The 121,896-nt window shown below is 39.3% G+C and overlaps 1 protein-coding gene, 1 long non-coding RNA gene and 1 pseudogene across 3 annotated transcripts; 1 reads left to right on the forward strand and 2 right to left on the reverse strand.

Moving 5' to 3' along the window:
- Window positions 1-7,730: 7,730 nt before the first annotated feature.
- LOC105068739 (RNA transcription, translation and transport factor protein pseudogene) lies at window positions 7,731-8,607 on the reverse strand (annotated as a pseudogene).
- A 32,219-nt stretch (window positions 8,608-40,826) lies between these two features.
- LOC141579736 (uncharacterized) lies at window positions 40,827-42,448 on the reverse strand. Its single transcript, XR_012511603.1, has 3 exons — window positions 42,314-42,448; window positions 41,345-41,513; window positions 40,827-41,093 (listed from the first exon to the last, which is right to left on the reverse strand). It is a non-coding gene; the product is annotated as an uncharacterized LOC141579736 (long non-coding RNA).
- On the forward strand, window positions 42,102-117,478 carry FREM3 (FRAS1 related extracellular matrix 3). 2 transcript variants are annotated; one of them, XR_012511598.1, is made up of 9 exons: window positions 42,102-47,636; window positions 49,123-49,212; window positions 85,629-85,775; window positions 90,316-90,546; window positions 93,189-93,314; window positions 102,287-102,538; window positions 113,074-113,223; window positions 114,638-114,794; window positions 116,574-116,698. XR_012511598.1 is itself a non-coding variant. In XM_074377917.1 (8 exons), exons 1-8 carry the CDS (start codon window positions 42,458-42,460, stop codon window positions 116,813-116,815), a joined length of 6,417 nt encoding a protein of 2,138 aa, XP_074234018.1. In that variant the 5' UTR covers window positions 42,102-42,457; the 3' UTR covers window positions 116,816-117,478. The 2 variants fall into 2 exon arrangements, 1 of the variants encoding a protein (XP_074234018.1); XM_074377917.1 differs by lacking the exon at window positions 114,638-114,794 and having other exon boundaries at window positions 116,574-117,478.
- Window positions 117,479-121,896: the final 4,418 nt, after the last annotated feature.

Below are 121,896 nucleotides of genomic sequence, written 5' to 3' on the forward strand. Positions count from 1 at the left end.
TCATTACAATGAAATATCATTGAGCAATAAAAAGGAATGAAATACTGATACAAGCTACAACATACCTGAACCTTGAAAACATTCTGCTGAGTGAAAGAAGACGGTCACAAAGGACCACGTTATTATATGATTCCATTTATATGAAATATCCAAAAGAGGCAAATTTTTAGAGACAGAAAGTGGCTAATAGTTGGGTGTGGTGATGAGGAGGAGTAACTGACTGCTAATAGAGTCTGGGTTTCTTTGGAAAGTGATGAAAAATGTTTTGAAATTGATGGTGGTGATGGTTGTACCATGTTGTGAATGTACTAAAAACCACTGAGCTGTACACTTTAAGTGTATGAATTGTGTAATACGTGAACTATATATCGACTTTTTTTAACTGGATGAGATTGCTTTGAGGAAAGGTACACAGTAAAACAATAGGAAAGCCTAGCACAGAACACCAAAGAGCAAAGGTGTTTCAGAAGTGGAAGGAAGGGGAGCCCACAGTGGAGACCAAGCAGAGGAGATTAAAAAGCCAAGGACAGAGGTAGCTGTCAGGAGAGCGCAGAAGCCAGTTCCTGGGAAAGCCAATTGCTAAATAGTCAGGAATGGTGGGTGTATTTAAGGCCGTGGAAGGTATTTATATGAAAGAAATTGGTAACACTACAAATCAGGGCTTTACTTTCCAGAGAGCTGGTTTACCAGCACACCACACACTGCTGATTTAAGTGGTGCAGAAGTGCCAAGTATTATTTGAATCATTTTATGCAGGATTTTACATAAGTCCTCACACCTACCCTAAGAGATAGGTACTGTTATTATTCTTAACTACAAGGAAACTGAATCCTAAAGATGTTGAGTGGCTTACTCAAGGTCATGTAGCTAATCAGTGTCTGAGCCAAGAGCTGAGCCCAGACAGTCTGGCTTCAGAGACCTGAAACACATGGAGAGTGCAGTGTCTTGGATGCCAAGGGATGACAGTGCTTCCAGAAAAGGGTAATCGTCAGTAATGCCAAATGCTGCTGAAAGGTCAAATAATTAAATAAAAACTTGTAAGTGTTCACTGGCTTTAGCAAAAAATGAGTCATCAGTGACCTTGGCAAGAGCATCTTCAGTGGAATAAAAAGATGTCTATTTCTACTAAATGAGAAAGAACAAAGGATTAACAAATTGTGCTACCTCTTCAAGGACTTCTTTCAGCAATGTCGGGAGCTGTCGATAATCTTGATTGGAGTGAAGGCAGTCAAGAAAGACGAGAGAGGCATGAAGCCCACAGCAGCACCAGGGAGGTCACTGTTATTGGAAAAAATCTGAAACGAGTAGAAACAAAAACAGGCTACAGGCTTAGTTTTCATGAGGAATGCACTTATAATGAGGAACTAGCAGTGTTAAAGACGCAGATAAACAACTTGAACCTACATTTAAAGACATGATCATCATGTCTTTAAAGGGAGACTACTCACCATATGTTTGTGAAAACAAATTTTATCCATTATCTTTGAAAAAAATCTGTATTTATATCAATAGATATGTAGATAGACACATTTAATTTACTCATTTTTTGAAAAGGAAAAATAAACTGACCCTTGTTTTTGATATGTACCTGACCCCTTGCATCATATACATTCTTGTTCCCAAATTAAATTAAAATTTCCATATGCCAATAATATCAACCACAAATGAAAGAAATACTGAATACCTATGAAAATATATAAAATTATGTATTATATATGTTACACGTAACACATGTAATAAAGTATGTATTTATTAGTTATAAATACCAAAAATGATCCTGAAACAGAAATCATAAGCTCCTAGAACCATGATAGGCAAAATTTTAGACATCCTTTATGTGATATGTACAAGCGAATCAGCAGCCTTCAAAAATTTTCATCTTCTTTGGTCTAATAATACCAGTATTGGAAATATATCCAAGAGGAAGTAATCTGAAATGCCAAAAGTAAATTTTGGGGGAAGAAAAGTGTAAAAATTTGCAGGAATGTAAATATGCTAGGCATTTTCATTTGACCCACAAGACATCGTCAACTTCTTTCCAGACTACTCTGTGCAAGGAGCAGATGACCTGTTCAGATCGCATCAAAGGAGTCCTGCTCTGGTTTCCAGTTAGGTCTGGTCAATGGGAGGCATAGACAGGGAAACAATCAGGAGATGGGAGAAGAGTAAAACTGGGATATTCTCTACCATGAATCTCTGCTCTTTGGATCTCCAAGGGTTGGCTAGTTTTCTGTGCCCCTCTCCCCAGAGCCTTAACTCCAAAGAGGCAGCTCACTCCATACATCTGCTCTCTCCAGTTTCCTTTCCCTCCACACGCATTATTGCTAATACTCCAGGGCATTATGCCATCCCTTCCTTGCTTCCCTAAACCCTGCCCATACTACTGTAAATTATTCCTCTATAAAAGTCTTCAGATGGGGATATAGAGCAACAGAACTCTCATTCATTTGGCAGTTTCATACAAAACTAAGCATAACCTTACCACACAATCCAGCAATCACACTTCTAGGTGTTTACTCAACTAATTTGAAATTTTGTGTCTAGACAAAAACCAGCACATAAATGTTTATAGCAGCTTTCTTTACACAGTTGACCTTTGAACAACGTGGGTTAAAGGCACTGATTCCCCATATGGTAGAAAATCCCTCTCTAACTTTTGACTTCCCTCAAACTTACATGTATTATATACTGTATTCTTTTAAAATTTTTATATATATATATATATATATATATATATATATATATATATATATATATTATTGACGTTTAGTCAGTTTACAATGTTGTGCAATTTCTGGTGTACAGTACAACAGTTCAATCATATAGGAACATATATTTTTTTCATAATCTCTTTCACCATAAGTTACTACAATATATTGAATATAGTTCCCTGTGCTATACAGTATAAACAAGTTTATACTGTATTCTTATAATAAAGTTAGCTAGAGGTAAGAAAATGTTACTAAGAAAATCATAAGGAAGAGAAAATACATTTACAATACTGCATTGATAGATGCTGTAAGTTTATGTCATCTGTTTACAAGATGAATCATCTATCAGTACCTATATCAATATTGTCTTATATGATACAAAACACTATACATATTACACATATTACTAACACTAAACATCAGAAGTGAAAAGATACTGTAAAAAAGAAATTCATTTTTATTTATAAATATAACATGTCACGCATTGGTCGCCTACTGTCTTATCTGTTATTCTAGTTTTACGATTTCAGAATTCTGGGATAGCTAAGGAAAGCCACGTTTATTCAGGAGGAAGCACCCCTGCCAACCCCTTGATTTGGGATTTCCCAGCCTCCAGAACTGTGAGAAAATGAATTTCTGTTGTTTCAGCCTCCAGTCTGTGGTATTTTGTCATGGCAGCCCTATCTAATCAATACACTGCGTCACTGTTAAGATTTAAGTCTCATTTCTCTCTGCATCTTTTTCAATCTTATTCTCTACATTGTGTGATTTTATAGTTTCTACTAATAATTATTTGTTCCTGAAAATGGTACCACTGTGAAAATAATTTATGTCTTAATCTGACATTACCTCAATTAAAAACATTGAAAAAAATTGGTTTCAATTGAAATTTATTGATGCTAAAAATAATTGAATTTGTTCCACAGATAAATTTATGTGGATAAATGTGAAAATTTACACATAATCTCAAAACAAATAAACAAAAAAAAAAAACCACATAGAGAAAGAATGCACATTAGAATCACCTGGGAAATTCTCAAAATGATTGATACCTAAATCTAACCCCAAAGTACTGGTTTAAAATTCTGGGATGCAGTCTGGTCACCAGAATGATAAAATCTCCCCCAAGTAATTCTAATGCCCAGCATGTGGCAGAATAAACTATTTGTTAAATCTGCAAAAAGCTTTAAAGATGTCAGTTGAATCCTTTCTTTGATAATTTAATCTACATTTTATGTGACACTATAAATGTTACATTATTCTGTGACTGTTTCCCTCTCTCTCATCTGTTTGTTGAAATAAAGATGTTCCAGAGTAATTCTTTAAGTTTTACCTTAATAAGACTAATTTTAATAAACATTCTAGCTGTTTGGTGTAAAAATTTTAATGCTGATGCACTATAAGAAAAATGAATTTTTCACTCTTGAAATGCTAGTCTCTCATGTAGATAATTTAGGATGTTCATATAAAAATATCTGTTTAGAAAGGTGAAATACATTCACCTTCTCAGTTGCTGGTACATCTTTTTGAATTGAATACTAGAAAACATGATTTGGGTGGAAATATATCTCAGAATTACATTGTGTTTTACCTGCAGAACCTGGGGGTGGAAATATTAATATTTACCATATAATCCTGAAATAGATATGGTTATTTAATGCTATCAAAGTCTATATTATTAGTGTTTTTGTTTTTGTATGTTAACTATGATCATTTAAGTTACTGGTTTTGCTTTATAAAATTTTAATATGTCAAACTGTTTCTAATCAGATACTTTTAACTTACTGTGATGTTCTGGGTTTTTGTTATTAAATAGTGATTTTATTGCCAATGTATTAAACAAATGTAGCAAGTTTATCATTCTTGGAGACAAATAAGTATAATTTAGATTCTTTTTTACCTCTCTAACTTCATCCCTTACATTTTGGTTTCATGTTTAGTGTAGCTCCATGTCTTTAGCATTATGGTTAATGATTAATTGATGCATGTAAGTTCAGAGAAATGTTGAGGTGATTTAAAAGGATTAAATAAGGAACATTCAGGACCCTGATCATGTATACTTAAAATCTGATATAAAAAATGTGAATTAAGTAGAAATATCCATGATAGAAGTGCTTCTGTTGTTGTTTTGTTTTGTCTTGCTTTGTCTTTAAGTGTATTTTTTATTTTGGGGGTCAAAAGGGAGGCAATTATTTATATGGAAGGAAATTATACCTTTGGGATAAATAAGTAGATATCAAGTATCAAAAATTACTGTGTAGAGTTTAGTAGTCATAGTTAACTTTGCTTTAAAAATTAGCCTGACAAGCTTTGCGCTTTGGTCATAAAACTGCCCGTATACAAAATTAGCTTAATGGATCCACACATTCAGAATATGCAGCCACAGATTTATTCTCTGAGAAATCTTATGGGAAGTTTCATGTATTATTCCGGATGAATTATATTATCAGACAAGTGCTTTAAAATACTTGGATTATTTCAAGATGTTTAAAGCTAATAATAAAAGTTAAAACAGTTAAAGGCCATTTTTAATGGCAAATTCTTGTTACATAAATAGAATATTAAAGGTTGTTTGTATCTATATCAATGTGAGACCAAGATTTGTTTTCTATCTCCCCAATTTTATAAACATCCAGTTTTTCTTTTATAAACTATATTACTCTGAAGTCAATTGAATTTTGCCTAATCAATTAGATGAATAAAACCCTAAGCAATTAATATTTTACAGTGTTAGGGTGAAACTGAAAATGTGTTCTTGGTAGAATTTTCACTTATGGTTGGAATATTTTTATAGAACCATCAAGAGTATGTAATACTCTAGGTTTTTTAGCTTACCAACTTCTTAAAGTACAACAATGTATCTTGGAGAATTATGGGAGGAAAGATCTTTTTAAAATCTTACTCCGTAGTCTTACCTCAGATCATTTGAATAGAGATTCACTGAGCCATTGCTGGTAGACTGTGTACAGCTATAGAGAGATTTGTGTAAAAGTGAGTGTAACAGGGAATTAGGGCTCTCACTTTTTGTTTTTATTTTGGATATAGTGATGCCTTTTTTTATTGAAGTATAGTCAGTTTACAATGTTGTGTCAATTTCTGGTGTATAGCATCATGTTTCAGTCATACATGAACATACGTATATTCCCTTCCATATTCTTTTTCATTGTAGGTTACTACAAGATTCTAAATATAGTTGCCTGTGCTATGTAGTGTAAACTTGTTGTTTATCTATTTTATGCATAGTAGTTAGTTTCTACAAATCTATTGCCTTTACTGTTCGAGATTTGGGGTATTTTTGGTGTTGAGATGTTGTTACTTTCTGTACAGGTTTTGGGATCGTGGTGTAAGTTTGTAATAGGATTCCAAGTTGCTTCTCTTTATATTGACCATTTTCAAGAGATTCTAAAGGAAGGGAAGTCTCAGCAGTGTTTTTAAAATAGCCCTCTAGGTTGTCTGCTGGCTTGCCGAGGTATCTGTTGCCTTTTTATGTTAAGCAAAAGAACTTGAATGTTTTATCTAATAATTCAACTGCCAGTATGCCAAATTTGTAAATATGAAAATGGCTGTTAGAGGTGTCATTCATGCATATTCAGTGGTAGTCAGCAGTAGATGTTTTAACAAGCAAAATTCAACAATTTTTTTTCTCTTTTTTCCTTACATACTTGTCTGCTCTTACCTGAGTAGTGATATTTGATTTTTTTTTTCTCCTAACCCCAGGCTTCACCATTTGCTGGTGGAAAATCAGAGAGATGTAGTAGCAAGCAATTATCTGAGATCAATATTAGCACATTACTCATCCCCTAGGTCTCCCTGGAATGTATATAAAAGTATAGATTAAAATGTGTAAATTAGTGTTAATTTTACCTTGCATGTGAGAGGGTGATGAGAGGGTGTATTGTTTCACATTCTCTTTCCTCCTGTAGAAATTTGTGTGTCAGGAAATGTTCTCGCTCTTTGGTTTTGGACTGGTCATGATGTTGTATTTTGTACTCTGTAGTTTAGCTCTCTTTGCATGAAGCACATTTCCAGCTGATCTCTTCTTAAAAGAATACACTGCTACCTTCTGGATTTTTCTGAACAAGTGTAATAGGGAAGAACAAATCTAACTCCATGTTAATTTGTTCCTTTAGCTCTAAACCTGTGCTCTGTTTCCAGTGGTGAGTCATGCTGGTTCTTCATCTTTTGTAATAGAATGTTGCCTATGGCCTAAAACTTACAGAATAGCCCATTCGCAAGGCTCTGACCTTTAAGGGTATAACACTTTCCCATTTGTATAGAGATAAAAAGTTGCACATCTTGCTGGAGGTTTACCAGAACATCATAACCTGACCTAGGTGGGCAGCTGCAAGAACAAAGGATTCTGACACCAAGAAGTTTGCAACAACTAACCACACTCCTTCCTCTTTTTAGTATAAAAGGAGTCTGAATTCTGACGTGGGTAAGATGGTTCTTTAGGATGCTATTACCCTGTCTTCTCTGTCTGCTGGTTTTCCCAATAAAGTCATTATTCCTTGACACAACAGCTCATCTCCCAAATTATTGATGTGTCGGGGTGAGCAATTTGGACTCAGTAACAGCAGTGCTTTCATTTTCTCATCCTGCAAATTGCAGTTCTTTTCTAGGGCTCATGAAAGTCTTAGTTCTTCTGGGAGCCTTGGATTTCAAGGTCGGAGATTTACTCCACTGGCTGAACAGGAAGTGAACAGACGGTTTGGAGCCAGATAGTCTGACCTGAATGTGCTCCTCACTGGCTGGCGATTCATGCTTGTTCTCCCGGGCTTTGCTTCCTCCTGATCTTTCCATTTATCTAGAAACAACTTCTTGTGGCCTAACCTATTAGACACCAGTTGGGTTTAGGACTGTATGCTCAGATCAGAAGAGGTATTCAATACATATTTGTTGAATATAGCCTATTCAACAAGTTATCTTAAAAATTTCAACTTCTTGCCCAGGTGGAATTCTAACACTTGAGCAATAACTGCTGCTAGAGAACTTTTTTTTTCACTTGCCCCAACTTTATTAAAGAAAAAGCAACGATGGTAATCTCTGGAACATAGTCAGCTTTCTGGGATTCTTCCCTCGAAAACATGACATTTCCAAACACATGCCAGAGTGTCCCTGGTTCCCAGCTGTACTAAGTAGGTGAGAAGCTGAAATCCTAAAACGTTCATCTGCAACTTTCCGCAGTCTGTGGTCTGTCTGTGGATTGGCAGTAATCGCCTGAACAGCTACTATGGCTTTGTTAATTTTTGTCTGTAGTTCTCTGAGCTCTTTTATGTGTGGCAATCGCAGAATCTGAGCAGCATCGTTAAGAACTGCATCTCCTGTGTCAAAACCAGGAATATGCTTATCTAAAGCAACAGACAGGCCGCCTTTTGTTTGATTTGCTTTAGCAACTGCATCCTGTGTCAGGCACTCCTGGACCAAAATGCGAATTGCCTTAAGCATTACCAGGTAATCGTCCTGACTCTAATCGGAGGGTTAGCCAAAGCAGTTACACCAGCCTTAAAATCAGGATTATTTATATCCAAATTGATCAATGGCTCTGCATTTTTAGCTGCACTGTCAGCATTTTTTGTATTATCAGGTACCAAGTCCTTGTATTTTTCAGCATTGCCTCCATATTCAAGTCTAACAGCTAAACCAAGAAGCCAGTCGATTGCTTCTTGTCAATCTTGAATCTTGAAAGGACAGTGAACATCTCTGAGATACTTTTCAAAGAACTTGGGCCAGTCACTGCTATGGATGTTTCATAAATTACCTCTGTCTTCAGTCTTGTAGTGTCTGATTTTCTGGTCTTCAAGCCAATCAATAAAGTTTTAAATTCTGTTTCATCTTTGCAATTTTAGCCGGCAGGGTTGTGGTAGTCGAGGGCCGTCAGCTTGTGACCAAACATGGTCCCGGAAGCTCTCTCTTCGGCCGGGAGAGGAGAGGCCTAGAAAACTTTTAAAAGCAAAAAAGAAGCCAAAGCCAAATCCTGTATTAAACTTTTAAATGTTTAATATTTAATAATATTTCTTATCCGGGTGCCGTACTGTATTATAATGGCATAGTTTCCCCTCTTCAAAAAATATGTGGGGAAAATAAGATGACCTAATTATCATCAGTCCTCCTTTTAGTTTTGTGATTATATAATATTCACCATTTTAATTTAGCATACATTATCACCTCTTTCAATTCTAGTCATGAATAAACATATTTCAAGGTGTACCATGGAATGTAGGACAGATTTTAATATGCTATTTTAGGGTATATATATATATATATATATATATCCACTTGGCATTGCATTGTATTTCTCTCCTTTCAAATTCTTTGGTGCTAACATTTCTTTCTTAGTTAGGGACTGTTTGTTCCGTTACTGTCAATCAACAGAACTCAATGAATTAAGTTTAAGCAAAAGAAAAAAATGTAAGACTGTCTCATGAAACTCAATGGTAGGAGAAACAATCAGGTCTCACAAAGAACTGGAACCAGGGACTGAAAGTTAATAAACGAGGTTATTTTCTCTCTCTCTTCTGGGGTCACAGAACCCTCGATTTCTACTGACACTTCATATATGCCACATTTCTCTCTCTCCCTCTCCATCTCTCCCTCTCTCCCTCTCTCTCACTTTCTCTGTTTTAGTGTGCTCATGATTGCCGAGACCCAGTTTTAAATGGTCTCTCTAATTAAAAGTCCAACAGAAGTTAACTAAAGTCCCTGTGTTCCAATTCCTAGGAAAGAGATCTTTAATGACCTACTTTGAATGTGATGTCCATACCTGTTCCAATAAGCTGCAGCCAGTGTGAATGAACTCAGATGACCTAGGATGAAGGGAGTGTGTGCAGGTCATCTAGGAGGGTGTTATTATGTTGATTTTAAAAGAGCATACCCCTATTTGTAATACAGATATAAGCCTGCAAGAATGTGTGTCCTCTCCCTTTCTATGATTACCCGTAAAGAAGCCAGCATACTGCTTCTTCTTGACCACTTGTCCAAGTACTGATTCTTGACTTTCTTAGAAGTGAAGAATCCTGAGAGGGGGATATAAGATGATATAAGAAAAGTCCAGTTGTCTGGGGTGCAATGAGGAAGCTCAGTATTGTATCTGACCCTCCACCTAGCCCCAGTGACACATCTGTCAGTGGTGAGTCACACACAGAGCATATGAACAACTCTGCCTCATTTTTGCCATCTTTCTGTCTCCAGACTTCCCTTGCAAACTTATCCCTGCCTGTTAAGCAATTCCTAGTATTAAACAAAGGCAAATTCTCTTCTTCACAAGCCAGCAGAGAGAGAGATGCATTAGTGCTTTGTTTGGTATGTAAAAAAATAATTTGGACTAATCAGAGATCAGAGCTGAGACAAATCTTAGCATATGCCCTGCTTCCCATATTCATAGAGACCTTTGATGGCTGGCTGACTTGGAAAAGAACGTTCTTTGTTTCAGTGTTGTTGTTACTGTTGTCTGTTTCCTCAGGGCTAAGTTTCTTCACTGATAAATGGTGGTGATAATAATCATAACTACCTAACGGTGCTGCTGAAAAATTTTAGAACAGTCCCTAAAATATGTTAAGCACTTACTAAATGTTAGCTGTTATTATCTTTGACACAGATAAAGCAGTACTGAAAAGAAAAATCCATTACCTTAAACACTTATATTAATAAACCAAAAAATGATTCAGTTTCATTACTGGTAATTGGTCTGTTCATATTTTCTATTTCTTCCTGGTTCAGTCTTGGGAGACTGTGCCTTTCTAAGAATTTGTCCTTTTCTTCTAGGTTATCCATTTTATTGACGTGTAGTTGTAGTGGTCTCCTATGATCCTTTGTACTTCTATGGTGTCTGTTGTAACTTCTCCTTTTTCATTTCTCATTTTATTAATTTGGGCCCTCTCCTTTTTATTCTTGATAAGTCTGATTAAAGTTTATCAATTTTGTTTATCTTATCAAGGAACCAGCTTTTCATTTCATTGATCTTTTCTATTTTGTTTTTAGTCTCAGTTTCATTTATTTCTGCTCTGATCTTTATGATTTCTTTCCTTCTGCTAACTTTGGGTTTTGTTTGTTCTTTCTTCTTTCATTGCTTTAAGTGTAAGGTTAGGTTGTTTATTGGAGATTTTTATTTTTTCTTGAGGTAATGCTCTAAATTTCCCTCTTAGAACTGTTTTTGCTGCATCTCATAGGTTTTGGATCATCATGTTTTCATTAAAAAAATTTTTTAAAGGGCCAGATTATGGACACTCTGAAAAGAAAAATAAATTTTATACTTAAAAAAATAAGCTACAAAAAATTTTTTAAAATTAAACTCAAAAGGTTAGAAAAACTTAAAAAATGAACTTAAGGACAGGAATTAGAAAATCAAAGGGAGAAAACAGGAAAAGGTAGAGACAATAAATATATCCAAGAACTGATTTCTCAGAGAGGAAGTTAACAAAAATAGATAAACTATTAGATAATCTAATCAAGAAAAGGGAGCACAAAGTTAAAAAGACAAGATATCAAAAACAATAGGTATAAACAAAATTATGATATTATTGAAAATAATTTCTCAATTCTAAGAAAATAAATTTGAAAACCTGCATGCATGACTATTTTCTGAGAAAATATAAATTACCAAAATTAACTCCAGAAATATAAAAAATCTAAACAGATGAATTACCATTAAAAATAGAGAAATTTGTCAGAGCAGCCATTCCCTCAAATAAAGCAATATAATTAATTTCATAGTAGCATTTTACCAAATATTTTAGAAACTAAAATCCCAATGTTCTTAAACTATTCTAGAGTACAGAAAAAGGATCCTTTTAGATTATTGTTACAAAACTATAACATTGATACTAAAAACCATCATGATCACATAAAAAATTATAAACTACACTCACTTATGAATATAGAAGCAAAATTCCAAATAAAATATTACCAAATATATTCTGTCAGAAATTCAAGGTGATCCACTGTAAGAAAATCTTATAACTAAGAGTTGTTGATTAAAAGAGAAAAATCGTATTATCATCTCTATAGATGCTGAAAAAGAACTTGATAAATTCAATATCCAGTATTGTTAAAAAAGCAAAGGTACAGATCTTAAAATAGGAACAAATGGGTTCTTCCTAAACATGATAGCATTGGTCAGCACCTTGCTCAATGGAAAACATTTAAAACTGTAGTTAGGAGTAAGACAAAGAGCCTCACTATCACCAATAGTACATGATAATGCAATAAACACAGAAAATACATAATCAGCATAAAAATTGGAGGGGAGCAGATAAAATTATCATTTGTGTAGATAATATGATAGTACATGTAGAAAATATCAGAAATTCATCTAAGAAAACTATTCCAAATAATAAGACAAGTTGGTACAGTGGTGGAGGAAAAAGTAAATATACAGAAGTTAATTGCCTTTACATATATAAACAGCCACCAGGTATATGATGTAAAATAGGTTAAGATACACTATATTCAATAACAACAACAAAAATACCTGGGAAAGTAGTTAACAAAATACAAAAGTTGTATCAAGAGTACTTCATAATGGAAGGGACAAAAATAAGAAAAACAAAACAAATGCAAAGAAGAATACATGGAAATTCTAATCACATGCTAGCAAAAACAAACTAGTGAATATAAGAAAAAAGAAACAGATTTATAACAGAGAAGAACAAACCTGACTCCATATTGGACCCATTCCTTTAGCTCTAACCTCTATGCTCTGTTGCTTGTGCTTAGGCATGTTGGCTCTGCCCCTTTTATAAAGGAATGTTGCCTATAGCCTGAAATATACAGGAGAGCCCATTCTCAAGGCTCTGACCTTTAAAGCTATGACACTTCTCCATTCATGTAGAGATTAATTAAGAGTTGCAGAACAGAAAATAACAACTGTCTTGTTGGAGGGTTACAGGAACATTGTGACCAGACCTATGTGGACAGCTGGAAACATAAAGAAGGGATTCTGGCACCAAGAAGTGTGCAAAAACCAGCCACATTCCTGCCCTTTTTAGTATAAAAGAAGCCTAAATTCTAGCTTGGGTAAGACGATTCTTTCAGACACTAGTTCACCGTCTTCTCAGTTAGCTGGTTTTCCAAATAAAGTCGCTATTCCTTGCCCCACTGCCTCATCTCTTAATTTATTGGCCTGTCGTGCAGCAAGCAGTATGAGCTTGGACTCAGCAACAGACTCACAGATGGTAGAGAACAAACCAGTGGTGACATATAGGAAGAAAGTGGGAGGGGCAAGATAGGGATAGGGAATTAAGAGGTGCAACCTATAATGCATAAAATCAATAATCTGCAAGGGTATATTCTATACCACAGGGGCTATAGCCAGTATTGTATCATAACTGTAGACGGAATATAACCTTTAAAAATTATAAATCACTATGTTGTACACCTAAAACTAATTTAATATTGTACATCAGCTATACTCAATGGAAAAATCACATGCTTGTGTCAGAAGGCCTAACATCGTATATATAAATTAATAATAATTCAACATGATCTCAATAACAAATAGCATCATGATTCTTCTGGAAAGCGAGTGTGTGATTATGCCATGCATATAAAAATAAACGAAGAATAGCCAGATACTGAAATGCATTATGACCCAAACAGATATTAAAATACACAATAAAGATGCTATAATTAAAGCAGTGCAGTGATGTAAGATGGTGATACAGGCACAGATGGAGCAATGGAAGAGGACTAAGTCCAGATACAGATCCGAAGGGATAGGGCAGTTTAGGAGATGCTAAAAGTCGCCTTTTAAATTAGTAAGCTATTCAACAAATGGTGTTTGAACAACTGAATGGCCACCTTGAAAAAAATAATTAACTTTTATTTCTATTTTATATACACCACCAAAATAAATGCCAGACTGATGGAAGATTTAAATGAATAAAATATGGAATTATAAAAACACAAGGAACAAATGGGAGAATTTTTTTTAACCTCAGAGCGGAGTACTTTGATTTCAGTCTTTAGATCAAATTGTATCATCAGATGTCATGCTTCCTACTTGGAGCAAGTTGCTTAGCCCCTTAACAGAGACCATATTAATGTTGCTGTAAAACACTGTTATGGAGACTGTCTGCCACATCTCTCACTGTAACCTCGCCATGAAAAAATTCCTTCTAGGTTTTTCCTTCTAAGAAGTGCTCTGCTTCTCCTGAGGAACTCATGCATCAAGCTTTCCATGTAAGAAACATCAATTCTGTGTCACTTTTTCTTTTGGCTACCTTGAAACTCCCAGTTAAATTTGAAACCTGGATCATTGTCTGTTATGACTACGATTCTTACTGTCTTTTTCTTTGTCCCAATTTTCTCTTTATAGTTCAGTATTATATATCCTTGAGTCATTACTATGAGCCACCTCACATCTACTATTAATATCCCAAAAGGCAAGGTATTAATAAATACAAATAGCACATCAAATTATCTCGTCTGATCCTCAGAAATGCCTGGTGTGGGGTAGATAGTATTGCAACTTTTTATCTCTGAATGGAAAAGTGTTATACCCTTAAAGGTCAGAGCCTTGAAAAAGGGCTGTCCCGTATATTTCAGGATATAGGCAACACTCTTATTACAAAAGGTGCAGAACCAGCATGACTAAGCACAGGAAACTGTGCACAGGGTAAGCGCTAAAGGGACAGATCTAATATGGAGTCAGATTTGTTCTTCCCTATTACATAAACTGTTCTTTTTTCTCGAAGTGAGCTTTCTCTCCCCTCCAATCAAATGTCTGCAGATGCTTTAAAACCTTTCTTCATGCCTCCAGGCAGAACCCGAGGTCCTCTTAGGGGTCCGGGCAGGACAGTAGTCACCCATCAGTCACTACGCTCCTCCCTGTAGGTTATGTTTGTTTCTTTTATGAGAATAATGACAGATGGGTAAAGTTGAGTTCCCACATATACATTATTTTCATATAATATATTTATTCTTTGTCCATACGTTTTTCCTTCCAGTAGGGAGCTAGAGTCAATTATTATGTGTTCTCAGGGTTACTGTTGAGTTTTGCAGTTTATGATGAAAAAGTCAGATCTGGGAAGATCTGACTGTCCAGTGGTATTTAAAAACAAACACTAAGGAAGGAGAGTATGGTTCAAGTGGTAGAGCGCATGCTTAGCATGCACAAGATCCTAGGTTCGATCCCCGGTACCTCCTCTAAAAATAAAATAAATAAACCTAATTACCTCCCCACTCACCACCAAAAAAAAAAAAAAAAAAAAAAAAGCCAACTATAAAGTTAAACTTGGATTGAAATAAAATAAAAACAAACACTAGTCTTAACACTGAAGAATGATAAAGCGGTGCTTACTGCTAAATTGTCATTACCGTGTGAGCAGGGATCTTTGACTTAGCTGGCATTATTTTTTGTCTTCTCATTTCCCACTGGTATATCTCAAATACATAGAACCACAGGGTAAGGACTCAATGAATCTTTGTTGAATTAACAAATGTTGATGAGAAAGTGGGTTATTACTTCTTGATTCAACCTGAATGACTACTATTTCCCAAAGATTTAAATGTTTTCCTATTGAGTGGAATCCCCTTGCTAATGACAAATTTTAAAACCATTGCCTTTTATACACAAAATGAATCATTGAATTTATATCTTTATGTTGAATAGTGTAATTGTGATTTACATACTTGAGTGTTCAGAAATTTAATTCTTGGTCTAAATAACTCGGCAAAATACTGCTTGATTACTTTCATGTGTGTTTGCAGGACTATTTCATTCAACCAACAAATATATATTGAAGCCTGATCTGAGTCAGATCTTGTTCTGGGAGTTGCACGTGTAAGCATAAGGGTTAAGAGCACAGACTTTGAATTGAGAACGTCTGATTCCAGTACTGGCTCTGCCATTAACTAGCTGTGTAACCTGGGGCACGTTAAGTTCTCTACACCTCTGTTTCCTCATCAAAAAAATGGGAATAAAAATAGAATAGACATCTTAGAATTGTTATAAGGTTTAAATGAGTTCATATTTACAGAGTCCTTGGAACAATCCCTGGCAAATAGTAGGTACTATGTAAGTGCTTGTTAAATACAACATTAAAAATCAAAAGCTCTGCTACAGTATAGCTTCCATCATAGTGGGGATGAAACGGCTGGGAAAGCCAACAAATGGATAAGCAAGTAAATACACATTTTGTCCAGTGATGGTAAATGTTATATAATAAAATAAAGTGGGGAACGGAGAGTGATAGGGTCAGCCTAGGAATTGCTTTTTCAGGTGGAGTAGACAGATAGTCTCTCTGATAAGATGAGGGATGAGTAAGGTGAAGAACTGAGCCATGAGGAGGTTAAGAACAATCACCCTTACATTACCAGGGTCCATTCTTTGAAGGTCATTATTAGTCATGTTCTCAGTCTGATTTGTGCGTGGTGCAATCTATCATTACAAGAGAGATACTCATTATAATGCTTTACTCAAAATCTAAATATAGGAATTAATTTGGAAACACTAAAAACAATCACCATAACATCTATTCTCAGATTTGTATTGTCTTTAAAGTTGGGTATAGATTCTTCTGTTCCACAAATATCAGAGGTGTCACATTATGTAATGACATCTTGGCTGTCAGGAAACCAAACCTCACAACTTCGTTTTGGGGAGGTTATTTTCTTTTAAGCTCTTGGGGGGGGGGACACTTTTTCCATCATTGTAGATTCCTCTGGCTTCTGAATAAATACCAGAAATAGTTCTTTCCTAAATGACACCCACGAGTACTCTCATGTTCCACAAAAGCTTACAGATAGAACAGCAGTGCCTGGTAAGTGTCGTCTCCATCACACTGATTCAGTCAGGGTCCTGGGGCTCCCTCGTGGTTGAAAGAACCATTTTGGGAAGAGTGCATATGCTGCCTCATTTCCTACCAGAAAATGATCCAGCCTCAAGGAGAACAGAATTCACCTTCTCTCCCATTCTGCTTTTCAATTTTGTGAATTAATATTTAAGAATTTTAGTCATGGGATTATGGAGAGTGGTAGAAATAAAAGGAAAAAAGGGGTGGGGGGCCAAGAAAGGTAAATAGAAAATTCCTTTTTATATCAGCTAAGTGTTCATCCTCTAAACCAGGGTTTCTCAATCTCAGCACTGTTGACATTTCAAGTCAGTAATCTTTGGTGTGGGAGCTGTCCTGTGCATTGTGGGATGTTCAGCAGCACTCTGGGCTTTTACACTAAATGCCAGTAGCATCCCCTCCCATCCCCTCATCCCCACCCATGTGATAACCAGAAATGTCTCCAGGCACTGCCAAATGTCCCATTGGAGGAAAATCGTCCCTGCTTGAGAACCACTGCTCTAAGCCTACTCTAATAGCACTTTTTGAATAAATTATTAATAATTTAAATTTAATCATGTATATATATATATATGTAAGCATGCATGTATGAATGAGAATTATCTCAGAGAACATTAAGCCAGTAATCCTAATTAACTAAACCAGTAGATTTCAAAATTTTTCCTCAAATTGTGTTTTATTTATTTACTTATACTCCTATCTCTCCCTTCCACAATTAGTTCCCCAATTCCCTGTGTCCCACAGTAAATCACAGAGTCTATGACAACCAATAAACAGCTGAACTCTTACCATGACTCTTGTTTTGACTAATTCTAATGTGAAAGTAAAAGAAATGATGCATAAAGTACCCAAAATATTTTAACTGATTTTAGTCAATAGCATCAATTTCTACCAGCACCTTAATAAAAGTGTTTTTAAAATTGCTAGGTTGAAAGATTTTCACATCACGTACTATGAGACTTTTATTGTGATTTGTTTCAGGTACTGAATCGAAAACTAAAGGATATATGAGCTGGGAAGTGGGGAGTCAAGGGCATAAATAATCAGCCGCTGAATCATACATACAAGCTTTTCTTTCCAGGAATAGGCAATAAATAAAAGCTAGAGAAACATAATAATACATCCATAAATACTGTGTGTGTTCTCTGTGTTCTGTTCTCTTCCCTGTGAATCGTAAAATTTGTTCTGAGGAGCCCAGGTTGTGTGGACATAATCACACCCTTTAGACTAAGAGACGTGTGAGGACAGAGAAAAATATTTCAGCAGCTTGAGAGAAAAAAAATCCAAAACTTTAGGGCTCAGTCCCCTGCCCAGGAGGCTGGCAAACCTCATGCAAAAGAGAGGCTACAAACTGCAAAAAGTAATTCTGCTTTTGTAAAGTTTGTGCTGGAGCTGACCCTGCTCCATACCTCCCCCACCTCTCTGCCCACTCTGTGTCTAACCCCAGCTTGTGATGGAATCCTTGTTTATTTTATTTATGTTTATTTTAGCTTGGAAATTTCCAGCATCGATTTCTTGGTTGAGCTGCTTCTCCAGTCTTCAGCCCACAACTTTGCCTCTTAGCTCACAGTCATTCTTCCCAGAAGTGCTCTTATTATCTCAAATAATGGGGAGCCAATGAGAAAGGGAGGAAGGGCCTACCTGGGAAGGTGAACATTGAATAATTACAATACAGAGGGACGAGTATTGTGAAAAGGAAATTATGGGGGGTCTTGTGGCTTGAACTATCCCCCCCAAAAGATATATTGAACTTCTAACCCCCAGTACCTATGAATGCCACCTTATTTGGAAATAGTCTTTCCAGATAAAATCAAATTCGTTGTAGTCATTAAGGTGAGTGCTAATCCAGTATGATTGGCATCCTTGTAAGAAAAGGAAAACACTATCTAAACACAGAGATGCAGAGACACAGAGAGAAGGCCACCTGATGACAGAGGCAGAGGTCGGAGTGATGCAGCAAAAGCCAAGGAACGCCAGTGATGCTGGCCACTTCCAGAAGACAGGATGAGGCAAGGAAGGATTCCACCCAGAGAGAGCCCTGCTGACACCTTGGTTTTGACTTTCTAGCTTCCAGAACTGTGAGAAAATAAATGTCTGTTGTTTTAAGTCACCAAGTTTGTGGTGTGCTGTCATGGCAGCCCCAGGACACTAGGACAGGGGTTACAGGAGCATAGAGCAGTGGGGGTGACTCTCATCTGCAGTTCAGGCAAAAATCCCAAAGAATTTATATTTAAGCTGAAATCTGAAGAATGAGTAAGCATCTACTAGGAGAGAAGAGGAGGGGGAACTCTTCAGACAATAGGCATGGTGTATGGAAAGGCCTGAAGGCAAGAAAACCAAGATCTCATTAAATGACGAAAAAAAATTAACATGGCTGATGACCAAGTGTGACTGGAAGGATGGGCAGAGACGAGTCTGGAAATGGCACTGGATCCAAGTCAGGGAAGCCTCCAAATGACGTGTTGAAGAATTTTCACTTTATCCCGAAGAAGATGAGAAAGCACTGAAAATATCTGAGTAGAGAAGCTGTATCCTGAGGAATTGTGTTTGATTTAATCAAATAGTCCAGCCACAGCATGAAGAATGGACTGGATGGGAGCAAGACCCCAGGAGAGGAGGACAGTTAGCTACAGCAGTATTTATGTGAGCTATGGTGGTGGCCCAAACTAGGGTGGTAGTTACAGGATGAAAATGAATGGCCAAGTTTAAAGAATTAAGAGATATCTGGAGGACTGAGTCCATACGAGTTGATGACTGACTGGTATATGGAAATGAAGAAAAGGGAAGAGGACTTATTGATGAATCCAGACTTTCTGCCTGGTTGAGACAGTGGATGATGGCACCATTTACTGAGAAAGAAAGAACACAAAAGGGGGAGCATGGTGTTTGACGTGCTTGTGGAAATTCTAAGAGGAGGTGTCTATAATGCAGTTTAGATGAATTGGGCTCAGGAAAGGGGGTTAGAGTGTAAATATAGATTTGGGACTCATTAGCACAGAGCTGAGAACTGCAGCTATTGAAAAGGATAAAGTAGGTGAGAGAAAAGATGTAGTGTGAGAAGAAAAGAATACCAAGAACAGACACAGAAGACACCAACTTTTAGTGGCATGCAAATCAATATGGAACTGAGAAAGGACTCGGCGGTGCTGTACACCTGAAGCCAACATTCTAAATCAACTACACTTCAATTAAAAAATTTTTTTAAGAATTCATATTGGTTGGTCAAAGGGCAAGAGGAGAAGAGGTTAGAAAGTGATGTCCTAGAAGATAAAGAAGCATTTCCAGAATGAGTCACAGTGTCAAATAATTCACAGATCGAGACTGTCAAAGTCACTAAAATTGTCAATGTGGCGCTAAAGAGTTTTCAGAGGCAGAATGGAGGCTAAGATTTCAGTGGATGGAGGAATCAGAGAGAAGTGAAATACATGAATTCTTTTTAAAAATTTGTAGTGGTGGCAGAAGGCTACTGATGGAGCTTAGCTCAGAAAAGATGCAGGATTGATACACACTTTCAACATAAAAGAGGCGGTAGAGTCTTTGCTGGTAGGAAGGAGAGAACAGTATTGATGGGGCATCACTGATAACAGGAGATATAAGGTAGAAGTGATGGTTTAGGAAGGAAATTTTCAGAGAAGAGAGAGTTGGGGGTTTAGACCGCATGCAGAACAATCATCTCATCCTCTGAGACAAGAGGAAAGGAAGTGAGGGAGCCAAGGGAGGTTTGGGATAAGAGTTCCAGATTTATAATAAAGGGAAACTACTTAGTGTTCCTAGACTCTGAGCCGGTTGAGGAAACTTGATGGGAACTTGGATTCTCTCCCTCGGGGACAGGGTGCAGGTGTTCTAGGAGTGAAAAGTAGTATGTAGATAAATACTTAGTCAGAAGAGCTACTTGTCCCCTAGTATCCATTTTCTTCTTCTTCCTTTTAGTAATAGAAGCTGGAAATAGGTCTACCATCTAGAGATTACTTTTCTCTCTTTTCTTTCCATATAACCAGGTTCAAATTAATGAGGTATGAGAGGAACTACTGTGTGCAACTTCTGAGTCATCTCTTTAACTAAAATGCTTCTTGCTCTGAACTCTCTCTTTCGCCTTCCTAAGGTCAGGAGGATGTACAGAGATGTGAATTAGTCTAAAATATTCAGACAAGGACACACTATAGTGAATGGCAAAGCAATAAGGTGAGACATTGTGTCCATGGAGCTTGGCTGTGGATGAAACTCTTGTTTTTCTTAGTAAGATGGGTACAGATGGAAGACGTGGTTCAATTCTATTTGGACATTTTAAGTAATTCAGAGGAACAGAACTCATGAACAAATAGCTGAGAAAGGAAATAGTTTTTGTTTAAGTTAGGGTTGGACTTACCGCTATAACAAACAGATCTCAATATTCCGCACTTTATATGATAAAACTGTATTTCCTGATCACATAACAGTCTGACCTCTGGGTATGGCTGATCAGATAACTCTCCTCCCTGCAGCAGCAGGGACACAGAGTCCTTTTCATCTTGTGTTCTCTTCTTCAGTATCGGGTTTTCAAGGTCACCATGGGGATCATTTCCATTCCTGCCACCTAGAAGTGGAAAGAGCACGGAGGATTGTGTTTCAGAAGTGTCGGTGACTCAGCCAGGACACAGCACATTCACTTCCGTGCACATCTGATTGGCAGAACTGAGTCAAAGAGCCTTACCTGACTGCAAGGAAAGCTGTGGAAGAGGCCCAGGGGGAGAGAATAAGCTTGGTGATCTCTTCTACCAAGTGAGCATAAAGTAACTATTGAAACCCTGTAGACTTGTATCTATCTCCTGGAATCTAGATCTTTTCATCCCTGTTGCCCCGCAGGTGCTTTGCATCCTCCATCCCTTTTAATGACAGGCATTAAAAAAAGCAGATGCAAAGAATTGTTTTTATTAATAGAGCTTTAAATTTTCTTATGAGATCTGTATAAAAATGTCATGATCATTTTACCACATATTCTCCCAAACCCGTGTCCTTTCCTATTCTGTGTCTCCAGTCATCCCCAACCGGTTTCATTGCCCTCAGAATTTAAAGTTACATCAGTAGCCAGGAAGCCACTCTATTCATGTTACCAGATTTTGTGATAATCCCAGAAATTTTAAGACTTACTCCCAATGTAGGGTATGAGACAGGCATGTAAGCAGACTGTACAATGTGATAAATGCTACAATAGAATTATGTGCAAGATGAAACAATAAAGTAGAAGGAGGAACTCCTAAATTAGGCAAAGAGGTGAGATGAATTCACAGATGAGAAAAAGGCTTTAGCTAAGCTTCAGAGGATGAAGATAGCTCACTAAGAGAGAAAGAATGTGTGAAGGGACAGAGACACGGTCAGATAATAGCAAGAAGTTCAGTTTGTCTGGACCAAAGAGTAAATGGGATGCATTACAGTAGAAGAGACAGTCGAGAGGTCACATTCGGATTATGAAAACGGCATGCATAGACTGAAGATCTTTGTTTTCTTCCTTTGTAAATTTGGGATGCTCTTAAAGAATAATTGCATAAGTAGTTAGCATATGGTGGCTAAGCTGGACAGTCTGAGACCGGAGACGGGAAGACTACCCAGAAATTTCTTCAACTGTCTAATTGAGAAATCATGGTGGATTGCATTAAGGTGATTCCAGAGAGAAAGAAATAGGAAATATACTGAGTATGTAGAGTATGAAACATGGTGAGAATTAGTGATAAGTATTAAGAAAGAGGACTTTGACATTAAGCCCTGGGTGTCTGGCTTAGATTCCTAGGAAAGAATGTAATGAAAGGAATATAATGAAGGAAGCAGATATCCCATCTTCCAAGGAGAAGATCAGGTATGATGGCTTCAACATGGCTAGACTGAGTTTGAGGTATGTAGAAGAATATCACCATCTGGAGATTCTCAGAGGAGATTTTATAGAATAGATCCATTCAAATATTCCCATTTCTCTGAGCCTCTGAGTCCTTCCTCAACACTGTGCCAAGGCAACTGTGGCATCTTCACCTCGTTTAATGTGGGCTGTTGTTTCTTCCAAACTTAGGAGCCATACTAGCAGTGTAAGAATGGTTCCAGGAGCCCTTGCCAGAGCGTCATAATCTTAAGTCATTGGAGGATGACATATATCAATAAATTCATCCTTATCCAGCCTTACCTTCTGCCTCCACGCCCTGGTCCAGCTTCCTCAATATCCATTTCCACACCCCTGTCTAGGGATTACTGTTCTCCAGCACATCTACCCTGATGTTTCTATCCCAAGTCTCTGAGTCCCATCACTTTCCCATCAGGGTCTAGCTTTGGCTTAGAAGACTTGTCAAGGTTACAAATTCACTTCTTCCTTTCTGATATTCTGTTTTTCCTTTCTGAATTCAGGTCCAAGGACAGGGTTTATAAGAAACTTCAGAGACATAAGAACCAAATGCAATGAGTAGTTCTTGATTGGATTCTGAAGAAAACAGTTGTAAAAGACATTTTGGAAAAAAATATAAAAATGTAAATAAGGATTGTGTGCTAAGTAGTACATATGATGGGGTTCTCGGCGGGGGTTTGTTTGGTGTGATGGCAGTGGTGTGGCTGTGCAAGAAGGAGTCCTTGTCTTTGAAGATGCAGGCTGTGGTATTCAGAGGCAGAGCGTGGTGATGTACGTGGTTTCCTTTGGAATGCTTCAGCAAAAAAAAAAAAAAAAAGAAGAAGCAAGTATGGCAGAACATCAACTATTGTTATATCCAAGTGTTGTAGATATGGGTGTCCATTATAGTATTCTCTCCACTTTTCTGCATGTTTGAAATTTTTTATAATAATAAGTAATAAAAGGTATTTATAGAGGAAGGAGAAGCTTATACAGGTGTGATAGGTCAAGATGAGGAAACGACCAGGAATCTCACAGTAGAAACCTTTAGGATGGAATGGTCCCAGAAGTGGTCCCAGAAGTGATGCCAAAACTGTCTCTCCGGTTCTTGGAGGATGACATACTGGGCAGCCTGCAAAGGGCTCTCCCCACTTACATGCAGAGGGAGGAAAGATTCCCTACTATAGGAGTCAATGCTCTGAAATGCTATTTCAAAAGAAAATCAAACAAAATAAGAATATATCTGCTCCTAAAATATAACACTTGCTTTCTCCCCTCCTCCACAAATATTTCATTTTAAATGAGCAATTAACTCTTCAAACTACCAAAATACCACACAAACTCTTTCTACAATTCCTCCTTGTATCTTAGAATACGTTTAATCCTTGGAATGAAGTCCAAAACAGAATCACTTCATACTAAGTTCAATTTTAGTATTGAGATTCTACTGTACAGAGAGAAAAGTATTGCTCACATTGCTATTAGGACGCATAGTTTGTTCCAGGAGTCCCACCTCTGGGTATACATCCAAAGAAAACAAAATCATTATCCTGAAGAGATATCTGTACGCCCATATTCACTGCAGTATTATTCTCAATAGCCAAGGTATAGAAACAATGTAAGTGTCCATCAACAGATGAATGAATGAAGAAGAAAATGTTATATATATATATATATATATATATATATATATATATAAATGATATAATATATAAAAATATATATAATGACATATTTTTCAGCCTTTAAAAAAAGAAGGATGTCCTGCCATTTGTGATGACATAGAATAACTTGAAGGGCATTATGCTAAGTGAAATAAGACAGACAAATATTGAATATTATGACTTATATGTGGAATCTAAAAAGAAAAGAAAGAAAAAAGTCAAATCTACAAACAGAGTAGAACGGTGGCTGCCAGGGGGTGGGGGTGAAATATAGAGAGGCTGGTAAAAGGGTACAAACTTTCAGGTGTAAGATGAGTAAGGTTTGAAGATCTAATGTGTAACATGGTGACTATAGTTGATAATACTGTATTATGTAATTGAAATTTGTTAAGAGAGTGAAACTTAAATGTTCTCACCAAGAAAAAGAAAAAAAGCATGAGGCAATGGGTATGTTAACTCGATGCTAGAAAACTTTGCACAGTGTATTCATATATCAAATCATCACTTTGTACACTTTAAATACATTACCATTTTAATTTATTTGTCAATTACATTTCAACAAAGCTGAAGGGGAAAACAGGAACATAGTTTGTTGGTCAGATTAAATCCATCACATAAATTATCTTTCCTTCCACAAGTTACCTCTGTCTTTGAACTTGAGACTTTTTGAGTCTCAGATTCCAGAATCTTAATTACCACAAGTAGATTTCCAGGGGCTTAGACCATGAAGTCACAGAATTCCTAAAATATTGAGTGGTGTTCTGCCTGATGTGCTATATGCTTGACATCTTCACCTTGTAACAATTTAAACATCCATATGAAACTTCTGTATTCTCACTTTTCATCTCATGGTGAAATATGCTCTTTCTATGTCTTCCCAAAGATTTAAATTATTTTCCTATAACACACTGAGGAGACAATTCTGATACAATTTCTCCTTCGGCAGACACTAAATATATAATTTCTCTTACTTGCTTCCAATTCTGGAAAACTTAGTTTTTGTTCTTTTTCCTCCCAACATAGAGTGAACATTTGAACCCATTTCTGCTTTTTCAAATAGAAAAACTGAGGCAAAGACCACATTACCTTCTTAATTATTAGCACAGTCATTACTTTCTTAATTATTAACATAATCATTACCTTTGGATGAACTAAAACATTTTAGCTCCCCTGAAGACTTGAAAATTTTGAGTTTATGTTTTTAAAAAACTGTTTCTGAATTTTAAAAATCAGAAAGGATTGGACTGTTGCCTGCAGGCTTCCTGGAGCTATGTAAAATTTCAGTGCCAGACATGGGTAACTCAGAGGCAAGTAAATTCTCCTTATATAATCCAATGTTCAAATGCTGGCATGTAAACTGGATCTTTTGTTATCTATAAGAGTAAGAAGGCATATGGTAAAGACAGCCTTTCAGAGCCCTTTATGTCTCATTTCAGGAATACAACACATCTTATTCCAAAAATGCAGAGCTCAACATTAAAAACCCACCACAGATTTTACCTGTTGAGGAGAGGGGTGAGGATGGGGGCAGACTGTAAGGGAGAAGTCAGTTACTTGAGGGAAGCCAAGAGCACCATGAGAAACAGAGAAACTCCCAACAGCCGGGTCAAGCACAAGAGGACAGAGGTAGGTGTGGAGTAGGGAACATGGGACAGGATGCAGAAAACAGGGCTCCAGGTCTGGCTGTTATTTACATGATAGAGGAATTCACGTATTACAAATAGCTCTCACATAGATGGCTTTATTCAGACCTTATCGTGGGCAGGCAGGCATTATTAACTACATATTGCCCTCAGTGGTACAGAGACTCAGAAGCAGGCCATGAGCTGTGGCCCTTCTCTAAAGGAACAGAACTTATAAGCAGAATCCAGATCTTCCCACCACAAGCCCAGGACTCTTCCCAGGACCTCCGATTTGGACTCCACTGTCAAAACCAGAGGCACTGAACTTCACGGCAACTGTGACAATTTCTCTTACTTACCAGTACAAATTTTAGATGTTTCATCAGTTTAGGATCCTGTTTGTTTCTTTATTCTGCTTGGAAGGAAATCTGATTCCAACAGATACACAGATGTAAATGGTAACAATTTTTTTAATAGCTCCCCTTGCAATTTCAGGAAAACTCCAATTAAACAAAGATAGCAGGAAAAGCTTTTTTCCCAATAACTGCCCAAAAATGAGATCAGCTGGCAGAACAAAGTATAGCCTCCCTGCTATCATTGATTGTCTCCAACAGTGAAGGTACAGAATTCAATTCAATGTGCCTGTTTTTAAATAGTGTCTGTGTGTGTACACACACACGTATGTAGATATATATATAGATATATAGCGATACATATAAATATAATGACAAAATTAGAATTTGGAAAACAAGGTATTATGCTATGTGTGTGCCACCAAGGTTTGCTCTGAGTCTTTGAAGAAACAATGGAGGAAATAATCAGATGACTTGATCAGCGGGAAATGGATTGTACAAAAAGGCTGTGACAGACGCTTACCATGCTGTAGAATTGGCCTTAGATAGTGATACTCTTGTGTCTGCACTTTTATGAATGAATGAGTAAACAAATGAGTTCATTCATTTTTATTTGAAGAAATCAATCCAGAAATATTTACTGAGTAAATTTTGCTTGCAAAAAGCCCCGTGCTGTGAACTTGAGGGCTATAAAGACACTGTCTAAATAGAAGTTAAGGCTGAAGTATGAACAGGAATAGATAAGCCACCTTACAGAGAAGTGAATGATTCATCCCTTGAGAGAAGTCTGAACCATAAGTAGTCAAGGGATTTCGAAGTCACTTCCATTCCAGGGCTCAGGAAGAGCTTTGTTGTAGTTGGGGTTCTGCTAGCCTTTGACGGACAACTAGATTGAAACAGGACTCAGAAAAATGGAAGACAGGACTTTCAGGCAGAGCAGCTAACCCAAACCACTTCACAGGAAAAAAATTAATAATTTTTTAAGGCAGGCTATAGCCTTTGGTTGGGGGGCTGTGTTATCTCACAGACTGCAGAGTTTGAACTTTATCTGAGAGGTAAGAGGGAGCCACAGGAAGCTTTGAGGGAAGAGAGTAGTAGTTGTGCAAGATGATTAGAGACTTGGAAAATAAGGTACTAGTCCAGGTATGCAGTGACAAAATCTGACAGAGAGTAGGTGCGGGGGAAAGGGAAAGGCAAGTGAAGCGAGGAGGAAAATGACGTAATCACCAGCCAGAGCGCTGAATAGACTTTGCGCCCCCTAGAGGACGGAGATTGTATCGTATTCATCACACTACCTGACACTTCACAAGCTCTGGGTATTTGCGGAGTGAATACAGAAGGCAAGGGACGGGAAGGATTTTAATTATTGCACTTTTGAACGTGGGCCACTTAGAAGAAAATGGCGCTGTTCACTAAAATGGGAAAATTGGTGGTGAGAAAATTCTGATAAACAAACAACTAAAATGAAATGTGATGATGATGTGGAACTGGAGTATCTCTGCTCTTCGGTTCCTCTTAAACACCCCTGATCTGTAACTGACCTACAAAATTATTTTTTTAGGTCCTATTAGCAGTTCTGCAATAACAGGAGTCATTCCTTTGTTCATGATCGTTGTCTTCTTTCCTAAGTTCCTTGCACGCATTAAAAACTGTGACTCTATGAAGTAATTAAGACGATGAAGGGGGGGAAATGGACTGATTGTGTTTTGCCTGAAACTGCAGCATGAAAAAGGCCCAGTAGGTGGGCGTGCTGTCTGGCCATGCTTAACATCCAAGGAGATAAAAGATAACCCCTGGCAAGGTTCCACAGACCTCAGATTTTAAGGACCTGCATTTATACCAAACACGAAATGTATCTGGGATGCCTCGGGCTGTATCACAGGTACAGAGAAGTGGTTAAACTGTGATTCAGTGAGTCCTACTCATGGATTTAACCATTTTAAAGCTCAAACAAGATTTTTTATTGCAAGAAACAGATTATTTAGTTGGAGAATCATTCTCTCAGTTGTTCATCATTTTTTATGAAGGCTTCTGTGGGTCTTTTTTTTTTTTTTTTTTTTTTTTGCATAAAAGGACATTCTCTATGTCTGCCAAGTTTGGAAATGTTATCCAGTTCTCTGTCATAGAGATCACAGTTTGCAAACTTAGCTCGCAAATTCAAATAACTATGTAATTTCCAACCACATCTTTAATTTAGAGCATCTGACACTATAAGGCATGCCAGTGAAAGTAATGGTATCGAACACCATAAATGTCTTGAGAACAAATAAACCAATAAAAATGTTATTCAAGATAATGTGTGCAGTAAGAAAACTCACAGGGAATTTATGTCTGCTTAAAGCATCTATTCAAAATTTGCTTTTACAACTACTTTAAATGAATAATAAACATGTTACATTACTAAAAATAAACCCATTTAACAATAACAACAGAAAGCAGCTGGTGTGATGGGCTGTTCTTCCACTGCAGCTGCTGTGTGTTATTTAAATTTTACATTTTGCAAGCGATATAAAAGCAGTCTAGACTTTTAAAAATGCTGTATTCATTGGGACTACTTTAAAATTTTCTCTTATAACTCAGAATTATAATTTTTTCAACTTGAAAACATAAATTTTCACCCCTATATTGCAGTGTTTGTGTTGTAATGTCTATGCTTTCAAATATATGAAATGGATGTGGTCAAAAGCTTAATAAACTTCATATACTACATATTTTCATCTGTTTACAAGACTTTTGTTCAAGAAGTACCAAAGAGGAAAATAGACACAATTTTCCAAGTACAAACTGTATTTATTCTTCTGTATATTAGAGAATAAAGCAAAGCCTAGAAAAATCTATACATGAAATACTGTATCATTATGTGAACTATGACAGCTGAACATAAACTTGGGAATGATTCAGTTAAACAGTCTAAATGTATCAGGTCCTGGGGAACACGAGTAAATGAAAAGCCACTTCTGGTCCCAAATGGAAGGAATAAGCATGGAAACCAACAAGATGCTGGGAGTCTTGGATGCTTAGATGTCAGGCACTTTTCCCACTTCATTTCATTTAATTCTCCGTCTGGGTGGTTTGTCCTGACGCCTTCATCCCCTCTCCCACCGTGAGTCCTCTCTGCTCTTCTGTGATGTCTTCCCCTACAGTGATCCATCCCTGTTTCCCTTTCCTCTCTCTTTTCCTTCCCCTACAACATCCTAATTTTTTCCCTATGTATCCTCCAGAATAGAATAATAATAATAGGATAATAATGAGTGGTTATTTGTTTAAACAGATGCCCTGCATACAAAATTAAAGATTAATCTACAGAGGACCAACTCTATGGAGTCCACTCCTGGCTTCAACATCCCTTCCACATCACAGCCCACCAAGGTCGAGAAGTGGGTGACTAGGGTGGGGGGGTGCTTCTTTGCCATCCCTACTATGGGGTCAAAGGAGACAGCTCTATACCAATGGTCATTTCTTACGATCTCTATTTAAAATGAAACTAAATGTGTATGAGATCCTTTCTCCCTGACCCATGCTACACTATACACCCTGGTGTGCTAAATATTCCCATAGTGCCTAAAACACGGACATCTTCCAAAAGTCTTCTGTCTTAGCAGGCAAAAGACACTTTGTGAAACAACACTGTGTCCTTTCTAGATGAAAACCATGCTTGAGTATAAAGCATGCACTTTATATTTTCCCAGCAGAGACTGACATGTAGTCTCTCCTTTGTCTTATGTCCCAGTGGCTTAATTAATCCATGCCATCTGCCCAAGCCTCTAAGTATTTGAGTTTAGAGCTCCTTTAGATTCCCCAGCCACACTCTGATCACACCTGTTAACCTTGTCAATCCCCCCAAAATTATAATTAGCAATTGACTTCAATGATTCAAAAATGAATTTGTCTCTTAAGCAAAATTTCCAAAGTGACTCCAAAGTGTACACACCCATCCTTGAGTGGGGAAGGGAAGAATGAGAGATCTTGTTACCTGCTGCGACTTCAAGAAACCTTACCTACTGGTCTAAGGAAGGGTAGCCTGCCTTCAGCAAATCCAACATGTTTCACCCTTGCTAAAGAAGAGCGTGCAAACACAGCCACACATGCAAATTTAATCTCGTTTGATCATCCTGCCACTCTTAGAATCTTCTTCTAAAAATAACTTTGATATGCCAATTATTAATTCGTCATTAACAAATGACTAAGTTTATTTCCATTGGAATCTCTAATAGAAAATATTTAAGAAAATGTATTCAAGTTTACTGAATGTATTGGAAATGCCTTGAAAGTCAAAATTAAATAAATTCACGACCTTAAAAATATTCTGAACATCAGAATTAAAATATCCTGTGTAACCAAGGAAGACCCTATGAGACCTTCCCAGGGCAGACCCCTCCCCCATATCCTCTACTGTAGCTCCTCCCTGAAGTACCCAGATAACAGCATCTCATGCATATTTCCTGAGTTTCTCAGATGCTGAAAACCACCACCAAATGGAAGAATTAACTACTTGATGATCACGAGCAAGTAGCTCCCAGACCTTCTGACATCTAAGGATCAATCACCATCAACCAATCAAAACTGTACACAGCTGATCACATACCCTGGGCTGCCCCGCCCTCAGCTGGCCTTTAAAAAGCCTCAGCTGAAACCCTTTAGGGAGTTCAGGTATTTGGGGCACTAGCCACTCCTCCTTGTTCAGCCGAGCAACAGACCTTTCTCTGTTCCAGACTTCAATGTTTTGGAATAGTTTGGCCTCACTGTGTGTTAGGCACACAAATTTACGTTCGGTACAATGTTGGCAAAGCCAGCCTAGGAGTTTATGCCCATGGAGATGGAAGGGACTGCCCCTTCCCTGTGTCCCAGCAGCTGCCAGAGCTCACTTCCCTCAGGAGAACCAGCAGTCACAGGCCGGCGGCCCTGGTGCGAGGCTGTTTGGAGCTGAGACACACCGGAGCTGCAGTCCACATTCGCTGTCAGTTGGGGGTGAGTGGCTCCAGCTTGCTCAGACTGGGAATTCTCTCCACTCCATCTGGGCTCATCTGCTTGCAGGAGGTTAGCTGTCCTGGGCTCATTGTGAGCCACTCTGAGTCTGTTCTCTTTCGAGAGCTGGGGCAATCTGTTTGGAGGCCTCCATCTGGGAGCGGAAGAGGAATTTTTAGACTACACCTCCTCTGACTCTGTGACCGACCGTAGCTTATTGGTTGTTTGTGTTTTTGTGGGACCATGTTTGTTGTTTGTATGTGCAGGTGTATCAGGACTTGCATTGGCTGGTGAGACGTCTTTGGTGAGTAACAGGGCTCTCGGTAACGACGCCAGGGTATCCTACCCTATCGCTTTGGCTTCACCTGCCATGGAGTTTTGGTTCGAATTTTCCCTTTCTTGCCTTGGTCTTTCATTCAACTTCATCTCTGATGGGGCACTGGTTGGGGTTTACCCCTTTTGGACTCATGAGGCATTGGTTAGGAATCTCCCTTTTGGAGCTACAGAACTGTGACCCTGAAAGACTGTTTTGGATCGTTGTTTGCTTGACATTTGATAACATCAGCTGTGAATAATTAAGTATGGATGATCAGGGCTCCGTTCCATTTTATAGTCCTCCTAGGGCATATTTGCAAAACCAGATCTTCAGCTATGCTCCCATAAATGAAAGAAAATGATACTTTTTATTGTAACACTGTGTGGGCTCAGTACCCCCTGAGATCTGGAGAACAATGGTCCCTAATGTCTCTGCTCTTATATCAAAGTGGGCCTTTTGCAGTTTGGCTTTTACTCTTGGCAGGGTGGGGTTGGGGTGAAGTGTCTGGGTACTTGAGCCCAAATCTTGTTCTTGTCCCGGTTTTGTGGAAAGTGAGGCATGTGAATGTGAGCGAATGACATATACATACTATTGTCTATTACTGTGAGTTCTTTAAACTGAAGTGGATATATGGGAACTGGGGAAAAAATTCCTGAAAATAACCAAGACGGCTGGGTTTTGTAAAAGCAGTTAGAGGAGGAATTAGCATTTCTCTTCTGTGCCTTTGGGATGTAGGTGATATATCTGGTTTCTCAAGGAAAAAAAGAGGTTTTTTTAAAACTCCAGTGGAAAACTGAGAGATCTCTGGTTCTGCCTGTCTTTACGTTAAAAAAAAAAAGACTTGTAAATTATTTAATTGACTTAAAAGTAAGTGCTTACAAATTAAATACTTCTAAGTGTAAAAGAAGATAGAACAAATTTTGGGTTCATGTGATCTGGGAAATGGTCAATACTGAATTGATGTCTTTAATAAGCTAGCTTAAGCTTGTTGGTATAATCAATACAGACGTGTCTTTTATTGTACCTACATTGACAAAAGGTTAATAAGTTCATGTTTCTGTTGCAGAGTTTGTCAGCAGAAAAAAAAAATTAACTTGGTATGATGAAACTCCTATAAATGAATTAAATGCAAATGGGATAACAGCTTTTGAGTGAACTGTTCAGAAATGATTATGTTTTAGGAATGTCTACTTAAAAAGACATTCAGTAACTTGAAATTTTAGAGTCATGCTAAACTGGGTTAAATGATGGAAGTTTATTGAACAGTTGAATAGCTAGGCCATCCCCAAACCAATTAAGATACTGAAACATTCACTGGAGGTTGAGATTTTTGACAATTGAGGGTTCTAATTTAGATGTGTAATCAAAGCTACTGAAAATGATGGGGGAAATATTTCAGTGTGTTTCAATGTGCAGTAGGAAAGTAAGATGTGTTTTTTGAGTTTAAAAAAAAAAAGGTATGAGTAATGGAATTGTCTTTTGTTAAAGGAAAAGAAGGTGATATGGTCCTGGAGCTGGTTGTTTCTAGGTGGGAGAAAATAAAGTACCGGCTAATAATGGATACAGAAAGTTGTAGAAGGTTTGTAGAGAGGGAGCCTAAAAAAGGAATTCTGTGCACGGTTGGGCTGAGATAAGATTAAAATTATTTAGGTAAATGGACTTTGTTTTTAAAAGTAGTCTGGTGCAGGACTAGATTTGGTCCCTCTCTCTTAAGAGAACAAGGTTACTTAGAATGCTTCTGACAACAGATTGTGGGAAACATTTTGATATTTTTTTGACAAACTTCCTATTCTAATGAAAGTTCTTTTAACTTCAGCTAACTTTGGGATGCTTCAGGGCCCCTTGAGACATCTCAGAGAAAAATATTAAACGAACTAGGACTGGTTGGTATGTTGAATTATATGGGAAGCATTGACAAATGAGTGATAAGCCTCCTTGGATTATACAGTATGAATAAATGTTGTTAGTGTGAACATTCTAGAAATTATATAAAGTTTCTGAAATTTAGATGTGTCCTGGTATAATGCTGTAGCCATAATTCTGGTTGTTACCTTGAAATGTTGTACATCACAGCAGCATGATTAAGCTTCTTTGTCAAAAACAATTGTAATCAGATCTTTTACCTTACATTTTTGGGTCTTTTGTCATTCATAGACAGTTAAGCTGATGCTTTGCAGAACTGCTTTATCTTCCAGAAGATTCATAAAAGGAATTTTTTTGACAAGTACAGGTTTCTTTTAAATCTTACTGCTGAGCTGGGTAAGATATTTAAGAAACATAATGAAAACTCTGATTTCATAAAACTGTTAGTTAAAAAGATTGATTGCATAGGATTGAGTGAACTGATGAATATGGTTATAATATTGAGTGTTTGAAGTATGATGGGCTTTTATTCTGTTTTCTAATTGAACTTCTTACCAGATGTTTCTATTGATACTGCCCCTGATGTTTAGGATGGAAAGAGAATTCTCTATGAAAATGAATATATGTATGTATATGCATGACTGGGACATTGTGCTGTACACCAGAAATTGACACATTGTAACTGACTGTATTTCAATTTAAAAAAAGAAAGAAAGAATTCTCTAATGGAGTTGTCACAGTATAACTACTCATGATGTATAACAATGCTTGCTCTAAGTCTACTGCTAAAAGCACATGTACGGTGCTTTTGTAACAACTGGGTATAAGTGATAAAATGTATGGCCTATATAGTGTCTCCCCATTAACGTACCTCTGAGCCTTTTCATGATATCTGATTAGGTTTCCCCCAATATGGATAATTAGGCAAATATAGAGGAGGCCTAGGACCAAGGTACATGATCTAAACCTGGGGCAGGAGCTATCACCTCAGCATCAATGGACAGATATTTTGATCATCAATGCTTTCTACTGAAAGATTTGTAATTAAAGGGGGAAATGATGGGAAAATCTGCACATATCAAGGTATGGGGAATAGTCATTCTGGCTTATGCATGGTTTGACTTAAACTTTACTGACCACCAAGTAGCCAGTTTTCTGGCCCTTTGGACATGCATTGTACATCTGCTTTGGCCTTGAGGAGGGGAATGCATTTAAAAGTCAAAATGGAGTAGCTGTGGTTCAGACATCCAAGGTAAAACTAGGTAGCCATTGTGGACATGATTTCAGACACATTCCTGCGTTGTTGAGAGCTTGAATTTTCTTAGCTGTGTCATACCTGAGATGCCACCAGCCATTCTCAAAGCAGTGTCTCCTGGCAGATGGCAGCTGCAAACTTATGACCTCAGGGTATCCTCTGGTAACTATTAAATTTTTAGACAATAAAATTGCTTTAGACATTAGGAGAAAAAAGAAATATGTGGTGGCCAGAAGCTCATATGTATATGTTAACACCACATCCAAAGTTAAAACCTACTCAGATAAAAGTAGACAACTGGCTACAAGTCTCCCCTAAAGTGCCAGGTCCAGACTGGTTTTCAGGTTTAATTTTCTTGAATTCCTCAGGGAATGAGATCTTAATCATACAAGACTTGGATCCAGGACTTGGAACTTGGGACTATTTCCAAATTGGATTCCATTCCCTCAATCAAAGTAGGACTGTGCCCCGTTTCAGCAGGAAGGAGTCAGAGTGGTCATCTCCCCATTCCCTGAAAGATTTTGGGAGCGATGAAACAGGATTGGCAATTGAAACTGAGTTCCTCTGCCAAGTTTATGATTAACCTCTATCCAGAATATTATCCTCCTTCTTGTCCAACATTTGTTCTTAAGATTGAGGAGTATCAAAGAAAGGGGTAAGTTGTAACCCAGTAGGACCCTATAGAGCCTTCCTGGGAAGACCCCTCCCCCATATCCTCTGCTGTAGCACCTCCCTGAAGTACCCTGACAATAGTTTCTCATGCATATTTCCTGAGTTTCTCAGAAACTAAAAAACCACCACCAAATGGAAGAAATTAACTACTTGATGATCGTGAGCATGTAGCCCCGAGATGATCTGGTGGTAAGGATTGATCACCATCAACCAATCAGAATTTGCACAGCTGATCACATGCCCTGAGATGCCTGTCCCTCAAATGACCTTTAAAAATGCTCAGCTGAAACCCTTTGAGGAGTTCAGGGTTTAGGGGGCATGAGTCACCTGTTCTTCTTGCTAAGCTAGCAATAAACCTTTCTCTGCTTCAATCTATGACATTTTGGGATTTTGTTTGGTTGGTTCTTTTGGCTTCCTATATGTCAGGCGTACTAATTTGATTTCAGTAACACTTGGAGTGATTCTGAATGACATTTCAAAACCAACAGGTCAATTAGCAAAGCCATGTTTATATGAAATCCTCTCCATTTTTATCCCTGAGTCAGCTTAAATGGGCAAGTTACACTAGTTTTTGGTCCATTCTGAGGAAAATGCATATTGCCTAAGTACAGCATTAATTGGAAGACGTCAAACAAGGGCAATAGGCAGCTCACACTCAAAAGACACAAACTCTTCTGTGACTTTCAGGGACGGTTTTTAAGGACAGTGTGAAGGATAGGGTCTCAGGATGCATGGTCAGCTTGTGCTCGATTCTCTGATTGGTTGTGATAAATATACTAACATTATTTTCAGGACTTGGCTGAGCTCTACATTTCAGATCAATACTTAAGAGAGAAAATGTGATTTATTAAAAATAATTCCTCATCAGATAAAACTTGTAGACAAATAAGACTATGCTTAAAAGCTAGACTTCCTATTAACTCATTCAAAATAAGTTAATGAAAAGCCCAAATAATGAATAAAATGGTGTCATCTTTAAGTCATTTTGACATCAGAGTCAACTAAGATTTCTACAAAAACACTACCAATTAAATATTATCAATATTCATCATTATTTGAGCTTTGGCTCCTAAAATTTGAAACTACTCGAAAGGAAATCTCTGCTAAATAGACATGGTACCTACATATACTATCAGTGAGCAATGAACATCAAGGAGATCAGAAATAGTTTTTTACCCTTGATTCTTTTTTTTAACATGTGTTCTTATTGCCTTCCTTTGAAGTAAAAACAATTCTTTTATATGTTGTATGGTTTAAAGTATAATGATCAGTGATCATATGGCAAATCCGTGCTTTTGATTTTGAAGGTCTTATTTTCGACCAGGAATGAGGGCATTTGAATCAGCTCTTTGTCCTGGTACAGAGTGGAAGAGACCCTTCCTCGCTTACCTCCCACGGGCTCCCTGACTTTGACTCCTTGCTGCCCAGCCACAGCCCACACGGGAGCCCTGCGAGTCGGGGTGACACACCCATCAGTCTGAAGGGCAGCTCTCTCTGGCAGGAGTGAGCCAGGGCCACCTGCTCTCATCCTGGTGTCCGTTGGACTCTCAAAAGAGCAGGAAAATAATCTGATTCTCCCTTCTCTCTCCTTCCCCAGACCACTCAGTTCTCAAATGTGCTGACTGTAACCATGACCTTTACATTAACAGGATAACTAGAAGGATTTGTTGGGAGAGTTTTAGAAGCTCATGAGTGCAACATCATATATTTGATACAAGCTGTGTGGCTACTCCCATTCATGATCTTCTCCTTGCCAACTTCTCAGCGCCCGTCCTGCAGGGCATGGAGATCCTTATTCAGATCTACACAAAGGAAGACAAGCTCCTGGGATATGGTCATTGAGGTGGAACTATGGCCACTGCATTCCTTGGCTGGAAGGGACGATAGGAAATATAGGTGCCCACTGATTCCATGTGTAATGGGGCAAAGCTGGCTCAGCCACTGACAGGCTGTGTGCTTTAACTCACTTCTCTTGAAGCTGCTATCCCGACAAATGACAAATGATCTACATGGCCAATGGATGCCATTTCTTAATGGCTTTTTTGGAGGGAGGGGATTATTGAGTGTGCTTTTTTTTCCCCCAACTTGTAGCCTTTCTGGAACATGTTCTCTTTTTTTTAATTCAAGTAGTCAGTTTATAATGTGTCAATTTCTGGTGTGCAGCGTAATAGTTTAGTCATACATATATTCCTTTTTATATTCTTTTACATTATAGGTTACTACAAGATATTGAATATAGTTCCCTGTACTATACAGTAGGAACTTGCTGTTTATCTATTTTATATATAGTAGTTAGTATCTGCAAATCCTGAACTCCCAATTTATCCCTTCCCTCTGCCCCCATTTCCCCCCTCCTGGTAACCATAAGTTTGTTTTCTATGTCTGTGAGTCTGTTTCTGTTTTGTAAATAATGGAACTTGTTCTTTAATGTCAAGAGTTCATTGCTGATCCCAAAGCCAACTGAAATAAAGTCTCTGTAGGTTTTTTGGCAGTATTGTAATGTGAGATGTTTGTCAGCAATTCGATTCAAGGCATTTATCTTGCAAAATTTAGAGTTTAGGCTCTTTTATTTCTCCAGTTGGCAGAGAAAAAAAAAAAATAGCTTCAGGCAAGGTCAGGTTGAATAGCTGGTCTCTTTAGCCTCGCTGGGTAGCAGAGATACTGGTGTAGAACTTCCTAGTTCGTGAGGCAAAACCTTCCACCTGATCTCAGTCATTTCTCCTGAAGTTGGACATGTCCCACTGAAAACAGACTGTCTCTCTGCCGAAGCACAAGCACAGTATTTGGACACATAGTCTCCTTTCTGTGACCTATTAAATGCCACTTATGAACTGCAAGGCAGACCCAACTATTTATGGAGTGGGCAAGTCCCCAGGGGCATGTGAGGACTCCTCTGTAGGACACACTTTCAGTGATAGTTGAATTAATTTACAAAGTAAAATTTTTCTACCTAAGACCTGTAAATCTCCATTTCCCATCTATAATTGTAACAATAACTTACATTTATTGAACACTTACTGTGTGCCAGGTACTGTTCATAGCCTTTTATGTGCAGTAATCTATTTAATTCTTATAATGGCTCTGTAAGATAGGATCTATTATTATATATAAACTAGAAATAAGACACATTGCCACCTTGCAGGGTTTCACAAGGGTCCAATGATGCAGGGCGTATGAAAACCTCCAGGATAGCACATAGTTTGTAGCTCCTTTCTTTCCCACTTAATGATAGACTTGAAATGCAGCTCAGGTTTAAAGGATATAAATTGAGGATGGTGAGAGATAAAAGAAATACAATATGGATAAGTAAGATTGCCCTGCGGAAGGAAAACTCTAATAAAATAAATATTTGGCTAGAAATCAAATTGTGTTCTCTCAACAGAGCTGTCATCAGCCTCTAATGAGTTGTCATAGTCTGAGGATGGGAGAAAGAGGTTAACCTACATCTGCCCTGGTTTTTTCCGCATAGCACCTCGACTTTATAGTATGTCAGTTACTAATTCCTCTGCTCTTTCATTCTTTGATTCATTCATTGAATCAACAGTTATTATTTACCTGCTCTGTGCCATGAGCATCAGGTACCAGGGATGAACATTGCACACTCCCTGCTCTTATGGAGCTTGAAGTCTAGTGGAGGGGAGGGGCAACAGACCTTAAGTTGTCCGTGAAAGTGTATAATTGCAAACAGATTTAATATGGCTTGGGGAGCATAGGAAAAGATCTTCCTGAAGAAGCAGGACTTGAACTGAGAGGAAAGAGGAAAACCAGAAGAGTGTGGCAAATGAACGATACCAAAACAGTCTCAGGATTTTTCCACCTAGACATTACTAATGACCTTAACAAGAGTTTTGTTGAAGAGTCTAAAGTGGAAGTGGGACTGGAGTGTCTAAGAGGGAGTTGGTAGGAGGTTAAGAAATGGAGATAGTAAGCAAAAACAAACAAAACACAAGAACAGTAGCAACAAATTATCAGAGAAATGCAAATCAAAACTACAATGAGGTATCACCTCAACCAGTCAGAATGGACATCATTCAAGAGTCCGTGAATGATAAATGCTGGAGAGGGTGTGGAGAAAAGGAAACTCTCCTACACTGTTAGTGGGAATGTAAATTGGTTCAGCCACTATGGAGAACAGTATGGAGGTTTCCTTAAGAACTGAAAATAGAGTTACCATATGGTCCAGCAATCCCACTCCTGGGCATATATCCAGAGAAAAGTCTAATCCTAAAAAGATACATGTACCCCAGTGTTCATGGAAGCTCTATATACAATAGCCAAGACATGGAAGCAACCTAAATGTCGACAGACAACTGGATAAAGAAGCTGTAGTATATTTATACAATGGAATACTACTCGGCCATAAAAAAGAATAAAATAATGCCATTTGCAGTAACTTGGATGGACCTAGAGGTCATCATTCTAAGTGAAGACAGGAAGAGAAAACAAAATGCCATATGACATCATTCATATGTGGAATCTAAAAAAAGAAAAAAGAAAAGAATAAAAGAGGTCTTTAATGAACTCACCTACAAAACAGAAACAGACTCTCAGATGTAGTAAACAATCTTATGTCTACCAGGGGAAAGGAGGTGGGAAGGGATAAATTAGGGAGTTTGAGATTTGCAAGTGTTAGCCACTATATATAAAACAGATTTTTTTAAAGTTTCTTCTGTATAGCACAAGGAACTATAGTTAATATCTTGTAATAACCTTTAATGAAAAAGAATATGAAGACAAATATATGTATGCATATGCATGATTGGGACATTGTGCTGTACACCAGAAACTGACACACTGTAACTAACTGTACTTCAATAAAACTACACTTCGTTGTTACGAGGGAAAAAATGGGAAAGAAAGAAAGAACAGCAGCAACAAAACACCACTTTTAAGAAGCCTGATGGTGAAGAAGAGGAGAGGGAGTTAGCTGGAGGGGGAGGGTCAGAGGACAAAAATATAAACAGTTTATTTAGCTTTCTGTCATCCTAGCTGCCCACCCCTTCTCTGCCTACAATGAAAATAGCACATGACAGGATAATTGCCAGAGTGAGTGGTGCTTGGACAGGAACCAAAATTACACTCATACAAGAATATTCACTTGGTAATATTTAATATATGCAGCCCAGTAAGTTTTATTATGAAAATATCCTTGGACAAGGCAGGAGCCTTATAAAATAGAATGCCTCTTTCATTTACAATGGAATTTTACCTGTGTTTCAATTAAAAAATATATATATGTATTTATTTTTTTAATTGAAGTATATAGTTGTGTTACAATGTTGTGTTTCTGATGTACAGTATAGTGATTCAGTTATACATATATATTCTTTTTCATTATAGGTTATTACAGGATATTGAATGTAATTCCCTATGCTATACAGTAGTACCTTGTTGTTTATTTTATATATAGTAGTTTATATCTGCTAATCCCAAACTCCTAATTTAGCCCTTCCCACTCCTTCCTCTCTGGTAACCACAAGTTTGTTTACCAAAATGTCAATTGACAGATGAATGGATAAAGATGTGGTGTGTATATATACATATATATGTGTATGTACACACACACACACAATGGAATACTAAGCTATAAAAAGTGAAATAATGTCATTTGCAGCAACATGGATGGACCTAGAGATGATCATACTAAGTGAAGTCAGTCAAAGACCAATATGATACCACTTATTTGTGGAATCTAAAAAAAAAAAAAGATACAGATGGACTTATTTACAAAACAGAAACAGAGTCACAGACATAAAAATATTTTTAATAGTTTCCAGACACACCAGAGTAGCATTGCATAATTAAGCTAAACATATATAGTTTCAAATTAACTGAATATTCTGTTATATGAACAAATCTGCATGTTCATGAGGTATACCCACATTCTACTTTGGTGGATTATACAGACCCACAGTATTTCACTGGCTGGTTAAATTAAATATTTAGGGAGAAAATTAACTCTGTCAAGCCACTAGAAGATTATTTCTGCTCTGGTAGTCAGTTGCTGCTGCTGCTGTGAATAAAATAGGCATCTGTAATGCTGTAAAAAAAAAATCAAAAGAATAATTTAAGGATGATAGTCTACTGATTTATATTCCCCTTGAAGCCATTTTTATTAATGCAGTTTGGGATGCATCTGTTTTTTACTGTCATTAGTAAGTTTTTCTCACTTTCATATTAATTGCATAAGAAAGCACATTAACAATCATTTCACTTATAGGAAACGATTACTCTGCACTGTGGCTACATGGACACCTCTAATACTTGAAAAATGAGTATGAGGCTAAGTACCTGACACCACACCATGGAGGGCAGTCATCTTCATCTGAAAGCCGTGAAGAGCCACATTCCATTCCGAGTGTTAAATAGATTAATTCACAGAAATTGATCCAAGGATCTGTGGTATTTTCTCTGCTACTGTTTCTCTTGACATCTTCCCCTCTGGCTACTACATATTTTTCTACAAAGGAAGTAATTAGGAAATAGCATATCTAATCAACTCACAGGGAATTGTTGTTGATCGGATATGGAAACTAGGTTCTAAGAAAATAAAAGGGAAGCTGACCTGCCCACTGGATTTGTGGTACCTGAGACCCACTGACTAGACACAAATTAAAAGCTATTCAAGTTTATCAGGCTCGATGCTAGCGCTTTTCCCAAAAACTGAGCAGAAGAGAAATGCCGGGGTGATTTTGGAAGCACCGAATTGCAGGATCTGGAATAAGCTGCTTTATCAGGCAGACAGCTAGAAAATCCTATTTGCAAAATAGCTCCCACTAGCTTCTTTTATGTCCGAAGTGAGACTCAATCTTGGCTAGAAATGCACTCTTGTCAGTGGTAAGGAAGCCGGAATGATGGCTCCCCCCACCATCAGAAGCACCATTGCCTGTATGAATGGACCAAGGGAATGCAGTGTCTCATAGGCACAGAGCTGACCCGGTACAGTCACTGTCAGCCAGCCCTGAGGGACAGTCCCGTTGAGCCGCCCGGGGAGGAGAGTTTCCAGACCAACTGGTCCGAGGCAGGCAGCCTAGGGCTGCACGATGGCCGACCAACCCTCCAGGCGAGAAGGTCAGTAAGATAGCTGCGGTAAAGGCCCCAAGGAGCCGAGGGGAGAGCTCCTGCACCCTCCCAGGTCTCTGGACGCTGGGGCATTTCTGGGCGGCCCCTCGCGCCAGCAGAGGAGAGATTTGGGAAGGGGAGGGAGCAGAAGGTGGCGGAGCCCGTCTTCCCCCACCCCACCCCCCTCCCCGCCTTTACCTGCCACAGCTGAAGCGCAGCCACCGGCTCTTGTCAAGTCCGCTCATCCGCTCCAGAGTGGACAGCGGCCACCGCCGGCACCTGCCGCTGAGCGGGCCACTCTGAGGACGGGGTACCCTCCAGGCAATCCACCGCCTAGATCCCATGGCTAGGATTTCTCTGCGCTCTGCTGGGACGCCCCGGCAGCTTGTTGCCGCGCTCGGCTACCTGCTCCTGAACTACCCCCTGCTACAAGGACAGGTATCCTCGCCTGGGGCTGAGCCCCACCCGGCACTCTACCTGCCCACCTGGGGCTCCCTGGGCCACAGAAGCCCCGACGGCCCCAGGCACAGCGTTCTGATCGCCAACCCCGGGCTCCGGGTGCCCGTGGGCCGCTCGCTTTGGGTCGATCCTCTCCGGGACCTGGTGATTCGAGTGCAGCCGGGAGACCAGTGCGAGGTGACAGTGCTGGACGCCCTGCCGCCGTGCCACGGCGCGCTGTCCCCGCGCCGCTTCCCCTGCGCCTTCGGGCCCCGCCAGGTCCAGTATACTCACTTTGGCGCCCACAGTCCCCGGCGCGCCCGGGTGCGGCTGCAGCTGCGCTACGACGCCCCGACTTCCACGCTGGTGCTGCCCTTCACCCTGGCGGTGGAAGTGGTCTTCCCCGAGCTGGAGCTGGTGACGCGCAACTGGCCCTTGGCGGTGGAGAAGCTGCGCGGCTGGAGCCACGCCATCGACAGGGGAGTGCTGGACTTTGCCTCCCCGGAGTCTCGGCCCGCGGACACCCGTAGATGCCGGCTCACCCCTCTTCCTCCCGAGGGCGGCCCCCTGCCGAAGTACGGGCGTTTGGTGGACGCTGTGGGGGCCCCTCTCCCCAGGGGCAAAAGCGTAGACTGTGAGGCTTTTGTCCGGGCTGGGGTGCGCTATCAGCACACGGCCACCACGCCCTCGCCCAACCGGGACTACGTGCCCATGGTGGCAGAGCTGCTCAGGCCAGGGGACAGAGGCGCCGAGTCAGGGGAGTTGCTGCTCCGAGAACACTTCCAGCTGCTGGTGAGCATCCGCGAGGGAGTGGAGAACACTGCGCCCAGGCCGAGCCTCGGGGCCCTGATGATGATGGAAGTCTATCAGTTGGTGCTGACAGCCCTGACGCCTGACGCGCTGGCTGCCGAGGACATGGAGTCCGATGCTGATGACCTCATTTTCAACATTCTTAATGCCCCCGCCACCACGCCGGGGCACCTGGGCTACATGGTCAGTACTGATGACCCCCTGGGCCTTCCAGTCTCCTTCTTCACCCAACGGGAGCTGCGGGAACTGAAAATTGCTTATCAGCCACCTACAGAGAAATTGGATGGGGAGCGTCTTTTCCAGCTGGAGCTGCAGGTGGTCGACGGAGATGGCGCCACCTCAGATCCTTTTGCCTTCACGGTGGTAGTGAAGTCCATGAACACCCTGGCCCCAATGGCTAACTATACCCGGGGATTACTGCTTTTTGAAGGTCAGTCAAAGTCTCTGTCCAGCGCCCAAAGCCTTCAGATCAGTGATAAGGATAACCTGGAAGAGGTGAAAGTAGTTGCAGTCAAGGGCTTGAGACATGGGCAGCTAGTGGTGCCTGGGGCACCTGCCGGGCGCAGGCACTTCACACCAGTGGACCTGGCAGCAGGGCGAGTGGTCTACCAGCATGATGGCAGCGACACCTACAGTGACAACATCATCTTCCACATGGAGGATGGGCAACACCAGGTGGAGTTCCTCTTCCCTCTCACAGTCATACCTGTTGATGATGAACCCCCGATGGTCAGTGCCAACACCGGGCTCTCAGTGACTGAAGGGCAGGTGGTCCAGATCTCCCCCTTTGTCCTGAGTGCTACAGATATTGACTCTGAGGACTCAACCATCCACTTTGTCCTGGAAGACCATCTTCTGGACAGAAAAGAAGGAAGAGGGTGGGATCCAGCCCCTGGCTCCTCCCACTCAAGTGAGTGTCTGGGGGAGATGCTGCTGCGGCAGGCTGAACCACCTCTGTTCCCTGAAGATGAAGATTGGTATTATGTGGAAAAGGAAGGACTTTATGAGAAAGTGGTGACTGAGTGGCTTCAGCGAGACATAAAGGAAGGGAGACTCTTCTACCGCCATCTTGGACTCCATAGCCCTCAGTCTGTAATGACCCAGATGACTTTCCATGTGCAGGACGACCATGATCCACCCAATCTATCCAACCAACATTTCTTCACCATCAAGATCCAACCAGTGGATCTGCAGAGTCCAGAGCTGTTTCCAGGAACTACCCTAGAAATGACTGTGCAGCAATACAAACTCACTCACTTCCAGAAGAAATTCCTCCAATATGTAGACTGGAACTCAGATGACGAGCACCTATGGTACACCGTACTGATGCCCCCAACTGACACAGATAGCAACCATCAAGTCCAGGCTGGAGAAATTGTGATCACTGATTCACCAGACACCCCCATCATGCACTTCACCCAGGCCCAGGTAAATCACCACAAAGTTGCCTACCAGCCCCCCAAGAATAAGTTGGGGATTGTACCACGGGTGGTCCAGTTCACCTACCAGGTGGAGGATGCTGCTGGCAATAGTGTACCCGGAACATTCACATTATTCCTGAAGCCTGTCGACAACCAGCCTCCCCAAGTCACCAACAGAGGCTTTACTGTCTTAGAAGGAGAAACTTTTATCCTTAGCAGTAATGAGCTGGATGTTACAGACTCTGACACAGACATTGACCAGATTGTCTTCATGTTAGTTTGGGGTCCCCAACATGGACACTTGCAGTACTTAAAAAAATGTATGGTCCCAGGGGAATTTTTCATGCAAGCTGATATTGTTAATGGGAGTATCTCTTACCAGCACAGCGGAGACCAGACCACCAGTGACACCTTTCGTCTGGAGGTAAGCGACGGGGTGCATCACATACCCATCACTGTCCAGATTTCTGTGCATCCCACTGTGGCTGGCAAAAGTCCCACTATCTCTATTACAGGTAGTCCATTATTAGAAGTTTCCATAGATGTACTGGAGAATAGAGCCACTGAGATCCCCATGGACATCCTACAAGGCCAGAAGGACACAGGTGACTTGATGCTGTCTTTCATTGTGGAGGACAGCCCAAAACTGGGCACTATTCTGTTGAATGGTTTCCCCACAGAACGATTCACCCATGAGGATCTCATCAGTGGGGCAGTAGTCTATGCCCACACAGGGGGTGAAGTTGGATTCCAGAAGCAGCATGATACCTTCAGCCTTGCCCTCTCCAAGGATTCTTATCAATGGGCAATGGGGGCCAGCACAGTGGAGAGAGTGCAGGTTCAAGTGCTCGTGCTGCCGGTGGACAGTGTGGCCCCCAAGGTCTTGGTGGGGGAGTCCTACATTGTCTATGAAGGTGAGAAGAGCCCCTTGACCTTACAACATCTCAGTATTGAAGATGTGGACACTCCCCAGGATAAAATCCTCTGCACGGTGACCAATCAGCCAGCCTCTGGCTACTTGGAAAACATCGCATCAGCTCCTGACTCAAAAGAGTCACAGGCTGGTATTCCCATCAGTGCTTTTTCCATCAGAGACATCTGGACGAGACATATCAATTACGTACAGAGTATCCACAAAGGGATAGAGCCACAGAAAGATCAATTCACCTTTCATTGCTCTGATGGCATCAACTCCTCCCCAAATGTCTTCTTCCCTGTAATGATCTTACCCACCAATGACGAGCAGCCTGAACTTCTTGTCCACGAGTTTGTGGTGTTAGAGGGGATGAGTCTGGTCATAGACACCCCACTGCTCAATGGAGCCGATGCTGACTTGCCACCAAATGAGCTTCACTTTCAGCTCACAGCCCTCCCTCAACATGGACGAATTATCCAGCAGCTGGCCACTGGCAGCCAGCCCATCTACAGCTTCACATTGCAGGAGATCCAGGAGGCCTCCACCATTGTGTATGAGCATGATGACTCTGAGACCACAGAGGACAGTTTTGAAGTCTGGCTGAGTGACGGCAAGCACACCACCCACAGGAAGGTACCCATTGTGGTGATCCTGGTGGACGATGAAGCCCCTCAGCTGACCATCAACAGTGGGCTGGAAGTAGAGACTGGATGTACTGAGGTCATCACAGGTCGGGTCCTGAAGGCCACAGATCTTGACTCAGATGATAAAAGCCTCAGTTTTGTCCTCCGTTCTGGGCCTCAACAAGGGCTTCTACAGAGACTGAGGAAACCCAGAGGGGAGGTGAAGGACAACCTCACCCTGGGAATGAACTTCACCCAGGATGAGGTTGACCGGGGCCTCATCTGTTACACCCACACAGGCCAAGGAGTTCAGGACCTCATCAAGTTTGATGTGACTGATGGGATTAACCCTTTGCTAAACCGCTACTTCTACGTCACCATTGGCAGCTCAGACAGGGTCTTCCCTGAGATGGTTCAAAAAAGGGTCACCCTGACGGAATGTAGCAGAGTAACCCTCACCATGGATCTGCTTAGCGCCAGTGATATAAATAGCCCTGATGAACAACTTCACTTCAGCATCTCACAGGCTCCTAGCCTGGGGCACTTGGAAATCTCGGACCACCCTGGGGAGCCCATTTCCTCTTTCACTCAGCTTCAGTTGGCTGGCAACAAGATACTCTATGTCTGCACTTCCAAGGATAAGATAAAGATAGACAGCTTTGAGTTTCAAGTGACTGATGGGCACAATCCCATGTTCCGGACCTTCAGGATCTTCATCACGGACGTGGATAATAAGAAACCTATCATGACCGTCCATAAGCTGGTACTGCGGGAAGGGGAGAGCAAATGGATCACTCCCTTTGAGTTGACAGCAGAAGATGAGGATACCCCAGACGATCTTCTTCTCTTCACTGTCACCCAGGTCCCCATCCACGGCAGGATTTTGTATAACGGCAGCCGTCCTGTGGCCACCTTCTCCAAGCGGGACCTGAACGAGAACCTGATTAGCTACTGGCATGATGGCAGTGAGACGACCGAAGACAGTCTGTCCTTGACTGTTTCTGACGGCACACATGCTGATTTCTCTGTCTTCCCTGACACTGCCCTGGAGACACGCAGACCTCAGGTAATGAGGATTCACATAAGATCCCTGGACAACAGGCTCCCCCAGATTGCTTTTAACAGGGGCGCCCTGGCCTTAAAGCACCTTCACACTGGACATATGGGCTTCCTAATTACCAGCAGTCCTCTGAAGGCAGAAGATCAGGACAGCTCCCACAGGCTCCTAAAGTATAAAGTGACCAGAGGACCAATGCATGGCTTCATTATCAACACTGGCCTTGGAAATGAGAGCACGCAAGTGTTTACACAAGGTTAGTACACAACGTGCCCTGGTGCCTCTGTCCCTTTCCTTGAACAGATCAGATCTCTCAGTTATGTAAGGAAATTGTCCTGACCCCAGTCCATTAGCAAAAAAATTCTAATTCTATTGAAATACAATGGAATGTGAAATTAACAAACCAAGAAGGTCCATTTTCAGCTATTTAATCAGCATACCCATTTAACAGACACCCTCAGACATTTAACAAGACTTGTAGTTATGTCTTAATGCTGTAAAACACAGGTAGAAAGCTTCTACTTCTGAAATATGAAAAGATGACATTGATTTTGAAAATATCAGTTTAAGTTTGAATTTTACGTAAAGAACTGCATATTTAGGAATCCCTTGCATAGTTTATCAGTAAGTCTAGGTTTCTAAAGATAGTGTTTGGTATCCAGATTTTAGACATAAATATTATACTGCATGTTTTATTATACTTTTCAAATGCCATTTCTGCATCTAAAAAAAAACTTTGTCTAAGTAGGGGGATATGTTTTAATGATCATTTTTCTTTTATATTTGTCGTTACTACTAATGCTGAACTAGAGGCAGGTCCCTCTGCTTTCCCAGGTGATGTGACACCTGGTGTCTTTGGCTTCTCTTCAGGCTTAAAACTTTTTCAGGTAGCTCTGTGTATGAGATGTAAGAGGTACATGGAATTTTACGCATTCAGTACTTATAAAGCTAGATGCAATCTAAGAGTAAAACTTATGAAGGTTGTTTGAAAAAAATAGTTCATTTATGCTTTCAGAATTGCTTCTAAAGCAAATGAAATCATGAAGTTCTATAAGAATTATTCTTAGAAATAAATACTCCAAAATGCAAATTGTCTTTAAAATACTAATAATGGGGGGCAGGAATAGCTTAATGGCAGAGCACGTGCTTAGCATGCACAAGGTTCTGGGTTTGATCCCCAGTACCTCCATTAAAAAAAAAAAAATTGACCAATGCAAAAACAATTATAGACCCAAGTGACAAATTCTCAAAAATCTAAGAGAATGGGCAATAGAAAAAGATCCTGATTTTATTCTCATTTTCTTTTTCCTTACGATGCAGTAGTTATTCTTTAACTTCATTTCAACAAGAGTTAGTGAGTATCCACCATTATTCCAAGCTCTATGCTTGTACAGAAGACCTAAAGCCAGGTGGAATCAGCTGTCTGTAGAGGGCGAGGGTGAAGCATGCATAGCTAGAAGGTTCTCCTTATTGGCCATCACCTCAGAGATCACACATATGGTAGCCCACAAACAGAATTTTAAAACTATAAAGTTCTAATTTTTTTTGCTATTATAACTTTAAGAAAACATTAGAATCTTATTCACTTCATAATTTTTTTAAAAAAATTAGATCCATGTTCATCTAGTCATTTTTAGATTTATTTATTGTAGTATTTTCATGCCCTATGAAAATACCGAGGTTCTTAACACACTCGTTTTCTGTTGTGCCAATGCGATGTGTGGTGCCTGTTCCTTTACCAGCTGATGTTGATGAGAGGAGGATCTACTACATCTTGCATGAAGGCAGCAAGGCAACAAACGACATCTTCTTCTTCTCTGTTGAAGATAATGGTAAGTCAGTATTGAAACCACAAAAGGGAGTCTCGGTTAATTAAAATCAATGTGAAATGGAAGAGTTCTGTCATTTGCATAGTAATCACAATCAGTAATATAATACCAACAAATGAGTTGTTTTTATTTGTGGTCTTAATGCCAACTGATCCTCGACAAATCACTTTTTAGGAAAGGAAAGCAATGAAGAATTTCAGTAATGAGATATGAAGTATTTCACCTGGCCTGGATTATGTGTGACATCCTTTAAGCAAGTCAGTCTCCTCTTCAGGAGGTATCTGAGAATCTAGCTAGTAGCTTCTGTCACTCGTAAACAAACTTAAAAATGTACTGTTAGATTTTCTTAGGATTTTTAGCTCCAGAACCGAATCTTAGCGGCTCCCCGATCCCAGAATTATAATCTTGGATGGAGTAAAAGATGTATTGACTGGCATAGAGGAAAGTTTGTTTTTAAAAATGCCTGTTTATGCTACACCTATGTTTGTTTATTGTGTCTTCAAAGTAGCATACTGGGCAGCAACTAGTTAACAGAAGGCACTTTCTTCACAGAGCCAGGGATATGCTGATTATGTGGTCAAAGAAAAATCACTTTGCAGTATGACAGGATAATTGCAGAAATTATGTCCATGTACCGCTTGCCACTCCATAACCTCTTTCAGTATAAATCATTACTCATTCTCAGTAAGTAACATGCATTTTCTGCCTAAATTATGTACGATCAGTCAGGACTGTATTTACTGGAAAACAGCCGTATATGAGAGGCTGTATGATATATTGAGTTTGAATCCCTGGTCTTCTTTGTGATCCATTTCCCCCATCTATAAAACGGTGGTCTTCATACATCTTTCCAAGGGTGGCTAAGAGAATTAAGTGAGGTAATATATTAAAAAAAAAAAACACTTGGCTCATAGTAGGTGCTCAATAAGAGTTAGTTGCCTTCTCCCTTTCTGATGAGACTGACTATGGTGGAAACTGGTTCCTGCTTGCCATCTTCTCAAAGTTTCACGGATCTTTCCCCAAGTGACTAGAAAGATAAAGATGAATTTAAGCCCTTTAAACTATTCACTAAATCATATGTAAGACTCGAATAGTTTATAAGGACTATTTTTCTTTCTGTTCTTGAGAAGGATGATGCCCTAAAAAGATAAACATCTGGTTTGGACATGCGCTTTCTGGTACAAATCAAGAGTTTCACTCTGTGCTTTCACCAAAAACAAGAGTCAGTCTCTGATGGTAAATAATGTGAACTTTACATAGCTACCATTTTTTTTTAGTACTTTCTATGGGCCGATCACTGCAAAACAAAAGGTAAATGTTGGGAGGCCCATTTTAAAATGAAGACGCTGGGGCTGAATAACTTGTCTAAAGTCATAGGGGTAATAAGCAGGTGGGCTGGAATTAAACCCAGATCTCACAGATTCCAAAGCCAGCGCCCTTAACCACTAATGCTAGGCTACCTCTGTTTTGGGAAGCTGAAATCTTGGGTAGAAATCAGAGAACAGAGCAAAGACACCAGTGCCTCACCTGGCAAATAAATACCTTGTAAACTAAAGAGGTCAGAATGGTCAAACACAGACTCCAGAACATTTGAACTCATACCTGATCATAGTTGGACCTTGAAATGTATGCATATTCGTTAGCTAACTAAATATTTGTGCATTCACTTATTCAGTGGGCTTTTTAATTGCCTTCTTCTAAGCACCATGCACAGAGCTAAGATCCGTGTCTTTCTGTGATGAGCATTCTTGGAATAGCTTCCAGCTGCTATGAAGGACTTCACATGTTTTTGTATCTGATATTTTCAAATTTTATGAATTTATATCTTTCAAGAGCCAATGTAATCTATTTTTCTTTTAAAATAGTCCCACTTTTTAAGCTGTTTCCCAAACAGAATGTGTACTGAAACTTACAATGTGAGCTGTTAATAACTGTCTTCCCTGAGAGCACACAGCCCTGGCGGAAGGTAGTGATTCCAGTTATTTAAGCTACTTGTAATGGACACGCTTCTAAGGATGCATTTTTCTCCACTGGGCTGAAGGAGACTTTGTTGCTATTGTTGTTGTTTGTGGTACTGGCATTGGAGCCATTAGAGAAGGTGGTGCCCTGCCTCCAGGACTGGGCACGAGGCATGAGCTCCAGGCAAGCTCCAGGGTCTTATGGATGGAAGTCCTGGCAAGGTGACTCTAGAGGTGCAATTTAGTAAAGCCCCAGGATTGGCAGCAGGAAGGCTTCCAGTTCATAGTCTCTGAAACCAGGCTACCTGCATTCAAACCTTCGTAGCTGTGTATTCTTTGAGAAATCTTCTTTACTTTGCTCATCTGTGAATTGGAGATACCTAGAGCATGTGCCTCATAGGAGTATTATGAGGATGTTGTTAGTTTCCCATTGCTCCTGTAATAAATTGCCACAAATTGAATGGTTTAAAACAACACAAATGTATCATCTCATAGTTCTGCAGGTCAGAAGTCCAAAAATGGTTCTAACTTGGCTACAATTAAGGTTTGGGCAAGGTTGCACTCTTTTATGGGGACTGTAGGGTGGAATCCATTTCCTTGGCTTTTCTGGCTTCTAGAGACGGTCTCATCCTTCCATCTTCAAAGCCAGAAGTGGTGGAGCATTTCTCATATTTCTTCACACTGACACACGTTCCTGACTCCCTCTTACACTGGGCTCACCTAGGTAATCCAGGATGATTTTCCTCATCCCAAAATTCTTGGTCACATCCTCAAAGCTCTTTTTGCCATGTAAGATAACATATTCACAGGTTCTGGTAATTAAGATGTGGCCGTCTTTAGAGGGCCAGTATTCTGCCTACCGCAAGCATTAAAGGAATTAACACACACAAGGCACTTAGAAGAGTTCCTGGCACATAGCAAGCACTCAGTAAATTTTATCATCTTTAGAATTATCAGTTGGGATACCAAATTTTGTGTTTTTTCTTTTTCTGGGTAAAAAGAAATTTAATAATTTATTCCTGGAAATGTATAATTAGATGACTTGATTATGTAAGGTCAACTTTTACCCTATTATGGTGAATTATTTTATTGGGGGCACTGCTTGGAATACTTGGCTTCTTGTCTCTCTTCTTCTGTCCACTTACAAATTGGTTCAATATTTGTTAGAAGCCCACTAAGAAGGCAAAGGAAGAAGAGGAGGTAACTTAAATCCACTGTTCTCGTCTTCTCTGCTGTGAGCTAAGCTGCTTAACATGGGAATATTTTGCCTGCTCACATCTTATTTTCTATCTCAATTGTGCCTTTTTCTTTTTCTCTGCTAGAGTGAAATGAAGTAGCACATATACCAAAAATGTAACACGGTGCCTAGCATTAGTATTCCCCAATAAATTTGAATTTTCTTCTCTTTCTTCTCATATACTTAGGAACATAACTGCACTGTGTACACAGATTAACTGGGAATTCAAATGGAAATTTTTTACAGTGTAGCTGTTTATAGTTTCCATCAGTTTCTGCAGTTTTGAGTAACCCAGATGAAGGCTATTTCAGTATAAGATCTTCATCTACTTATCACACTGATGGTAAATGTCAGTCAAGGTTATCCTGAAAGCTACTGGTAACAGGGAATATATCCGAGATTTCTAAAGCTCTGAACGGAGCCAGTTAAGCATAGTATGAAGTTCATTTATTGTCCTCTCCCTAAATTATTGTGCTAACAGATTTGTCTTGAAATGTTGCCCAACTCTACTATATATAACAATGAGTGGGTCTTTCCTACTTACTGCACAATATTACCTTAAATTTATATAGCGCTTAATATTGCTACAAAGTGTTTTCACCGATGTTATTCCATTTCGATCCTTACCACAACCTGTGAGAAAGAAATTGTTATTTCAAATTTTAAGAGGAGGAAATGAGCTTAAGGAGTTAAAAGATTCATAGAAAGGAATCATCAGTGGGGAGGGTATAGTTCAAGTGGTAGAATGCATGCCTAGCATGCATGAGGTCCTGAGTTCAATCCCCAGTACCTCCTCTAAAAATAAATAATTAAACCTAGTTACCTCCCCCTGTCAAAAAGTAATAATAATAAATCAATTTTTTTTAAAAAAGAAAAGAACCATCAGAGGAGCCAAGTCAATTTTTTCTAATAAGTCACACTGAATAGCTATTGGGAGTGGGACGATTTTAGTTTTGGATGTGCTATGGCTATTTAACTTTTTTAAGACCAGAAACAGATTGTTTCATTTTATCTTAAATTATCCAGTGTTTAAAGCCAATTTGATCAACACTATGCATTTTAATATTTGAATTGGACTTGATACTTGCCTCGCGGTCCATGTGAGTACCAGTGTGCTGTTTAGATGAGCAATGGAGGAAACACCTGGAGAGACAGATGAGCCCCACCACCAGTGTTCCCAGGTTCAGTAGAGCCAATCTGTGGAAAAATGAGTTCAGAGCTGTGAAATGTAGGAAATAGCTACAGAGGGCTGGGTTCGCTGACTGTGTGCCAAACAAAATTTTATATCAGCTATGGTACTATCTATATGCTAGCCTTCCCTTTTTGTCATTTGTGGCTTAGTTTGGCTTTGTTCATTTTTGTTTTATACTGAAACCATTCATTCTTTTTTTTTTTTTAATTTTACTTTAATGGAGGTCCTGGGGATTGAGCCTGGGACCCACTTCTTGCACATTAAGCATGTACTCTACCACTGAGCTGTACTCACCCCTTGATTCTTTAAAGAAGGATGGAAAAGTTGCTTCCTATTTTTTGATCACTGTACAAGCTATCCAGAGGCTCACCTCAGTCTCACTTCCTGTTTGTTTTGGAGGCCAGGCCTGGAGCTCATCTGTTACTGCTGGCACTTTTTTTTTTTTTTTTTTTTTTTTTTTGCTACAAATTAATCATTTTAGAAATGGGAACACCTTTTAATAATATCCAGGATTGAGTCATTTTTAGGAGTCCATTCAATGAATGGCGAATGGTAAGGAACAGTATTAATGACGACCTTAATGACACTATTACACCCTTGTTTTTAGCATTGTTAATTACACTAAAACTGAAGGCTTTAAGTCTAAAATTTTGTGTAAAAATACCTGAATGTACAGGCATCTTTTAGCATAAATAGTCTAAAAAATTTTGAGTGACCTATAATTCCTCCACCAGATAACTGCTCTAAACATTTTTAAAAAGATAATATTAAACTGCACTGATACCTAGTCCCTTTCCCCAAAGAGGAATTTTTCTTTGTTTCCTTACAAAAAGAAATTTATTCACATAGCAGAATATCCTTTTTATTTACCCAAAAGAGGCTGTTTTTGCTTGCTTATGCTTGATTCTGAGCGTTGGCTGCTTTAGCTTAAAATATAGGTACACGTATAAAATAACATATATGGTATACACCTATTATGCACTAGCACAAACAGATACACTTTATCTGCCTTGTTCTTTTTAAACAGCTATATAATATTCCATTTTATAGCTATATTGTAGATAATTAACTGGTTATCTATAAAAGGCATTTTTTTTTCTCTTTCATTATCAACTTAGCAGTGGATTTACTTAGCCCTGATTTAACCTGGATGTTTGAATGTCTAAAACATTCTAGCATTTTCTGAAATGTCATACTTGCTTCAGACATGGGTTTTTCATATAAGAATGCCAAGGCAGATGTAACTAGGGAAGAAAATATGACAGCAGTTTACTCTTTTTTTTTATTGAAGTGTAGTTGATTTATAATGTTAGTTTCAGGTATACAGCAATGTGATTCAGTTATACATATATTTTTCTTTTCAGATTCTTTTCTGTTATATGTTATTACAAGAAATTGAATATAGTTCCCTGTGCTATACAGTAGGTCCTTGTTTATCTGTTTTATATTTAGTAATGTGTATAGTAATTAAATTGACTATGAATCCTTAGAAGTTAAAAAAAGGACAAGTAAAGAAAAAAAAAATAAGCAAAGTCTTTTTTGCTGTTAGAGGCTCCAAGATGCCCCTGGAATTAGACACCAAGGTGGTGGGTCTTGCTTATCTTATCTCTGCCAGGGCTGATTCTGGAGGGGTTTCTACCTTTGGTGTTTTCGAGGTCTGTCCTGTTGAACTTGTAAGGATTTGAGTCTGCAGTTTAGAATCAAGTCTGCAGTTAGAGTGATCGGCCGCAAGATGGACTGCTCCTCTGAGTACAAGTCAAAACAAGTTTTGCTAATTCCTGTCGGTGGGTCACCACTCAGTGACAATGAGAGAGACGGGGGAACCTTGTCCACTTACATGTCACATGGTAGAGCTTAGGGCAGTCACAACATTTTATACAACACTGTACATAAATCCTGGGTGCTTGACTGTTGTACCTTGTTCCTGATGTAAGAACAAATGGCTTTTAAACCTTCTCACTCTAGTCAATGCCCACGCCTTATTTTGTATGATGTGGTTTGCCCATGCTCAGGGGAAAAAAAAAAAAGAAAGAAGCTGCTTTTCCCATATACTTACAACAATTAGACTTCTGCAGACCTAGTTTCCCCAGAGAAAATTAAGTAGGGATTCAGGATAAAAGTTCTTTGGATGCTGAGGCATGTGCGAGGGGACTTCCAGCAGGCTTTGTTGGTTCATTATTGTATTCTGCTTGTGCTAAAACCTATGGGTTTTGCCACATTTTAAAAAAATTAAAATATGTGCTCAAATAAAATAAATTCAAATAGTGTAGAAGAGCATAAAATGAAAAGCAAGAGTTTCCTTTCCTGTTCCCATTCATAGTCTTATTCCAGAGAAAACCAAAAACTGTGCCTCTGTGTGTGTGTGTGTGTGTGTGTGTGTGCGTGTGTGCATGAGTGTTAGCGCACATACACAGCTCTAGCTGTAATTATGTCTTCCATTAATTTTAAAAGTCCTGGAAGCCTGGAAGATAGTAGATAAACTTAGATTTTATTTACTGATTGTCCAAGTTTTAATCTTTCTGTGAGAGGAAGCTGTTTGGTGTAGCTTGGCCTGTGTATCCCAGGAAAAGAGGAAAGGGGAGCTAATCTGGCTAATTAAAACGATACCTACAATGAAATCATGTAACCCTGATCATAATCTGTGTTAGAATTGACGTGCCTCCCTGAATGAATTATTTTAAAAATAATATTAATATTTTAAAAATTGTGAATCACTATGTTGTACCTGAAACTTGCACCTCGATAAAAATTTTTTAAATTTTTTTCAAATTTTTAAATTATATTGATCATAATTGTGGATGATTTGGAAGGAGAATTTTTGAAAATAAATAAATAAATGTACTGTGGAGTTTGACTCACAACAAAGAGCCTCAAAGAAAAATAGCTTTAGTGTCTTTATCTTTGAGTATTTCATGAAAGCATTTTTGTTTAAAGCTTTTTCCCATAAAATAAAACATGCGTTTATTTTTTCATTGTTATTTATTCTTTTAAACCATGCAATTTCACGTACAAAAATAGAAAAGCCAGTCTGAGCATACAATAACCTAAGAAAGTTCCAGTCCAAGAAAATAATCACACTTCACAAAGATGATTAATAAAAGGAGAAAACATTTTTGAGAGAAAAGAAATATTATGAATGATATTCTTTTAATATCCTCTATCAATCAATTAATTAATTAGTAATTAATCAACTACTAGTACTAAATCAATACCTTCTATACTCAGAGTACGTCATTTGGATCACATTGTTGTGTGCCTCTTGCTTTTCATTTCCAGTTGCTAAATATCCTGATTACTGCACTGCATCAATTTAAGAAACATTTTATTGCTTGAAAAGGGAATTTATTTCTTGAAAGAGTCAAGGCTGTTCTTCTCTTGACTTATGTAAGCAGGCTCTTAAATAATCACTTCAGGAATAAACAGATTTTACGAACTCAGGATTAAGTCTTACACTCCACGAACATACATATGTGCCTAATAAATGGATAATTATAAATGAATACTTATGAGTGTCTACACACATACGTGTGTATTAGTATGTGAGGTGCGTATGTACATGTAGAGCTCTCTAAAAAGAGAAAACTGTTTTGACTCATTCGGAATGACGAGTTACCGTGTCTCTGTCTTGATGGTGAGGTAAAATGCTTCAGTTTCAAATTCAGGTTCGGCATTTGAACGTCTTTCTTGTCCCAGGAATTGTGCTAGACATTTAAATACCTTTCTTCTCATTTAATCTCCACAAAGGCATCATGAGATAGACATTAGCTCCCATTTTATGATTTAAGTAAACCTTTATGTCATTGAGTGAATTGATTGTATCACTAAAGCTGTTAGCATTTGAACATTCTACGGAGTCATGTGGAAAGATAAGAAAATCACAAATTCCTAATCCTTCTGAAATTGTCACTATTAAAATGATCCTTAAATGTACTGATCTATTCTTTGTTCAAAAGTTACATGTTTCTCTGGAATGCTGAAGACATTTAGTTTATAACCAAAATGATAGGGTCACATCTAGAGGCTGAGGCTTCTATACAGTACGTGCATAAAACAGGTCCTTTAGTGAGAAGACAGCAAGGAGCACAAGAGCCTGAATGATGCTGTCACCACTTTGAGGAACCAGAAATGACAGTTTCAGCTTGGGTTGGCTGACCCATCTATAGGCTGGAGTGACTGGAGCCACTGAAGACAGTATTTTTAATAGAAAAAATAGCACAGATTGCGTTCTGACTGAGCTTCAAATTAGTTGGGCCACCGGGCATTTGGCTTGTCGTTCTCCATCAGGACATAAACACGTGGGGTTGTCTCCATGTATGACAATGACTCAAGCTTCCCTAAAGTAATTTGTAAAAAGTGGGAATGAATATGTGTATACTCATGTGCACGCTTCCTCCCAGCCTACATTTGTGAGAAACTGGCAGAGAAACAAAATATATGTAAGGAGCACAGAATGGATATCAAACTCTGGCTTCATTGACAAGGGACCATATAGTAAAATATGCAAAACAGACCCAGTGCTTAACCTGGTCAGGTTTCCGGGGACCCCTGCCTGAGCAGTAGCGCAAAGCTAGAAAGTCAGTAGCGATGTGCCTTCAGCCCAAGACGATGTTAACGGTGGGGTCCACTGAGTGACCAAGCACTGGTGTTTTGCCCGTTCGGTGTCTTATTAGAAGGAGGGCCTACAAGTAGAAAGCTCTGCTTTTGCTCCCGCTTCTTGACAGTAGTTTGAGAAAGCCAATACAGGAATGTGCTGTTAAGAACTGTGGCAGAAACAGGGAAATTTGCAGCCCCGGATCATTGTTAGCAGTGCCATCGGTATTCAGTTCTTGGCTTTTAATTTTTTTCTACCTCTCCTTCTATTCACTGTTCTCATTTTCTTTCTTTCTTTCTCCTTCTTTTTTTCCCCCCTATTCTCTATTCTCATTTTCTCCCTTATTTGCTTTGATTTCCTCAGCCCAGCTTCCAGAATGAGCTCTGGGTTTGCCTCATGCTCATCCTGTTTCTTGGTTCCTGGTTCTCTGTCCAGCCCCGCATATGCTCCGCCTGTGGCTTTGTTTACATTACTCAACCCCACTTATGCCTGACTTTCCATCCTGCAAAATAGTTTTTAGGAAATAGCACATCCTTTACTGGACTTATTAAGAAGTGTGTAAAGCACACAATCCTGTTATTAAAATAATCCTTACATCTTACAATAAACATCTATCTGACTGGAGCCATATCTAATAAATGTGCTGAGGAAGGGGGGCGATTTATTATTAGAAGTAAAAATTCTCTGAAACAGAATGTGTTGTCATGATGTTTACCCCCCAATAAAAGCCAAAACATTAGAAAAGTCTACTAGTCAATTACGTTTTAGTAAAGAGAGAGAAATCAAATTCCCTCTGAGATTGCTATGTAAAATGTTTCATCTGTAGTGAGCTTCAAGGAGTTGGACATCCTCTGTTTTAGGAATCAAGGAAGGCACTAAGCTGTACCCAGGCGAAGGCCCTTGGGGGAGCTGGCAGTGTTACGGCTGGAAGCCTCTCTGCTCAGGAGAGGTGACTGAGTTACTCAGTTGAAAAAAATTACAATAACCTGTAATGGATACAGCTCAGCGGTAGAGCACGTGCTTAGCATGCACAGTGCCCTGGCTTCAATGCCCAGTGCCTCTATTTTTTAAAAAGTTACATGGACTAAAAATGGCCTTTTGTCTCTGCTTCCTGTGAAGAGAAAAGTGAAGTATGCACCAGTTGGCAAGGAATTAGGGGAAAAGGAAATGAGTTTCTTGAGCCAATGACTATATATATTTTTTTAAGTTGCTGGATATAACTACTGGTTTAAATGACTCTTTCAGGGAACACTTGTAACAGATGATACATTGCTATTCCATTGTGTGTATATGCCACGTTTTATCTATCCATTCCCCTGTGGATGAATACATGGGTGGTTTCCACCTTTTGGCTCTTGTGAATAAGGCTGTAATGAACAATGACGTACAAGAGTCTGTTCAAGTCCCTGCTGTCACTTTCTTTAGGTCTGTACTTAAAAGTGGAATTGCTGGGTCTCATATGCTTATTTTATGTTTACCCTTTCTTAATATCTGCCCAACTGGTTTCCATAGCAGCTGCAGAAATTTCTTTTAATATTCCGATAACTGTATAATTGGGTTTTGCATAATTCTATGCCTCGTCTTGTGTGCATTTAGAGATACTGTTCTAAGAAGGGGACCAGAGGATTCCCCAGGCTGCCAAAAGGCTCCCATCGCACAAAACAAGGACCAGAACCTCTGCACACTGCCTTCTCTTTCCTCTAAGGCAAAATTATGTAAATCTGTAAAATCCTGGCAGGTGTTTGGTGTCAGGAACTGTAATTGAACAATCATTACAAAAATAGTGATTTTGCATTTTCTTGGAAGTGCAGTATGGATGAGCTAGACTAATAAAAAATGCTTTCAGAACCAAGTTTTCCTGGTTGGTAACATAATATGCATTTTTACCAACAGACATATGCTGAGAAAATATAATGTGCAATTCAGTGGATAAATATAAGTTCAGGCCTTTACTATACCAGAGCATAAGGGCTAGTTAGATGAGAACACTTTGAAAAGCCAGATAGTTCCTGAGATATGGTTGATTTGATCAATCAGTTCCATTGGCGTTCTGTAAAGAGAGAAAAATGTGGAGTTTCAACAATTTGCATCCCTTGTGTAGAACTATAGTCAATGTAAAACTTTATGAAACACATTCATTCACAAAATCCAGCTGTCACCAGTATCTATTTTCATCATCCTAAACAGAAACCCTGTAACCATTAAAACAGTACCTTACTGTTAGCATTGCTGTGTCACCTCTATATGGTTTCATCTAACTTCTGTGTTTTAAATAAGAAAAATTCTTTAACCACTTACTCAATTTCAGTGTTCAGAATTCAAAATACGATCTTCATTAAGTATGGAAAGAAACACATAGCTAGAACTTGGACTCAGATTTCAGAAAAGGCATGATACTCTTCTGACTTGACTATAGCATCATTCATTCCATTAACATCTATTCCTGTCCTATGCCAGGCATATGGGATATGACAGGAAAAAAGGAACTTACAGTCCAATGGGGGATAAATTAAAAGGCAGGGTAAATGCTAAATTAAGAGTCAGCTTAGACTTTTTGCAATAGCCAAGACATGGAAACAACCCAAATGCCCATTTACAGATGACTGAATAAAGAAGTTATGGAATATGTATACAATGGAATACTACTCAGCCATAAAAAAAGATGAAATATTGCCATTTGCAGCAACATGGAAGGACTTAGAGGTTATCACCACATGCTCTGCACACATACTTTTGCAGTGTAGAGAATAAATTGCAAGTAAACACAAAAATTTAAAAGGGGGAGATTGCAGTTAAATAACTGGAAAATTATGTTGGTATAAACTTATGTGGTGGCAATAAGGGTGGAGAATAGTGGATAGATTTTTTTTTTAATTTGTAGGAGCTAGAATTAACAGTTCTTGAACTTGAGGGAATAAAAAGAGGAAATCAAGATTGATGCCCAAGTTTCTGACATGGGTACCTGGTGACATAGTGGCAGGAATCATGAGTTCTCCTTGGGAAATGTTGAGTGTGAAGTTCCCATTCTAGATCCCATCCTTGCCAGCCCCATGGCTTTGGGCAAATCCTATAACCTTCTTGAACCTCATTCTAAAATAGGCATGCTTTTCTCTTTCTCTTTCTGGCTGACTTACCATACATATCATTTATATGTGGATATAAGTGATAAAAAGACACAAATGAACTTATTTGCAAAATAGAGACTCACAGACATAGAAAGCAGACTTACAGTTACCAGGGAGGAATGGGCTGGGGAGGGATAAATTGAGAGTTTAGGATTTGCAGATAGTAACTACTATATATAAAACAGATAAACAGCAAGTTTATACTGTATAGCACAGGGAACTATATTCAATATCCTGTAATAACCTATAATGATAAAGAATATGAAAAGGAATATAAATGCATACATGTGTATAACTGAATCATTATACTGTATACCAGAAATTAGCACAACATTGTAAATCGACTACACTTCAATAAAAATAAAATAGAGGGGCTGATTCCTGCCTGGTTCATAGGGTGTGATGAGTCTCATAAAATTATCTGTGTGGAAGCTCTTTATAAACTATAGTTAACCACTGTACAACTGAAGAGTACTGTGACTGATTTTGGCGCTCTAGTAACCAATTAAAACCTTATTTATTATCAACATCACTGTGGTGAATTATCATGTGGAAGACAGGCTGAGTGGGAAAGTAGAAGCCTGGGAATCGGAGACCTGAGTGGGAGTCCAGCTGTGCTGCCTGCTAGCTCTGCGTGGTGCAGGGCTGGTCCTCCCCTGATGTCTGAAGAGGCTGAACCGTTCATCTGCAAAGGCCCTTCCAGCCCTAAAAGTCTAAGAACGCTATTAACTAGTTTATCAGACTTTCTTGAATATTCAGCATGCACCCACTAGGTCTAAGTGGATTATTTTTATTAAAATATCTTAAGAAGAATTTTCAGTCACCATAAGCCTACTGTATGGAGAAACGAAGGCTTAGGCTGTCGGAGAAACCATTATGATACAAACAAGTACATGTATGTGATTAGTATGTTTCTTGATAAATGCAAGTGTGTTACAGAAATAGTATAATTATGACTACAGAATAGTAAAATGGGGCTCATTTGCTACAATGAACAGTCAAGAAATGTATGAAATAGTTCTGGCATCTCTTGTTGAATTCCATTTGGTGCCTGCAGATATACAAAGCTTGGATTTTTCCTTGTGCTTTTTTAAATTCAAACAGCAGAAAGTTTGCAACCAGCTCTAAACAATTCCCTTCTAGATTGTCTATGTTCTGTATTGTTGAATATAAGTGACCAGCCACCCCTGCAGCTTCACTTTTCCCTTAGTTTTGTTTTTGTTTTTGTTCTTTTGTTTTTTTTTTTTTTAATTGAAGGATAATCGGTTTACAATGTTGTGTTAGTTTTTGGTATACAGCATAGTGATTCAGTTGTACATACATATATATATATTCCTCTTCATACTCTTTTTCATTATAGATATCTATAAGATATTGAATATAGTTCCCTGTGCTGTACAGAGGAAGTTTGTTGTTGATTTATTTTATATATAGTAGTTAGTATCTGCAAATCCCAAACTCCCAATTTATCTCTCTACCATCCCCTTTCCCCTGTAAGCAGTTTTTTTTTCACAAAATCAATTTATTTCAAATTCCAAATGTAATTTCATGTAATGTAAAAAATGTAATATATAAAATTATACAATATTTTAAATATTATACTGAATTATTAATAGCTTATATATTGATATATAATGCTAATTTATTAATACTATAGTAATATATTAATAAATTAATATGATTTGTGTAATTAAAGTATACAATTCAGTGGTTTTTAGTGTATGCACAGTATATGCAGCCATCATCACAATCTAATTTTAGAATATTTTCACCCCCCAGAAAGATACGCATACCCATTGGTAGTCACTCCCATTTTCCTGCACCTCACCTCCCCACCCTAGGCCCTGGCAACCCCTAATCTACTTTGTCTCTGTAATTTTGCCTCCTAAGGACCTTTCATATAAATGGAATCATATCATATGTGGTCTTTCTCTGTCTTCCGTCACTTAGCCTAATGTTTTCAGGGTTCGTCCATGTTGTAGCTTGTATCAGTATATATTTCATTCCCTTTACAGAAGAGTAATATCCCATGGTGTGGATAGGCCACTTTTTATTTATCTACTCATTAGTTGATGGACATTTGGATTGCGTCCTCCACTTTGGGGCTATTATGAATAATACCGTTAAGAACGTTCATGAACATGTTTTTGTGTGGATGTATGTTTTCATTTCTCTTGGGTGTATACCTAGGAGTGGAAGCCTTCCCCTCAGCTTTGAGAACCCAGGGCTTCTTGATATCAGCTCTCCTTGGTGCCTTGGGGAAATCTTTTTTTTTTTTTCCCAGTAGGAAAAGTAATAATGATTGCCAATTGATAGGAAAGCAATTGAATTTCTTTTGAAATTATATTTAGGCTTAGGCATTTTCTGAGTATGCACCAAGGAGTTATTTTCAAGTTTATAATTACGATGGGGTGAGAAGTGTGTAGTGTAATACGTTAGAGACAGTCAGTAACCCAGGCTTGTGATCTTTTTTCTGAAGAGACTTCACAGCTTCAATAACAGTTGTTACAAGTAATATTGGTCATTAATATGAGGTGGTGTCCATGAGTGAGGGGGTGTGGGAAGACTCAGAAAATTTGACATCAACAAACTGACCAGAGTTTTACTTTTCTATCAATACAAGTGCATGTATTATGAAGCAGAATACAAAATCCATAGGGAATTTTAAAGATATCTCAGACTTTAGAGGTCATAGCCATAGCCCCAGGTCCTGTTCCTTGCCCCTCCTCAGGACAGATGCACTCTCTCTGCCCTTTGGATTATTTTGGTGTAAGTTTTGAGAAGCACTGATGGAATGAATTTAATTTTTTCAGGTAGTTTTGGCATGACTTCAAAGTAATTTACGTGTCATTTCCTGGATGGAGTCCCATAGAACTGGTTATGAAAAAGGGTCATATTGAAAAGAAAAAATATTCTATTCTGTTTTTAAATATGTTTAAGAAACAATGGGTTTAGCAAAGGTAGGGTGTCTTTAATTTAAAACTTCTCAGATGGCAGAGAATTCTCTTTTGCTCGAAATAAAAGACCTAGAACTCCCTGGACAACCTTTCAAACTGTGATTTCTATCAGTGGCCCTCAAGCCTGTAGAGCATTTTGCCAAAGTTACACCTTTGCCTTTTTTTTTGGTTTATAACAGCACATATAACATTATATAAGTTTTAAGTGTACAATATTTTGTTCCTATTTCTGTATACACTGCAGTATGCTCACCACCAAAAGCTTGTCTCTATCCATCACCATACAGTTGACCCCTTTTACATATTTCACCCTCCCCTCACCTCCTCCTCCCCTGGTAACAGCTACTCTGTTCTCTGTATCTGTATGCTTGTTTTTATTTGGTTTAGTTTGTTCAGTTTTTTATTTTTTATATTTCACTTATGAGTGAAATCATACAGCTTTTGTCTTTCTTCGTCTAACTTATTTCATCTGCATGTCTTCTTTAGGAAAATGTCTATCGATGCCTCTGCCCATTTTTCAATCAGGTTGCTTGTTTTCTTCTTGTTGAGTATTTTCAACTCAACAAGAGTTGTGTAAGTGCTTTATATATTTTGGATATTAACCCCTTATCAGAGATATGATTTGCAAATCTCTTCTCCCATTCAGTAGGTTGTCTTTTTATTTTATTGATGGTTTCCTTTGCTATGCAGAAGTTTTTTAGTTTGATGTAGTCCCATTTGTTTATTTTGCTTTTATTTCCCCTACCTGAGGAGACATCCAGAAAGATATAAGACTAGTGTCAAAGAATGTACTGCCTGTATTTTCTTCTAAGAGTTTTATGGTTTCATGTTCAACATTCAAGTCTTTAATCTATTTTGAGTTGACTTTTGTGTATGATGTGAGATAGTGGTCTAGTTTCTTCCTTTCCTATGTGGCTGTCCAGTTTTCCCAACACTATTTACTGAAGACACCATTCTTTCTCCATTGTATGTTCTTTTCTCCTTTGTTGTAAATTAATTGTCTATGTATGGATGGATTTATTTCTGGGCTCCCAGATCTGTTCCATTGATCTATGTGTCTGTTTTTCTCCCAATACCATGCTGTTTTGATTATAGCTTTGTAACAGAATGTGAATATATTCCATAATGTGATACCTTCAACTTTGCTTTTTTTTTTTTTTTCAGGATTGCTTTGGCTATTAAGGGTCTTTTGTGGTTCCATATAAATTTTACAGTTTTTTTGTTTTATGTCTGTGAAAAACGTCATTGAGATTTTTATGGAGATTGCACTGAATCTGTAAATTTCTCTAGATAATGTGGACATTTTAACAACGTTAATTCCTTCAGTCCAGAAGTACAGACTATCTTTCTGTTTCTTTGTGTTGTCTTCAATTTCTTTCAACAATGTTTTATAGTTTTCAGTGTGCAGAACTTCTACCTCCTTGGTTAAATTTATTCCTAGGTATTTTATTCTTTTTTGTGATTGTAAATTTTTTTTTTAATTTACACCTTTAACTTTTATTTCAAAAGGTAAGTTGACTGAAACACTTAGTTAGAAATCATCCTAAATGTTAATTTTGGTGCACTGAGAAGAGATTCATGAAAAAGTACTCTCTAAATTTAAACACTCCGATTTTATGAACCTCTGAATACAGTTTGTTCATCTGCAATGTTTCTCTTCCCTCATTTTGTCATGTGTGATGGAGTTGGACTTGGTCATGCCCTTTCCTTTACTGTTTCACCTGAGCTATTTTCTGATAAAATGGCTTCACGCTGGCAGACACATTGTCTTTGATTCATTAAGCATGAAAGGGTAATTTTTTTTACATAATTTCACCTTTCATGCTTTAAATTGATTTTCCTTTGCAGTTCCAATTTTTCTTTCCTGTGAATTCATTTGTTAGGAAAAGAGACCTAAGTAGGAGATGGCTGGTGCATGGTATAGTCGGAATATCTGGAAGGCATCTCTGACAGTCAGAATTCTACAGAGCCTGTATATCCCAGCCACAGCCTTATGCCCCTAGGACTCACTTACCTGCCTGAACCACCTAATGTGGAAATGGAGGGAACAGCTCCGCTGTGACTATTCTCATCAGTCATTGCTCCTCTGTGCTGGCTCCCATTCCTCCACTTGTAATCTCTCTTTAACTCCAACCTGTTTCCTTACCTGGCCCAACATTCTCTGTGCACAGTAGTGTGGCATAAGAGCACGGCATAATAGAACATAGGTTTGGAAATACTATTTCAAGAGTTGTTGTTTGGCAAGTTCAGGAAGGTTGAGTCTTCCTTTGCTTTGGGCAGGAATTCCAAATGCCAAGAAAATTGGGCCAGTCCAGATTATTGGGCCGGCATTGCTTTATTCACAGTTGTTTAGGAAGAACCTGGTGTATACATCATATGGTAAAATCTATAAACCACATTTAATACGAAGCAAGTGTAGCTAGAAGATTGGAGGGAACTGGATTTGCCCTAATTTATCTCTTCCTTTTATCTTTACCAATAATCATTTTATTACTTTTCCATTACACTTCAAGTTACTAATGTTACTGTGAAGACAAACATTTGTTGTACTAATTCTATTTAAGTCAACAGTCCAACTACAGCCCAGCTGTTAGACATTGTTTAGCTTGTTTAAAAATTCTTACTTCTTGTACCTTCTACTGAAAAGAGCTTAATTTAAAAAAAATTGTTTACCATTCTGGTAAACAAAAGAAGAGAGTCTATACTTCCAGAATTACTTAATAGGCACATATAATCCTTGTGACAATATTTGCTGCGTAATTAAATTACCTGAGGAGTTTTATAAAACCTCAAGTATATTCCCAACCTATTAAATACTCTGATTTAATTTGTCTGGGGTAAATCCTGTACATCAATATTTTTAGTAACTCCTTCCCCTTCCCATGTATGTTGCTCTATGCATCTCTTCCATCTGGCTCTCCTGTTATATCCTTTTGTAATAAACTAGTAACCTAGTAAAATGTTTCTCTCATTTCTGTGGGCTGCGTAGCAAATTAATCAAACCTAAGGAAGGGGTTTGTTGGAACCTTCGATCTATAGAAGATTGATCAGAAGCACAGGTGACAGCATGTGAGGGTGGAGGTAGGGGAGCAGTCTTGTATGACTGAGCCTTTAACCTGTGGGATCTGATGCAATTTCCAGCTAGATAGTGTCAGATCTGAGTTGAATGGTTGGACATCCAACTAGAGTCAAAGAATTGCTTGGTGGTGTTGGGAAAAACACGCAATGGAATTAGTGTCAGAATCATAAAAAGCATGCATAGTCTTTACCTCCAACTCATAAGATCCAAAGGGACTGAATGGAGTTTATTTCTATGTTCAATTTCATTTGTCAGCTTCATTTTCCTTTTTTTAAATTGAAGTATGGTCAATTACAGTGTGTCAATTTCTGGTGTACAGCATAATGTCCCAGTCATGCATATAGATACATATATTTCTTTTCATATTCTTTTTCATTAAAGGTTATTACAGGGTATTAAATATAGTTTCCATGCTATACAAAAGAAATTTGTTTTTTAACTATTTTTAAATATAGTGGTTAACATTTGCAAACCTCAAACTCCCAAATTTATCCCTTCCCACTCCCTTTCCCTGGTAACCATAAGATTGTTTACTAGGTCTACGAGTCTGTTTCTGTTTTGTAGATGAGTTCATTAGTGTCCTCTTTCCTTTTTTTCTTTTTTTTTTTTTTTTTTTTTTTAGATTCCACATATTAGTGATAGCTATGGTATTTTTCTTTCTCTTTCTGGCTTACTTCACTTAGAATGACATTCTCCAGGGACATCCATATTGCTGCAAATGGCATTATTTTTTTATGGTTGAGTAGTACTCCATTGTATAAATATACCACAACTTCTTTATCCAGTCATCTGTTGATGGACATTTCAGTTGCTTCCATGTCTTGGCTATTGTATGTAGTGCTGCTATGAACGTTGGGTGCATGAATCTTTGCGTTAGGGTTCCCTCCAGATATATACGCAGTGGGATTTCTGGGTCATATGGTAAGTCTATTTTTAGCCTTTTGAGGAATCTCCATACTGTTTTCCATAACAGCTGCACCAACCAACATTCTTACCAGCAGTGTAGGAGGTTTACCTTTTCAGCATTTATATCGTTTGTGGACTTTTGAATGATTCTGACTGGTGTGAGGTGATACCTCATTGTAGTTTTGATTTGCATTTCTCTGATATTTAGTGACATTGAGCACTTTTTCATGTGCCTATTGGCTATTTGTATGTCTTCATTGGAGAATTGCTTGTTTAGGTCTTCTACCCATTTTGGGGTTGGGTTGGGTTTTTTTTGTTAAGTTGTATGAGCTGTTTGTATATTCTGGAAATTAAGCCTTTGTCAGCCTTTGTCAGTTCCATCATTTGCAAATATTTTCTCCCATTCCATAGGTTGTCTTTTTGTTTTGCTTATGGTTTCCTTTGCTGTGCAAAAGCTTATCAGTTTAATTAGGTCCTGTTTGTTTATTTTTACTTTTATTTCTATTGCCTGGGTAGACTGCCCTAGGAGAACATTGCTAAGATTTATGTCAGAGCATAGTTTGCCTATGTTTTCTTCTAGGAGGTTTATAGTGTCTTATCTTATACTTAAATTTTTAAGCCATTTTGAGTTTATTTTTGTGTATGGTGTGAGAGAGTGTTCTAACTTCGTTGATTCACATGTGGCTGTCCAGTTTTCCCTACACCTGTTAGCTTCATTTTCTATTGTTCATTATGGCCTTTAGAATTCTTATGTTTTTTTTCTTTTCTTCTAATGTCAGGAAAAAGCCCATTTGAATGAATAGCTTTGTTATTTTTTAAATTACGCCTTTATGGCACACCAGAAAAACCATATAACCAAGGAAACTCAACATTTGAAATTAAGCACAAAATGGTGAGATGCTATACACAGCTGGGGACTTATACAGAAGTAGAAAACATGGGAAAAACCTTTTGTTTGTTCCTCAGAAACTAAAAAATGTAGCTGTAAGAACTAGACCATTGAAATGAAAATTCAATCTGCGCTCAACTGATTTCTTCTGTATAAAACAGCCTATGTCATCTTCACCTCCTTCTCCCCCTTCATCCTTTAAGAAGTAGAGACAGAAATTACTTTCTCACAAGTCAAAATATTTTCTGATGCTCTCCTTGGATGTACACAGTTCCAATTAATGTAGAAGCGAGATCTTTTCAAGGGTCTGATCAACAACTCATTAATAAAAGAAATAGATTTATAGCATTTTATGTGACCACTTTACTAACAGTATCCACTGAACTGAAAGCTAAATTACTCTCTGTTAGCAAATGAATTTTAAGGCACTCCCCACCCCTCAGCTGCAGCATCCTGTTCTGTGCCTCGGCATTTCCACATCCCCATCAAGGGCATTGGGTGATGCCGGTGAAACTCTGGACCATCTTATCTGAAGTCACTGAGTATTTGAGAATTGCCATGTTGGTCTTTTGTTATGTGTTTCCACCTATCCCCTCAGCTCCTACAGAGTTCTTAGGAAATCAGAAGTCTGTATCTTTCTTGATTCATGTACAGAAAGCCAAATGCTTTAAGAAATTCAATTAACAATAGTTAGAGAAACCATCTAATAGATGAACCATTAACTATTTGCTTGTAAAGTCTGTGAAGAGTAAAACTAGCAACACTTTTAAAAGGGAAAATGGGATGTGTTTTAAAAGCCACTTGAGGAATTTGCTGTTTCTGAAGTCTTTGTTTAGCACTGTGGACTTACTCATCTGTGCTTCTGGCAAAAAAAAAAGAAAAGAAAAGATAGAATTTAAATAGTAGGCAATATAGAAACATGGAAATTATCAAAAGAGATGCTCAGACCACTGCAGTGATAAAAAAAAAAAAAATAAGCACTGAGTTTATTGACATGGCAGGAAAGGAAAAACACACCAGTTAAGAAATTCAGAGTGGTTCCCTGGGAAGAAGAGTCAGGGACCAGTATATCCCAGAAAGAGGAAGTTCATCGTGATTATGCTATTTAAGGACTGCACGCAGCAGCAGGTGGAATGATTCCCTGGTACTGATATTATAGATAAAACAAGTCCCACTGTTCAGAGACCATGGAAGTCTCTTCATTTGGGTCTGGTGAGGGTCGAGCACGTCAAAGTCACTGATTATCTTTGGCTGGTGGGAGCTTTAAGTTCATAGCAGTTTATCCGCTATGGCTGGTTAGAAACAACTGTGGCCGGTACAGCATCCAGTTTTGATATCTCTTAGGCAAGAGCTGCTGCAAGTGGAAAGTTCTTTTGCAGTCCCCTCACCCCCCACTGACAAAATGAGGTGACTATAAGATAGGCAAATTACCCAGTTTTCAGGTCTATGTCACTATTTTGATGAGGGGGCTAATTACACACAATGTCTTGGTCTTTATCAGTCATTCCGAACTCCTTTTGTTGGAGAATCATCAGACATGTGAACTGATGGAACAGTGACTCTGGGATAGCATTTGTGACTTTGTTAGCAATTGACATGACAACAGCAATGATTAGGAACAAGGATAGAAACAGCATAACTCATCTGTATGGAATACCACCAACAAGCTTCCTTTTGCGCCATGAATGGTGTCCAGAGGAATGCAGAGGTTTCTAGAAAGCTGAATGCTGATCAGAAGGCTGTCTGATGAACAACATGAGCAGAGCATAGGAAGATCATAGGGTGTGGACTGTAAGTGTGACTAAAGAGAATTTAGATTCAATGAGTTGAAAGTTGCTCCTGCAGGTCAGATATGACTGTTAAAATTTTCATACCAGGAAGACAGAACCTACCATTGCAATAGAATCCATTTAGAATTCTGTAGTGAAATTTAACAGGCATGGAATCTCACTCTTACAGTTTTTTTTTAATAAATAGCATTTCCTTGTTTTACTACTGCAATATTATGGTTGGTAAGAAGTATGTATTTGGTCATTCAGGTAACCAAAATACATTTCTCCTACATATTTGGTCTTCACCCACAGATCCTGGCTCACAGCTCTCCTAAGTGTTGAGAATGATGTGAATGGAGTGTCTTTTGGAAAGTACCTAATAATGGGGGATGGTTGTCAGGAGAACCAACCAGATGATGAGAGGGTTGGAACTTTCGGTCTTACTGCCTCTGCCACCCCACCCTCCCCTAACCCACTGCCCCTGGGGAGGAGAGAGGGACTGGAGGTTGACTCAGTCATCAGTGACCGATGATTTAATCAATCGTGCCTATGTAATGAAGCTTCCAAAAGGCTTGGGTTCAGAGAGCTTCCAGGTTGGTGAACACATGGAGATTTGGGGACAGTGGTGCTTCTGGAGAAAGCATGGAAGCTCACAGCACCCTTTCCCCATACCTTGCCCTATGTGTCTCTTCCATCTGGCTGTTCCTAAGTAACATCCTTTTGTAATCACCAGTAATCAAGTAAGTAAAATGTTTCTGAGTTCTATGAGCTGCTCTAGCAAATCAGTCAGATCTGAGGAGAGGGCTTGGGAACCTGTTGAGTTCCCTGGGAATTATAACCTGTTCATCAGAAGTACCAGTAACAGACTGGCTTCTGACTGGTTTCTGAATTGAGTTGCCAAGGAAGGGGGTTGTCAGAATTTTCAATCTATAGCTAGTTGGTCAACAGCACAGGTAACAACAGACTGGCATCTGAAGTGGGGAAGGTGGGAGTAGGGGCAGGCAGTCTTGTAGGACTGGACCCTTAACCTGTGGAATCTGATGCCATCTCTGGGTAGATAGTATCAAAACTGTGAATTTTTGCACACCCTGCTGGTATCTGAGAATTGCTTGGTGTTATGTGGAAAGCCATCACCCTCTACATGTTAGAACTGGGTCCAGGAACCTAATTTAACTATCCTAACTAAAATGAAAACTTGGCTCTACTTTGTAAGACTTAAGATTCGTAAGCCACAGAATTTTAAGTTCAGACAAACAATGAATTCTTAGCTCCAGAAAATACACCAGGATATATATCCCAACACAACATTTGATGTAATGCTTGCTAATGCATCACTCTTGCAACTCACGTTTTTCCTCTGTAGCATCTTTGAATGGATGTTAGATATATTTTATATAAAAACACTCCTAAGTCTTTGTATTATATTTCTAATCTTTTCTACCATTTTGAAGAAGTTCTGAATGTTCAATTGGTTTTATAAACAGAGATTTATTTTTCTTTTCCACCCATTAAGTTTTCTTTCATGATTGATCTGATTTTAAAGAATCCTGACAGCTCTCTGGCAAATTAGCTAGCAGTAAAGTGTTTTCTCTCTCTCACTGGGGAAGGGGAAGGATTCTCCCTACAGAGAGTTTCTGCTACAAAACCTGTGTGCTAAATACTTCTGACTTAATTAAAACAAGCAAATGAAACAGGAAGACAGGGTCTGAATGTGTAAATATGATGATAAGTAACTATGGCAGGACATGTTAGGAGATGCCTGAATCTAGAAAAGTTTTAGAAAAGTTTAATGTATAAGAGAAAAAAGAGGTGGAGGGGAATATCATGGTGACTGTATTAGACAGAGTTCTCCAGAGAAACAGAACAGTAGGAGGGATGTGTGAGAGTATGTGTGTGTGTGTGTGTGTGTGAGTGAGAGAGAGAAAAAAAGAGAAACAGAGACAGAGATGGAGATTTATTTATTGGCTCACACAGTTGTGGGACTGGTGAATCTGAATTTGCAGGGAAGGCCAGCAGGCAGGAAGCTTAGGCAGGGGTTTCTCTGTTGCAGTCTTGAGGCAGAATTGCTTCTGCCTGGGGGAAACCTCCATCTGTGCTCTTTCTATCTTCAACTGATTGGATGAAATCCACCCATGTTATACTTCACTTAACATCAACTGAATAGCAGCACTATTTACAATAGCCCAGACATGGAAGCAGCCTAAATGTCCGTCAAAAGATGAATGGATAAAGGTGAGGTGTATATATATACATATATATGTGTATAAATATACATATATAGTGGAATACTATTCAGCCATAAAAAGGATGGAATAATGCCATTTGCAGCAACATGGATGGACCTAGAGATGATCATACTAAGTGAAGTAAGTCAGACAGAGAAAGACAAGTACTATATGATATCACTATATATAGAATCTAAAAAAAATACAAAAGAATATATTTACAAAACAGAAATAGATTCACAGACATAGAAAACAAACTTATGGTTACCAAAGGAGAAAGAAGGGATGAATTTGGAATTTGGGATTAATAGATATACATTACTATATATAAAATAAGCAGCAGGGACCTGCTGTACAGCCCAGGAAACTATACTTAATATCTTGTAATAACCTATAATTGAAAAGAATCTGAAAAAGCATATATACATATATATAAAACTGAGTCACTTTGTTGTACATCTGAAGCATGTAATAAATATTCTTTAAGTCAACTGATGTCTTAATCACATCTACAAAATCATAGCAGTATCTAGTCTAGTGTTTGACCAAACAACTGGGCACCATATTTTGGCCAAGTTGACACAAAATTAACTGTCATAGTGATGGTTCTGTCAAAAAGTTGTAATCATTCCTGAAGCAGATAGAAGTACCCTCACTTGATGAAAAGACAGTCAGGGTAAATCAGTGCCTCTTTCTTCGGCTTGATTACTAGGGGAGTTTAGAAGAGCTGGTAAGCAGTTCCAGAGACCACTGACCTCTTCACTCACCCCTAGCGAAAGTCCATGCTGTCACTGATGGTCTCACCAGCCTCCCTAAGTGCTGAGTTATCCTCTTCTGGGAGCAGACAATGTCAGCCTCCTAGAATCTCATGCACACAGGCTGCTTGAGAAGTCTCAAGAAGTATTTCTCCTCTTTTTCCCAGTGGTATTATTTCCAGTCTGCATGTTACCCATTACTGATGTGTAGATGGAAGTCAGTATCTGGGAAATTATGAAAATAATAATTGTAGAAAGGAGAGTCTTGACAGAAATGGTATATTTTAATTCTTGATTCATGACTTCTGCCTGAGCCTGCCTGGAGAAACCAAAAAGCCACTTACTCTGCTATAACTGTGGCAACTCCATGCTGGGCAGAGACAGGACCTTGGCTTAAGGGGCAGCCATATATTTGTTCTATAGCTTGGAGCATGCAGTTCATACACTCTTAGTAGGAAAAAATTTCTTTTTCTTAAAGCTCCAAGAAACACTTTTAAAAAGAAATTCTATGCTTTCCAGATTGGGCTTTTATTTTGTTATTTAAAAAAAAGAGCAAAATTATGGAAATGATTGCTACTGCTGTTATTATTATGCTCACTTAGAACCATGGACCCAAAGACCAGAAATGACTTTGGAGGTCATGCCCATTTTTGTTTCTTTGTTCAATGAAAGATGTGAAAGATTTACCTTGAGATTTTATCACAAACGTCAAGGGAACTGCTAGGTGTGATTCCAGCGGTGGGATAAAGACAAAGAGTCAATTAAGAAACCACTTTGTAGATGCTGCTTATTAAATAATCATTCTTTCTGTTTTAAATTTTAAAAGAGAGACTGTCTACAAATACTAACTAGTCTTCCAGAATCTGGAAAGAGCTCATATATACACAAAAAGAAATAGAAACACAGGAGAGGCAGATACCTGGAAGAGGGGCCAGACACAAGAAAGAGAAGGAGTTTTTGGAAAGCACACACACACACACACACCAGGAAGGGAATAAGAGTAAAGGAAAGACACAGAGAGACAGGACACCTAGACTATCCCATGTGTGTTTGGCCCTGTGTTTGTGTTACAACATTTCTTTCCATGTTAAATGTCCCCTGATCATTATCTAATACTATCCTATGTCAAATTATGCAGCAGTGTCATTCATAAAATAATACATATAATCCAAAGGCGTCAAAACAACTTGTGTTTTAATAAAATATATCTTAAGTGATTTTTAAACTGATTTTTCCTCTGCCATTCATACAGGCAGTATCTGGGGTTCAGTCTGTCGTGAACCTATTAGCTGTGACCTCTTCTGCCATTTTTTTATTCTTGCCAATCCATTGCATCATTCAATTTCCATTTTCCTTAATGGCCCATAAGATTTATGAATTTGACATTTGATCACTTTGGTGGTACCCACTGGGATCGTTTAGAGCTTGTGCTATTAAAAAAAAGGCATCTTTCTTTTGAGAAAATGAATATTCTACCTGAGAGTTTGTAAGTTGAGTGGAAGCTCTTCATTTACGTAGCAATTGCTGATTTGTGGTCTGGCAGAAAGGAATTGCTGACAAGTAGAATGCTTCCCCTGGAAAGAAAAGCTCAGTGTATACTCTTCGTCTGATACGTGCTTGCCAAGAACTAGGCTGATGACATCTGTCAGCTCCCTGGCTTGATCATTTTTGTAAAGTGCTGATGAACAATGGAGATGATTACTACAGAGCTGGGCTGTGGTTTACTTTAACGTCCAACCTTCCCTCCCTAATTACTGTTTTGTCAAACCTCAAGAAGAACTTCAATCAGAGGTCATCCTCCATTCACTTAGAGGTTTGTTGGATGGCTCCAAGGTTTGGCCAAGCTCACTTACAAAAGTGTGTCCAATCTGGCCTTTGATCAGTAGAACACAAGGCTTCCCTTTGATTTCCTTTTCTTCATGTGGACCTTCAGGTGGCTCCTCCTTTTCTCACATTTACCAGTCAAATTTCTCTTGGAGCTGACTCATATCTTCTTTGAGCATACTAGGTATGTAAGTTGGGGTGGGATGTAATATTTATCTGTTTCTTCTTAGGAGAATAAGTGATTCTGGGTGTTACACCCACTATTTCAGAGTCTCTTGATACTGACATTAGCCTAGCCCCACTGGGAGCTGTGCCCTGTTGCTTGGCACCTGTAAGGAACTGCAGGGGCTTGGTTTGGTAAGGGGTCACGTCTTCCCAAGGTGTGCAGTGTATTAGGGTTTTAAAAGACATAGTCCTTTTCCTCCTCCCTTCCTTTCTTTATCTCATTTCTAATGCCAACCAAGCACAAACTTACATGACCAGTGTTACGGGATCAGTTTCTAAAACATGAGAGGAATGCTGGACCATGGGGAAAAACTTAAATAATAGGTACTCTGGAAATGTAAAGCATTGTTTGATCATTTTTAAAAAGATTTCTCTAGAATAGGGCCCTCAGATGAAAAGAGGGTTTCTCAGCCTGTACACAAAGTATTCTGTGGAAGAAAAGCTGCAAGCTAAGAATCTAAAGCCTGGCGTGCCGGTCCTGGCTCTGTTTCTAACTAGAATAAAACCCCGGCGTTATACTGTGATATTACTACATTTTTTGAACCATTATCCACATTCTTATGAAACAAGGTCACAGAAGTAATATATTTACAGATTGTACATAAGTTAAATTATTAGCAGTGCTCATTTTATTCTCTAAAGCTACATTTAGGTCAGATTTTTCCTCCAGGAGATATTATTCAGCAGGTACTCATTGAGTCCCAGTCATTTGCTGGGAAGCGTGCTACGTGCTAGGGACTGCTCGATGAAGAGACACAAGCAATCGGCTCCCAATATAGAAAGAGAGTCAGACGTGGGGACAGTTAACTGCAGTACCGTGAGAGGCACTACCAAGGAAAGATGTGCATCAGGGGCAGAGGTGAGCCACTGCCCAGGGAAGTTTCATCAAGAAGCAATGCCCAGGGGGTGGAGGGATAAATTAGGAGTTCAGGATTTGCAGATACTAGTATATATAAAACAGATAGACAACAAGGTCCTCCCGTACAGCACGGGGAACTATAGTCAAAACCTTGTCACAGCCTGTAATGAAAAGGAATATATATATATGTATAACCAAACCACTCGGCTACAGGAAACTAACACAACATTGTAAATGGACTGTAATTCAGTTTTTAAAAAAAGAAGCAATGCCCAATCTGGGCCTTGAAGGATGAATAAGGGTTTTCAGAGCTGATTTCAGAAACAGCACCACGAGCTTGGCAAACCGCGCATAGCTTAGTGCAGTTAGCTTCTAGACTCCAAGGCAGCAGGAGAGTCGGAGATGATGGAGAGGTGGAGAGGACCCAGATCGTGGCGGGCTTTGCATATTTCTTAATTTATTGACTAGCTCTGTGACCGCAGGTGAGGCAAAGTTACTGAGCCGCAGGTGCTTCATTTGTCCAGCAGGTGCTTCATCCGTGTAATGTCAGGTGTGATTGCTCCCCTTCAAGGTTGTCGTACTGATTGGATTTTCACATGAGATAATGGATATGAAAGGACTCCTTCCTAGACGCAGCCGAGGTTAAGATCACACCTCAAATGTGCCAGTGAACCTCTGTACCCAGATCGTTGCTCTGCCTGCCGGACAACTCGTTCTCCTCCTCACCTGTGCTGGGAGCTCTGGAAGGCTTGCAGCTCACATTTAATTTGTCAAGATACACTGACTTGGGCTAAGTAATATTATTGTTTGTCCGAGCTGGGACATGATACGTTGATATGTTTTCTCTGTAGCCTCACTCTGACCTGAGTCCGGGTCCCTTCCCACTGTGCTCTGCTGCCTCTCTACATATCCAGTTGAGCTATACAAAATTGCTGATATTCAGCCATTTCTGACCTGAAGAAAACCTGGTTTCCTGTGGTTTAACCTAATAGAAGGACGTGCCCAGCTGGCCAGCTTGCTGCCCAGATTCCCCTCCCTCCATGACCTCTGCCGGTGGAGAAGGCTCTCTTCCCACTCAGATCCCTGCAAACTTAGGTTTAGAGAAACTCATACTTTTCCAAAACTTCCGCATACATTATCACGTTTGATCCTCATAACAATCTCAAAAGATAGGGAAGAACGTCTGAAAGAAAAGTTTTATTAAGAGTGCACCAAATAAGAGTGCATGCCTAACATGCACGAGGTCCTGGGTTCAATCCCTAGAACCTCCATTAAAAATAAATAAACAAACCTAATAACCTCCCCCACCAAAAAAGAAAAAAAGATATAACCAAATAAATATTTTGGAAATGAGTGTAAATTGTAATTGTAATCAGAAGCATGAATAAGAAATAAATGAGACTAAGCACAGATTATGTACCTGGATGTGCTGCTTACCTAGTCAGTCACTGGCTCTCCAGAGTACTGAAGACCACGACCCTCTTGCTACCTCATCTAACCCGTTAGTCTGGTGGGTGGATCTGGAATTCACTGCATCTGTGTCTTCTAGCTAATGATAAATCATGACTCCATTGTGGGCAATTTATTATTTTTTTCACATGAACATATATATATTTGTTTTCATATTTTTTACCATAAATTCCTGTAAGATACTGAATACAGTTCCCTGTGCTATACAATATAAACTTGTTGTTTATCTATTTCATATATATTAGTTAATATCTGAAAATCTCGAACTCCCAATTTATCCGTTCCCCACTTCCCCTACTGCTAACCATAAGTTCATTTCCATGTCTGTGAGTCTGTTTCTGTTCTGTAAATAAGTTTGTCTTTTTTTTTTTTTAGGTTCTACATATAAGTGCTATCATATGGTATTTTTCTTTCTCTTTCTAGCTTACTTCACTTAGAATGACGATCTCCAGGTCCATCCATGTTACTGCAAATTGCACTATTTTATTCTTTTTTATGGCTGAGTAGTATTCCATAGTATAAAATATACCATAGGTCTTTATCCAGTCATCTGGAATTGACATTTAGGTTATTTTCATGTCTTGGCTATTGTATATAGTGCTTCTATGAACACTGGGGTGCATATATCTTTTTGAATTAAGGTTCCCTCTGGATATATGCCCAGGAGTGGGATTGCTGGATCATATGGTAAGTCTATTTTTAGTTTTTTGAGGAATCTCCGTGCTGTTTTTCGTCATGACTGCGTCAAACTACATTCCCACCAGAAGTGTAGGAGGATTCCCTTTTCTCCACACCCTCTCCAGCATTTATAATCTGTGGACTTTTGAATGATGGCCATTCTGACTAGTGTGAGGTGATAACCTCATTGTAGTTTTGATTTGCATTTCTCTGATAATTAGTGATATTGAGCATTTTTTCATGTGCCTATTAGCCATTTGTATGTCTTCAATAGAGAATTGCTTGTTTAGGTCTTCTGCCCATTTTTTTATTGGATTGTTTGGTTTTTTGTTATTAAGTTGTATGAGCTGTTTATACAGTCCTGAAATTAAGCTCTTGTCAGTCTCGTCTTTTTGCAAATATTTTCTCCCGTTCTATAGGTTGTCTTTTTTTTTTTTTTTCCTTATGCTTTCCTTTGCTGTGCAAAAACTTATAAGCTTGATTAGGTCCCATTTGTTTATTTTTGCTTTTATTTCTATTGCCTGGGTAGACTGCGCTAGGAGATCATTGCTGAGATTTATGTCAGAGCATGTTTTTCCTACGTTTTCTTCTAAGAGGTTTATAGTGTCGTGTCTTATGTTTAAGTCTTTAAGCCATTTTGAGTTTATTTTTGTGTATGGTGTGAGAGAGTGTTCTAACTTCATTGATTTACATGCAGCTGTCCAGTTTTGGGCAATTTATTTAAACTGCTAGATTGCTCAGGGAACAGAGAGCCCTGTCATCCTGGCCCTAGAGCACAGTAATCAAATAGAGTTACCTCCTCCAGTGGGGAAGCAAAAGAAAACAGAGTGAGATAAAAATGGAGGAAAAGATTCTTTAGTTCAGTACATGAAATGACCCAGTTACTTTGTCTGCATCTGTCTAGATTGTTTCCAAAAATGAGGATGATTATCTGATCTCCAAATAGGAAGTTGCTCCCTTACATTATGTTACATTGCATTGCATTGCATTGCATTGCATTACATTACATTACATTACATTACATTACATTACATTACATTACATTGTGTTGCATTCTCTGGAAAGAAGAGTATGGTCCACATCCTCCCTGAATCCTCTACACTCTGAAGAAGTAAGAATGCACATGGTTTCTCCCTTCCAGTTAAACCGCATGGAACCCCAACTCCCAGACAGAAGTGCCCATTGCATGTGATCATGCAATTAGTGTATTTCTACTTCCCTACTAGTTGCAAACTTCTGCTAATACAACCTTTTTAATTATGATTATTATTACTCTCTCAAGTTTTGCTTTGAGAGTTTTTACGTAATTTTATTTTGTGTCAAAAGCAACATATGTTGCCTCTACTGAGGCTTATAAAAAAATCTAAGAAAAACTCGTGTTCTTTATTTTTTCACACTGCTTCCACTGAGTTTATATTGAAAAACTCTACTTTAAAAAGGAAGAAAAGGGTATGGAAACTTGTATTGTTATCCATAGCTGTAATATGCTGGGTTTGTATTCTTCAAAATGGAGAGGCAAATATATCATCAAGACAGTTTGGGGACATCCCCTACCTGACCCCACATTTCCAAAGACTGCAGAAGTGGATTTAGAAACATTGCAGGGGAGGTAGCAATGCCATAGCTTACGAGGATACACCAAGAGAAATGACTACAGGTATCTTATCTGTTTGCTCTGGGTTCCCACCCACCCGTTTCTGGGAAACCAGATGGGAGTTTTCACAAAACAGCCCATTGTTCCTCAAGAAGAAAATGGACAGGAACCTTTGGGGTTGGAAACTCCCAGAGGAGCCAGTTCTCCCTCCCAGCCTGGGGATGTGAATAGCCACTGAGGCCCTGAAAGGAGAGAATCAGGCAGGCCAAGGAATCACTGAACAGAAGTGAATGACACAAAAGAACTGGGAATGGAATAATAAATATCCTTGTGCTGGAAGGGGATGTGGCCTATTTCACCTAACAGAGCACATTTTTGAAATTGCTACCCACAACTCCAAGATCAAAGGGAGACGGCTAGGGGAAAGAAAACGGAGATCCATCTGATAGGCAATTTGACTTTTTCTCTTACCCAATTTGCTAATTCTTCTATCTCAAGTTACTTACTTTTCTCTGAATTTATAACTATTGAAAAAGAAACATTATTTTATAATCTGTAGACATGCAGCTGGAGCTCTGCACATCGAGCCAGAAGTCAGAGTAGCACATTTCCTCACCATAAGGCACTGTGAGCATTTTCCAATTGACTAATGACATTAACTGACACTGAGTGACGATTGTTACTCATGGGTACTGTTTCCAAATGCATGATGAATAGGTGCTTATGGAATTCAAATACATTTTCAAGTTATATTATGCTAGTAGTTGTGGAAGCTAAATGCTTATGACAATAAAGCTATTTGATAATGGCATGGAGTAGTAGAAAACTTAAGGATATATATTATTACATTTTCATTGGGTAATTATTAAACATTTAAGATCAAATATCCTATTTGATCTTTTTCCAAGTTTAAGGTCAGAAACCATTTGACACTTGACAATGGCTGCTGCTTTACCATTCAGTATTTTATTTTACCTAACTGAGCATCAGCATTTATTAGATGTGTTTTCAAAATCTTCTTTAGAAGTATATAATCTTTTTTGTTTTAAAGTTTTATTTTCAATTTTTAAATTATTGTGTTTTTAGAAGAAGAGATGGAAACTAGAATTAGTAAATAATTTGCATCAAAATTAAATCTTCCTGAATACTGTATTTGGATAAAATACTTGGTATATTTTTTCTATTTTTTTTTTCACCTAATGGGATGTAATTGTGAAATATAAATGCATTATGCCCTTTAAATTTGATAAGTTAGAAATTCTGCAGTTGGGTGTTTTTCTTCATTATTACTTCAATAGTTGCTTTCTCAGTCATTCCTATTCCAAAATCTACCTTTTTTGTACACTCAGACTCTTTCCTTGTCCTACCTAGCCCTGTCAGTGTCTCCTCCCTGACTCTGGTCTCTGCCATCTTCTTTGCCTTCCCTTTTTATCTTTCTATGGCTTCTTTTTTTAGGCAGATTATACTGCCTCGCCCAGTGTCTGGCACATACAGATATTTGGTGCATGTTGGTCCTTCTTTATCCCCCTCTCTGATTCTGTGTTTTCATGCTCTTTTTTAGAACATTAGGACATCAATTTTGTTCTACAGTTTTTTTTTTTTTTAAGTTGATTCTTCTTTTACAGGAAGGAAAATAGGGCACTTAACAATAATAGCTTAAGCTATAAAAGTCACACTTGCCCACACTCCCCTACCTACAAGGCCTCTCACATACCATGCTTCATTTCCTTCTGTCCTCAACCCCATTTTACAGAGGAGGGAACAGAGCTGGAGGGACTGGACAAAGGCACTGAGATAATGTGTGAGAAGACAGAGCCTCAGGTCTTCCCATCTGAACCAGACAACCTGATGCTTCCCCTTCAGAATCCTGCCCAGAAAAAGGGTGACAGTAAATCAGACTCCACTAAATAGCTCTTGTCCCCAGCTTGTAAACTCTGATTTTTCTCTCCACAGGAAAAATTATTTAAATGTACTTAATATTGTATCCTTCTCATTTTCCTCAGATTAACTTAGGCAGTGCTCAGGCTACCTTCTAAAATCAATGGGGAGTGTTTGATTATTCAAATTCAAACTTTCTTTCATTCTTTTCCCAAAACACAAAAGAAGTGTGAAACAGATTTTTATCAGAGATGCAATAAAATCCTTTAACTTCATTTACACCAGTGGTTCTCGACCAGAGATGATTCTTCTCCCTGAAGAACATTTGGCAACATCCAGAGATATTTTTTATTGTCACAACTTGGAAGGAGGGACAGCTGGGAGGGACTGCCACTGGTATTTAGTAGGGAGCAAGGCCAGATGCTGAACATCCTTCGATGCACAGAACAGCCCCTTATGACAAAGAATTATCCAACCCAAATGTCAGTAGCAATGAGGTTGAACACCCCTGCCCTAGAGTCTAACAAATAATAGTTATGCCAGTTTGCTGTAGGAAAAACAGTGTCATCCATTGATAGAAAGATTATACTTATGTTTGAAAATATTCTTTTTTTGACTTCTAGATAGTTTTATACCAGACTTCCACATTGTGATAAAACTAACTCAAGTGCTGCTTATTTTCTATTCTGTTACCTGTTTTCCCTTCACTGGCTCCCAAATGTAACTGTCCTCAGAGTTTAATTCTCTGTCTTTTCAACAGTTACTCTCTCTTGAAGTACATACGTAGCATCAGCAACACAATGTCCTTGACTTATGTAAATTGAATTTTCATACAATCCAGGATCTTTACTCTTATTCATTACACCTTAAACCATTTCTCATACATGGAATGTAGCTGCTAATGCATCAGCTGGCTGCCTGCTGATGAAGGGGGAGGGGGGCAGGGAAGGGGCACGGGGGGAGTTGTGCCTGTGCAGTGATCCTGGCTAAAGCCTGTGGGGGTCACAGCCAAGGCCAAAGCAGCACTCTCTGGCCTCCACCTGGAGAGGGTGCAGTCACAGTCTTCACCCCTTCTCCCCCTCAGAGTTCCCTGACTTCAGAAAAGCCAGGCATCCTTGCTCAGGGGGCACTGTCATTTCCTCGTTGTAACGTGGGTGGTCAGTGGCAGAGCCAGATCTGGGGCCATCTATCTCCAGAGACCACACTCTTAACCACTCGATGACAAATTAGCTACATTTGGGGTGGGAACGTGTTTCTGTCTTTATTTCTGAGCCTTTTTTATTATGCATGTTTTGATTCAGAGGATCTGAACTGCAAAAGATTCTGCCCAGTTTCCTTGTGAAGTTTTTAAGTTGCATTGATCCACGACTCATCACAGTGGCGGCTCAGAGTCAGACACAGAGCCCTGGTCAGACGTCACAGAACTAGGGTCTGGTCAGGGCCGCCACTACCCTGTGTGGACCTGGTCAGGGTACTTCAACAGCCCAAAACGGCTCATCTAGTTATACAGAGAGACTGCTATTTGCCCTACTCTGTAGTGTGATTGTCAGAATAGAATAAAGAGGATGGGAAAGAACTTTGAAAAAGACACAAAAGAAAAAGTAAACATACAGTATAATTTTGACTCATGATTTCAAAATTCAAAGGACTATATACATGAAGAATTAAAGTGGTTTCAAACTGGAAACAAGACCAATCTCATTTTTAATTGCATAGGAGGATTTCTGGGATATTTGTTTTACATTTTTCTGTATTAGGATATCAACAATAATATTAATTATGTGATCTATAAAGAGAGAGAGAAGACAGATGGAGAGTAAACATGAAGTTTGACATTTGCACCCATCAGTGAGGTCCTGGTATGCCAAATGAGCATGATTGGTGACGTAATGAAATTATAATTTTAGTTGTATGTCCTTTTAACATTTATTCAATGGTGGTGGTTGGGAGGAAGGACTTGGGCAGGTTACATAACTTTTCTGACGACTCTCAGATAAAAACATCTTACAGTCATATTAAATCAAAAACAGTGTCAGTCTGGTCACTAGAATTCCCAAGGAATAACCAAATCTCAGAACTTGTTCTGTGTTAAGCCTTCTCTATAGCTATGGACCAGAACTTTTGATATGGAGGTGGGGAGGGGCAGAAAGGGAGCAGGGGTTGGGGGAGGAGGGACAGGGACCAACTTCTGCTCTGTCCATGCCCATGGTTCTTCCAGATTCCTAGCAAGGCTTTGCCCTTTCAGGGTTGACCCCAGAGAGTGAACGGATGGGGGATAGAGCACAGTCTGGTATGGGAAGTATCATTGCCATCTGATGCCAGGGCACCTGGGTGGCAGCTATTTAAAGGACACACTTTCTTTAGTTGTTATTTTCATGAGTTTCTTGAAGATTCCTGTTGCTGGAGCTCCCTCACCTGCAGTCCTTTTTCTCTTTCCTCCTTTCCAGCCCATGGAATCTGGAGGTCAGTTTCCAGCTTCCTTTCTGCTGAGATTCCATTGCCTTCTTCATTGGCCCTATTGGGAGGATGACCACCTCTGGTCCACACACCTGCTTTCTTTCTCCTACTCTTTGGGATACTTTTTCCCCCCAATACTTTCCAAATGTAGCCCTGTCTACTCTCTCTCCCTGTCAAGACCATTTAAGATTTTTCAGGAATGCATTAGTCAGCTCTCCAGGAGGTTCACTGAAGTCCACTCCCACCAGGCTGGGGATGAAGACGGCAGGCCCACCTCATGCCCACATCCTTCCCGGGTGGTGGTAGAGATTGCCCCCAGTGCACCAGCTTTTCCTAAAGTACTCGCCTCACAAATCCTCCTTTCTTGCCACACTCTGCCCCCTTTTGATAAGCTTGATCTGATGTAGGGTTTCAGTAGTAGTGGAACCGGTCAGTAAAGCTTTCTGCTGTAAGCTTTGCACACAGTGATCTGTCCTGTGCTCACTCTGGTGTCTGATATCTATTATATTGGCCTATCTGAAACTGAGTCAGAGAGTCCTATATGAACATCCTTTTACGAGTGGCTCTTTGCAGCTGCAAGCACTCCCAGCTCTGCTCTTTCTTCCAATTTGTTCATAGTACACAGCCCCAGTAAGGGGCCAGGCTGACCATCAGCAGAGGCCTTATTTTAAAAACCCTTGGTTTCAGAAGCAAAGTACAAACCGCAGTCACTCATCTTATCCATCTCTTTTATCCCCATCAATTATAGGAGGAAATAAGAGAATAAATCAACGTTTCCGTCTCTACTGGGCTTGGATCGCTTTGGAGAGAGAGTACTACATCGTGGATGAGGACTCCATGGGCTTAGAAGTGACTCTCACACGCAGAGGGTATCTTGGAGAAACATCTTTTGTCAGTAAGTAACTGGACTGGTTGTTGGCAAAAGGTAATGGAAACATGAAATTTAGGCTTCAAGATTACTATAAGAGAATGGATTGAAACAGAATCAAAAATGGATTGGAGAAAACTTCTGAAAAAAATGTGTGTGCAATTATGCCATGGTTTTCATGCCATGTGAATTACAGGCTTATATACAGCAATTTTTTATCCTCTGTCTCTATTTTCCCCTTTCTTTTTCTTTTCAACTCAAAGGACTACAGGAAAATTAAAACATTTCATAGCCATCACTCAGTTTCTTTCAAAATTGCTTTTAAGCATATAACACATTATTGTGCTTATTTCTAGCTATTTCTTTTGAAAAATTATTTGAGTACATGATCTATTATTGTGTTATTTGCAGCTCTTTCTTTTGATTATGTATAATTTTTTTTACCCTGCTATTAGGTTATAAGTTCCTCCAAGACATGAACAGTGGGAAATGTTTCTATGTTCTACAAAAAAACTGTGCATCTTTGGGGTAAACAGACATGTAATGCCTACATAATACATCTCATTCGCATCTTTAATAATCAGTGATAATTGCTCTAATAATGCATTTCATTTCTATAACATTTTTAGCTGCCAGAACTCATCATTTTGCCGTTATTTTCATAATCTGTTGTGAAGACAGATAGCAGTGTGTTATCTTCACTTTACAAATGAGCATTTTGAGTTTATCAGATATTTGGGGTCCAGAGTCCTGCCAACCTATCAGGGCTATTGGAGAGAAGCCAGGAAAGAGATGGCTGGGAACAGACAATCAAGGAAAGGCGTGCTTTTCCCCATCTCCTCTCCAGGCTCAGGGCCTCTGAGTCAGGACTGTTCCCCTAGGAGAAGAGGCCAGCCAGAGAACACCCTGATTCCCACGTGGCCCTCAGCCTCCATCTACCCACAGGTCACTTTGTCAACACACAGTGGAACTTGCTGTCAGGAACTTCAGCTGAAACATGGCCTCTTTCTTCTTGGGAGGTTCTGTGTCCACGATTCTTTATCTTGGGAATTTCTCATGGGCAAAGATTTGGGTTATTATGTTGAGAAGTATTTTCATATCCTGCCTGGCTCAGGGGAAGAAACTGTCTCTGCCCAGAACCGTTTGGATGCTTGTAGAGTAACTAACCTCCTCAGGGAAGTGGCCCCGGACCTCCCCATCTGAGCCATCACCCCCGTATGCACTCTCCCCGTGCCCCGCTTTATTGTTTCTTCATGGCATTCACCATCCCTGATATGCATCATATGTCCGTCTGTCCACTGCCTGTCTTCCTCAGTAGATTTCCAGCTCCATAAGGGCAGGAAATACATCTTGGGTCATGGCCAACCCCCCAAAACAGCGTGGGGCATATTGCAGTCAAGCAATATTTATTGTTAAGTGAACTACAGTCAGCTCTTTCGTTCTATAAAATATTACTTAAAACCACATCAACATCACGATATCTACAAAATACCTTACTTGGTGCTCCGGGAAGCCCTCCCTCCCGCCTCTCCCCAGCCCATGCCGGGGTTAGTAGTCCAAGCACAGGATCTAGGAGAAAGCAAGACCAGACAGAACAACTGTGGGATTTGGACTCTTGCTCAGATATGTACTCTGGTTTTTTGTGACACACTAATGACCTTCAATTTCCTCATCTGTAAAGTATCCATCTCAAGATTTATTTGTGGATTAAATGTGATAATGAGTATAAATCAATCTAGCCGAGTCCCTAGCACACAATGAATACTCAATAAATGTGAACGACCACTAGTATTTCACTGCTCTCATCCAACAGAACTGAAATCACCTGTTTCTCTCCCCCAAAGACTTGCAAACCCCTCAGGGGTAGTGGTGGCTGTACCTAGTCCAGCATTACATCCTCAGCACCTTGCACAGAGCCGGTACTCACCAAAAATTAATGGCCACGTGCCTGCACAATTTATATACCAGTGTCACCTAGCTCTACTTAAACTGTTGCCGAGCACTGTGGGAAGCAATATGGAGGGTTCTCAAAAAACTAAAAATAGAACTACCATATGACCCAGAGATTGCACCCCTGGGTATATGTCTGAAAAAACAAAGGCACTAATTAGAAAAGACACATGCATCCCAATGTTCATAGCAGCATTGTTAATAATTGCCAAGATACATAAGCAACTTAAGTGTCCATCAACAGATGAATGGATAAAGAAGATGCCATATATATATTATATATATACATATACACATATGCATACACACAAGGGAACATTAGTCACAAAAAAGAATGAAAGTTTGCCAATTGCAGCAACATGGACATCACACTAAGTGAAGTAAGTCAGAGAAAGACAAACACTGTATAATATCACTTACATGGAGAATCTAAAAAATACAACAAACTAGTAAATATAACAAAAAAGAAGCAGACTCACAGATACAGACAACAAACTAGTGGTGACCAGCAAGGAGAGGGGAGGGGGGAGGGGCAAGGTAGGGGAAGGGAATTAAGAGATACAAACTGTTAGGTACAAAATAAGCTACAAGGACGTACTGTACAACATGGGGAACTTAGCAAATATTTTATAATCACTATAAATGGAGTATAACATTTAAAAATTGTGAATCACTATATTGTACACCTGTAACAGCTACTATGCTTCAATTTTAAAAATAAATAAATAACTGTGGCTGAGGACACACCCTCCTCTTCCTTATCTTTTCCATGTCAACTTGGGACTGAAGGAGGCTCTTCCAAATTGGACATCCATTCTCAGTTGCCAAACTAGTATTAATGCAGGCTTTCTTCAGCAGTTTTGAAAAGTCAACGCTAGCTCTTCTATCCTGGAAATTATTTTCATGCTTTAGAGCTTCGGGCATCTTTTACACGATGTCAGATTCTCTGAGAATGAGGCCAGAAATGGCACAAGGGGCTCTGAATCTCATTTTATATAAAGCCTTTCACAATAGCTGGTGTCAGGCCATAATAGTTGATTTCACACATTCAAACAACGGCAGAGTCTAAACCTTATAATGAGACCTGGGTATCCATGCTCCGTTAGGTGTTCATTGGGATGTTAAATCAAAACCAAACAATACTAGAATGCTGAACACTCCCTGGAGAGGGGAGGATCGGTTCAGTTTTGATGTGCTAGTTCCTTCCACCCTTGTATATCACATTGCGGATTTTTAACAGTTTCATTGTTGTTCAGTTCCTTCAGTAAGTTGCTTCTTCCTATTTCCTAACAGTATTCAAATCTATACCCATCTCTCTGTTTCCACCAACGGTGTCTTATTTGTCTGGAAAATTACTAACAATCTCTCACCATCAAAAATCAGTAAACACATTTTTAAAAAATCAAGCCACTGTGACTAAAAATCTGCATGAGGAAAATAACCTAGAATTATTCTCCCAGAGGCTGCAGAAATTGAAATGATCAGATACAAAATATTTACTCAGAAAATACTTACTGACTTCCTACTCCATGCCAGGCACCGTTGTAGTCACTCGGAGTCCATCAGTGAACCAAACAGCCAAAGGTCTCTGTCTCCATGGGGTTTACATTCTAGCATCTTCTCCCTCAGACTCTGAGCTTTCTGGAGCTGGAACAGTTTCTTACTCACCTCTGAATCCCGAGCACCTGGCAGAGCTTGGCACATCAAATGCCCTCAGTGAACGTTTGTAGAGTTCTCTGTCCTCTCTCTTCTGTCACTCCTTCCCCGCTTTCCTCTCACTTTCATGCCCCTCTGCTTAGATACATTGTCTTAGCCAAAAGTAGAGTTTATAACTCTAATTCAAAAAGATGCATGTACCCCAATGTTCATCACAACACTTTGTAAAACAACCAAGACATAGAGACAACACAAATGTTCATCAGTAGATGATTGGCTTAAGAAACTGTGGTGTGTGTGTGTGTGTGTGTGTGTGTGTGTGTGTGTGTGTGTGTGTAAAGTGGAATATTACTCAGCCATAAAAAAAGAATGAAATAATGCCATTTGTAGCAACATGGGTAGAACTAGGGAATATTATACTTAATGGAGTAAGATAGAGAAAGATTAATATTATAAATCACTTATATGTAGAATATAAAAAATAGTACAAATAAGTCTATATACAAAACAGAAACAGATTCACAGACATAGAAAACAAACATGGTTATCCAAGGGGAAAGTGTGGGGTGGGATAAATTAGGAGTATGGGATTAACAGATACAAACTACTATATATAAAATAGATAAACAATAAGGATTTACTGCATAACACAGGGAACTGTATTCAATATCTTATAATAGCCTATAATGGAAAATAATCAAAATTATATATATTTATTTATATATAAAAATATTTATATATATTAAAAAACTGAATCATTTTGCTGTACACCTGAAGCTAACACAATATTGTAAATCAGCCGTACTTCAATTGAAAAAAAAGTTTATAAGTATCTTCTGGGAACATTAAAAGAAGCAATTTCTGTGTTATTTGCTTTTCATCAACAATAGAATCCACTGTGAAGGAACATCTCTTCTTCAGTCACTTGGCTTTATATTTATAGTCTCTGATTTTTGTTTAGGCATTGTAACCAAAGAAGAAACTGCAAAAGAAGGTAAAGATTTTAAACAAAAGGCCGAGACACAGGTACAATTCAATCCTGGACAGACTACAGCCACGTGGAGAGTGAGAATTCTATCTGACAAGGAATACGAGGCATCAGAGACCTTCCGGATCATTCTGACGAACCCTATCTTGGCTGCAGTAGAGTTTCCAGAAATGGCAACTATTGAAATTGTGGACCCTGAAGATGGTATGTGGTTCCTATTGATACGATCTATTAACCAGGATGGGTTCCGGGTCCATTTCAGGCCTTTTTACCTCCCCCAGTCTCCATAAGCCACTGGACATGTTCATACCATTTAAGATTTAAAGCTAGGTAAATCATCTCAAGGCAGTAATTCTTCCTTTGTTTGTAGGATTTTTGAAAAGGGATATGGAAAATTGAAATAGACAGAACTTTGCCAGCCTTCCTTTAACAAATGCCCAAGTCCTCCTCGTTAGTTCTCTGCACACTCAATATGGCACAGCTTTGCCCCAAAATGGGCTCATTCCAGGCCCACCATCTTCTCACAGTTTTCTGGAAGCTCCCTACCAGATCAGGTGGGGACCTCATATATCCCTTGCCCTAGATGTGGCCTCTGAGAACCAGCCAACTCATTAATTTTAGCACGTGTTCCACAAAGTTCTGTTAGAGTTGTGCATCATATTCTTGAATTCATCAGTTCGTTCCGCTCACTGATTGGTTCATTCATTCAGCAAGTATCTCCCCAGGGAAATTAAAAAGGAAAAAAAAAGGAACTTTAGCCAGTGATTGTGCTATGTGCTCCCCCTTTCTGGGAAAGTAGAACAATGGTCCTTAAAAGAAGATTTTAGCATTCTTATCTGAATTTTAATTAGACACATTGATTATCAAGATAGTTGAAATGATTCAAGTATTGCCCAGAAGTACATGACTTCACTCTCAGGAAGTCTTAGGAAAATGCTACAAGGATCTACGAAGAATCCTCTGTATTAACGTGCCCCAAACTGCATAACAGAAAGCTGTAATATAATAGAATTTCTACAACAGAATTATAAAACTTTTCATGGACCAAATAAGCCTAAAAAACTTTTCAAATAACTCCCCTGTTTTGAAGCATCATAATTCACCTTCGCATACAAGGTTTCTGAGAAACCCTCCTATAAAGAAACCTGTTTAACTATTTAACCAGTTTTCCCAAACTAGACTATAGACCTTTTTTTTTTTTTAAATTTGTTGTCCCCAGAGAATATCCTTTAAAATTTCTGATTTTCTTGAAACACAATTTGAGAAATACTGTTCTATGGGTTTTGCTCTCCAGCAGACAAAAATAGAAAACACAGCCCTCACCACCCAACGGACTAGGTATCTGATCCATTTTGTTGATAACAACACTTAGACCCATGAATCCATCAGGAAAGCCAGATGTGAGGGCACATGGCAAAAACAGTAAGAGTTCTGAGGTAAGAAAGTGGAGAGATCACCATCATTCTAAGCAGTGAAGCCTTTTGGAGGAGGCAGGATTTGAGCTAGTCTTCAAGAATACAGTGGGCTTTGGATGTGTAGATAGATGCAAACAGATCTTCCAGAATGAGAAAATAGAGCATGTGACTGAATAACTTCATCCTAATGTATCTATTTTTTTCAAGGCAGTAATAACTTTAATTTACTTTTAGCTTCTTCCCCGATGACAACCTTTTGAATCGAGAGATGTGCAGACAGTAGACTACCATAGCAGAGTGAAGTGGCAGAAAGAAAATTATCACTGGTCTTCCTCCTGCGTAACTTGGGACCGGTATTTTCCTAGAGACTGACAGCAGTACTCGTTGGAACCAATTTAGTCAGGAAAAGAAAGAAGAAAAAGATTTAACGTATGATAACTAGATAATTCAATGTTGAATCTGGGTTATTACTTAGTAATAGTTCCAAAAGAAGAAAGGACAGCCTCCTACAATATTTTTCCTTCTTGCTTCCATCGCCAAGAGGGGGAATCTTTGTGTATAGATGATGTGGAGGAGAGCTCTGAGAGTCTCCACTTGACTGTGAGTAGGAACAACCTACCTCAAAGTTTTCTTTTTTAAACCAACACATATATTTTAACTACAGAATGCATGCTTAATGAAAAGCCTTGGAAAACACTGGAAAGTCCAAAGAAAAATAGTGCATGTAATTCCATCAACAAGAGATGACCAGTATTCCTACTCATATTTTGGTGACTGCTCTGATGATGTACCGTTATCCAAACTGCATAGCAGAGAACAGTAATATAAGAGAAGTACACACACACACACACACACACACACACACACATATACACACACGTACATACGTACACACGTAAATGTCAGTGGGAATATCATTTTAAGAATTAAGTGTAGGATGACTATCTTATTTTTCTCAGCATATTAAGTAGTCAGCCCTGTATCTTACACATGGTATCTGCTCAATAAATGTTGAATCAAATGTTTGTTAAATAAAGCAGGAAAAAATATTTTTATGGTAATGAATTAGATTATCTGATTGTTAAAAGCATTAAAAAAAAATAAAAGTAAAAGAAGGGCAGAAATTTGTGAACTTCATTTGGAAGACCTAAAATGTGACCTCAAAAAAAAAAAGGCAACAAAATTCTGTGATTTCTCTTTCCATTTTAGTGCTAGATAATCTTTCCAAAGGGGTCTCCTAAACTCAATTCCACTGCCTCTCCAGTTCCACTTAATGATAAATATTTCCTATTCTTACTGTATTTCATATAGTTAATCATATTGGAAAATATAGGAGTCAAAGATTATGTACATTTCCACTTGGATAAAATATCACCAGTATTGCCAGTCAAATTGAAGTCTTGCAGAAAAATCTTCTTCCATCTTTCCTAGAATCAACAGTTTATATTCCAGAGGCAGAATACAAAATAGAGGAGGACATCGGGGAGCTTTTGATTCCTGTAAGACGGTCGGGAGATGCAAGCCAAGAACTCACAGTCATTTGCTCTACACATCGAGGTATGAGGCTTTGCTGGTACTGATATCCAGGAATAGGGTCTTAGTACAGGACCGCGGTGATGCTGGGGGTGGCTGGGTGGTGACCTCTGCTCCTTGACTCCATGCAACACTGTGTGGGTGCCCTAACTGCTCTGAGCTGATCTCCACCAGGGATAAAATTATACTCAAAACTGGAATTCAAAACCTCTGTTGTGACTATACACAAAATTTTGTGAGGGTCAAATTAGACATTTTATATAAAATAGTGTATATATGCTGGTAGAAAGTATAAATAAGGATTCTTAAATTTTAATAGTCATCATTGCATAAAGGAAACAACATGAAATGGTCTGTATACACCACTCAGTCGCTCTTCTTCGCCTCCCTCCACCCCTCCAACAACTAAAAATCCTCCCCAATCACAGGCCCAGCTGTCCTCACAACTCAAAACAAGCCATTCTTTCTGACCTTGCCATTCTGTACAGTCAAAATTTAGCTCTCCTGTGTCCACTCATATCTTCTAACTCATTAGAACTATGTAATAGACAAAAATGATGGAACTATATGAAAACCATCCAAATGAGAGCAAGAATAGGCTATAAAAGTAAACTACACTCTTCTACACTCACACCAGCATCTCACTTCTGACAGCAGACCTGTGCAGGTTTTCCCCACACTAAGCAATTCTCCAGTTTCTACAGATATCCAACTAGATGTCCTGAAACTCTATTCAACTCTGACACGATCTACCTGGAGATAACACAGAGCCCACATGTTACGGGCTCTGTCCCACAAGACCGCCCCCACTTCAGATGCCAATAGCAAGTACAGGTTGTCACCTGTGCTTCTGATCAACAGGGTATAAACTGGAGGTTCCCACCACCCCCTCTTTGGATTCGATAATTTTCTAAAACAGCTAACATGACTTGGGAAAACAGTTTACTTACTAGATTACAAGTCTATTACAAAGGATACAACCCAGGAACAGCCAGATGAAAGAGATGTGTAAGCTAAGGTCTGCTGGAAGGGACACAGAACTGCCATGCGCTCTCTGGGCACTCATCCTCCCGGCACCTCCATGTGTGCAGCAACCTGGAAGCTCTCTGAGCTCCTTTGGCTGGAATTTTTTTTTATGGAGGCTTCATTACGGAGGCGTGATTGATGAATTCATCGGCCTTTGGTGATTAACTCAACCTCCAGCCCCTCTCCTGTGCCTGGAGGCTAGGGAGTGGGGCTAAAAATTCCTACCCTTTAAGCACCTGGTTGGTTTCCCTGGCAACCAGTCCCCATCCAGAGGCTCTCCAGGAGCCCCAGCACAGTCATCTCATTAGCATACAAAACAACCCATCGCTTTAAAGTCTCTAAGGGTTTTAGGAGCTGTGCGCCAGGAAATGGAGATGACCGAATGTGTATTACTTATGTCCAAGGCTAATTTATTCAGAGCTCACAGTAGCAGGAGGGTCAGCCACCATCTCTAGCATTCAGCAGAGACTCAAAGGCCGGCAGAGGAGTGAAAAGCTTTATAGTGAAAAAAAAGGGGAGTCTTCAGGATAAACCCTGATTGGAGGCTGTCAGCTTGGAAGCTGGATGCACCCTGTGTAACTGATTAGGGGAGCATGTTTGGCTTTCTCCAGTTGGTCCTAAATTGGAAGCTGGGGCAGAAATTAGAGGAACTGGGAATTGTTAAGTCCTGACCAATTGGGGCCGATTGTTAACAGCAGTTGTGGTTTGACTTCCTACACTAGTTGCTGCAGATTGTAGGTCAGAGTTCTATTTTTACGCATGGTCTGACCACTCTCCTTTCGTATATCCAGTCTGTTGAAATCTCTGCTCACACTTGCTAAACATCTGACAATGCACAACCCCCACAGTAAAAAATAATCTGTTCAAAGTATCAACTTCGGGGGTGGGTACAGCTCAGTGGTGGAGTGCATGCATAGTGTGCACGAGTCCTGGGTTCCATCCCCAGTGCCTCTGTTACCCCAGAAGGGGAAGGCCTCGGTTCTTGTCTTGCCAGAGAAGAGAAGAATTCAGATGGGAGACAAAAGCATTGTGTAGTTTAAAATTCTTAAGATTTTATTAGCAAAGCAAAAGTTTACGTCCAAGAGCGGAAGACAGGCTGATCCAAGAGAGGATGGCAGCTCCGGTCTTTGTCACTCTGTCTTATACCCTCCTTTAGGGACGATCTCTTAATTGATTGATGGCTCTTGCCCCTGGATTGCTTAGTCATGTCCAACCTCCTTACCCATCATGCACACAGAAAAATCCACGGTGGGTGGGGAGTGTTCCTAAGCCACAGTGCTAATTATATTACAGTGAGTATTGGATCATGTCCAGTTAGGTCCTTGTCACTACCGTGCAGTTGCAGCCATCTGGTCCCAGCTGGTTTCTTGCTGGCACTCATTCAGAGAAAGTAAAGCCCCTTATGCTGAAGGCGGGCATATCACCATCTTCCAGACCTTCCTCCCTGTCCTCCACCTTATCAGCCCAGTGCCCCCACTTATCTAACTACCTAACACCTTCATTTGAAAAATAGAAAAAAAGAAAATATAAGCCACTTTTTAAAAAACAAAAAAATCTCAAAAAATCAGTAGTGCCAAAGTTGAGAAGAGGAAAAAGAATAAATTCTCCTCTGCCTCAGAGGACAGGGGATTTGGCAGTAAGCACACAACTTATTCTGAGATACTCGAAACCAACTACAAGGACAAGGCTTTCCAGCACAGCTTCAAGATCTTCCTGTTTGTGTTTGGTTGTATGTTTAGAGTCGGACAGCCCAGTAACCTGTCCTTTAACTAAGGCTCCCTTCTTGAAGGCATCAGATACCGCCAGCTACATGTAACTTCAGCAGTTCCTAAGTTTTACCGTGGTGTTACCTCGTGTGGGAAAAGCAACAAGAAGAAATAACACAGCAAGGCAGTCCTTTGGGTCTTCTTTGTCAGCTGATCCCTGGGAGGACGTCCCAGCACTCTGTTCCAGGTCCACTCAGGGCTCTAGCTGGGGTCTTACAAAGAATGAGGGTTCACAGGGCAGTGGCTGCAGGCGGGCAGAGCAGCTGTTGGAGGAAGGACCCTCTTCATCTGCCCTAGGGTTCCAGCTGGGCTGCTTCCGGGACTGGTGGCATATTCCCTGTCCACAAGCGGAGCGTCTGGAAGACAATGATTCTAGGTCTCTTAGATGTGAGTAGGAGAAATGAAGTGGAAAATGGCCCAACTTAGAAGATAATGTATAATTAATAAATAGAAAGGGGCCATCCTTCTGCCTCTGGAAAGAGCTACACTGTGAAAGGACAAGCAGAGGGAACCGGGGAAGCGCACAGTGTCTGGCAGCAAACCAGCCAGGATACAGGGATGCCTCCTCCCCAGAAGGTTGAAGCTACACCCCAGCTGAGCTTCCCATAAGGGGTTCAGGTTCAAGGGCTGGTGTTCCCCAGAAAGCTCCCTGTGTCCCTGACACACAACTCAGACTCTTTGGCACCTGAGCTTTAACCCTTGATTCCTCACACAAAGGACTATTCTCACACCTGCAATAAAAATAAGGGAGAGAGAGAATATGACGGGGTCAGGGTCCTTCCCTGGAGCACGAAGCCACGGTGTGCACACTCCAATCCTGATTCTCGTACACCTCTGTAGAATTGTAAGACAGAGAGCACTTGTACAATTTTAATGCACACTCAAGCATCATTATGGCATCTGTCTTTACCTACTCCCCTCAGACAATTAAATATCTCAGAGGATAAATTCAATTTGGTTATTTAAACTTTTCTGCAAGCCTTGTTAAAACAAATGTCTACCGATTATGCATTTTCATGAATAAAATAAATATGACTCATGTATAAACAGTTGAATGGAAAGCAGACTCACGCTCTATATATTAATAGTGATTCACAGATACAACCGTGTAATAATACACTTGCAAGCAGATGAAAGAGGCAGATTTATGCTGCGTTTTCATGGGAATCGGAAGGTCCCCAAATGTATTCTCAGACAATGATGTGGAAGTATTGTATTTTAAAGAAAAAATTGGGAGAAGAAGAAGAGCTGAAGGAATAAACTCTCTATCATTGGCTGAGAACTATTGCTCTAAATTGTTTTAATCTCCAGGATATATTGGAGAAGGATGTGCAAATTACACAGTTTTGGGACCTGTTTTATTCTCAAGATAATCATCTTTTTCTTTTCAATAGTCACTTTCTCGTTGGGAAATTGCTCGTCTTGGAAAAATAGCCAATGAAGAACAAGCCACTAGAACCTAAACCCAATAAAACAGAAACAGTATTGAATCATCCTGTGGGTTTTTTTTTTTTTCACCCTGTGGTTTTGGTCAGTGCAAAGTCAGATATGTTGAGGTTTTTAAAACAATCATCTTTATCCAGTTGAAGGGACTGTGGTAAACCACAGCCATGGACCACCCCACGTCTGTGATTAGGTTGTTTCTCTGGGTCAAGTTAGGAGGAGGTAGAAAGCAGGTTCCAAGCACATCCAGGCAAAAGACTTTCTCCTTTGCCTAAAAAAAAAGAATCTGTTTTTATTTATTTAGGTATCAGTGTTTTTATAGGTTTTAGAAGTTATACCTTGCATCTCAAAGGGGTTCTTTGGATGATTTAGAAGTCCCTTGACTGAAGGTCTGCCAAGGGTTAATCCTTAGTTTTTTGTTTATCAGAACGTGTCTTCACTTCAACCTCAGTCGTGAAATTCTAGGTGGACGGTTACTTTCTCCCAGCATTTTGGAGTTATTATTCCATTGCCTTCTGCCTCCCATTGTCTTGCTAAAAAGTCTGCTTTTGGTCTAAAAGTCGTCTTCGTTGTGATCTATCTTTTCTATGCATTTTAAGATCCTCTTAAAATTATCTGAATCTGTGAAAGACCTGGGAGCTTTACTTGAAGATGTTTTCCTCCAAGGCAGATTTGCGTGGCTTATCCAGGGATCTGAGAGCAGTGCTGACCCAGAAATACTCCTACTCCCGTGCGTCCCAGGCCAGATCGCAGAGTTTCAGATTCATCTCCCTGGTGGTGCCATAGGTCCGTGGCCCAGTCTCCCCTGCAGTGCTGATTCTGAATCCCAGCTTGAGTGGGAATCTCTTCTCTAGCTGTAGTGTTTTGGAGTTTGGGGTTTTAAGGTGTTCTTTTTGGTTTTGCTTGGTTTTGGCCCTTGATGATTTCCCTTACCTCCTGTGAGCACAGAAAAGCCAGAATAATTATTTCTTCTAGATGTTTTGCTGTGGGAGAGCATCTCAGAATACCTAGCCAGCCAAACTGCTGGGAACAGATGTCCCAGACGACTCTAGACAGAAGCTCCCATGCTGCTCCAGCCCTGTTTCTCCTTTCTCCACTTCTCTCCACTGACTCCCGCACCTCCCCCAAGTCAAGGACCCCCCTGAGCATGAAATGAACTGTGCCTGGGGCTTCTGACACTGCCTACTCTGACCAGGAGTTTGATGCGATGTTTTTTACAGAAAGGCAGTATCTTGTCTTGCTGCCGTATTAAAAATATACATTAAAGGAAATTTGTCTATTTAAAAGAATTTGTAATTGAGTAATACAATAAAGACAACATGGGGAAGTTAAAAAATGCTCTGTTGGGAGATGGAACTTTGACTCCTAGACAAGACACTGGGGTGTTCTCTGCCTCGATTTCCTCATTGATAAAGTATCCTAGCCACCTCATAAAGTTATCAAATGCCGTGCTATAGTGATTCAGTCACCCTTTAATGTGGTTTCTTGAGAGATCTTTCTCTCTGACTCTAAGCATCATTTATGGTTTTTACAGAGCAAGTGTACTATGTAGCCGCAGAGACTGAGCCATAGGCACCCTCTGTAAAGCAACAATTAATTTTTAAAATAATTTCATAGATTCTCAGACTCCCTGTCTGAGATGGGCATGGAGGGGAAGCCTATGCTGTTGTCATCATGGATGGAGTGGCATGCTGGATCCAGCCAGTACTCCTCATGAGAGCCAGTTGTGTGCATCTCTTCCCAACTCTGGGTTCAGTAACTTCACATTGATAGTGAAACTGGCCATGGTGGGAATATTTACATGACAAAAATCAGCCAAAGCTACAAATCAGGGATTTTGTGTGGCTTTCTGGTTTGTTTCTTAAACATTTAGCAGCATACCACCATGTTAGTCTGAAATGAATTCTTTGGTTTTAACGTTAATTTTAGAGAATTAAACCCCTCCTCAGTAAGACGGTTCATCCTGCCCCATAATCTACCCTTGCAAACGACGAGGGACGTAGAGTCAGTGCCTTCTGAGCAAATCCTCAGGAGTCACTTTGGAAATAATTCTCATTTTTAAACAAGCTATATTTATACAGGCGGCACACATCACAGATGACAATCTATATTTGTGTTGATTCTATTAGCAAGAAGAAGGTGGACGTCAGTGTTCGCATGCATATATGCACGTACCATAGCTATAAGCAAAAGAGACCCTTGCTGGACCTAGAGTGTCTGACCTAGGAGCTCACTGTCATACCCGCAGTTGCGTTTTACTAAGGAGAAGTGTGGTGGGAAACACTTAGGATTTTCGAAAATTACTTATTTGGTGTATTGAGTTACTGCACAAAATCTCTGTGTCCTAAGTCTGGTCTGTCTGGGTCTTTTCAATCGCTGTGGCTACTTCTTGCTCTTTCAGCTCTAAACCTGTGCATTGCTACGTTTTTAATACTGCAAGGGAAATGCACTGACTTACACTGCTGATGGGCTTGTGAGATGGTACAGCTGCTGTGGGAAACAGTATAGCAGATCCTCAAGAAACTACAAATAGAATTACCATATGGTCCAACATATATCCCACATCTGGGTATATATCCAAAAGAATTAGAAGCAGGGTCTCAGAGAGATATTTGCACACCCCTGTTCATAGCAGCATTATTCACAGTAACCAACAGGTGAAACAACCGACATATTCATGGCTGGTTGAATGGATAAACAAGATGTGGTGTGTCCATACAATAAAATAGTATTTATTCAGCCTTAAGAAAAGAAGGAAAGTCTGACACATGCTACACTGAGGATGTGTAGGTAGCATGAGTCAGAATTTGAGGACATTATGCTACGTGAAATAATAAGCCAGTCACAAAAAGACAAATACTGTATAATTCCACTTTTACCCAGTACCTACAGTAGACAAGTTCATAGAGACAGAAAGTAAAACGATGGTGTCCAGAGACTGGGGTGAGGAGGAAATAGGGAGTTGTTTAACGGGTACAGAGTTTCAGTTTTGCAAGATGGAAAAGTTCTGGAGATGTTTCACAATAATGTGACTAGGCAACCCTACTGAACTGTACACCTAAAAATAGTTAAGCTGGTAGGGGAGGGTATAGCTCAGTGGTAGAGCACGTTCTTAACATGCACAAGGTCTGGGTTCAATCCCCAGTGCCTCTGTTAAAGTAAACAAACAAACCTAATCACCTCCCCCCAAAAATAAAAATAAAAATAAATTTAAAAAAAATAGTCAGGATGGTAAATTTTAGATTATGTTCATTTCCCACAAGGAAAACAAGTCACTAAATCCCAGAAACCCCTCCTCTAAGTATTTACTCAAGAGAAATAAAATGATACATCTACTCAAAGACCTGTGCTTGAATATTTATAGCAGCATTATTCAGAATCGCCAAAAACTGGAAGCAACCCAGATTTTCAACTGGTAAATGGGAAAACAAATTCTGGTGCAGCCACACAATGAGGAGCACTGTTTAGGAACAAAAAAGAAGAAAATCCTGATACATCAATACATCTTCAACACATAGTGCTAAATGAAAGGAATCAGGCACAAAAGACTGAAAACCGCATGGTTTCATTTCCATGAAATTGTCATAAAGGCAAGTAAATCTATAGTGACAGAAAATGGACGAGTGGTTTCCCGGGCTGGGAGACAGGGAAGGAGAGATTACAAGGGGTACACATTAACTTTGGTCAGTGGGTAAAATGCTCTACATTATGCTTGTGGTCATGGTTACATGACTGCATATATTTGTCAAAACTCATCAAATGGTGCATTTAAATTGGGGAATCTTAATGTGTAAATTATTATTACAGAATTTTAAGTGTACTGCATCTAAACTAAAATTGATCAATCCTGTACTCCTTGTAAAATAAGTAATTTTGTGGCTGTATTTTGGTGTCATGTGAAGAACTCTAGGCAAGATGTGAAGGTCAGATTACATAGATGGCACTGACAGCTCTGCCACTAAGGGAAGGGCAGGGGCAGGGGATAGATTCTCTGGTTATAATTTTATCTGTACTTCAGTTTTCCAGTCTATAACAGGAACAAATTAAGTTAAACCAGACCCACCATCCTATGATCCTTCAGCTTATTTAGCCCCTAATCTAAACAAACTTCATGCTGGTGCAGCCATTGTGGAAAACAGTATGGAAATTTCTCAGAAAACTAAAAATAGACTTACCATATGCTCCAACAGTCCCACTCCAGGCATATATCCAGAGGCAAACTTAATTCAAAAAGACACCTGCACCCCAATGTTCATAACAGCCCTATTTACAATAGCCAAGACATGGAAACAGCCTAAATGTCCATCAACAGATGACTGGATAAAGAAGTTGTGGTGTGTGTGTGTGTGTGTGTGTGTGTGTGTGTAATGGAATACTACTCAGCCATAAAAAAAATAAAATAATGCTATTTGCAGCAACATGGAGAATGTCATTCTAAGTGAAGTAAGCCAGAAAGAGAAAAAAAAAATCACATGATATCACTTATATGTGGAATCTTAAAAAAAAAAAAAAAAGTAAAACTTATGCAATATATACCCTATTTAAAGACCACTAACTGTGGATCATGTTAGAACAGCAGGATCTGTTCTTAAAGCCTTCTAATTATAATATTAATATTTATGACTGTAAGAGGTAAGTGTGCCTTATAATTCAGATAGCTCTTATCTAAAAATAGTTTGAAGAAAACTCAGTGGGGAGTGGGCTTCCTATTCAGAACTCCATGTCTTCTCACCTTCTCTGTTCCATCTCCTATTTCCATAGGTTCTGCCACAGGCACCCTACCTCCCACAGTGTTATCTTTCTCTGACTACATCTCACGTCCAAAAGACCACACTAGCATCCTCCATTTTGACAAGGATGAAGTTGAGAACACCTGCCGGGTCCTGATCATCGATGATTCCCTCTATGAAGAGGAGGAATCCTTCAGCGTTTCACTGAGCCTGCCAACAGGAGGGCAACTGGGGGCCAGATTCCCCACTACCAATGTGGTTATCCTCGCTGACCGTGATGATGGTAAGTCCATTTCCTCCTTTCCATTCTTGGCAATAACTACCTTCTTCTCATACTTTCCCTCAACAGTTGAAAGACAAATCTAGCTTAAATGATCTTTAAAAGGAATTTTTTTTTAATTGAAGTCAGTTACAATGTATCAGTTTCTGGTGTATAGCACAATGTCCCAGTCATGCATATACATACATATATTTGTTTTCATATTCTTTTTCATGAACGGTTATTACAAGATATTGAATATAGTTCTCTGTGCTCTACAGAAGAAATTTGCGTTTTTATATCTATTTTTATATTTAGTGGCTAACATTTGCAAATCTCAAACTCCCAAATTTATCCCTTCCCACCCCCTTTCCCTGGTAACCATAAGATTATTTACCATGTCTGCTAGTCTGTTTCTGTTTTGTAGATGAGTTCATTAGTGTCCTCTTTTCTTCTTTTTTTGATTCCACATATGAGTAATATCATATGATATTTTTCTTTCTCTTTCTAGCTTACTTCACTTAGTAATGACAATCTCTAGGTCCATCCACGTTGCTGCAAATGGCACCATTTTCTTCTTTTTTATGAGTGAGTATAAAGGAATTTTTGATACTGTTCCTTTTCCAAAGGTGCTGAGTAGCCTTTCAAATACACAGGTATCACCAACACTAAGGACAACGTAGCAGTGCAGGAAGATTAAATATTTGTATATGCGTTTGTTCAAATAAAAAAAGCACATCCCAAGGAAGAGACCTAAGACTGATAAGGAAGCTGAGAAGAGGACCTAGATTAGGTATCTGATCACCTACCAGGACTGCCCACAAGGACACTCATCTTCACAGGACAGGGAGCCTCCCTCACAGCAAATACATGAGTCTTCAGATGGTCTAAGGGTACCATGGAGCTCCATATGTAGGCATCCAGACTTCTCTTCCAGCCCCACCTGGCAGGGATTTTGGCTCCAGTCCCATCTGAAACTCAGAGCTAGAGAAGAAGAGAGGGCTCCCCGCTGCTCAAACCCAACCCCTCCCACCCTCAGACTCAACAAGAATCAAGCCCAGTATTATTTTCTTAAGTCTCAATTGCCTTTTCTACAAGAAGCACTCCTAAGAGAAAATATTGATGAAGGTGGGGCCAGGATCAGACTATTTCATTACTAGTCTCAAATTAGGTTGCCCACTTCATCTCCCCAACATGTGTCTGCCAGGACTTGAGGGCTGTGAGTTGCTGTGTTCAGATCTAGGCAGGATTGGACTGGTCTCCGATTACAGAGCCCAGGTTTGTGTGATACAGCACAGAGCTTCCATGAGGCGAGAGCTATGTCAAGAGATAAACCAGATCGAGTCGAGGTTGGAGAGTGTATATACTCTCTAGTTGGGGATGGCCAAATGTATCATATATTAAATTGTTCTAGAACAAAGGAAAATATGAGTGAGATTAAAGTTCATTTGTTTTTAGTTAGTTTAGTTGGTCTCCTAAATGCGTTTGCTTGTTGATATCACACCTGTGGACAAGATCTCAAAATGTACAATAGGCCAGTTTTGGTCCACTGAAAAAAAGTTGTCAAGCACTAAGTTCAGTTCCAAAACATATTTTCACAAGTATCAAGGGCTAGGAGTAAGTATAGACCCTGAAGTCTATGTTCTGTTCATCGTGTACTTTCTTTTCAAAAATTGCCCCGTTAGATTTAAGATAGTGATTGTTTTTCTTAAAATAAGGTGTAGGAATTTTCAGTATACGCCATAGAAATTTAGCATTTGTATTAGATTTTCTGTTACACCAAAGAGAGATTAGGGAGTGTCTACTAAGACTATTAACCTTGACTATGTAGTTTTTTGGAAAGAGAAATGTTACAATCTTATATATAAATTATCTGTTGTTTTCCCCACAGAAGAAAAGGAGGCTCTGAGTAAATTTAACTGGTTTTGACTTCTGAAAAATCACTGCATAACCAAGAAAAGAATGACAATATGGCGTGATGTGGTGTTTGAAGCCTAATTGAAAGACGAGATTTTTTTTCGAAATATCAGGGTTAGGATTAGGATTATGGCTAGCGTACCTACCTCTTACTGAGACGTCAGGAAAGGGTTACCTGGACCAAGTTCTAAAGACCAAGAAGTTGTTAGGCAGGCAAAAGAGAAGAGAAAGAAGCAAAGTTATGGAGGCAGGGACTTTTTTTTACACTGTTCTATATTCTCTTCTTCATAGTAGCTCTTTCCTTTATGACTACTTCTCAGTTTTCTATAGTGATGTGGAATTAACATGAAAAAGTTGACATCTGTATCCAAATAGCTTCAAATTCCTCTTCCCTTCACTGCCACACCTTTTCCTGAAGCCAAAGAGTGATGCCAGTACCATATCAGTTCTCTTTCCCTGCCGGACCTAGTTATAGTCAAAGTACGCAAGGGAAGAAATGGGAGAGAAAGGAAGGAGATTGGGGAGGGAGATGATAGAGTGAGGAAAGGTTGAACTGGGGGCTCTTGAATCTGGGGTACCACTACCTGTCCAGGTAACCTTGGGCAGGTGAAGGTATAGAGGTTCCGTTTCCCACTCCATAAAATAAGGAGGTTTCAATGGGTTATCGCCTGAGATCCTTCCAACTCTGTCATTTGATCATTCTTGAAGTCATCTTAAGATCTGCAGCACAACCCACACTTACGAAATGAAGTATCCTGTAGACTATTTGAGTTTTTTCATTAAAATGTTATCATGGACTTTAAAAATCTGTGCCAAAATTTTATTCCTAACAAGTCAGAAAAAGAAAGGAGCTAATCACTGAACTTGAATGGTCTTGTGATTTAAGCTGTTCATTTTGTCTTCTGTTTCTCCAAGGCCTCTCCCTAGTAAACGAATTCTTACTGTTTGACTCATGCTCTGCTTTCCTACTTGGGTGCTGGGAGACCCCAAAATAATGTGTCCATACCCTACATAGTCTTTTATGCTTTAACATTTTCCAAGCATACACTGCATTACACTTTGATAAAGAATTTGATTTTGTGTTTTAAAATCATCCCCAAAAATTAAAGCAAAAGAAAAGAATAAGATTGTACACTTTGCTATAAGCTTAGAAAAAGCCAGTGTCCTCTGATTGACACCCTCTCCTTAAAGGAGACTCCACATGGACAGCAACTTCATAAGCAGGATATTGTTTGATGAGCGTGGGATCCTAGCAACACCATCAAGTCAATAGAACCAACTCTGTCTTGAGCAGAAACAACAGAATGGTCTTGTGATTTAAGCTGTTCATCTTGTCTTCTGTTTCTCCAAGGCCTCTCCCTAGTAAATGAATTCTTACTGTTTGACTGTCCTAGACCCTCACGGTCCATAGTCAAAATATTCTTTCTCTTAACATGGCTGAAAACAAGCAGCCCATTCTTTACGTTCTTTTGGTTGCGTTCTCTTTCCTAGGTTCCATGCAGAGTGAATGTGAGCTGAAACAGTTGGTCATGCTACAGATGTGACCGTAACTTACCTAGCCCCCGTCTCCTGAAGCTGCAAGGTGACATTACCGTAAGCCCAGCATGACTCTACCCAGTGACTGCCCTGTAACATCTCAATCTCCAGGGTCAGAATTAATGCCATTTCAGATACTAGTTCTGCAAACTATGAAGGTGTGATGTCCTCCATCCCCCTGTTCAGGTGCCCCACAGGCACCCATTTACCCACTGTCCTTGGATGACTTCTATGGGTGCTGCTTTAGTCTCTAGACTATAGATAGTCACAGATTTTGCCACTCATGATGCTAATGGTTCCTTTGAATGGTGCCATTTATTTTGGCCTTGAGGAAAGAATCACAGTGATTATTAGCTTGATTATACTGCTACTCGATTATAGTCTTTTGGAAGCGAAATGACAATTTCCCTAATTCAGTTTTTAAGCATTAAGCATTGATCAGATTCTAACTCATGGTGTATCATGGGAAGCAGTTTAGTTGTCCTTTCAGCCAGAGATAAAAATGTGTGTCTGATGAAATGGACAATTTAAGAAAAAAATTGGGGAAAGTGCACATTTTCCAGGGTCAGGATTTTACATGTAATTTGGCCCTGTCTGAGCACTTGTTAAATACCGCTAATGCTTTCTTCGTGCAGAAGTGTCAAGTCCATCATCTGGTAGCAAAAGCACATTTTTCTTTGGGCCAGGTGATGACACAATATCCAGCAGCCTAACGATGTACCCCAGCAGCTCCAGGGTTGGAATTAGGATGAAATGTTTTTGTTCTATTTAGCTAGACTCTGGGAAATGTTTGGCTTCCTTAAACAGAGATCAAATAGCCCCTTGTCAAATAGATCACCTGCAGGAATGCCTCTGTAAAAGCAATTGCCAAGGGATAGTGCTAAGAAAAGAAATGGTACGGGCAGAGGCAACCTAACAACTGAGGACCCTGCACTGCCATGGGACCCATTATTAAAAAAAAATCAGCTCCTGAGGGCAGAGGCCACAGAATATGGCCAATCAGTGTTAGCTGAACATATGCTCCTTAGACTTCACATGCATGCACCTGGCTTAAGACGCTAGCTTCCACCTGCCCCGTAACAGGGGCAAGATGGAGCTGAGGGCACTTGTTAATTACCACTGTGTGTCTGTTCTGTATACGAACACTTTATAGCAGGTCCCTGCTTATCTGCTGAAGACATTTCCTTCCATTTTCAGGATGTGATTTGAAAACTCTTGTAGTCTGCCACAAAAAAAAAATGATGTCATTTCACAGGGGGCTATTAATTTTGTCCTGAAGAAATAAGATTTTTATAACATGCATAAAATTTGCCTATAAAGATTGCCAGCTAGATTAGTGTCTTTGTCATTAAATGGACGTCTAACACAATGGTGATGGATTTAAGAAAACACTGTAAGGGAAAATTATGCATAAACAAAGTGTCATTTTGGCAAAATCAGCACATCCAACTTTCTTTAAAAATGTGGTTAATACTGTTGCTATGGACCAAGATAAACTTCAGCACATTAAGTGTTTTTTTAATAATAATTCCCCTCATTTACTTTTGTCCTTTTCTGCTATTATAAAATTTATATACAGTGAATGCACATATTGTAAGTGTACCACTGGATTAATTTTGATGGTTACAAGTACCTGTGTAAATACTACATAGTCAAGAATCTTTCCATCACGTCAGAAAGCACCCTTGTTCCCCTTTCTAATTAATTCTGTCCCATGTTTGGATTTCTGTTACCATAGATTTATTTTCCCCATTTTTGTACTTCATATAAGTGGAATCATAGAGGGTTGACATTTTTATTTTTCTGGCTTCTTTAATTCAACACTTTAATTTTCAACAACTTTAATTCAACTGTGAGATTCATTTAAATTGTTGCATATACCAGTGTTCCTTTTTTTAAGTCCCTGTCTAGAATTCCAGTCTGCAACTTCTGCATCATCAGCATCCCCCACCAGCATGATACCTTTGTTACAATTCATGAACCTACATCGACACATCATTATCGCCTGGAGTCCATAGTTTACATTAGCTTCACTCTTGGTGTTTGAGTTTATGTGAGTTTGGACAAAAAAAAAAAACCCATGTTTTTAAAACTTGAAAGACATGTTGCTGTGCTGTAAACCCCAGGAAACCATTCGGAAAAATGAGTATCATTATGTCTTATAAGGCTAGTTATATTATAATACAATTGTTACAGGCTTTAAAAGTAGAAAATTTTTATTTCAGTTCTTATTCTTCAACTTGGGTACTTTAGTCCAATTTATGCAGCTTAAGTTTCATAAGATGTATTTTGGTTGTTTTGCCACTGTTACTTGCATGTATCTTAAATTTCTGGATATGCATGCTGCGTTTGACATTGTGATCACTCATATTTTCCAGTTTGCTTTAATCTCTTGATTTTCCTGGATCTACTCCTCTCTCTTCATCAGTCTCTCTCTCTTTTTTTTTTTTTTTTTTTTTTGAGCTCCTTCCCCTCTGCCAGTCTCCCTAAGGGTTGATATCCCCACTACAGTTCTCTTTACTCATTCACTTTGTATGGTCATACCATCTAATACAGGATTGACCACAACTTCTGTGCTTAGGACCCCCAAATCTCATCTGCAGCCCTGATCTGGTTTTTGAACTCCAGGTTCACACATGAAAGCCTTTCTAACCCTGACCAAGACTGTTTCCCCTCCTATATTTCCAGCTGAGTTAATGATGGTCCCACCCTCACACCTGCAGGGCATCCCAGAAGCCACCTACATCCACTCACTGGCTGCTGCTCAGGACACTTACCACATCTATCTCTTCCACTCCATCCCTAGTACGTGCATAGTTCAAACCACCCTCAGGTCTCACTTGGATAATTGTGATTACTTCCTAATCAGCAGCCCTAACTCTTCCTTAAATCTGTGGCTCCCACTGAAGTTAGACAGGTGTAGAGAAAACAAAAAACCAGCCACCTTACCACTGCTTAAAATTGGTTCCCACATTCTACAGAGAGTCTAGAAAGTGAGGTCCCATCTGCTTAAAATGGATCCAGGTTTCTGCAGGATCTGGCAGGACTTTCCTCTCTAAACTCATTCTCTGCTTTCCTCCACTCTCACCTGACACATTTCTAAGAAACACACTCTTGTTTTCCTCCCAAAATGCTAGGATTTTTCATGTTTCTGTGCCTTTTTTCATATTAGCCGCTGTTTGGAACATTCCTCCCACCTTTCTCATTGGTCAATTCCTATTTATTCAAGTCCAGCACAGTGTTATTTCTCTTAAGCCTTCACATTCTGAGCCTCTAGATGGGTTCCTCCTCTTGTCAAAGCACTCAGGGTTTAGCTGATTGGCATTGATGTGGCTGTTCTGTTATGTGAGAAACACCTCAACAGCAAGGATGCCCAGCTCTGTACATCCCCAGTAACTAGCACAGTTAGAGCACATAGAGAGGATGCTCAACAGGTGTCTCTTTAACTGAACTAAAAAAAATTAAATTTGATTTCATGAAGCCAGATGCGGAAGAACTGATGTTGACTCATAGACATTGCCTCTTTCTTTTCAAAAAATTCAGAAAATATTTAAATAAGCTGTTCTAGAATTTTTCTAGAGACTAACTTTACAAGTTTGTTTCTAGAATCTATTTTTTCTTCTGAAATAACTGAAAAAAAAATTCTCCTATTCTCCACCTTTTGGCATCTATCCTGATCCAAGTAGTTTGACCAAGTTTACCAATAAGTTTGTCACTTCACCTGCAAGTCCATTTTGGATCTTGGCATGAAATTTTTCTGAATCTGGACATTGAATTCATTTTTAATGATGGTTATATCTCTTTTGAAAGCTTCACTTCCTGCCTTGTCACATTTCTCCTTCCTATTTCCATTTAAAGAACAGTCTCTTTTGAAGGAGATAAAAACCCATCCAAGGGTGTGGAATCCATTTAACAGAAATATGATGTGGCCAAAACGTCATACTCTCAGAATTGCCCGCCCTTAAGGGTTATTGCCAGTATCTCAGTTTTCTAGACAGGGCGAGGGTGAGGACGACCTGGAGGTGCTGCCGGGCTGCACAGAGCTGCCCTTTCCTCTCTGTCACCACATCTCCTGTTGCTCAATACGCAGAGCATCTTGGAAGAGTTTCGTGATTTTTCTTCTAAGTGACATTGTCCTCTTCTTATATCTTGTATCTTACTGTATTCAGAGAGGCTTAATTCTTACAATTTTTCTCTGAACAGTGATGTAATAACTCAATTTTTAAAAAAATCTTTCTTAGCTCTCTCCCTTCCCCAATACCAGACAGAATAAATTCTCTGCTTAAAAAAAAAAAAAAAAAAAAAAAGAGCAGATAGCTTTGTCCAAACTTAAAAAAAAAACTTTTGTAATAAGTTCAAAGTATATCAAAAGTAAGTTAAGACGATCCACTTGATAAATTCCTGAGCACGTGTAACACACCAGCCCACCAGATGATGTGTTCCTAAGGGTGCAAAGTCATGTGGGATGTGGTCCCTGATCTTGAGATGTCTGGAGGGCTCTGACAAAAACGCACAACAGTGTGTTGGAATGGTGGCTTTAACATGATAGCTTTTCAAATTGGCACTAAATCACAAGAGGGGGTCCTATGGAGACCATCTGAGATACAGTGAACGGGGTCTGGTTCTACCTGGAAAATCTCAGTGTAGGAGATAAACTTACTGGCTGCTTTGACAGATGAGCAGAAGAGAGAGACTACATTAGGGTTAGGCAATATTCCTAGAGTTTATCAAGGAAAAGGATGCAGGAAGGTTGCAGTGGACCAGATGTAAGCCATGCATGCGATAGAGAGCCAGGATGGACCTGTCTTAGCTCTTGTCCAAAAGCGCCACCTAGAGGGATGAACAGTCCCCAGCACGAGCACTGCCAAGTGCTAATGGTTGAGGAAGGACTAAGTGACCAGCCAGAATAGAGATGCAGTCATCTTCATCAAGGGAGCTACAGGTGAGAAATTCCCAACTATGGGAGTGAGAGATCTCCAGAGAGGACACAGAAGTGCCCATGAGAGACAGAATCTGTTTTCTTCCATCTTCTAAGACCAGGCCATTACAAATAATAATAATAATAATAATAATATAATAATAATAATAATAATAATAATAATAATAATAATAATAATAATAATAATACCATTAAAAATTGTAATAATAATAATAATAAAGGGGTGCAGAACTCAGTGGTAGAGCATGTGCTTAGCATTCTTGAGGTCCTGGGTTCAATCCCCAGTACCTCCATTAAAATAAAAAACATTGGGGAGAGTTTGATATTTGCAAATATTAACTACTATATATAAAAATAGATTTTAAAAATTTCTTCTGTATAGCACAGGGGACTATATTCAATATCTTGAAATAACCTTTAATGAAAATATGTGTGTGTGTGTATATATATATATATATATATGACTGAGACATTGTACAGTACACCAGGGATTGACACATTGTAACTGACTGTACTTCAATTAAAAAAAAATTAAAAGGCCAGGGAGTATGGTCACCATGATGATACCTGTCAAGAAAGACCTTTCCTGCTGCTCTTGCGTCTCCTCCCTCTTTCCTGCCCCAAGCTTGAAGGTATCAGAAACATCCATGAGCAACATTGGGAAGATGGAATGAAAGTTCTGAGTCAGAAGAGAAGATGACCCCATCCTTCTCTGAGTGCGGACCTCTCACCTGCGGTGCACCTGAGGCGAGCAACTAGCAGGTGTGACCAGTCACCATAGTTAGTGATGCAAAGTGTCCGAGGAGCACAGGGTAAGGGATGACTAACCTCTTGAAGGAAGTATGGATGGCTTCCCAGAGCACGTCACTCTTACTCAAGGTCTTACAGAATGGGGAGAAGTGTGTGAAACTGGCACATTGAACAGAGAGTTCCAGCTTAGAGAACACAACCAGCCAAGATGGAGGCCAAGATGACTCCAAGACGGAACCGAGAACCACACGCTGTCCTGGATGCATGTGAGCTGTTCAGTGTCACTAGGACACAGAACACAGTGTCAGGTGTGGTACCTGAGAACTCCAGAAAAAAACAGACTCAGGTCAGATCATGAGAGCTTTTGTATACCGTGGTAAAACTTTTAGTAAAACTCTCCACAACATTAAGGGATCTATTTTAAAAATATATCCTGAGCAAATAATACCTATTAAATTTGATTTCTACCTTCCAAAATTTAAATGTAATTCTGACGTGCTTCTCTGTTGTGTTCTACTTGCAAAAGTGTCATCTCTCTAATGTGGATTTTCTCTCTACTGTGTCAGGGATCATTCCTCTGTGGTGAAGCTGCTTTCCTGGGGTTTACCTTGTTGTTGTTGTTTTTTTTCTGCCTCTGGATTTCACAGTCCAAAAAAAATGGTCATTTCAAAACCTTTTTCGTGGCAGTACATCCAGTGTTACAGCTAAACCTTGTGCTGTGAAAGGTCAGCTAAGTCCATAGGCTGCTTTTTGGAATGTGGAGAAGCGGATGGATGGGTATATCTGCTTGGCCAAATCTTGGCTTTTCCTCCCATTGGAAGCTGTGTTTCTCTCTCCCACCCACCCTCAGAGCCTGTTGCCCACCCTGGCTTCCTTCAGCCTTCTCTTTCTAGGGGGACCTTCTTTACTTCTGGGGGTAGCATTTCCAGCATCTCAGCTGATAGGATACCTCAGATTTCTGTCTATCTTTGTGATAAGCAAATATTAGGGGAAAGGGCACGGCAGTCCCTGGATTCAGAACCCTGGCTGGACTGTCCCTTAACACAAAGAGCACTTCTCTCCTGAGAAAAAGCCTCCTAAATTCTTCGCCGTCTTTTCCTCAACAGCAGCTGACTTGCCTGACTGATGGCTAGTTGGCCAGTTTTCCCCAACTGAGAAATTTCTTTTTGCAGTGGCGACCTCTTAAAGGAGAACAATGAGTGGAATTCTAAGTAACTTTATCACACTACACATCCTGGAATCAAAGTTACGGCGTGAGACTCCTTGACGTGTTTTTTTTCCCCTGTGTTTTGTTTGTTTCTCCTCGAGCCTGTGGGATCTGTCAGGTCTGATGATTGTGACAAACACCCAGGGCCGAAGGAGACAGGGGGCCTGGGAGGCTGAAGCATTCTTAGTTTGTCCTTTGGTGTCTCCCTAGAGCCTGCCCTGCACTTTGGGGATGCTGAGTATCACGTCTATGGAAGTGCTGGCTCCGTGGAGGTGTGTGTCTGGAGGACGGGCACTGACCTTTCCCCAGTGTCCTCTGTCACCGTGCGGTCCAGGAAGACAGAGCCTGCATCAGCAGAAGGTGAGAGGGATGTTTAAATAAAGTAAGCTACAAAGAGAATAGGGTACAACACGGGGATTGTAGCCAATATTTTATGATAGATACAAATGGAGTATAACCTTTAAAAAAAAAAGAAATATGTTTAAAAGATATTAAGGAAAAAAATAGCTCTCATTTTTTTAAAGCATGTAAGCAGTTGGGTGAGTCCTCAAAGGGAAAAGGAAACAAATAAAAGCAGCTGATTTGAAAATGGGGGTAAAAAATGTACAATTACCCAGATGTGCGTCTAGGGCGAAGTCCCATCCGTCAAGTGTAGCATGCCAAGTCTGTGTCAGTGGGCTCTGATTTAAAGTTTCTCCCACCTGAGCACAGAGAATGACTTCTGCTGTTTATAAAATAAAGAGAATATTCAAACAGTAGCCTTTACAATTTATTTGTTAACCACTTGCTTGTCATGGGCCCAAATTAATTTTCCAGAGTTGAGAATATTTGTAGATACTGTAAGCAGATAAGAAACACTATTTCAGACCAAGGCACACTGGGATGGCTGAGCAGGTCCCAGCTCCTGGGAGAATCCAGGCATCTTTTAACCCTGGAAGGGTAGGAGGGTTTCCCTCCTGATTCTTGGGCATTTTTCTTGGCTTCAAGCATCATGTCCTCACATCTCACTCACTGTACCTTTCTTGATATAGAAAATCAAGGTCTGGTTGGCAGTGGGGCTAAATGGTTCTGAATACCACTTCCTCTGGTAAGCCTGTCAGCTGCTTTACCAGGAAAACACACACAGACACACACACACACACACAGAGTAGGATTCAGCAGGAAGAGAAAAGGAAATTTCCATCTACATTGTCCCTCACATTTTCTCATTTGCCAACAGAGACATTGTAGTCTCCTGGGATATGGAAGGTGAGCCTAGCTCAGGACTAACATCATATAGATCCAAGACACACGAGAGTATTTTAAGATAGAAACTAAAATAAAAGCACAAATCCTGCAAATAAAATCCAGCAATCTAAAAACCTACACTAAGTGACAAGACACAAAGAGAAAATTTATCAATGAAAATGTGAACCCAGTTTCAGCATGTATGCAGAAATGGTCAAGGAAACTAAAGACAACTGGTTAGGTTTCCAGCCCAGAGCTTGCCCTTGGGAGAATTAACATGTAATACCACTTCATTGAGGGTGTTCCATCATGTTGTACGTGACACCAGTGATGGTCCTTAAGAGTTCTTTTGTTGTTATTGTTTTGCTTTTTTTTTTTTTTTTGCTTTCCTTCCTTCCTTTTTTTCTTTTGTTTTCTTAATTTTCTTTCTTTATTAAAATTTTTTTAATTTTTAATTTTTAAAATTCAAGTCTTTATTTTTAAATTTTTAGTTATTTATTATTTATTTTTATTTTATTTATTTATTTATCATTTTCTTAATTTTCAGACAGAGCTGTTTCTCACTTTGTAAGGATTTGTGGAAACAAAAGAGAATAGACCAACTGGCTCACTGGACTTTTTTGTTTACGGTGGAGGAAAAAAATTAAAATTTATTTAGATAAATCCCCTTGCATACAAATAATGACGCTCCTGCTGGCTCTCAGGTAGGGATGGATTAATAATCCATGCTCGAGGTGGTGATTTGTGGGTTTAAACAGGAGACACGCAGAGGTAGCAGTTTAGACTTGGTTATCAGTAGAATCTAGTAAATACTTGACGTCTGCTCAGGTGGGTTAATTAACAATAATAATTATGTGTCTGCATTTATAATATATCATTATTTATTACATAAATGATAATTATAATTTCTGTGCACTGAATGCCTACTGTTTGCCAGAGTCTGTGCTAACATCTTTGCTATATTATCTCTGATCTTCACAACAACCTTGTAAAGTAGCAAAAATTATCCCCATTTTGCAATTAAAGAAATTGAGACTCAAACAGATGAAACCACTTGTACAAGTAAGCACTGGAATTAAGATCTGAACCAAAGTGCATAGGATCCCAAGCCCTCTTTCCCTTACTCTCCTGCCTTGGTAATTTTCACGATAATCTCATTTTGTTTTTTCTTAATGTAATTATTTAATGGCTTTAAAAATTTTTATCCAACTCCAAACTTATAGCAAAGTAACAAATACAGTACAAACATTTTTTTTTCCTGAACCCTTGAGAGTAGGTTGACAGTCAACCTGGAACCATCTCTTCAAACACTCAGAATGCAATTCCTACGAAGACATTCTCCTCTATAACCACAACACAAGCATAAAATCAGGAAATTAACCCATACGTTACCACAATCTAATCTTCAGACCTCATTCAAATTCCACCAGGTGTTCCCCCAAATCATTCTTTATATAGCAAAAACAAAACAAAACAAAAACAAAACAAAACAAAACAAAAACAAAACAAAACAAAACAAAAAAAAAACAGTACAGTGTTACCCATTGTATTTAATTGTCAAGTCATTTAGTTTTCTTCCATCTGGAGCAGATCCTTGCCTTTCCAAGACTTTCATGACTTTGATATTTTTCAAGATTACAAACCAGTTTTGTAAAATGTCCCCCGTTTTGGGCTTGTCTGATGTTTGAGCAGGAATGTCCCAGAGATGATACTGTGTTCTCTTTGCATTCTATTCAATGGCACAGTTTCAATTTATCCAACTACTGATGCTGTTAACTTTGATCACTTGGTCAAGGTGATATCTGCCAGGTTTTTTTACTATGAAGTCACTTTTCTTCTTGCAGTTAATACATCTCTTATGGAGACATACCTTGACACAATGTAAATACGCTGTTTCTCCATTTATTTATATCACTCAGGGTTTCCTATTTTATTCTATTGATTAGAATTTGTCATTACTTTTGATGATTTTTAAAATAAGTAGCAAATGGGGCTATACGATCAGGTGAGCCAGCTTGCAAAATGATTAATAACCCAGAAAATGGCAGCAACTTCACGGCTGATAAAATGGAGTGGAATGTTGTAAAGGTAAACCAGATTATCTGGCAAAGATGAACGAGTGAAACCTAATCAAAAGTCATGATCATCATCTTAACCGTTCCAAATAAAAAAGAGAAGTTCTTCCACTACAAATTGAAGTTGCCTTCAGAGAGCCTTCAGTCTGTTGGTGGGATTTTGGTGGAAGCGCTCAGAAGGTGATGGCTTGCACTGGTGAGGATGGCACATGGTCACAGATGCATGGCTATTGTGGCATTTGGTAGAATATGGAAATTTCCCCTTTCTGGGGATCAAGTCCACAGAATATGATTCTGAGAGTGCTGTGTACATAGGAGAATGATTCAGACCTTCCATTTTTTTCTCTGAAGGAAAACTTATGACGGTGAATCCTACAGTCTCACTCTTGGCTTTTCCTTTCCCACTAGCTGGAATAGACTACGTTGGCATCAGCCGAAATCTGAATTTTGCTCCAGGAGTGCACATGCAGATATTCCGAGTGACAATCCTTGAAGACCTGGGAGAGCCCATCTTGGAGGGTCCAGAGAGGTTTGAATTATTTCTCGAGATGCCTATAGGTGCGGTGCTTGGAGAACCAAATAAAACCACCATTTTCATCAGTGACATCATCACTGACCGTAAACAAAGTGCTTGTCATTCCCTTGAGTGAAAGACTTCAAGGGAGAAGAAAGAGCCAAAACATGTCCCCTAATAACACAGTTTCTAGATCTTAGCAGTTCTGGGATATCAATGATACTGTACTGTCATTTGTGTTATATCTATTCTGGTGATATGTGCAAATATAGTTTATGTAACTGTACAAATATATATATATACACACACAGAGAGAGAAAGTATTGAACCCAGAAATGATCAATTAGTCTGTGCTCTTTGTGTTTTTCCATTTTCTTTTACTTTGTTACTAAGGCCAGTGAACCCCACTGTCATCAATTAAATCAACAGTTAAAAACAAAAGGATGGACCTTTTTTCGCTGATTGATGCTGGACAGAAAGCACTCTTCAACTATAGATATACCACCATCCTCTTTCAGTTTCCTTACTGACATTTGCAGATAAGCCTAAATCTCCTTTTTTCCAATTGCTCGATCTTCCTCCACTACAAGCCTTAATCGGAGCCACTTAGAAGGGAAATCCTTTCATCGACTCTCTCTTCTCTTGCAAACTCCTTTTTAAAGAGGATAATAAATGAGAAAGTGATAAAAATGCAAGTACCACAAGGGAGAACAAGGAAAAGTTGAAGAGTTGTATAATCCCCAAACTGCCCAATTATTTCTTTACTCATTTTAAGTGGACAGTGTAATTAACCATGAATACATTTCAGCTAATACTACGTAAATTAGAGTTTTCAAAATATTTTGAAATATTTTGAAAACCACATCTTTGTGCCCCATCATTATATTTTAGGCATTTCTTGTAAAAAACATTTTTAAATTTGTATTTTAGACATGACTTAATCTGTTCTCAAGCCAACATAGCACGTGATAAAAACCGTTTCAAGAAGCCAGTTCCTGAAATATGGAGCAGGAGATAAGAAGGCTGTTGACCTCCACGGGGTCTGCATGTAGAGGTAAAGAAGTCTTCTCTCGCATCAGCCCAAGTTTTGCTTCATTCGTGGACAACATCACCTTCCCCCACCAGAGAGGAGACCTTTCCAAACTACTTCCCATCTCTTCACCTCATGTCTCCCTCTGTAAAATGAGAGTTTGCACTCCATTTCTGTTAAGATCCCTTCCAATTCTAATTCCTGTCTGGGCAAATATCTACTAACAGAAAGTCACGCTCCCTTGTCTTGCATTTTGTCTGACTACTAGGATCAAATGTCTTTTAAACTCAATTATATTCAACCAACATTTTTGGGGGGCTTCTCCAACATGTCAGAGAGATATGGACTCTTCATAAATGTTTAAAGAAGAAGGAGGAGGAGGAGGAAAGGAGAAAGGAGAAGAAATAATGAGAAAACTACGTCCTGGCCAGGATGATTCTCAGATACATCCAACAGATCCTACAGATGTCCTGACTCAGTTCCCAAATGAAACATCCATCTTGACCTCTCCAATGAGTACTTCCATGCCCAGGAGAAGTTCACATCATCAGCCTTGTATTTAAAAAAAAAAAAAAAGCCATGGAGAATTCTATTTTGCACCTGAAATTAATCCCAGTCTTTCAATGTTTTGCAGAAAATCACTCTTTTTCTTGTTCTGTCTTTTGTTAAGGAATTACGTTCAGATAAATGCAGTGTTTCCATCTTTTTTTCTGGGTGATGTTCGCCACAGTGCTTTCTATGAAGTCAGCCTGTTCCACTCCCAGTTTCCTCCCAGTAACTCATGCCGGGGTAGCAAAACTAAGTTTTTTAGGCTTCTTGGATAAAACCTAGGGTATTCTAGATACCACCTGTGGTGTACTCAGCAGCTGGGTAATGAAAGTGATGTAATGGCTTAAAAGAGAGAAAAATGGCTCATTTCCTACCAAGAATGGAATTACATACTATGGAAAATTGGGCTCATTTTCCGTCCTTGTGTATTCTTCCCCAATGTTAACATTTTTATGGAGAAAAATATATATACTTTTTTTCTCACTTAATATTTTAGTTTTCTTAGGGATTTGGAAGGCATAATGGAGATGTACCAGGTGCTCCATGCAGTCATTGTCACTGTGTAAACTCTAAATGGAAAGGCGTTGTACTTTTCATTCCGGTACCAGGGCCCAATTTAAGGAGCCCACATACAGGGTGAATGAAAAGGACAGGCAGCTAAGGGCAGTCATTTCCCGGAGCGGAGACGTCAGTCACGGGTCCTCACCCACCACCACACCCGCCAGGGCTCAGCCTAGGTGACCATGGGCTACGAGGGGCAGCCCAACACTGATGACTCCACAGTCAGTCTTCTGCCAGGTAAGCATCCTAAAATGTATTTGTCTTTAGGCACCACCACATTGCTCCTCCTAGCCTTACTTATAATAATGAATCATTATAAGCAACCTAAACGTCCAATACTTAGGAAACAGTTAACTGAATTATGAGCCATCCACTTGATAGCATGGGATGGATTCTAGATTATCAGTGATCGCATTGCTATTGCAGTCCTTAAGAAAGACTAAAAGGACATCCCTCCAGCAGATAAGAACTTTGTGTTAGAGTAATGAGATTATTGGCCATTTTTTCTCCCCAAACTTACTCTATAGTTATATTGATAAATATATGTGTTCAGTAGCAAGTTGTTTACACCAGAAATTGATACAACATTGTAAACTGACTATACTTCAATTTTAAACAGAACAAATATAGCAACTTCCTGCTATTTATGAAATTAAGGAGATTAAACAGGTTGTAATGACCTCTCGCTATTATATTATCACAACTTGTGACAGAATTACAACATTAAGTCTGACTCTAAAAAAATAAGCCAGACGCCAAGAGGTATATGCAGGTCACCAAAACTAAGTACAGGAGAAATGAAAAGAGGAAAGAAGGGTAAGTGGAGTTCAGAAGCTGGGCCTCACCAAATGTATCTCTAAACATAGTGAGGTAGGAACAAAGGAAACAAAACAAACAGAATTTGGCAGGTGTAGTAGGCTGAGTAACGCCCGCAGAGAATTCAGGTCCTAATTCATGGAACTGTGAATTCTACCTTCTATGGGAGAAGCATGTTTGCAAGTGGGATTAAGCTAAGGATCTTGGGGTGGAAAGACATTCCTAGATGAGACCTAACTGTATTGACAAGCGTCCTCATGTGAGGGAACTGGTGGTGACACGTGGAAGAGGAAGAGGCGAGGTGACCGCAGAAGCAGAGATTGGAGGGACAAGCCATGGGAGGCCGGCAGCCCCCTGAGTCTGGCAGAAGCAAGAAATGAATTCTCCTCAACAGCCCCCTTGAAGGAGTGCAGCCCCACCCCAAATCCCCACTGCGATTTTGTCCCAAGGATGCTCGTTTCAGACTCCTGGCCTCCCGAAGAGAGGCTATGGGAGAGGAAACATCTGCTGTTTAAGCCATCAAGACCATGGTAATTGGTTACAGCAGCCACGGGAAACTCGTACCACCGGCAGTTAGAGATCAGCAGAGCTGCAGATGTTGGCAGAGACAGCAAATGAAGAAAACTAGAAAACCCACTCAGAGAAGCCAGGCAGAGCCCGGCACTCAGTGATCTTTGTACACAAACTCAAGGCCCAGACCTGAAGACATGACTCGGTTCATCTTCCCAAGGTGACCCTTGGCAGGCAGCTTTAACATATACCATGTCATGGGGGTGGGTATGGCTCAGTGGTAGAGTGCATGGTTAGCATGCATGAGGTCCTGGGTTCAATCCCCAGTTCCTCCATCTAAATAAATAAATAAACATAATTACCTCCCCTTCCCCCACAAAAAAATAGGGAAGGAAAATTTAAATTTTATGCACACACACACACACACACACCATGACATGAAAGCAGTATGAATTCCAACCTCAGCTGCGGTTAAGCTGTATTTAGAAAGAAGCTGTACTGGTCCAGTGTGAAGAATCCTAGTAACCTTAGTATTAAAAAATCCAGTGATTTCAAGACTGTAGAACAAGACTCCGAACTTGGAGCATGATGGAAGGAAAAAATATATGTACATTTCTCTCTATAGATGTAGGTCCTCCTCTAGGTGTCCCTCCGTAAGTTGAATTAATAATAATCACTCATTCACCGATTTCACTTATTTTCTTTTTCTTTCTTTCTTTTTTTCTTTTTGGTTGAGATGTAACTGACACATAACCATTACATTGGTTTCAGGTGCACAATGTAATGATTCGATATGTGTATTTATTGCAAAATGGTCACCATACTAAGTCTAGTTAACCAGCCTTACTTCTTGACCTGAGGTTCGGCTGTCATCTGAAAGACCAGCACTTCCGACAGCTTCGCTCTTGGCATTGTGGCACGTCTTGACACTATGATATGCCAGCTGAGAAGCAGAAAACACCCATGTGGTAAATTTCGTGGACGATGCAATTTATGAAAAAGATGAAGAGTTCACAGCCTTTTATTTGACTCTCAGAAAAGAAGCACCACCTTGGGAGCTGCAGTTGGGGACCCCAGCGAGGCCCTGGTCAGGATGGAGGATGAAGAAGACAGGGAGATTTTAGTTACTTTCTACTTTCAGGGCTGGTAGGAAATACCAAAGTCAGGAGCTAGAAATTCACAAATTAAAGAGGTGTTGATCAACACATGTTCTAAGTCTAGATATAAGAATTAAGTTGCACATACCCTGCCTGAAGATGGAGAAACTATTTTATAGAGCCATTATTAACCGTTTTTCCCACATGAGATTTTTTTCCTACACAATTTGAGAATCCACTAGTTCTCTAAACATGACCGTAGGAATGTCTCTATAGGCATGCATTGTCCAAATTGTAAATGGAATCATAACTTGGAGCAGAACTTAATTAACCCTATTACACTCCATTGTGAGGGTTCACACAAAGGACAGCTCAGCCGCTTCTGGGGGAAACCACAGTCCTGTGTCTAAAGCTGGGGTCACCAGAAATCACGCCCAATGGGGATGGTGTTGTCTTTGCGTCCCATTCCTTCCACTGTGCATTTGTTAGCAGCAGTGCTAATGACCAGTATTTTTTTTTTCATAAAGAGGCATTAAGCGTAAAAATGTGAAAAGAAACGTAGGTCTGTGTTTGGATTATTTTCATGTTGCATCTATAATGATCTAGCGTGGAGACACATTGTGAAATCTATAAGCAGACAGGGCATCTTGGAGG

Source organism: Camelus bactrianus, chromosome 2, assembly GCF_048773025.1.
Source record: "Camelus bactrianus isolate YW-2024 breed Bactrian camel chromosome 2, ASM4877302v1, whole genome shotgun sequence".
Lineage (NCBI taxonomy): Eukaryota > Metazoa > Chordata > Mammalia > Artiodactyla > Camelidae > Camelus > Camelus bactrianus.

Coding starts and splice junctions, on each gene's coding strand:
- FREM3 (XM_074377917.1), top strand. CDS start 42,458: ATGGCTAGGATTTCTCTGCGCTCTGCTGGGACGCCCCGGCAGCTTGTT. Junction 47,637..49,122: donor CACGCAAGTGTTTACACAAG/GTTAGTACACAA, acceptor TTCCTTTACCAG/CTGATGTTGATGAGAGGAGG. Junction 49,213..85,628: donor CTTCTCTGTTGAAGATAATG/GTAAGTCAGTAT, acceptor CATCAATTATAG/GAGGAAATAAGAGAATAAAT.